This window comes from Vulpes lagopus, chromosome X, assembly GCF_018345385.1.
Source record: "Vulpes lagopus strain Blue_001 chromosome X, ASM1834538v1, whole genome shotgun sequence".
NCBI lineage: Eukaryota > Metazoa > Chordata > Mammalia > Carnivora > Canidae > Vulpes > Vulpes lagopus.
In genome coordinates, this window is record NC_054848.1 from 4,805,135 (window position 1) to 4,949,313 (window position 144,179).

General features: G+C 41.9%; 1 protein-coding gene across 7 annotated transcripts; it reads right to left on the minus strand.

Annotated features, from left to right (window-relative positions):
• Positions 1-8,426: 8,426 nt before the first annotated feature.
• Positions 8,427-121,290, minus strand: PNPLA4 (patatin like phospholipase domain containing 4). Of its 7 annotated transcripts, XM_041740616.1 has the most exons (8): positions 120,995-121,143; positions 119,709-119,893; positions 114,920-115,014; positions 114,608-114,752; positions 102,783-102,848; positions 92,135-92,287; positions 11,316-11,373; positions 8,427-8,465 (listed from the first exon to the last, which is right to left on the minus strand). In XM_041740616.1, exons 1-7 carry the CDS (start codon positions 121,017-121,019, stop codon positions 11,332-11,334), a joined length of 711 nt encoding a protein of 236 aa, XP_041596550.1. In that variant the 5' UTR covers positions 121,020-121,143; the 3' UTR covers positions 8,427-8,465; positions 11,316-11,331. The 7 variants fall into 7 exon arrangements, with proteins under 7 accessions (XP_041596550.1, XP_041596551.1, XP_041596548.1 ...); XM_041740617.1 differs by lacking the exon at positions 8,427-8,465 and having other exon boundaries at positions 11,243-11,373; XM_041740614.1 differs by lacking the exons at positions 8,427-8,465; positions 11,316-11,373; positions 120,995-121,143 and adding exons at positions 91,165-91,398; positions 121,218-121,290.
• Positions 121,291-144,179: the final 22,889 nt, after the last annotated feature.

Consider the following 144,179-nt stretch of genomic DNA (forward strand, 5'->3'; position numbering starts at 1 on the left):
GTCCACGATAAAGGGCCACGTTAACTAGCTCTTTCTTGGCTACTTGCACTTAGCATGTCCTACACTATTTCTGCTGTAAAAATATAATAAAATATGGATTTCCAATTTGAAACTGGCAGACTCAATAAAATTTAGCCTGTTTTCCAAATGCTGATGGATTGGGCAGGGAATGGGGTTGGTTTAATTTACAAATGATCAAATGTGACCTTTTTATTTTTCCCAGTGATTGATTCCATCCAGAGTGCCTTGGGTTTATGTGGTAATGGATTATTCCATTTGACGGAAATAGGCAGAATCAAACAAACACAACTGTCTAGGTTAGGATTTCCACTGCTCCATTCCTTTCCCCCAGATGTCTGCCCCTCACTCACTCCAGTTGGCCATTTAACAACTACTTATTTATTGGGATGCAAAGGAAATCTGCACTCGGTTCCTGTGGATTTTCTTCTGGCTAGATTTCACAAGACAAGGAAGGCCACCTACATACATGGTACACTAGGAAATTCATACTCCAATGAAAATGACGTTTTGCCTGTCATTTTCAATGAGAAACACTACATTGGATTGGAAACTGGCCTGATGGTTTAGAAATCCAGGTGCTCTACAAACTGCCTTCAGTGGATCTGTTAAACTCAAGGAAGTCATCTGACCTGTTTGCAGGAATTGCCCATCCTACTTCTACCAATTCCTGGGTCTCACAGTCTGTGAGAAGACTGTTCACACCAGTACATATGTGGATCTTCTCAGACATTCCCTCTCTCCCAATATTAAGATGGCACAGAAAATGATCTGCATGTAAATAAATACATTTGAAAATATGAGCCACCATTCTGTGGCAGCTAATCTAATAAAACTGCTATCTGTTTAATATAATTTAATATTGATAAAATGATAGAGGGGTGTATGGATTTTACAGAAATAGAGGAGAAAATATAGTTATAAAATTAAATATTCACTAACAGGATTGATCTCACTGATACACAATCACAACTACCTTGATCCCCTGCCTAAAGTAAAAATCTCATGTGATGTACTACACATAATTGGGTAAAATCACTTTCTAGTATAATTTTAATACATCATGGTTTCATTAGAAACATTTAAAAATGTGAAAATCTTCACAGCTGTCACTGGACATTATATAATACTCCTCACTATATATAATACTAGTGGCGGAGGCTGAGGATGTATCAGACATGACAAGGCAGGTGGTATAAAGTAGCTTTCTTAGGAATGATTGCCAACGAATACCCTGGAGGTTCAAGAGAGGCAGCATACTGTTTCCCATTAGGACGTGAACACTGATTTTTCGTTTAGGTGCAAAATACCCATTCAGAGCTCATTTCACTGAAAACTTGTTCATCCTAATTTCCTAATCTAGATATTTTATAGTATAGAAAACAAACCTGGGGGATTTTACCCTGGTTTCCACAGAGCTTCCACAGACCTTGAGTCTGAATTGCCATTTATAATAATCAGCTGTTTTTCAGTGATTTCTACAGAGGTGTTTTAGGAACAGTGTGAAACTTCCATTTGAATAATTTGATGAAATGACATTCATAAAAAATAGATGAATCAAGAACAATATTGTTGAGCAAGAAGGGTTCATGTTTGTTTTTTGGGCATGGGAATTCTTGGGACTGTAACATCCAGGGGTTCCTTCCTTTGCAGAATGTACTTGTGGATTGTTTATTTAAACTCTACTCGGTCCACTTCTTTATTTTTTTTTAATTTTTAAATTTATTTATGATAGTCACACACACAGAGAGAGAGAGAGGGGCAGAGACATAGGCAGAGGGAGAAGCAGGCTCCATGCACTGGGAGCCCGACGTGGGATTCGATCCCGGGTCTCCAGGATCACGCCCTGGGCCAAAGGCAGGTGCTAAACTGCTGCGCCACCCAGGGATCCCTACTCGGTCCACTTCTTAATGCCATTTGATCTTATGGACTCTATATCCAAATATCAAATAACACGGTATGGGTGGGTCATATAGGCAGTACAGGAAGATTTTTTAAAATTTTGCACCAATATTGCAAGCTCCAACACATTTTCTTTTAATCTGAAATATTTGGTTTGTCAAGTGTATGCACCAGAGAATTTGCTCAATGAACATAAAACCTTTGTTTCTAACATCAACTGTTTGCTGAGTAGACCATCAAAAAGTCAGGAAGCCAAATTCATGGCAATAATTTCATTATTTGTCATGTGTGTTATGTGGCTGGCTTATTTCATGTAGCACTGTGTACTCAAGGTTCATCTGTGTTGTACCATGTGTCAGAATTTCCTTCCTTCTTATAGCTGAATCATTTTCTCTAAGGGTATCCCGTGATTATTAACACAAAGGCACATGCGGAGATCAATACTTTACAATGAGGGGTGTCATCAGGACTCCACCTGATAGAAGGCGTTTCCCAATCAGCTGCCCTCAATGTAGCACACCTCCGAGGCACACCTAGTCCTTCCCACGCATGCCACTTTGTTCTACTCTCCCAATGGTCTTGCCTCAATCAACTTCTATAACAGTTTCTTCCGTTCACCTGGCCCTTTAATTTGATCCCGTTTGGCTTATCATGAACCAGGAGTAACTACATTCCTGGAACTCTGCACAGGCAACTCCATTACTCACTTTCCTTCTGCCATGAAAATCCTATCTGGTAGAGAGTACTGCAACATGACGTTTCCCTTTGCTGTCTGTATGTGAGTCTGGGACGGTGCCATATAGATGCTGAAGCACGATGGCAGATTTAGAGGATAATACGTCAAGAAGTACAAAATAATTTGTTGGAATTAATAGGAACTTACCACTGCATCTACTTTGTTGGTGTTTTGTGCATACCTTTTATCCTTCCCTATAGTGACTGAACAAGTGGGTCCCGAGAAACTGAGTCCATTCCCCTAAATTTCTGGTGGGTTTTATAAATATATATACAGTGTTATCTGTCATCAATGAAAGTAAAAGTTTTAAGAGCATAGTCTGGTGGCAGACATAATTTTAGATTTGTCATGCACACTCTTCATTTTCTCGTTGAGGAAGGAAGAGGACAGAGAGCTGAAACACCTGGCCAAGCTGGCCACATTCCTGAGATTCCCCATATTAAATCCTGCATGTACGTTCCAGCAACTGTTTCCTTAGAGTCTGCTTCCATACATGCGTGTGCTTATGTGAAAGTCTACTGAGCATGTGGCTCACTTGGTGCGTGCCACAGTTGTGTCTAGTGTATTTAATCCAAGCACAAAAACTCACTAAAAAGGAATTCTAGGTGAGTCGGGGTGGCTCAGTCTGTTAGGCCTCATACTCTTGACTTTGGTTCCAGTCATGATCCAGAGCTGTGACATCAAGGCTCACATTGAGCCCTGCTCTGGGCATGGATCCTACTAAAGATTCTCTCTCTGTTCCTACCTGCCCCCTCTAAGGAAAAAAAGAAGAATTCTATTCTTTGTTTCTCTCCACAAATACTAAGAAGAATCCAATTACTGGGATTTAATTCCATATGATGAACCTTCTTTTTTCACCAGCCTTCTGCCAAACCATCCTTTTTTGCTTTTCCATACAATTAGAGTACTGTTCTCTTCTCCTACCTCACGAATCTACTGAGGCAGAAGAGATGGACACATTTTTTACTGAAATCATCTGGGGCTTTTTTTTTCCCTTTTACTTGTGTTAGGTTCCTGTACTCTAGGATATAGCTTAAAATCTCATTCCCTAGCAAACTGTCAGTGGCAAGATGAGAAGAGATGAGCTAAATTAAGCAAATGAATAGTTTTCTGAAAGATCAGCCTGAAGGATGTCCATGAATGGACCAACACGCCAGCAGGGAGAGTCTTGGATTTCAGGTTCTTTCGTCCCGACATGAGTAGCAATTTGTCAAGTGTAAGGACCTGAGGCATGTTCAAGAGTTTTCACAAGATCTGAGGCTTAGAGGGATCACAGATATCTTAGTGAATTGAATCAAGTTTTAAATAGCTTCCTACCAGTTGGAACCACTAGCAGGTCACAAGGTCTAGTAGGAGAAAGGGTCAAAGACAGTTGAAAACAAGTACAAGATGGCCTGACATCTAGGAAGAGAACCTTGCAGTCCATTGAGAAGTGTCTTTCACCCACCAGGACCTCGGTGACAGAAAAACAGAAGCCCCACAGTGATACCGGGCAGAGGTTGCCCTGAGGCTACAGAGAGAAGGGGAGCAAGTCTTAGACAGACACAGAAGCAGTTCCCAGTCCAGTTCACCTCAGAAAAGAAGGGTTATGCCTTCCCGTAGAGGCAAAGCAAGGGCATCCAGGGGCTGGATGCTCACAAACATCGCTGACCAAAGTACATTTTAGCTCAGTGTCAGCTGGAGTTAGGATCAGAAACAGGAACTGTGGTTCTATGTAAACATTTCTTTCTTATTTCTAGCTTCCTGCCGAGAATTTCATGTTTACTGTTAGCTGTCTGATAAGAGCTCTGCTTGAACATTTCCGAACTCATCTACCATCAACTCATCGGAAAGATACCAACTCATGCAAAAGACACCAACAGACCGGAACTGAGTCTACTTTTCCGAGCTGAATGCTGATGGTGTGAGTAGCTCAGCCTTCCTTCCGGCGGCCCAGACAGAACTTGCAAAGAAAACAGGCTGTGGATCTGCGGCACAGGATAAAAAAGGTATCAAGTATCTTATCATTTAATAAGTTGAAGATATGAATTGACCACAACGAGAGCTGCGTAAGATTTCAGGCTTCATTCTCGGAGAACAGTGTTTGGAATGAAGGAGATGGTGACCGGATTATGTCCTGCAGGCTGGCGCACACCTGTGGGGTTGGAATCTGTCATGTGGACAAGGACCTAGACACACTTGAACACACTCAAGAGACGTTGACTCTTGGGTATATTGGAGTAGCTACCTATCTGTGGTGACACTGAAGGCTCTGAGAATCTTGACCTTGGGAAGAAACTGACTGCAGGAGGTATGATTCCACAAGAAAGACCCACCACATGGGAGAGAATTCCACATCAGAAATGGCGCCATGTTTGAAGAGAGGCCAGGGCCCTACCCAAGGTCCCTAACATTTGAAAGCCTGGTTTGTCTCATCCGTTGCAAGGGGAGTGACGATGCTTACCTTAAATGGGATTTTATCATTACAAAGGACATGCCAAGAAAATTCTATTTGATCTTTGGATTGGTTTTCTTACACCTGAATTGAGTAAGGACTCTCTCAGAACTCAGTGTCTTCTTTTCATCTCTCTCAAAAAATGACCCAGGGAGGGTTTAACAATGAATCTGAGGAGACAGTGGAAGCTCTGGCCTCATACTTATACTAGGTCTTCTCTTGGCAGCTTGTCCGGTATAGCCATCGAGACGGATGAAAAGGAGATTTCTCTAGAGTCCTACAAACCCTGGTGGAAAATGCTAGTCTAGATTTCTAGTTACGGACCCCTGCCTCTCACGTTGAAGGGAGCACCTTAGCACTGAATCCTGAAATGGAAGGGATATTCCAAGTCCTAATTACAGCCCTTCCTTTGCTTGCAAAGTCAGGGAGAGCTAAGGAAAGGTGCCTTGGTGGCAGTATGAGGACTGAAAACCCTGTCCCTTGTCTCTCACACAATGTTTTTGGTCACTGCACCATCTGCTTCCCTACAGATAGGGGCGAATTAGCTTCCAAAACACTACACCCTGTGGGAAACTGACTTCAGGGTCAATAGTCCGCATGTATTGACTTAAGGAGTAGTCAAGCTACAGAAAGGGTCGATGCTAGTTTTCTTTCCTTGACATATTTATTAATAATTTAGCTACCGGGAAAATAGGATGCCTTCTGGTATTGATATGAGTTGTAAATTTTTCTATGTCGGCTAGAAAAGTGAAATTAAGCCAAGAGATTAAGATGTTAGATTGTGACATTGAAATAATGTTAGATGTCCCTTAACACAGGCAAATAATGCAAGGTGTGAGGGCAAAGAAATGCAGAGAAGTCATTTTTGCTTTTTAATGTGCCTGTTGATTATGGTTGGTTTATAGTAGTTATGTTTTTATCGTCTTTAAAAAAGTTACCCAACTCCTCTATCCAAATGTACATTTCCTTTTTTTTTTTAAGATTTATTTATTTTTGATAGACATAGAGAGAGAGAGACAGAGAGAGAGAGAGAGGCAGAGACACAGGAAGGAGGAGGGAGAAGCAGGCTCCATGCTGGGAGCCCAACGTGGGACTCAATCCCGAGACTCGATCCTGGGACTCCAGGATCGTGCCCTGGGCCAAAGGCAGGCGCTAAACCGCTGAGCCACCCAGGGATCCCATACATTTCCTTTCAAAGTAGATAACTTGTAAGGCCCTGCACTTATCTCAGTAATGTTTAAACTGTCCTTTAGGGGCACCTGGGTGGCTCAGTTTGTTAAGCAGCGGCTGCCTTCTGCTCAGGACATGATCCCAGGGCCAAGTTGGGCTCCCTGATCAGTGGGGAGTGTCTGCTTCTCCTTCTCCCTCACCCCACCCAACCCCACTCATGCTCTCTCTCTCTCTCCCTCAAATAAATAAAATCTTTAAAAAAAAATAAAAAGTTTTTTAAAATGCCTCATTCGGAGCCTAAGGCACTTTCTTTAAATTCTTATTCACAGCAGATTTTCCCACAGAGTATAGGCTGACGTTGGCGATAAAGAAAAAAATAATCTTTATTTAGATTTTTTTTTTAAATATGTGCTTCTATAAAGGATGGGAAAGAATTAGAAAATAATTTTCAATCAAATAGCAAAAGGGGTAGATGACACCGAATATGGCAGCAGTCTTGATGCGTGTGCTTTGACGGTACAGAGATCAGACTGGGAAGATGGGCCGCTGTGCTCTCATCTATGTAGATGACTGTATGTTATTTTTTTTTTAAGATTTCATTTTATTATTTATTCATGAGAGACAGAGAGAGAGAGAGAGAGAGAGAGAGAGAGAGAGATGCAGGTTCCACACAGGGAGCCTGATGTGGGACTCGATCCCGGGACCCCAGGATCACGCCCTGGGCTGAAGGCAGGCGCTCAACCGCTGAGCCACCCGGGGAACCCCCACCGAACGTTAGTTTGAATGCAAAGCAGTTCTAACGGTGAACATGCCCTGGGTCGTGTTAGCCTAACCTTTATCTGGCTTTCTCCAGCAACGACATCTCTGTTTTCTGCCTCAGTCCAAGGTCTGCAATGCAGCAACTCCCATCTATTCTGATGTATATATAATCTCAGACAGAAAGCAAGTCTTTGCAGTGTTGCTGTGTGTACCATACATGGAAAGGAGGGGTGGATGTTCTGGACTATACGAAGACAGCAAGAGGATGTCTGATATTCTGTCCATTGTGCATGGCACTCTCCTCCGTATTTTTTGCGAAAAAGAGGAGAAGGAGAGCTTTTAGATCCAGTGTCAAGTCAGAGAAAAAGATGAAGGCTTCCTGGGTTTTCTTTGATACAGTGATGTCACTGGGTCCCAAACCTGGTCTTCTATGATTCACCTGATGTTAGAAAGTAGCGGCCGGGGAAGGGTTGCAGAGCAGCAGCTGTGCGTTTGGAGTGAGCCCATAGGAGAGCATTTTTGAAGCATCTGCTTTATTCTGTATTTGAGAAACAACCTTTTGATGCTTTTGGTGCTGCAGAGCATGTATTGTCCCAGGGCCTGGGAAGCTGCATCATTCCCCAGGGATCTGCTGGCATTGATCCCATTAGGAGCTTCAGGGTCAAGGCCAGGTTGAGAGAGAGCCTACTTTCATGGTCTTCAGCTAGGCTAGAAAGAAAGGTGAAACCCAAGCAAGTGTTGAGAGCTACAAGCGTACCGTTGTTCTTTATGCTCCCAGGTGACATATTGCTAATGGGGTCACTCGCTCGTAAGAAAGATAGTTGACAAAGCAGAAATCTAAAAAAAAAAAAAAGGAACCAAGTCTCTGCATTGACTTCTAGATTCCCCAGGTGGGAAGAAATCTGCAAGGCAGTGGTGATCTATAGCATGTAACTGGGAATATGAAAATATAAGATCTACGGAAAACATTGTGTTTTGACTATGTAATTTTTTAAATAAAAGTTGACAGTTTCTGATTTTGGTATCCTACAGTTAAATTCATTTCCTGGTTGTTCAGTTACTCTCATTTTCTTAGTTAACGTAGTGCAATAAGCTTACATGCACGTTGCACAAAATTCAAAGGTCCTGAGGGGCATATAGTGAAACATAAGCCTCCTTCCTCTTTTTCCTCTGCTACCCAGTTCCACCCGAGAAACAACCATGTTGCTGGCATTGTGGTAAATTTCCATTTTCCTAATCTTATCCTATTCAAATCAAATCAGGACAAAATAAGGACACCCAGGGAGTCAGGAAGGGAGTCAGCAACTTACTGTACCACTTTGTGCTGCTTCACAGATGAGAAGCATAAATGGTGGTGGGTAGGCGGTGGGTGAGAAACTTGCAGATGAATACAGATGAAAACCCAAGAAGCCCCAGTGCAGGCCATCATTCTGAGCTGCAAAATGCCTGCAGGGGGACAGTGTGGACAATGTGGAATCATCAGTCTGATCTCCCAGAGCATTTGCAAAACCACTTTTTTAAGGTCATATAAAATATTAATAAGATGCATATATTTATTTACTGATGCAGAATATGAGTGACTCATGTTATTGTTACCACTACACGGAAAATTGTCTGCGACACTGCAAAGGGGCTGTTACCACAAAGGAAGATTCTGGAAAGGTGGAAATGTACAAGAGCTTTTTGGGAGGCGACAAATCAGTGAGAAGTGTCCAGGATCCAAGATTCATCTCAGAATCGTACTAGGGCAGATGCTAGGCTGCTGTGGGTTGAGGACTCAGAGAAAAAAGAGCAGGTCATAGACAACTGTGTTACTGTTTGGCTGTGAAGCAGAAAGACAGAGCTAGGGCACTCGTGTGATCACGGGAGTGAGTTTTTTTTTTTTAAATAAGAGACTTGAACATCAGCCTTACCTCCTTACCTCTTGTTACAGACAACTTACTGTTGGAGCAGAGCAAGTTTTCTAGAGAGTCACACACGGCCACCCCATCTTCAGTACACACCCCACGTCCTGCAACTATAGATACCCCTTACTTTGCCATGGTCTGGGTCAGGGATGACTGACAAGGGCTAATAACCGTAGCTGGTATTGACTGGATACATCCTGTCCTATCGAATTTACACACATTCTGCAATGGCATCATGACAAAAATCCAGCTTGGTACTTAATAGCTGTACAGCAGGTGCAAGAAGGTGAGCAGACTAAGGTTTAGAGAGAGTAGCCAGTTTTCTGCAGGTCATCAGCTCGTAAGTGGCAAGGGTGTTATCAGACCCCTGCAGCCCAATAACAGAAGCCACCGTGCTACTATCTCACCCCTGTCAGCGACTCACAACAATATCAAGAAGTGTGTGAAAGCATGAAGAGATGTCTGATCATACAGACCAAACCTCTGTAGCCGTGGAGTCCACGAATGTAGAGCCTGGGTCCACTGTCTCTGCAGTTCCGTCTCATTTACATATGTCATTGTAAACACAACTAGCCTGACCATCGGCAGCTGTGGCCCTGGAGATTCCAGTGACCAGCCAGGGTGCAAACAAACTGAAAAGAATGCAGATTTATCCAGCGTGTGCTAACTCAACACAGAGGAATCTGTTGGCTTTGATGCGAGAGGCAGGTGTATACCTGAGAGGGAGAGAGGAGTTGGTCAGCGATGTGTCTTTATTCTGGTGCCCAGAAGATGGGTCAGACTCCAGAGTGGATGTTGCTATGGGGGTTTTGTAGATGTGAGCAGCAGCAGCTATCAGGTGTGTGTGTGTGTGTGTGTGTGTGTGTGTGTGTTTTAAGATTTTATTTATTTATTTATGAGAGCTACAGAGAGAGAAAGAGAGGCAGAGATGCAGGCAGAGGGAGAAGCAGGCTCCATTCAGAGAGCCCGACGTGGGACTCGATCCCGGGTCTCCAGGATCACGCCCTGGGCCAAAGGTAGGTGCTAAACAGCTGAGCCACCCAGGGATCCCCTATCAATTGTGTTTAAGGAGATTACCCTGGGTAATATGGGTGGACGTCATCCAGTCCTTTGCAGACTTAGAATACAAAAAAGTAGGAGTCCCTGGAGTAAGCGATCCAGCTTCAAAACTGTAACACTGACATCCTGAGTCTCCAGCCTCCTGCCTGCCCTACTAATTTCAGCCCCCTAGATCATACAAGCCTGTTTCCCAAAGGCAAATCTCAGTATATAGCAATCTGGTTGGTAGATAGATAGACCTCCAGAACCTATATAGGCATCTCTCTACCTACCTACCTGCCATCTATCAATCCATCACCTATCAATCAACCCATCAATCAATTGATCTATCATCAGTTTATCTATTATCTATCCATCATGTTGGTTTTGTTTCTCTGGAAACTCCTGACTGATACAGTCATTATGAAGAGGCAGAGCTAGATCACGGAGGGTCACAGGTCACTCTCCTGTTGCCACAATCACTTTCTTTTATGTTGACTGTGGCTTGCTTACTCATGTCTGGGGCTTCTTTCTGGACCGGTGTTCAGTATTTCTTCTTTGATTTCTGAGTGCTCTCCTGTTTGTTCAGTATTCTTCATCTTTGCCATCAAATATTTTTCCTCTCTCTTGATCTTTATGCTTTCTTCTCTACTTTTCATCAGTAATTCTACATTCTTTTTTCTTTCTTTCTTTTTTTTCAGTTTATTTATTTAAGTAATCTCTACACTCAACATGGGGCTTGACTTCTGGACTCTGAGATCAAGAGTCGCATGCTTTTCCAACTAAGCCAACCAGGCACCCTGGTAATTCTGTGTTCTTTTAATTGCATCAAAAGACTTGTGCAAAATACCATCCCTACAAGAGTCACTATGCACCCATCACTTTACTATGCCAGTTAAGAAGCATGGTTTCCTGTGATCCCCGGAACTGAATGCCTGCTTTGGCTCTAATAGATTCAGGTGAAAATCATGTCCAGTGGTGTTAATTAATTATGCAATTCATCCCTGAACATGGTATTTATATCTGTCAGCCAGGTGTGAATGCTAAGGGACTTGCCTTTTTTACCACATCAATACCTAACCATTGTTTTATTGTAAATTTCGTCTCTACTTTTGGATGACAAATCCAACTGTTAACTCAGAAAGTTAATGTTTACAAAGGTAACATAGCTCTGTAATTTTATCAAAGGTCACTCAATAAAATATAATAGAGGTTTGGTGCCAGATAAATCTCTTTACAGAAACATGGCTCTTGTAATTTATGGTTTGAAAGCAAAAACAACAATTTTATTCTCTACAAATGTATTTCATTACTTTCATGCAGTACATTCCATAGCTAAGGAAATCTTTACCTTTTTTCTTGTCCAGTTAGTGTGTGCACTTTTCAGTTTTAATGGAAGAAATAGATCCCTAGGAGAGAATGAACATATATTAAACATATGTACAAATATTTAATAATAAAGGTAGAAAATATATTACAAAATAAAGTAAGAAATTTTGTTTCCTCCAGTGCCCTTTTTCTTTTAAAATCTTCTTTGTAAATTATTTTTCTTGGTTCCCTATGCTGCTTAAATTTTCTCTGATGTCTTTGCAATGATATTGCTCTGCAGATACCTGAATTATATCAGATCTACAGATCACATGAGTATGTAGCCATAGCAACGGACAGGCCAGGTAATGGTTCTGATTTTATATAGATTCATGAGCCCTTAAAATTAGACCTTTTTCATTTTAATGAAAAAGGGGGGAACCATTTCTACCCTTAAGAAGTATGTATACTTTGTATTTTTACCCTTTACAATCATGTGCACAAATGATTGATTTACAATTAATACAAGCCTTGGATCCAGCATATAAAATGTTCTATTTTGAAAATCAGAAGTATGAATTGTGCATCAAAATAGAAAATCTGTAAACCTCACCACTTCACATTAGTAGAAAGAATGGTTCTACATAATATTACGATTTGAAGGTCTACAGGTTTGCTACTTTAAAAATGTGTACAATGTGTGAAAGCGAGCTTTGCTTTTGCAAAGATAACATTTTGCTAGGCGACATCTAAATCTCATGAATTCCCAATTAGATCAGCAATAATGAGATGTTATCTTAGGAGAGAATGTCTTAATTAGTGAGTGCAGCTTAATCTGGTGTTTGCAGAAGTGCCTTTACATCACGTGTGGAACCTGCATTACATCTGATTTTCTCTACCTACACCCTCCTTTCTAATGTGCAGGGAACTCTCCAGGATTTTACACCAACCCTACGAGATGCTGACGTTAACTTCTGAGGGCATATGTTATGGTGCACGTTTTCCAAGGTAGTATTTAAAACAAAAAATATTAACATCAATAAAGTTCTCCTGCTGTGACCAACTCATTCTCCTTAAAAATTGCCAACTAATCTGCATCATAGATAATATTTAACTTTTAAATCTTCCACTGTTCGTGCCACCCGAAATCATTCTCATCAGAACCTCCTCTGAATTATCCATTACTTTTTTTTTCTTTTTGGGATCGTATTAATTTGAGAGACAGAGTGAGAGCAGAGGGTGGAGCACAGAGGTAGGAGAAGCAGACTCCCCATTAAGCGGGGAGCTCCAGGCGAGGCTCTATCCCAGGAACCCCCATCGTGACCTGAGCCAAACGCAAAAGCTTAACCGACTGAGCCACCCACGCGCCCCTGTGTCATCCATTACTCTTAAGAATTAGTATTCACAGCAGAACCTTAAATGCATCTTACGACGCACAAGCAGCTAGTCTCAACAGACTACTTACTGTATGATGCCAAGTGTGTGACATTCTGGAAGATGCGAAACAGTGCAGACAGTGAAAAGATCAGCGATTGTCAGAGAGAAAGGGGGGCACAAATAGTGCACAGAGACTTTGAGAGGCATCAAAAATACTCTGTGTGACATTTTAATGACACATATATGTCACTATAAATTTGTCCAGCCGCACTGAACGTACACCACCGAGAGCGAAAGCTAAGGTCACCTGGGGACTGGCGATGATCACGTGTCCATGAAGATGTATCTGGGGTGAGGGGTGGAGTGTGCATGCGATGGGGGAGATAATCTATGGGAAATCTCTGTGCCTCCCTCTCAGTTTTGTTGCAAATTAAAACTGCTCTTGGGATCCCTGGGTGGTACAGCGGTTTAGTGCCTGCCTTTGGCCCAGGGTGCAATCCTGGAGACCCGGGATCGAATCCCACGTCGGGCTCCCGGTGCATGGAGCCTGCTTCTCCCTCTGCCCGTGTCTCTGCCTCTCTCTCTCTCTCTGTGTGACTATCATAAAGAAATAAAAATTAAAAAAAAAAAAAGAAAAGAAAAGCTCTCCTTTAAAAAAATAAATAAATAAAACTGCTCTTAAAAAATAAGGCCTGGAAGAAAAGAATTGACATCCTGTTGTCCTTGCTTCCTCCTTGTTCCGCATATGAAATGGATGCTCCTGGGTTCCTGCAGCACTTGGTCTTGTCAGTACGAATGTCCATGTGGACCCCTCCAAGCCTCTTGACTTCTTTCTCCTTCTGTTGGCCACTTGCCATTTCCTAGCTTCTGTGGGGACGCCACACGGCGGTGGAGGGTCTGGGGGCTGCAGGCATCTCCTCCCCACGCGGCCCCTGTGCGGATTCTCTATGCACTGTCTGCACCAAGTTGGTCCTTTTAAAACAGTCGAACAGGTTGTGTTCGTCTGTGGCTGATGGTCCCTGGGCCAGCCGTGTGACCGTGTTCTCTGAAAATGACAGCTGTGTCTCCTCGTCACTCACATTGCGAGGCCAGTAATTCCATCATCTTCGCTTTTACAGATGATGGACCTGGGGACTGTTGGCGTTAGCTGGCGGGATGAGGACTCACAGCTGGAGTTTTATCATTTCATCTTCGATAAGGTCTGAGGGTCACTGCAGCTGCAGAGTCGGGTATCTGAATTTCCTCATGGAGGGAAGTAAAGTGAATCTCACCAAATGAATCCCTGCCTGGCTCTTCCTGTGCGAGGAAAAGCCGGTTCCATGTGCTGAGAGGACTTACAGATTGAGGGAGCCAAGACTTTTATGAAAAAAGTGAGTAATGCCAGAGAGCAGGCTGTGGAGCCTCTCATGGACCCCCTCCTGTCTTTGGGCCCACGTTCTAGCACCACAAGGAATCGTGTGCAGCCTCTTCCCCAGGGAGGAACCACACAGTCTCACTTGGACATATGCGAATTTAGATGCTCCGGGAAAAAAATGTTGCGAGTTCCGGATTAAATACATTTAAAAAGAGTTTATTTTTCTGTATTTGTTTTGCTTGTATGTTTTAAAAACCAGGACTTCTAGAATATTTGGCCTATCGGTTCCATCTCTGGGAGAGTGACATAATAGGTGTCAACTCACCAATGTGCAGGCCTGCAGAACCCCAGTTTTCTGGACTCCCCAGTACCTGGGACTCCACCCCACGGAGTGTTCTCGAAAGGAACTGTTGTGTTAAGGCCTTTCTCCTCATGGCGAATACACTGAACCACTGGCCATTTCCTAACCTGAGCTGCTGTGGGCATAGGAAACAAGCAACGGTATTGCCAGATTCTAATTTAATTGGTCTGGGGAGACACTGGAGCTTTTGAACACTACTCTAGTGTGGTTATTCTAGTGTGCAGTCAAGGTTGAGAACTCGTGGCTTAGGACTTAGCACAAAATCAGGTTATCCAGATGGCTTTGCAGTAGAGCTCCTGACTTAAAGTTAGATTCTTAGGAGGTAACAGTGAATAGTGATGGGTGAATGGGCCAAGGGGATGCCCAGAGCTGGAGAAGCTGGGAGGAGGGATGACTTCAAAGCCTATGTGGACTCTAGGGGCATCAGAGGCTTTTAAGATTTCTGTCGGCAGTGATAGAAGAAAGAAACTTTTTTTTTAATTAATTAAGGTTTTTTATTTTTGAATTTTAATTCCAGCAAGAGAGAAACTTAAAAAAAAAATACGGGAATACACTTTCCCCAGCACTTTATCTTATTTTTAGAGGGACGGTAAGCAGAAGGAGAGAGACTCTTAAGTAGGCTCCATACCTCGTGCGTGCCCAATACGGGGGCTCAACTTCAGGACCCTGAGATCCTGACCTGAGCTGAAATTGAGTCGGACGCTAAACCGACTAAATCACCCAGGCACCTCGACCTCCAGAATTTTATACTGTTGCTCTCTATCTGCCAGTCCTCACTAGCAGGGGACATGTGGCAAGGCAAGGCCACTACTGACCTCCAAGTGTGCAAGGTTGTTGAGCAGAGCGATAAATTCTATTTTTGTGGGACCTATGGCACCCATCAATCATCATTCTTCAAGGTAAACAGGGAGTCCTGATCTTTTAATTCTAAACTAACACTGGACACTAAACGCTTTCATCAGCCACCACCAGCGTGCTAGGCCTGGTCACTGTGAAGCCAATTCCAAATGATAGACTTTACTCCTCGTCCGTTGCGTAACTATTGCGATAAACTAAAAATACTCACGCTTCTTTCCGCACGTGCAATGTTCCACTAGTTAAAATGCACTGTTTCTATTTAGTTGGTAAACTGAAGCGAGTAGTCCGTAGGTTCCCCTGCAGCCTATTTATTCGCTGGGCTTTGTAGCTAGTATGCGATGCCTTCTCTCTACAGGAAACGGGTATTTCTTTTCCAATCTTAAATAATTAACCAGTGTGATTTTCCACCCTCTTTGGCCGCCAGAGCACATCCCAATTGTGAGCATCCGTTTTGTTTTCTGATACTTCTTCCCCAGCCCCTCTCCTCATACAATGAAAAATCACGTGCTGAGGTATGTTTCAAAAAGTGTGTGTTTAGATTTATTTTAAAATCCTGTCTACTTTCAGAGAAAAAGCTTGGGACTATAAATCTATTTGAGGGAAGGAGAAAATGCAAAATCAATTCTTTTTTTTCTTTTTTGGCTTTTATGCTTCAAAAGTCATTAATTTTTAATTTTCATCCTGAAAGCATTTTCTTTCCCATCCATACAGGGCCCAAGCATATCAGGGAATTTTAAGCAATTGAGAAGAAAAGTTTTGTTTCTCTTTTTACTCTTTTAATAACATTGAGTTGAAACTCTGGTTAAAGAAAGGCTTTGGAGACGATCCGGTCAAGGACCGTGCTCATGGGTCTCTTTGCTATGTATTATTTAGTATATCATACACGGAGAAATGAATTTTGGGCTTGGGATTTTGAAACTGATTTTCAAAAAAAAAGAAAAGAAAAGAAAAGAAGAGAAGAGAAGAGAAAAGAGAGAAGAGAAGAAGAGAAGAGGAGAGGAGAGGAGAGGAGAAGAGAAGAGAAAGAAGAGAAGAGAAGAGAAGAGGAAAGAAAGGAAAGAAAGAAAGAAAGAAGAAAGAAAGAAAGAAAGAAAGGAAAGAAAGAAGAAAGAAAGAAAGAAAAAGAAAGAAAGAAAGAAAGAAAGAAAGAAAGAAAGAAAGAAAGAAAGAAAGAAGAAAGAAGTTTTCAAAAGGATGTTTTGGGTCCAAGTTGGGCTTCTATGGCGTCATGTTTGCCAGTGTGCACACCCTGCGTCCCCCGCCCCCCGCAGCTCCGTGGTGCCACAGCTGCCCATGGGCACCTGCCCATGTCACCTGCCTGGCACGGGCCCTGCCATAACCTCAGAGTCCTTGTGATCACCTGGGTCTCTGTGTCCTGATCCCACTGGAGGCCCAGCGACGGAGGAGGAGGGCAGTGAGTGCGAACAGACGGCCAGGGCCCAGCACCAGGCCGAGGAAGGAAGTAGCTGCCTTGCCTTTGCCATGGCCCATGCGGCCCCCTCATCTGCCCCTCTCATCTGCCCCTCCCGCCACCCTCTTCCGGGCTCCTCCCTCAGCCAGCGGGGGGGGGGGGGGGGGGGGGGTTGGGATGCTGCACCGGCCTGTGCTCTGCTCGGGATCTGCCACCCTGCGCCTGCGCTTCCTGCCTGTGCCCCTGTTCCCTCCCTGTCCCACTGTAACGCTGCCATCAGGCTAAGCTTGCACCACTGAACATTGCTGGAGTAAGTAGTTTTCCAGGAGCCTCCAAAAGGAGGCTAGCTTGCATCTAAGTTGGAATAAATGCATATAGCATAAAAACTGACTTAATTTTTTGTGGTATCTCAGACCATTTTCTTAACAATGGAAAAATCTCTCTTTCAAGGCTTGTTTGCAAGGCCTTTCGCCCCATATTGTCCACTGCTTTGTTCTCAACTTCACGCCCCAGCCTCGTCAGAGTGAATCTGTTCTGATTTAGCGCTACCATGGCTTGTTCTTTCTTTCTTTTTTTACTTCTATTGTGCATTTTATTCTGGCGGATAGAGTTGTTTGCATGTCCTGATTTCTATAAGCTACTTGAGGGCAGAGGTAAAATTGCAAATTATCTTATCATTTTCCACCAATTTTAATGGAAACTGCAACTACTTTCTTTACAGAGAGATTTCTATTTGAAAACCCACCGCACTCACCCTCACCATACCTCCATCCTTTGCTGCCCCACACTCAAGTAGGAGACTAGATTTGTTTAATGTTGGCACCCGCAGGCATATAGACCTGAATTAAAAACATGTTGATGTTGTGCATTTGTGTGTGAGTTGGCTTTTTTATAAATGCACAATTCTTTAATTGAACATTTACAGTTTAATAAAACTGTTCCATTTGTAAAATAATTTTCATCCATCTGGTGAAATGTCAAAAAATATCTACTTAAAACTTATGCTTAAATAAAAATTCTCTTTTTCTTTTAAAGATTTTACTTATTCATGAGAGACACAGAGAGAGAGAGAGGCAGAGACACAGGCAGAGGGAGAAGCAGGCTCCCTGCAGGGAGCCCGACGTGAGACTCGATCCCAGGTCCCCAGGATCACAACCTGAGCTGAAGACAGTTGCTCACCCACTGAGCCACCGAGGTGCCCACTTATCTAAAAAGTCTATTTAGGGCCACTATGTGATATAAATGGGGTGCAGAGAGGTAGTGTGGTTCTGCAGAAACAAGAGTTTTATTCTTTATAGCAACTTTAATAGTTATATTTTTCTTAATCAGGTGACTGACTTATCCATGTTTTCCTATTTCTCCGTTGTTGTTACCTGAGTAACAACAAATATTGAGCTATTTTTAACTTTTTCTAAGTTTATGCAGAAGCCCTAAAATTGGAAAGAAAAGCCTTGTATTCACAATGTCTATTTTCCCAGAGTAGAGGGAAACTTTTGCTAGTAGAAGTTTAATTTGCAAGGCACAATTTATAACACTATAAAGAGACATTTCTCTTGAAACCAAGAGCCCTATCATTTCTTTTCTCCTTCGACATCTGCAGAGTGAGAGTAAATATTTCTTAATTTAGAGGAAGGTAAGGCTATTTTTCAAGTGAATCCCCTAAATTAATCCACAGGAGGAGGCGTGCTGTCCTCCATCACACGTCTGCCTTAAATATAGTACCTACACAGATGAGGCAAACACAAAAATAGCTTCAGATTTAAATAGGTGATATTGTCTTGTATAGAAAAGATGAGTCTCATCGGTGATGTAAAAGTAGCTGATTTTTATACTTCTGGATTTGCAGTGGGTTTATTTTTTTCATAGAGTTCCTTTATTTGGTATGTAATTAATGGAGAGATTTAGCTTTGCCCTTCAGAAGCTTTTCATTTTTCTAGTAGGATTGAATCACTTGCTAATCATGAACTAATGCTATATTTTTGGCTACCTATCCATCTATTTTCTGTCTAAGTCATTGATTTATCTACAGCTTGTCTTGTCCTAGAAGCTTCAAAGGTGGTAACATGTATTAGGTAATGGTATCCTTACTTATTTATTGTCCTACTTATTGTCCTCAATTTGAAGATATCAGATTCTAGCAATATGAAGTTTAAGATATCAAGGAATGATGTCAAATAAGAAATATTTAAACACACACACACGCACACACACACAACCCAGGGCAGCCCGGGTGGCTCAGCGATTTAGCACCTACTTCAGCCCAGGGCGTGATCCCGGAGACGTGGGATTGAGTCCCACATCAGGCTCCCTGCATGGAGCCTGCTTCTCCCTCTGCCTGTGTCTCTGCCTCTCTCTCTCTCTCTCTCTCTCTCTCTCTCTGTGTGTCTCTCTCTCTCTGTCTCTCATGAATAAATAAATAAAAATCTTAAAAAAAAAAAAACCAGCCAGTATCCAAAATATTTCAGTTGCATTTGCCTGTTGTTATGTGCCCAACGTGCCGTATCCACATATTGGTAGCAGATCCACCGGGCCAACCTCAAGTGGCTCACTCTGATGCACTTATGTGGCCTGGTAAGTAGAGGGATCTTATCTCCTGCGGCTTCCAGCCTTGGTGGGCTCAGGCTGCCATAACCAAGTTCCACACACTTAAACAACAGAAATATATTTTCTCACAGTTCTAGAGCTTGGACGTCAGGGATCAGGATGTCAGCATTGTGGGATCTTAACAGCATTCACGTTGCTACAGCAAAACAGAGTCTGGGTGATTTATGAACTGGCAGGAATATATTCTTCACGGTTCTAGAAGCCAAGAAGATTGAGACCAAGATGCTGAGCAGATTCGGTGTCTGGTTCATAGATGACCATCTTCTCGTTGTGTCCACAAGTGGCAGGAAGATGAGGGAGGTCGTTGGTGTCTCTTTTTCAGGAGTGCAGCCCCATGACTTTATCACCTCCCAGATGCCCCACCTCCACATAACATCACATTGGCAGTTAGGATTTTTAAAAAAGTTTTGTTTATTTGTTTATTTATTTATAAGTAGTCTCCACACATAATGTGGGGCTCAAAGTCACATCCCTGAGATCAAGAGTCGCATGCTCTACCAACTGAGCTAGCCAGGTGCGCCAGGAGTTAAGATTAAATATATGAATTCTGGGGTATGCAGACACTGGGCACACAGCAGTTGAGTCCTGGTGAGAGCGCTCATTGTGGCTTATAGACCGCAGCCTTCTAGCTGTGTCCTCCTGTGTTGGAGAGACGCTGCTCCGGTGTCTCTTCCTCTTCTAATAAGAGCACCAGGAGCACCCTGTCCTCATGACCTCATCTAAATCTAGTCCTGTACCATGGGCCCATCTCCATAGAAGATCATGTTGGCAGTCAGGATGTGAACACATGAATGGGGGGGGGGGGGATGCAATTTAGTGTGTAACACCTCTCTCTCTGTTTTTAAAAGATTTTATTTATTTATTTGAAAGAGAGAGTACAATCAGGGGAGCCACAGAGGGAGAGGGAGAAGCAGGCTCCCTGCTGAACAGGGAGCCCGACTCAGGGCTCGATCCCAGGACTCAGGGATCACATCCTGAGCTGAAGGCAGATGCTTAACTGACTGAGCCACCCAGGTACCCTGCACCTTTGAGTTTAGATGAAATTTTAAGCTCACACTTTGAGGTCTGTTTTTGCTTCTAACACGTGGGACAGAGAGATGAAACATAAAACGTAAAAACGGAAGAGTGATCGCCAAACTCCCAAATGAAGAGATCAGTTTTTTGGGGGACTAGGAACCAAACAGAAGCTCCAAGCAGTGGGGTGACCAGGGCTGCCGGACTCTCAGTTCACAGCAGGTAGACATTAGGTGTTTGACTTCTGCCAAATTATGGACAACCCCACCATGAGTGTGTGCAATAGTCCATCCCTTCCTGAAACAAGAATATCAGTGCCTGTGGGGCTTCACCCACCCTCTCCATTAATATTTCACTACCATTTGTCCGTGTGCCTATTTATTTTACGTTTATCTAAAAAGACTGAATGATTGAACAAAAGATGCTGTAAGAAAGATTTAAATGCCATCAAATATTCAATACTGTTTTCCCCTTCAAAAAGTAATTGTCTACAGAACCAGAACGAAAGTTGGATTTCCTACAATAATAAAATCTTTCCTTACTGGGAAGGAAATCTTTTGGGTCTTTTTTTTTTTTTTTTTTTTTACAGCTCACTGCTGTGTGCAGGAGAGTGCTATCTAGCCCACAGTGAGCCTTGATAATGTAGTCAAGTGAGACACAGCAGAACACAGCAAAGCCCTCCTTTTTATACTGGATTCAAAAGGTCTTCGCTGATACAGATATTTTGCTTTAGAATCCATTCTGCTATGTCTGGGAGCATTTTCTCTACGTGACCTCCTCTTCAGTGACAGGGACAGTTCTGTATCCCAGCTGCAGCACGCGAAGTATGTGTCTGCAGAACGTCTGCAGATGGATAAGGGGCAGCTGTTCCGCTCATTGCACATTTTATGTACTGGCTCTTACCCAGATGTATCTCTTCATCTTATTTTTCCCTCGTACAGTTGCTCTTGAACTGAGTATCACAGCTTTCTGTTAAAAATTTAACTAAGTACTCTATTACTGAGATTAAAATATTTTAAAATATATTCTTTTTATTTTTTCAAAGAATACACATCACAGGTTGAGTTAATAAATAATACACCTTGACAACAGAAAGGCTACTGGGAAAGACTCAGGATGAAGTAGGTTGAGTTCTTCAATTAGGAGGCTCAGAAGCAGGGACTGTTCTTTCACGCTTTGCCAGCACATCCTCTTTACAAACATAGGGATACGTTAATTGAATGAGTGCAGTTGCAAGAGGATACAAGGATGGACATCTTTAAAATACACACAAACACACACATACGCACGGACATTTCTTAGAGAAATCCGTGCCTATATTGAATGTTGAAGTTTTTTCCCAGGTGTTACTCTAGCTGAATAATATACCAACATGTAATTCATGATCCTCAAGAGGGAAAATGAGCAGAATAATATTATTGTGCATGAACTCTGCCTTTCAGAGATGCACATTAACCTGTGCTCTTTTTATCACTTGGAAAGAGCAATAGCAAGTATCACCCCCCGCACAAAATAGCACTCAGTCAAAATGACTTTGGGGGGAGAATGCTTGAATGATTCAGAGCCAGGGAAGCTGCGTGACATGCAAGAGAGGGAGACACGCATGTGAGCAAAGGCGCAGGTGTGGGAGTTCTTATCAGCCGCACAGTTTGGATGACCATTCCCCGACAATCCCCTAATATCGCCTGTCAGTCCAGACTCATTCAAACTTGGAACTGAAGAAATCCCAATGAATTTCTGCTTAATCAAGAGTGGTGTACCTCTGAAGAGTGACATGTACAGTCATAGCCCAGTTGTCTCCCGTAGTCCCTCAAATAAATGTTCCTGCCCTTTTGTCACTTCCTTTCGAGCACTATATACAGTCAATGGAATTCATTATAAAGGACCAAAACATCAACCATTCTGTTGCTTCTTCATAAGCACATAAAGGATGACACTGCCCACAATGTCTCCATCTTGCTTGGCAATGCCTGGCGAAGCTCATTTCCAGGACATGGGCTTGAGAGGAGGTAAGAAGTGTATTTCTACCCCTTCTAGCCCAGTTGCATTGTCACCATAGAGCAAAGCACACCTCCAGGACAGCACATCACCCACCCAGCAAAGCAAAAACCAGAGCTGGCCTGCATGCTCCAGCCGCTGTCCCTCTTTTCCTTTCCCACCAGCTGTGGCCAGCTCTGTGTCTAAATACAAGAGGGTAGGTTTCCATATCAGACAGACCTGGTTGTATTTTTGGTCCCACTTGTAACTTTGGGAATCCACTCAACCTCTGGGATTCCGGGTCTTCCTTTGCCAGAGTGATGTGTCAATGCCCACGTTATGGGGTTAATGAGGAAGATTCACCAGCAGACATCTAGAAAGAGTGAGGCAGGATGCCAGGCGCTTGAGAGGTCTGATAGACTCAGAAGTGCCTTTTTCTGTCTGGGTCTCCCATGGGGACATGGCCATCTTAATTGGGCCTTCCCCGACAAGCACAATGTAAGCGAGAGCCCGCAGTCCCCAGATGGTCTACAATCAGAACCATGTTGGCAGGGGTAGCCCCAGTGGCGCAGCGGTTTAGCGCCGCCTGCAGCCCAGGGCATGATCCTGGAGACCCTGGATGGAGTCCCACGTCAGGCTCTCTGCATGGGACCTGCTTCTCCCTCTGCCTGTGTCTCTGCCTCTTTCTCTGTCTCTATGAGTAAATAAATAAAATATTAAAAAAAAAGAACCATGTTGGCAGAGCATACAGCAGTGGCCCGTGGCTCTGTGTGTGACTGCACAGAGGAGTGTGAAAACCTAGCTGTTTAAACCGAGTGGAAGTAAATTTTCTTTTGATATTCTTCCCAAACTCTCCCACTTCAACAAACACCAAATCCTCAAATTCATGAATTGCCCACAGGTAAGCAATTACTGGTCTCTCACCCCTTCATCCCAAAAGCTTTCCTTCAAATGAAAATCTTCCAGCAAGACATTCTACCTCTGGAGGAGGGGGGGAAAACACCCAGAAAACACAAAGCCTGAGTCTGTACACATACTACAAAGGATGGTGGTTCCCTGCTTAGCTGAGCCGTGTCTTCTGTGCCTGGGTCTCTTCATAGTGTCTTATGTTTGCCTTAGGTGCTTATTTTGGTTCAAAGTCTTATGAAATCTGCCAGAGGAGAGAATGTGGGTCTGAGCACTTCCAACTCCCTATGGCCGAGGAACTTGAAAAGAATGTGCTAAATTTCACTGCCTGGTCTCTAGCCTGTCCTGACCAGATGATCTTGCTCTAGTAACCAGGTGAGATCATGGCAGCTTCATTATTAGCATCCACAGCCCCACATGCCACCTTGGATGTGACAAGCACCAGCCTGCGAATCTTCTTAAAGAATGCAAGAAGAAACTTTTTTTCCTCTTGGAGATGCTCAACAGGTGGTCTGGCTAATTGTTCTCCTGAAACCTAATAGTTTCCCAATTTAAACCACCCTATAAGGTGTGTTGAGGGCTGTGGAATGCGGACCCTGTAGTCAACACATCTCTTATTCTCTTATCTTCGCATCAGTGATTAAAGCCAAAGGCAGGCCTTTCTCAGCCCAGAGTGAAAGAGTGAAAGACTAGGACCATGCAGGAGATGCTGTATTTTCTAGAAGGAATACTGTTCAGGCTTTAGGTGGTTTTCTCTGAATTCAGCTATTTCTTTTTTTTCCCAAGTAAATTTCTTTCTTTGTTCCTGTCCCCTAGGTGAAGTCCCCAAAACACTTTATGGCTCTCCTATGTGCTTGGCTCATAAAGTCGCACGCATTTCTTTACCCGCTAAGCTGAAATTTCTGAGTCTGGGCAATTGGAATGGTTTAGCACGCAGAGTCCTTTCTGACTGCTGGGCTCATTGTCAGCTGCCCAACCCGCATGAATCCTTTACAACTGTATGACAACCACATTCCATAGGCGTTCGTGTCACCCCATCTGCAAATGGAAGAATGGAGATACCACCTGGTTAGGGACTTGTCAGGCATGCTGCTTGGATGGTCATAGTCACATCTGTCTTCTCAAACCGGAGTTCTGAATGCTTGCTCAGCCCTCCCCATGGCCATGTGAAAGCATTAGGACATGTAAGCAAAATAATGGGTATAAAGTACAGAGCAATCACAAAATGGGAGTTGCTTACTGGGTACTTATCTCAAAGATACAGATGTAGTGAAATGATGGGATACCTGCACCCCAATGTTCAAAGCATCACTGTCCACAGTAGCCAAACTGTGGAAGGACCCACGATGTCCTTCGACAAATGAATGGATAAAGAAGATGTGGTCTATATACACAATAGAATATGACTCAGCCTTCAGAATACCCACCATTTGCTTTGACGTGGATGGAGCTGGAGGGTATTATGCTGAGTGAAGTAAGTCAGTCAGAGAAAGATAATTATATGGTTTCACTCATGTGGAATATAAGAAATAGTGGAAGGGGCCTTAAAGGAAGGAGGGAACCTGAATGAGGAAAAATTAGAGAGGAAGACAAACCATGAGAGACTCCTTACTCTGGGATATAAATAAAGGGTTGCGGAAGGGGAGGTGGGTAGGGGGATGGGGAGACTGGATGATAGGCACTGAGGGGGGCACTTGATGGGATGAGCACTGGGTGTTATACTACATGTTGGCAAACTGAATTTAAATAAAATTTTTAAAAAAACAAAACAAAACAATGGGGTGGCTGTTTTCCTGAAATGGTATCAATCCTGTGACTTCTTACCTTCTGTCTCTGTCCCGCATGATTCATCCCTTTCACTACAGGACTTGCATGATACTTACACGCTGTATAAGTAATCACACTGCCATCTCTTGGAGTGATGAGCAAAATCTTATTCTTCCCCCATAAGCCTCCATCAGTAACCATCCTTCCTCAGGCAAGCCTTGTGCCTAACTAATCATTCCCTACCCTGGGCCTTGTAAGACGCGTGGAAGGAGGGTCACATTGGGTATATTGATCCAATGGCAACTACTGATTGAACGTGTGGCTTTCAGAAGGAAAATATAGGTCCTGAAAGGTATGGGCTTTCCATAGACTTTGCCTGGGTAAGATCCTGCTCTAACTCAACCCTCTGCCTTCTGTCTCAGCATGGGCTAATCTGGTCTGAGAATCAAACCTATTTCAAGGCTGAGACAAATATAGTCCTTCAAAATGTTTTTCTAATTCTGTATGGGTTATCTATAGAAGTGTAAATGGTTCACAGCAAGGAACTGCTTTTCAGAGAAAGACAAGTAGGATACAGAAATATCTAGGTTTACCTGTTCCTTAACTTCGAAAAGGGGAAGTATTTAAAACAGAATTTCTTTATAAAGAATCATTTGGAAAAGGTTCTAGATCTTCATCGTACATAACCAGCTTTCTAGGGAATTGAGATTATTTTGTAATTAGGATATTTGGACTGACCTTAGTCTTGCAGATTGCAAAAATTCAAAAGCATTCATAGAGTATAAGAAGAGAGCGGGGCAAGATGAGCATAGACTTGACCAAACAAAAAAACCCCAAAACTCAAATTTAAATCTGCATTGAAATTATTAAAGAGTGGAACAGACACACACACACACACACAAAATCAATTTTCTGGCCTCTAAAAATGTGGGACACTTTCCCAGACTGCAGAAAAATGGGGAACATGGATTTAAATGGAAAAAGATTAAAATTAGAAATGACAAAGAAAAGAATCTGAAGGTGATTTGAAAGCACGTGGAACAGATATAATAGGATTTGTGACAAAAGAAAATGTCACCATAGTGAGAAAACATGATTCCAGTTTGAATGGGTTCAAAGGGCTTCAGGAGAAGTTAATCAAAATAGAACCAAACGAAGACACCATGATTTCAATAAAAGTGAAATAATATCCATAACTACCCTCGCAAATGACACAGGTGATGCAGAAAGTTAGCAACAATGGACTGGTCTCAAGCCACTCTGGAATAGTGGATACTAAAATATCAAGGGGTGTCTATAGAATATGGAGGGGTTAGTAATTGTGAGCCACAAATTCAACCTAAGATTCAACTCAACTAGGAAAGCAACAGAGAGATATTCTCAGGCATGCTACAGTTCATGGTACATGCCATATAAGTAGCTTTTCTGAAAATGAAAAAAAAATTACTTGAAAATATATTCCAGTGTACCAAGATTAGGATAATGAACATAAAATTCTTGCTGATGATGAGCCACTAATTAAATTATTTGTTCAGCTTAATAGACAATTATTGAAAATGCGGTTGTAATTAAAGTGATGAACTCACTTTAATGTTCAAAAATGATTAAATGGAAAGAATTAATTATGTAGTAACTGTTCTTGTTTAGGCACCTTCTGGATGCCACTCACTATATCTTAGAATTCATATGCCCTTTTTTTAGGCTTGTGATGAGCATATGATGTCATAGCCAAAACACTTAAGAGAAAAATATACGTGGCACTGTGTCCAAGATAACATGGATGTTTTGTAAGTACTAGGTTCAGGATGACAACAAAAAATGTGATGACTAATTAATTACATTACTTCTCTAATTTAGCAAAAATCTAGGCCTGTGGTTTCCAAATGTGTCTCCACATTGGAAAAGCAATGGGATTATCAAAATTTAGTGATGCCTGTGTGCCGCTCTCAGAGATTTTGAATTATTTTCTGGCATGTCATATGGTCTTTGGAGTTTTTAAAAATCACTGGATGGAGTTTTTAAAAATCACTGGATGATTGTAGCGTGCATACAATTTGGATGCCATTCACCTAGCGATAATATCTGATTTCCCTTGCAAAGACCAAGACACTGTGTGAGAGGAACGGGAAGAAGTTTATCTCTGTCTTTCATTCATGTGGAGTAATCCTCACTTGTGAGTGTGTTGTTCGTTTTGATAATTAGACTGCTTGAAGAACACTTAATTCACATTAGGGAACGCACTGGCAGGAAATGTAGAAGGTTCTAAAGGGGACATTCCAATGGAATGAGGTTGAGCTAGGTCAGTGGTGCTCAACTGGAGCAGAGGACTGTGCCCCAACACATCCCTGGCAATGTCTGGAGGTCCTTCTGGGTAGTCATGACCAGGGGGTGAAGAGGGAGCTGGAAATCTGGCTTTTGGTATCTAGAAGAAGCCAAAGATGCTAAAGAAAATCTAGGGGGAAGGCATGGGTTTCCACCAGAGAGCATCTAAGTCCTCAAGATGTAGGATGGTTAATTTTATGTGTCAACTTGATTGGGCCACAGGGTGCCCAGAGATTTGGTTATATCTTATTTTTGGGTATGTTTGTGAGGGTGTTTCCAGATGAGATCAGCATTGGAATTGGTTGACTTAGTAAAGCAGATGGCCCTCTCCAGTGTGGGTAGGCTTCATCCAATCTCTTGAGGGCATGAACAGAACAAAAAGATGAAGGAAAGGAGAAGCACTCTCTGCCTGACCCCATGGGTTGACCATCAGTCTTCTCCCGTCCTTAGACTGGCACTTAACACCACCAGCGCTCCAGTTCTCTGGCCTGTTGACCTGGGCTGGAACTAACCATATGTTTTCCTGCATCTCTGGCTTGTGGACGGCAGATCGAGGGACTTGTCAGCCTCCATAATCACATGGGCCATGCATATACACACATATGTGGTCCGGTTCAGTCCTGTGACTGAAGGAAACAGCCTGGTGTGAACTTCTCAACTGGCTTTATTTTATTTTATTTTATTTTATTTTTTTCAACTGGCTTTAAAAGGATCTTACTGCAAACAAATGGAAACCATGCTTCATTCACAAGTACCCAAAGCCAAGAACCCTACCCAAAAACGTATGCAGAAAGGGACAACCAATGACTCATACAATTTAACAGTCAGTAACTAGTTTAGGAAAATCTTTATCCAGGATACCTTAGTTGTAGCCATGTTCTCTGTTGAGCAGTGTACACAATAATATTTGGTAGTAACTCTGCTATTGTCAAACTGTAAGATAATTTATTCTGATGAATGAAATCAGGCATTATCCTTAGTGTCCACAAACCAGCTGTTTGGAGCAGTTCTTTTCCTGAAACTCTTCCCCAGAATAATTTGTCATTTTCTATACACCAGCAATGGGTCAAAAAGGAAATAGTATCAGAAATCTTTCAGAGAATGTACCAAAAGAAAAAAAGATGTCACTTGAATGTAAAAAAAGTGATTTTCAGAATAAATTGTCAGCTGCTAATTTTAATCAGCAAAGATTTAAGTTCACCAGTTGACATAGCACAATGTCTTCCAGTTCCATCTGTTTCCTTTCTTTTAAGGCTGAATAATATCCTCTTATATGTATATATAGTTTCTTTATCCATTTATCTCTTGAAGGATGCTTGGGTTGTTTTCATATCTTGGCTACTGTGAATAGTGGTGCAATAAATACATAGAGGTGCAGATATGTCTTTAAGGTCTTGATTTCAATTCTTTTCGATATATACCCAGAAATGTGATTGCTGGATACCATGGTAGTTCTAATTTTCAGTTTTTGAGAATCCTCCATGCTGTCTTCCATAGTGCTCCACCATGTTGCATTCCCAACATTACAATACCGGTGGACAGAGGTTCCAATTTCTCCTCATCCTCAGCACTTGTTTCTTTTGTGGTGTTTTTTTTTTTTTTTTTTTAAATAATTGCCAACTTAACATGTGTGAGGTGATATCTCACTGTAGTTTTAATCTGCGTTCCTGTGATAATTATTGGTGTTGAACATCTTTTCATATACCTGTTTGGCCATTCGTATGTATTCATCAGGAAAATGTTTTTGCAAGAGAAATACATCAGTTACAGAAGAAATAAGCCAGGATAGAATACTGCATGAGTCTATTTAAGTCATGCAGAATATTGCATGATTCTACTTAAGTAATCAGACTCATAGGAGCAGGGAATACAGTGGTGGTTGCCAGGAGCTGAGTGGAGGGGGAAATGGAGAGTTTTGCTTCAACGAGTATAAAATTTCAGTTACAGAAGATGATTAAGTTCCAGAGACCAGCTGTGCAACATAGTGCCAAGAGTTAACAATATGTTATAAGGGCACTTCGGATTCTGTTAAGACAGTAAATATCACATAAGGTGTTCTTACCACAAAACAAACAAACAAAAACAAGGAACAAAAGGGCACACTTCAGGACGTGTTGGAGATGTGCATGGTCCTGACCGTGTTGGTCGGATCTGTAGATGTGTGCATGTGTCCAGGCTCATCAGGTCGTACACATTAAAAAATTAGTACCATTTTTAGTATGTCAGCTATACCTCAATAAAGCTGAAAAAATAAGAAGTAAAAGTCCAGCCACTAAAACCATTTACAGTATCAAAAGTAGAAATAGAAAAAAAAAAATCATGTTAAATTCAAGGCTAAGAAGATACCAAATAATTGATGTGAGAATCAATGGGAGGAAACTCATGTTTTTTCTTTTCATTTCTGAAAGCAATAACATATCAAGAAAAATTGAGAAAAGCACTTTAATAAAGAAAGCTTGCCTATTTTTAAAAGTCACAAGATAATGGAAAAATTTTCCATTTAAAAATTGTTAATCTGTATTAAAGAAGTCTTGCCAAAAAAGAACTGGGAATCTTTCATGAATTTATAGGCACTGTTTGCCAACCTGATCCAATTTTTCTCTTGTTGAAACTGCTTCATTAATTTAATGTGCAAGAAATAAATATTTGATGTGCAATTAGTTGGAGATTATTATGGCCATAATGGAACCTTTCCAAATAAACAGCTGCTCCAGCACTTTAAATGCATGAAAAGCAAGGCACAAAATGGAAAATATAATGACACACCAGCTCTACAGAGGAAAAAAAGTTAAAATATTCAATTAGTGAGTAAGACGGCTGCTCATTTAGAAGTTTGGTGATGGTTTATCAAAGCAGAACAACAAAAACGCAGCCACACATTTAGCCAGATATTCGTACACCTGAATCATTATGGAAATTCTCACCTGCAGATGTAATACATTCTTGCCCAAGAAGAAAATTTTATGGAAATAGATATTGATCCATTCTAGCAATTCTTCTCAGGTTATTCATTTTATGTATTTATGGATATAAGTCAACATGCATTTGTTGAATTTGATTATTCTATGTTAGCACGTATATGCATGCTATTAGTGCCTATTTCTACATCTACATATAATTGCAATGATCCCACTTCAGGAGGGAATGTCCTGGAAACTTTCTGGAAATTTTCAACACTGGCTGGGTTGTTTTAATTTTGGAGAAGCCTTTGACGTTTCATAGCACCTGCTCAGACTCTGTGAAGGAATGCATTTAAGTACTTAAACTCCCCGTGAGTTTGAACTAAAATTGTACCTTGCTTTTGAGATACACCATAAGAATTGGAGTTAGTTGTCTTCCTCTACCAGGAGCCACCCGAGGGTAGAGATTGTGACAAATATCTCAGCATCTCCACATCCTGATACAGATCCTGACACAGAGTTGCTCAGTGATATTCATTGAAAGGCTGCCTGAAGGTATTTGCAATACAGAAGAGAAGGAGATAAACGTCTCCTCAGAAAATTGTTTGCTAAAATAAATAGATGATGTCATTTAGAGGGGAGCAAGAGGAAGCATTCTTCTCTCCATTCTCCTCCTCTTAGGGAGTCAACAGCAAAAGGGCATAGAGAGTTACTGGAACTGGCAAAATCCTTCCCAGGGCTGTGGAATTCTCACCTTGGGCCCCAACCACCAGGCTTTGGGGAAGCCAAGTAGCCACAGATAGGTAACACGCTAGTGCCTGCCAGCTGCCCAGCTGAGGTCCCAGACGGTCTTCCCCAGACATGAGACAGTCACATTTCTGATGACAGCCTCCAGCTATCCTTCCAGCAAGCCAGCTGTCACCACATGGAACAGAGACAAGCTGTACCCCCCTTGAGGCCAGCTCCAATGGCAGATTTGTGAAAAATTAAAAAATAAAATAAAATAAATGGTTGCTGTTGATTTCAACCAGTAAGTATCAGAGTCTTGTTAGGAAGCAAAACAAAAATGAAATACACATGCGCCAGACCTGGGGCCACATAATAAAGGTATTTTTAGCTAATAATATACAACAGCTATTCAAATGTTGGCACTGTTGCTACCCATAGCCTTGTCACTCTACATGGCACAGCAGGGAGGGGAGATATAGTATAAACTCTCTTGTGTGAAACCAGACCTCGACTGTTCCTGCTGGCCAAGACCTTCCGTTTTAGAGACAAAATAAGGACAAACACATAAATTACTGCCATAAAATAGTACACAGCAATGCTCTGCAAGTTATTCATACATGACTTGTATGCTGTGAACCAGAACGTTGCCCTTTGCGCTAGAAAGGTGGACTGCATCATCGGGGAACTTGTATACATGTAGGTGTAGATTGCCAACACGCCAGCAAAAGAATAAACCCACTACCAGTACGGACAAGTGCAGAAGCCGAGATGAACCAGGACCTCCGATGCAAAAAATCTGGGAATTTTTTGATAAAATGGTATTTACACGGTGACCCTGTGCCGAAAGGGGGCTGGCTTTGCCAAAGGGGCCAATCAGCAGCCAAAGTAGATGTTGGAGGGAAACTCTGAGACAGAATGCCAGGAGCGAGGGCAAAGCAGTGAAAGGAATATTTTTAGGAGGATGGGATAAGCTCTGAGTGGGTCCTTGTAGGAAGGGGCAAGCCACACGTGCATCCCTTGGGCCACTGGAAGGTGCTAGAACTGTATTATTTTGACTGCAAGGGGAAGCTGCTGTGTGGTTGTAAGCCGAAGAGTCTAATAGTGATTAATATATATTGCTGACAAATTATGTCAACTGCCTTGCGGTGGCTGGGCCAGAATAGAAACAGGGAGACCAGTTAGGAGGCAGAAGCCCCTCCTCATTATTCATGGACTCTATATTTGCAAATTCATCCACTTGCTGCAGTCTCTAAAATCCATACTGTTAGTACTTTGGGGACCAATCACGGACATACACAGAGCGTAGAAAAATTCAAGCACATGTCCGGTTGGGGTTGACCAAGCGGACACTCTGTTCTTGTTTCAGCTCTCAGGCAATAAACAAGTGTCCTCTTTGGGGGGAAAGCTGAGAAAACTCAGTGCCAAGTTTTCTATATTTCTCTGCCCTTTGTTTATGATGTCACTGCTGAAAACAGCCCAGAGCATAGTGTTAAATTGCTGTTCAGTGTTTGGAAGTGCAAGAAGTCCGTGATGTATCTTATGGAGGATATCATGAGGTAGATACACTTCTTGCAGGCATGAATTGTTGGCCTTGGCCCCATGCGAATGACCAAAATAATCTGTTAAATATGGTGTCTTTGAACAGAAACACACTTACAACAAGGTTATGTGTTGATTGGTTGATAAAAATGTGGTGACCAACGGCTCCCAGAAATCTAACTTGATATTCCAACCCCCAGGCATGGTTCTGTATTCGCTAATTCAGTGTTGACAGCTCTGTACAGACCATAACGACTGCAATAATGAGAATTGACGTTGTTTCACTAGGTCCATGGGGTAGGCAGAGGCTGTGGGGGTGAGAAGCGGCTGAGCCTGGTCAAGTGATGAGAATTGAGAGTGTCCTGGACGTCAGGCATGAGGAACCCAGCACTAGTCCCAAGCGTTGATATTAGGTATAAGTTAGGAAGAGATCCTTCCAACCGAGAAGATGAGAGTCACAGGTGGGCTTATGTAGAAGGAGGCATTTGAACTTTCAAAGGATAAGCTAATGGGCAAGAAATTTATTTCTTGATCACATGTATATATGTGTTTATCTGGGACCCATGTACAGTTCAGAAAACTTATGAGAAATTAGAGTCATTGCTTACAATATTTTTAAGGACTATATTTTGTTTGTACGTATCAAGAACCTCAACCCTTATCCGCAGCCAACAAGTATTTTAACTCAAAGAAGTCATGGTACATGTAATAAAAACTGCCCTCAGAGTTAAGAAAAAAAAACTGTTAGCAAAGGTAATAAATGTTTTTCTCTTCGTAAAACTAAAACGCTGGGTGGCTCAGCGGTTGAGCACCTGCCCCTGGCCCAGGGTGTGATCCGCAGTCTCAGGATCGAGTCCCACATCAGGCTCCCTGCCTGGAGCCTGCTTCAGCCTCTGCCTATATCTCTGCCTTTCTCTCTCTGTGTCTTTCATGAATAAATAAATAAAATCTTTAAAAAAAACCTAAAAGGCAGAAATGAAGGTTTTTACATGGGAGCAGAGCCCAACTTTGCAGAAGTTAAGGTGCTTTATGCTATCAGCCACTAGAGAAAATCTAGATTAGAGAAACCAGTTTCTTTACAAATAATACTCTCCTTGGCACCACCACCCCGTCCTTCCTTCTCTCCTTCCCTCCACAATTTTATTTTTCAGTATTCACTGAGCAGTTCTGCTGTTTAACGGGCTGCTCTAGAATCTAGGAATACTGGAGGACTTTCATTGTGTTGGAGTGAGAGGCAGAGAAGGATCAAGCAAAAATATATTTCACTAGGTTATTGCTTTAAATGGGATAAAATGCCATGAAGAAAATAGAGTTACCTGGTACAGGGTAAGAGTGAGTGTGGGCCAATTCATAGGAGATGGTTAGGGAAGCAAACACAGAATAACGCTATTTATGGCCAGAGAAATAAAAAAGGAAATAACATTCTATACTAGATGGTGCATTTCTGTACAATTTCTCTCAATACACAGGCATCAGGGGCGCCTGGGTGGCTCAGTGGGCTAAGCGTCTGCCTTTGGCTCAGGTCATGATCTCAGGGTTCTGGGGTTCTGGGGTCAAGCCCCATGTCAGGCTCTCGGCTCAGCTGGGAGCCTGCTTCTCCCTCTCCCTCTGCCCCTCCCCAGTGCTCATGTTCTATTTCACACTGTCTCTCTCAAATAAATAAATTTAAAAAAAAATACACAGGCATCAATAATTTGTCTTTAACCAATATTTAAGTGTGGTTGTAACAATGAATTAGTTGACTACAGAAGAGAAAGTTGGGAATCATGTGGTGGGAAACATTAGCTATGAACCGCCGGCACCTCTGGGTGGTAGGAGATACTGTGCATCACCCATACCAGACTTGGTGGTTTTCAATATGGGGTCCTCAGTCCAAATGCATCAGAACCACCAGGGAACCTTATATAAGAGGCAGGTTCCACAGACCCAGTTCCAGTCTTACTATCAACAATCACATGGCGTGATGATCTGGCCCCCTTAAAGTCTTGAGCATCACTGACTGTCTGGTTGCAGATTCCAAGTTTCTGGCCAAAAGTTGTTTGTTTACAGGCACAGTAGACGTAGCCTTGTGATCATGAGTCACATTGGACCTTGTCACTTTATTTGAGAACTTCTGAGGTTTCCCACATTCTCAGGTGGTTTTCCTGGGAGAAGTCTGACTTGTGAATGGCAGACTCTGCAGCGAGAACTTCCAGCCAAGTTTAAGTTCTGCTGGTGAAGTTAAAGCCTCTGAACTTCCCAGAGTCACACTGGAGCAGAGTATCAAAGGGGCAGCAAGTGCAAAACCATATAGCTGCCCACCTCCACTGACGTCCTAACCTGAGAATTTGGGAGTCAGACACACACGTCATATCAACATAAGTCATTCCCATGAAGGAACGGGACCAGAGGTGACGGAGATCCTACTATGTGCCAAGACTTTTCAAAATATATGTTAAAATATATTGATGAAATCCTCGCCAGCACAGTTTAGGGCCAGCTTTACTTTCTACATCCTCTAGGGAGACATCAGTTACCCAGTGGTAGAACAGATCCAGGTGACCCCTAAAAGTTTTCTTTCATTATTTTATTCTAATGCCCTTTATTTTCCAAATTAAGAGTATTTTATGTACTCCTCATTGGCATCAACCATGAAAGATTTTAATTTGGCTTTCCTTAAATAATCCACCGTCCTCTCTCCTACTATTCAGTAACGTGTTCAAATACAAAACCACTGCCGAGATCTAAAAATGCACTTCATAACGTATATGGTGGTTTGTCAGTGGCAGCAGGGGAATAATGAACAGGAGGTACAGAGACTGTCCTCAAGAGTTATATACCTCATTTTTGCCTCATCATATTTCGAGCAAAGTGTTCAGTTATAACATGTAGATGTTAAATATTTAATGCATTTAAAAAATAATAAATAAATAAATAAATAAAAATAAATAAATATTTAGCGTATTTGTTGCTTTGGATAAAGTTGAAATTCTTGATATATACAAACTTTTTCCATCCATCCATCAATCCATCTTCCTTCCTTCCTTCCTTCCTTCCTTCCTTCCTTCCTTCCTTCCCTCCTTCCTTCCTATCGAAACATCATGGACACAGAAAAGTACCTGTGAATCAAGCTGTCCGCTTTGGCAGTCTAGGGAATACATTATAGCCTGCTCTGTCCCACTTTGTTTCTCTGCTCAAGACTCAGGTTACAAATCCCCAGCCAAAGATAATTCATGGTGCTTCATCATATACTGTCCAATAGACATGTCAAAGCATTGCTATAATTTTATACATTTATAAAATATAAAAAAATACATATATATTATAATCTCTCCATTGATTTATATTCTGGTTGCTTATTAGTAAAACATTTGTCCAATGCCCTGAAACAACGTTTCTGGCCAATTTTTATTAATTCTTTTTAATACATATTATGAGACTCACTGTATTTAATATCCCTATATTGAATATTTACCAATTTGTAATAAAACCATCTTTAACTGTATGTAACAGCATTCTGTATATAGTACATTAATGATTCAAATGCCTCCACATGTTGGTGTGTATGTGCACATACATATAAACATGTGGATACACACATCGATAAATGTATATGTATGTATACATACATATGTGTACATACAGAATTTTAAAAATTATCTATGATTTTGTAAAATCCATGCTCTAGCAGCAAACTATGACCACTAGTTGTATAGACTCTAAAGGATTTAATTCATTTATACTCTATACGTAATTGACAATACTCAGCATGTTTTAATCACAGAATTTAGTTCTCCATTATTTTATACATTAATTCCCTTTCTATTCAGCAGGCATCCACTAGGGCCTGTCTTATACTCCTCTAGTTTACTGTAGAGTTTTTAAAACCCAAAAAGATTTAATAAAATACTATTTTACAAACAAGAGAATTAATTTCTATTAACTATCTGTTTGTCTAGTCTGTGGCTCATCATAAATCAAATAAAAGCATGATACCCTGGAGCAGAGAAGGACACATAATATACCCATCGTAACATGATTTTTATTACCTGCCTTTCCCTCCAGAGGAATACAGTGAGCGAATTAATGAAATCTGCTTTTATTACTGATTCATTGCATTTGAAATGAAGAAGCAACTCTGGATGTTCGAGAATTTAAATTGGAAATAGACTAGGAATTCTGAAGTTGGTTGTAGGGAAGGAACAGGGGAAGACAAAGAGGATGGTTTCTGACGAGGTGGATTTTGAAAGCGGGAGGTGGTGGGTGCCTGGACCAAGGGGTTAGGGGGTGGTTTGCAACCAAAGCATAAAAACCCTCAGCCTGATACTTTTAGCATGAAGTCAAGGATGGCTGTAGGAAAAGCAAATCAACTGCTAAATGCAGTCCTGTAGATTGAAGGACCCCATGGAGCCTTTAGCCCTACGTATACCCACCAAACTGGGACAGTAGTCTAGACCCTTCTAGAAGTGGGGCACACAACATGCAGGTTATTTCCATTTCTTCCCTGCCCTCAGGATTTAGCTTTCCCTAGGATATTCCTCAGCTAGGGCAAGCAACCTTGGACAAAGCACCATAGGTTCATATTGAAAACTCCATTGTGTGTGTGGAGGGGAGGTAGACAGGGGGATAGAGGCTGTAATTCAGGTTGTCTGTGTGTCCTCCAGGTTTGTTGGTACTTCTGATTGTAATGTCATTCTCTCCTGCTGGGAAGGCAAGGATGGGTATGTTTCTGCAACACAGTGTGGGATGGGCATAAGGAGGTACCTTATTAATACTTGTTGGATATATGGAAGCTGGTAAATGAATGTGTTGAATGGGATGCGTGGATGGTTCATGGAATGCAGTTGGAGAAAAATGAGAAACAGTTGATCACACTGTTCTCAGTTTTTTTTTAAGAGTACATATCACACAAGGTGGTCCCTTCTGAGAAATACTGGATTGGACAAAGCCTCTGGGATCAGGTCTTAAGCTCTGTGATTCCTTGAACATTCTGCTAGGCCAGAATCTTCTACCTTTGTCTACAGAACAAGACAAGCTCTAGATGATTTAGTATCTATCACCTGGTGAGTGGAGGCCCAATGAAACCCACCCCGCTTCCCTGCTGAGCAGCCTCCCTTGTGTCAAAAGTACCCACTCTCTCACTTTCCCTTCTTGTTTGAAAGTTATGCACTTCCAGGGACGCCTGGGTGGCTCAGTCGGTTAAGCATCCAACTCTGGTTTCACCTCAGGTCATGATTTCTGGGTCATGAGACAGAGCCCTGCATTGGGCTCTGCACTCAATGGAGTCTGCTTGAGATTCTTCCCCTCTCTGTTCCCCTCTGCCACTCCCCTCTCCCAGTGCATGCTCTCTCATTCTAAAATAAATAAATAAAATCTTAAAAATAATTTAAAAAGGGCAGCCCGGGTGACTCAGCAGTTTAGCGCCACCTTCAGCCCAGGGCGTGATCCTAGAGTCCCAGGATCGAGTCCCACATCGGGCTCCCTGCATGGAGCCTGCTTCTTCCTCTTCCTGTGTCTCTGCCTCTGTGTGTGTGTGTGTGTGTGTGTGTGTGTGTGTGTGTGTATCTCATGAATAAATAAATAAAATCTTTAAAAAAATAATTAAAAAAAAGAAGTTAGGCACTTCTTTAAATTTAGGCAAGAGTGTATTTGGTTAAATTGCAAATGCTATAAAACCTTGCTTTATCTTGTTTCATTTTGCTCTTGGTACCTGATGTTGCATCTAGATAAACACTCAATTTGACCACGTAATAAGAAATAATCATCAATGTGGCACAGGAGGGGAGTCCCAAGGCACTGGAAGTTTATGAAAGCATCAAGGAAGCAGATGTTTGGGCAGCTCTAAGAAGGGAGGTCAGAAAAGCTGATGGAGATGCTGTAAAATTTGACCCCTGTCATTCTGCTAAGACCATCCCTGGTGATGGTAAAACTCATAAAGATTAATTATACTTTAAAAGCAGGTAGTCGTACAGATGGGAAAGCGAGCTTCCCAGGCTGGTGTGTACAAGGAGGGTCCCAGTTACAGAGGTGAGGCCACGAAGAACTGTCAAGTGAAGCCAAATGAGTAGTTAGAGGGATCAGAGAGGATGTGTCAAGATGTGTTGCAGCATGGAAGATTTAAAACGCTGAACAAAGGTGCAGTGATCCATCACAGGGGCTGAAAAGCAGCCAGGAAGTCAAGGAGGCGACGGACGGAGTAGAGATGCTGGAAATGATTCTAAGAGTTTTCCTCAGGGGCCACCAAGGATGTTTTGTTAAGTGTTGGGTAACCTCTGCAGGGGGAGGCCAGAGAGCATGTGAGCCTAACCTGGCGGGACTGCAGTGCATGTACGGTGCCCTTCACGTGCGCCTGAGATGACCATCAGACAATCCAGGAACAGCCAGCTAGGAAATATAATGTAATTTTTATCATCGCCAAATAGCACACTGGGTGTGTGCTTCTCGGCAGCCGTCACAGTGACCTGCAGTTGAGATGCTGCTCAGGGATCTTCATCCACAAACTCCTATCAGTGGAAATGCTCCCACAGCCACGTGCTGACTGAGCATCTTCACCATCTCGTGTTAACACGGTGCTTACAGCTTCACAGGTCTTCACATACATCAACTCACTTACATACAGATCCTCCACTATTCTCTGGGGCCGGTGCCAGTCTCATTTCCCAACAAGCACCCTGAGGCTCAGGGACATGTCCCAGTAAAGGTGAGCAATTCCAAGGGGAGTCACGACCGCCCCACGGAAGGTCAGGCTTGGAAGGCCGTGAGCCTCACACGTCACTATTGCAGAGGAGAACGCAGCAGGTGCGTAAAGGGGAAACGTACCTTGGGGATGTCTCATAGCACACCTGGCTAAAATTGCTTCATTGTTTAAATATTTTAAAACCACATGATGGGGGGGGGGGTGTTCCCTGGGTGGCTCAGTGGTTCAGTGCTTGCCTTCGGCCCAGGGCGTGATCCTGGAGTCCTGGGATCGAGTCCCACATCGGGCTCCCTGCATGGAGCCTGCTTCTCCCTCTGCCTGTGTCTCCACCTTTCTCTCTCTCTCTCTGTGTGTGTGTGTGTCTCCCATGAATAAATAAATAAAATCTTTAAAAATAAATAAATAAATAAAATAAAACTACATGATTTAAAGGATGACAACAACTGAAAGTTCATACCCAGTAATTTTATTGACAGGGCAAAATAGGGCGGTTTTTCTCTTCTTTTGATTCTTTGTCAGAGCACAGTCTGTTTACTCTGACCTGTCAAATGCAGACTCTCTAGCCCAACCCGGCCCCGCTCTTTCTCTCCCTACTGCAAAGATGACCCTTTCTATCCACTTCCAAACAGTGCTTGTAAAGTGTAAATTGCACCCCCCCCCCTTTTTCCTCAGCGTCATTCCATAGCACTTTCTCATCTCGCTTCCTGAAGGGGCTCACGTCCCCGGTTTTATTTCCAACTTGTGATTCCCAGCTCCACATTTTATTTTATTCTACTTTGTGCATTCAACTACTGTAAAATGATTTCCTATTGCCTAGTTTGGGGGCATAGATTTGTAGCAATTTTGCCTTGTTCTCATTTTTGTTTTTTATAGGTTCTTCCCAGAAGGCAGTTTGCTGACGTTTATAGAGTTTGGTGTATTACGGCGAGTAAGATGTGCTTTGCATAAGGACATTCCTATCATTGTTCTCCAAGGTAATGCTGCGTAGGCTCCAGGGGCCACACCAAAATGGAGTGGGAGGTATGAATCATTTCTACTTTGATTTTTTTCAATGTATCAAAAAGGGACAAGGACATATTGTTGTGCAGCTGATAAACCCAGAAACTTTTTTTTTTTTTTTCCAAATGATGAGGAAGAGAATGCCCTGATTGTGTGCTGCATTCAGAGAAGGGAAGTTTTTGGGCAAACATCATGAATCCTCTGGCACTGTCAGAGAATATCAGATTGACTAAGGGCAGCCTGGGAGGAAGGAGAGAAAGGTGTCCTACAATCGTATGCAGTTGTCAAGAATGAATCATCCAGTAACTCTTCATATGGAGCCTCTCAGTAGGGGATATAAAAATAGAAGGAGACACTAAAAATCCACTCTGTCATTCTTTCTCCCTGCCAAAGTGTTTCACCAAATACCAGATAGAAGAAACTCTGAAAACAGTGGCAAGATCAAGGTCTAGTGTTGGAAAGGAAATATTCCTGTGTAGAAATGTCTGGAAACTGGAAAAAAAAAAAAGTAAAATGCTTCCGTTGAGTTTGTTGATGCTTGACATAAACCTGTGAGAAGGCTTTCTGAGTCAACAAAGTTTATTGGGGTGTTACAGATACACACTTCCTGGACCTTCAAGAATACGTTAATTGAGAGACCATAGGATGTTATATGCCTGCCTTCTCTAGAGAATATATTACAGAGATTCCCATTTGAGTAGAGTTTTTGCAATTTTGCAAGTGAATTATTGTTCACATCCTCTACTGTCAGTCATAAAAGCCCACACAATAAGACATTCCTTGAATTTTAGTTAGGTGGACGTGACAGCGAGTGCAAGGGAAGGGAGAGACAGGTTTCTACACATAAATGTGTGTTTTCTCTTAGTAGCAAAGGATAATATACCGATGAATCTCTCTTCGGCTTATCTCTCAACAAATGTTGACCTACATTCTCCACCCCAGTTTCTCAAGCTCCTGAATATGGCTACATAGAAGCACCAAATTTTTCAGAGTTTTCTGATAGATTACATCCTTATTTATCCTTATCTTTTTGTCTTGTGGTTTATCTTCATCCAAGAGTTGACTCCTAACTGTATGGTTGTCAGCAGATACGACATCAGATGAATGAACAGGCTTGTCTTTCATTGAGGTTATGGGTGCCTCATTTTCCCAAGAGTCTCCAATTTCTTGAGGTGTGTAGAAATCCTTTTCTCAGTTATGTTGAGGACAATTCTAAGATGAGGCAGGCTAACTGCTCAACCCATCTTTGGGCATCCTGCAGTGGTCCATATTTTCTAGGTGGTTCAGCAAAGGGGAGACATCCACATAATATACTATAGGTTAACAACACATTATATTTATGAAGAAAAACGAAACAAAAGTAAAAACAAAAGTGCAAGTGCTATCTACTGAACCATTTGGGATGGTGAAAGTTGATCGTTAAAGGATTAGATCGCTTAATGATTTGGAAGGGACAGATGTTCCTCTAGTATTCGTAGATGACTCAGAAATAGCTGGCAGCCAGCAGAACTGCCAGGTCACTAAATTTGAGTATCTCATCTTCCCAACTTCTTTTTTTTTCTTCCCAACTTCTAAATGAACCTTGACACTCTCTCATGCACTAAGTCTTTCTCTTCATCATAGACAATTGTCATCCTGATTGCTGCCATCTATATTGGGTTGAGATCAGAATTCTTCGAGGGTTTTTTTGTTTATTTGTTTTTTAGAGTAGCTGTTCCCGTGAAATGATCCTGCATACCTGTTGAAAATACATATTTGGACCTAAGCCACATACTATATCTAATTCAGATATTCAGTCTTATTCCTTATTCAACTTTGGTCATGATGACAATGAGAGTGTTAATATCTGATAGTTTTCTGGGTATCTTCTTCCATGCAGACATGAAGCTGAGAACATCTCTTCCACAAGTACACATCGGGGGCTCTGGGTAACCAGCACATAGGATCACAGTCACATCACAGAAGGATCTTCAGCGCAATGTTGGAATATGAAAGGGTTCAGACTACTCAGTGTAAGAGGTAAGGAAATCATGGTGCCTGTGTAAAATTAAATTATTACGCAGCTGTTAAGAATTATGTTTCCAGGGACTCCTGGGTGGCTCAGTGGTTGAGCATCTGCCTTCAGCTCAGGGTGAGGTCCCGGAGTCCCAGGATCGAGTCCTGCATGAGACTCCTACAGGAAGCCTGCTTCTCCCTCTCCCTGTGTCTCTGCCTCTCTGTATTTCTCATGAATAAATAAACAAAATCTTAAAAAAGAAAAAGAATTATATTTCCAATTCATGGGGCCATGGGTAAAGTTCAAAAACAGAATATTAATTTGGAAATACAGGCTGTAGCAGTATACAGAATTAAATTTTGAAAGATATATACCTGTATATCTACATGACCTCTGGACACCTCTATTTACCCCCATTTACACACTTCCCCCATCACACTTAGAAAAAGAAAAGGAGGGGATGGTGGCAAAAGAGTATGAAAGGAAAAATATTCAGAATCTCAAGAGATAAGAACAAATCACTATCTCAGGTAAAGACATTACCCATTACTTTTATTTTCTTCTTTGCCTTTTAGATTTCTTTTTTTTTTAAGATTTTATTTATTTATTCATGAGAGACACAGAGAGAGGGGCAGAGACATAGGCAGAGGGAGAGGTAGGCTCCCTGCTACTCCCTGCAGGGACCCGAATGCGTCTTGATCCCAGGACCCAGGATGACAGCCTGAGCCAAAGGCAGAGGCTCAGTCACTGAATCACCCAGGTGCCCGCCTTTAAGGTTTCTAAAATAAAATTAAATATTATCTCAACTTGTAATTTTGTAAAAATCAAAAATATAGGACCGTCGTGAAACTGCAGATTTTCTGAGAAGCATGATGGATAGGAGTCCAAACCTGCCTAGGATAAAGGAGCACTGCCCCAAGTAAGACACCCATGGTGTGCGGGTTTTCTGACTGATGTAACACTGGAGGCTTCAGGCGATGGGACTGAGATTCAGCGCCTGCTTTGGCTACCGGAAAGCAGGGTAATGCAAGCCTCTAAGAATCGAGATCAGGGATAAGAGGCTTCCCTTTAAGCAAGCCCAGCGTGACCGCTGCCTCCCCAGCAAGTCCCTGTTACTTAGCGTGGAGACATGGAAGTGTCACCACGTAACTCACCCGTGGAACACCACCAGCCTGCCTCAACTGAGCCCAGGAAGTCTGGTGTATCAGAAGCAAGTGAGTCTCCTCTCCAGGGGTGATTATTCCGCAGACACATGCCACGGTGTTTTGCTACCACGGTCTTCTCTGGAAGCTACTCTTGCCATGTTGGTGAGGGAACAGAGCGGCGTTCCCTTTGGATGTGTACAAAGAAAAGAGAAACTGTTAAATCCGTGGCTTAAATGCACACCCAAAGAGCTCTGCTTTCACGCCATTAGTGCTATTGAGTACAGCTTTCTGATTCCAAGGTGGCAGTCTAGTACGAAACTTCCATGATCTTGATTATACTTCAGCAAATGCTGCCCTCTCCGTGATGTCTGACAAATGGCCCAGTTGCCACATGGCATCCGTTTGACATGGTCACCTGGGAGACCGAAGTTAAGAAAACATCGGTGTGCCTGTAATCAGGCACCATCATTTATCAGGAACTGATCTCCAAAGATATAGAGATGGTGGTAGTGACATTTGAGGAAAGACACTGGCCCGGATCGATTTCTGTCAGCTAAAGAAAGCAAAGATATTCATTTCTTAACTTAGATGTCTCTTTGGACCAACTGTCAGGAAAATTAGACTTCTCATGCTACCTGATAAAGATGTTTGCTCCATTTTTTAAAGTTTTAAACATTTTGTTTAAAAATTTATTTTATTTATTTGAGAGCGAGAGCAAGAGAGCGAGTGAGAAGGAGCACGAGCAGGGATGAGGGGCAGAGGGAGAGGGAGAAGCAGACTCCCCGCTGAGCAGAGAGCCTGATGTGGGTCTTGATCCCAGGACCCTGAGATCATGACCTGAGCTGAAGGCAGATGCTTAACCCACTGAGCCACCCAAGTCCTCCCCCAATTTTTTTAAATAGCTGAGATCCTTTTCTTTCACACACACAAAAGTATATAATCTTAGAAACTTGCATATATTTTAATGCTACCATTTTGACTGCTATTAAGTTAAATCTTGGAAACTGTAAAAAGCATTTAAAATTATTTAGCTGTTGTCCTTAGGTTTTAATCCCTTTTTCCGTTAATTTCTTTCTTTCTTTTTTTTTTAAAGATTTTATTTATTCATGAGAACACACACACACAGAGAGAGAGAGAGAGAGAGAGAGAGGCAGAGACGCAGGCAAAGGAAGAAGCAGGCTCCACACAGGGAGCCCGACGTGTGACTCGATCCTGGGTCTCCAGGATCAAGCCCCAGGCTGAAGGCGGCACCAAACTGCTAAGCCACCCGGGCTACTCTTTCCATTAATTTCTGTCGTAAATACATTTTCTTATGTCTGATGATAGCACACACCTGGACAGTTTTTCTCACTGTGCTATCTCTTCTGTCCTACTTGTATATGGTGGGCTCTCCTGACACCCCATGCACGGCCTCCATTGCTCCACCAGCTGCTCTGTCTCCACATCAGTGTTATCTATCCCCATGGTCAGACATCGCCTTTGTATCGAGATGAACCCCCGTTCTTGTCAGCAGCCCTGAACTCATCTCTAAAATCCTAAGTCCAACTACCTAATTGATATCTACCCTTGGATGCCTATGAGGCAACTCAAAACTAACACGTCCAACATAAAGCTGTTGATTCTGTACTGCACACAACATACACTCTCTCTTCCCAGCTTCTCCATCTCAGTAAACAGCAGGTGAACTCACACTTGCACATTTGGTTCCTGTCTTGCTGTCCCACCACACCCATTAATAGACCATATCAATAAGACTGTCCACACCATTTTTAAATTATAGTCCAAGGGCACGTGACTGGCTCAGTCACTAGAGCATGAGACGCTTGATCTCAGGGTTGTAAGTTTGAGCCCTATGTTGGGCGTAGAGATCATTTAATAATAAAATAAAATATTTTAAAATTTAATTAATTACCAAACCTGTCCAATTTCCTTCATGCCCACCACCAACACCTTACCCCTAGCTGCCACCATCTTTCATCTTTGCAGTTGTAAGACCTTCCAAGGGCTTTTCCAAGACCCACTTATCCTCCTCTACAATCCAGTAATTATTAACCAAACATTCTAAATTTGGTTATAAATTATCATTCCATCTCAAGCCCCCCCACCCCTGTGCTTCCAACCACAATTAAAACAGAAGTAAACTCATGCCTCACATGACTTGCCTTTACCCTACCTGTCGAGGCTCATTCCCCACTTCTTGTCTCTCAACCATGGTGTTGCACCACTGGCTGATTGTTTTCAGCTTCTCAAACATAAGGCACAAATATTTCATGAAGTTGTTTTCAGGAGTAAAGACGTTGATATACATTGAGTACTAACAGCAATAGTCACATGGCCACTCAATATATTTATTTTTTCACACAGCATTCAATAAATATTAGCCAGGTAATATTAAATATCCCATTATCTGGGATATGAACTAACTTGTTTTAAATCATGTCATAATTAGGCAGTATTTCTGCCATGTGGGGACTGTATCCAATTTCTCAATCATCATTGCTGCCTCCAAACTGAAGCACGTCAGATAGCCAGCCCCTTCCTTTTATTCTCAAAAGTCTATAGCTTAGGGGCACCTGTTTAGCATCAGCCTTCAGCTCAGGCTGTGACCTGGGTCCTGGGATCGAGTCTCACATCCGGCTCTCCACAGGGAGCCTGCTTCTCCCTCTGCCTGTGTCTCTGCCTCTCTCTTGGTGTCTCTCATGAATAAGTAAGTAAAATCTTTATTTAAAAAAAGTGTATAGCTGAAAATTACCGCTCTTGCTCATGTCTTTCGGTGAACACATATACATACACATTTATGTTGGGTATTTATCCAGGAGCGGCAATGTGGGGACACAGAGTAAACATGTGTTCAACTTTGTAGATGATGGCTTCCCAAAGTTCCTTTTTCCAAATGACACGCATACACTATTTTTTTAGGTCTAGTCAAATGGTTTTCAAATTAGCTATGTTGAAAAGTAATTCTTCCAGAATATAATCCATATGACAAAATGTATTTGTATTAGCTCAAAAGATTACTATAATTATGAAGAAATGTATCAGCATAAAAATTATTATGAAGAAATGCATCAGCATAAAAATTATCTAGGAATTACAAATTACATATCACTCTGCATTTGTATTATATGTATCATTATTTGGAATATCTCATTATTTTAATTGCAACCAATTACTCCGGTTGGCATAGTCACAGCAAGCAGTATTATATATTTTAGGAATAAATTAAATATATCATCTAAGCGTTCATCTTAACACTCTGCCTTCGCATTCATTAAAGGATCAAAGTTTCCATTAATGCTCACAGGAATTTTGAATCCACATAAATATATCATTAGGCTGAAGGTGAACATCTTTAAGGTAGATTTACCAGCAGTGTGGAATGTTCAAATGATGGCTAATGTGCATTTCTACTGTTAATTTATCATGTGCAGTTATGACAGGCTGCAATATCCATGTCGACTGGACCAACTGTAAGGTTTCAGGATAACTACCCTCAGATGATATTTTGTAATGGTTTTATTGGGTTTTTATTGTTGTGAATCCAGTACTTTACTATTGATTCCCTAGGTCAATAAATTATTTTCCAGTTTCTCAAAGTAGACAAATATATTTATTCAGTGAGAGAAGTGACCATTTTGAAAACAATTTTCAATAATAATATCCTGAGTTTTAAGACAGAGTTTCAAAGATTATAGTATAAAAGTTGAATTTAGGGGCACCTGGGTGGCTCGGTTGGTTAAGCGTCTGCCTTTGGCTCAGGTCATGATCTCGAGGTCCTGGGATTGAGTCACCCCTCATGCATGTTCTCCCTCTCACTCTGTCTCAAATAAATAAAATCTTAAAAAAATAAAAAATAAAAAAGTGAAAGTTGACCTTAATAATGCCATTCTGCTGGACTTTACCTACTGAAATGAAAATCCTTAGAGTTCACCCTCTATGGTTTGGTGCCCATAATTTACATAAATTTTGTTACTTTGATTCATTAGTGATGTTTGTTCCTACTCTTTAAGCTGTATGCAGTACACTGCGCAGTTACTGCGTGCTTAATTCCTTGCTGCGGTTAACGTGCAGATCTGATCACTAGTTTTCACTTGGCATTTCTCCTTCATTGCTCAAGCAGACTAATTGCTCAAACCGCCAACGTTTAGCGAAATTCATTGTCTTCCTGTCTTTTCCAACGGCTTTTGACTGGTTTTCTCTTCTGTTTGTGTCATTTCTTGTCTGGTGTTCAGTTGGGGCTCACTAATTTATACAGATTAAGAAGTAAATCCTACAGGAGCCTCTGGGTGGCTCAGCGGTTGAGCGGCCACCTTTGGTTCAGGTCGTGATCCCGGGTCTGGGGATCAAGTCCCACATGGGCTCCCTGTGAGGAGCCTGCTTCTCCCTCTGCTTGTGTCTCTGCCTTTCTCTCTGTGTCCCTCATGAATAAATAAATAAAATCTTTAAACACAAAAAGAAAGAAAGAAATCCTACAAAAATAAGAATACATTTAGTACAGGCTTAATACTGGGGGAAATGACTAATTTAGCTTCATTTCCTAGAATCTGTGCTTTTCTTTTCCAGTATTTATTTAGAAGTAGGTAGAAAATAAAATCCATTTGGAACATGCACTAACCGGGATCCCTGGGTGGCGCAGCGGTTTGGCGCCTGCCTTTGGCCCAGGGCACGATCCTGGAGACCCGGGATCGAATCCCACATCAGGCTCCCGGTGCATGGAGCCTGCTTCTCCCTCCACCTGTGTCTCTGCCTCTCTCTCTCTCTCTATGACTATCATAAATAAATAAAAATTAAAAAAAAAAAAAAGGAACATGCACTAACCCTAACGTTAATATACCCTTCTTCCTGATTCTATCCTAATCAACTGCCAACCCAAACCGACTGTCTCCATCCAGAATATTATAGTCTAGATGGCTTATAAATAACAGACATTTATTTCTCACGGTTCTAAGGCTGGAAGTCCAAGATCAAGGTATGAGCAGGTGTCTGGTGAGACCTGACTTCCTGGTTTGTAGTCTTCAGGCTGTGTCCTCTCTCTGGAGACTCTTTATAAGGTCACTAATCCCATTCATGAAGGCTGCACCTCCTCCCTCACCTAATCACCTCCCAAAGGCCCCTACTTGCAAATACCATCCCACTGGGTTCTAATTTGCATTTTGGACACAAAATATTCAGTCTATAGCATCAAATTTTAAGCCATAAAACATGACCATGAAGGAATCAGAACACCATGGCTATATTTCTCTATGTTATTTCTTAGATGGATACAAACAATGGTATTTTATAAAAATTTGACATAAAATAGCTATTTCTAAAAGAGCTGTGAGTTCCAATACCTTGTCTTTGCATTATAAAAAGGTCCCATTTTTAAACTCAAGAACCCTAGCAGTGTATAATTTGTCTTTATATCTTGGCTTTATATGTGGGGCAGGAGGCACAAGGGCTTTGAAGTCTGGCAAATGTGAGCTTAAAACCAAGCTCTGATAGGAGACTTGAAGTCAATCACTTTACCTCTCTAATAGAATGGCTGCCATTCCATTCTCTGTAGGACAGAGATAATACCATCAACAAAATTTGTAAAGAAAGTGCTTAAAGAGTGTGAGACAAACTGCCCGTATAAATGGTTGTACCAGTTTATCACCACCCAGTGCCATATGGGAATTCCACTGACTTCTCTCCTTCAGGCCCCATATCAATCAGCTGCTAGGTCTTAGTTTCTGATCTGGGACAAAGGCAAGAATGGCTATGCAGTGGAAGCTCCGGGTGCCCACGTGGGAAGTTTTGTGGCTGATGAGATGCTGCCAAGAATCTGGGAGCCTCTAGTTCACAGAGAACCCAAGGGTTGTATTCGGTTAAAGCTGGTCTTTACCCTAAGGGGGGAGGATCTTTGAATGTGTTCTTCCCTTTGGTTATCTGTTCTATCTTCACCCTTGCCTCCCTTTCTTCCTGTCTGGATTGGCACATGTCTACTGTTTCAAATCCCAGTATGGAACTTCTTTTTTCTCTATCACACTTCAGTTCTTTGTAAATTCCTGGTTCATCACAGACATAAATTTCTCCAGGAAGCTCAACTTCAACCTATCATTGACTAATGGTGTTCTGAGTGAAATCACATGTACTTAAATGAGAGACATCCATCCCTCCAATAGCTTTCAGAAATGTCTCTGTGTCTCCCATATACTTGGCATCTCAAACACAGGAATGGCTTCCTCTTTCTTTTTTTTCTTTTCTTTTCTTTTCTTTTCTTTTCTTTTCTTTTCTTTTCTTTTCTTTTCTTTTCTTTTCTTTTCTTTTCTTTTCTTTTTCTTTTCCTTTCTTTTCTTTCTTTTCTTTTCTTTTCTTCTTTCTTTCTTTCTTTCTTTTTCTTTTTCTTTTTTTTAGGAATGGCCTCCACTTAACAAAAATTCTGTCATTCTCTTTGCGATATTCCCACTCTTCACCATCTTCCCCCTTCTAAGACCCCTCTCCCACCAGCCTTGGATGTTCCCCTGAATAACCCACTCTATTTGAGGACTCATGGATCATGTTTTACAGAAACAAGGCCCAACAAGACTCACTGAATGACATAAGAATGTGAGAAATAGAAAGTATACGCAGGGCTGTTTTTGCCATGACTTGAATGAACAGTGTTTACAGCTTAGTCTGTGTAGCTTCTTCCACTCTCGCCTAGAATTGGCTTCCTTTATCTTCTTTCCTTTTTTTAGTGAGTTTCCTCATTTCCCCAAAGACTTATTTAATCATAGATATTGTAGCACTTAATTAATTTCTATTGAGTATGGTCTCAAAATATCTCAGACTTAAATGCAGGGTCTACTGTTTTCCATCAATGACTTCCTGGCAAATATTGAGTTATTTACCCGCAGAGCAGGAAACATACACAGCCTCATTAATCTCTTCTCTGCTATCCCAAAGTCCCCCTCCTCCCAGACCTCAGTGTGAAACATATTGAGTATCCAGTCTCATATATTATTTAGAGAGTACCATTGATTTATGCAACTTTTCCTGGGTCAGAAGTCTGGTGATTCATTGGCCCCATATTCAGTTTGACTGCGGGAAGAGTAACCGTTTGTGAGAATACTATTTCTCAATGCATGAGACTGTTGTAGTGGGTTTATCTGCTTTTGGCAAAGAAGAGCTCTCTGTAGGGATAACAACCTGAAACGCATGGACTACTTGGGGAATAAACTTTCCACAGGTAGGGTAATAGCTAAAAGAATTGCAGACACTATTAAAGCAAAAAAGCTTTCCCAAAATGAGAGATAATCCCATCACCGATGAAGAGATTTGAAAGCAATATGGATCACATTTCTGGACCTTTCAACAACAGTGATAAACAAAGGGATAAGATATAATCACAAAGAGCTCCCATTTTTAAACCATTTTTGTATCAGACAAGTGCCTATTCCTTACTAAGAAGTCCACAATGAGCTTGTATTATGATTCTCTTGCTCATATCCTAAAATACTGACATTAGCTCATCCGTCTTCCCGAAGTTAACTGAACAATCAAATCTTGACTTACTCTCTGTATTTTCTGATGTTTAAAGATTTCAAAATAATGCTAAAATTAAGAGTTTAGAAAGAAATTTAATGCCTTTGGAACAGATAGGGTTCACAGCAGTCCAGGAATCCATTTGTGTCTTCTGCTGGGTCACTGAAGAAAAAAGGAAAGTGACCAGGGCAGTCACCCTATGAGCTTGTCGGTGTCAGCTCTTGGCAATCACTGCAATGCTATTTCCTAGAGGAGAGTCCATATCTATGATCCACTTCAGCAGAATGTAACTGGCATGACTAATATTCTTTATGGATTTAGGGATACAGCTCCCCAGAAAATGTTACATAAGCTATGTAACTACTGAGTACAAAAGGAGAAATTTTAGGAGAGACTATTCTTTATAGAGAACGTTCCCACAAGTGTTGCTTAGAGATTTCAAAAGTAAAATGAGGGCCAGGGAGTGTCTTCACGAAACAGGAAAGAATTTGAATAGTGTTGATGATCCCAGATCTTGTTTTTCTGTGTTGAATTATTAGTAACGTTTGATAATGGGTAAGATTTCAGAATCTCATTTGATAACCCAATGTGACTGATCTCTATGCTGATTTTATATTAGTAGATCTGCTTTGCCTTTGTCTATAAACATAAGTATGTCACATTGTGATATTTTATACATAATGATCACTTAGTTCTGTCATGTTTGTAAAGAAGAAAGGCTCAAAGTTAATGCACAAGGCACCCAACTTTAGAAACAAAAGAAAGAAATAGTGCAGATATATTTTTTTAAGGATAATTTTACCTGTCCTCTTCCGTTTTCTATTGGCAGACTTTACTACAGAATAACTCAGTAGAGACTGTGATCTCCCACTGGGGGACCACCACTCAAACAGCATCTGAAGTTCCTTTCCCCAGGGTTGGTCAGTTTCTTGAGAAAGGAGCTCTGGCTGTTCGGCACTTAGTGGGCATGTGTGGAAAGGACTGAATAATTCATAATTTTGAATGTTGAATTTAACCTAATTCAGTCTTTCAAGGTAGTGGAACTCTACCGTGACATAAAAACAATCAATAATCACACTGATGTGCAACTTTGCAATGCCTTGGAAAACCCATGGGAAAATTATTCCCCTTATAAAATCTCATGCCAAGCAGAATTATCAACCAACTGTGAATGTAAAATACAAGTATTTGCGGATTTTCAAAATCCCAATAATTTACCTTCTTTTCTGAGGGAAGTACTGAAGTGTGTGCTTTACTAAAAGAGAAAATATTAAGGGTAAAGCCACAGGAATGGCAAGACAAGAGATAAAACAAAGAAATCCCAAGAGTGATGGTGAGGAGAATAAAGTATGGAAGCTACATAGCATGTCTGGAGACCAATCCAAAGTCACACAGATTTGACTATTTTTGAGAACAACAGATGTATGCTTTTGTCAGAGAGGTTGGTGATAACTCAATAATAGATAAATAAAATAAACAAGCAAATAACAGGCAATTACTTCTCCAGGGAAAACCAAAGAGTTGTACAAAAGGAAACTGTTTCATTGTGCGTTATATGTTTTGGCACTGAATAATAGGTATATAGCCTTAATAATATCAACAATGTCTTTTGACTTAGCCAAAAATTGTTATATGGGGTTGGGTAGTAGGAGAAGTCTTAGAATGGAAATGATGAGAGACACAAATCAGTAACAGGTGGATAATCTCTAAAAACAAAACAAAAGAAAACAAAACAAAACAAAGACAAAAAAAAAAAAAAAAAAACCCCAGCAAATCCTTGTTAAAAAAAAAAAAAAAAGAAAAGAAAAGAAAAAGAAATACCTGAAGAAACAGCTCCAGTAGTTAAAAATGCATGCCTCTGGAGTTCTAGAGATAAGAGATAAGGCTCCTGGTTTTAATTACAGTATAAGCAAGATCGTTTTGTGTATATATATGTATATACACACGTACATACCTTTAATACACCTTTAAACACTTTTACAAGATAAAAAGGTTGACACTTCCTTGCTTTCCACAAACTCCTTCAATTTCCAACTCCTGGCTTTTCTGCCACAAGCACCCAAACTATACCTTTTATGAAATGGCCCACTGATCAGTGTAATCACTTTTGGGACCATTTGATGGTGTTTTTCTCTGACTTGGTGAAGCAGACTCCAAACTCAGATTTCTTTTTTCTATTACTGCCAAAGAAATGCATATGTTATCCTATGTAAATGTAAGAGTTCGATTTCTGTAATCTTTAAAAATTTTGTACCTTCTATATTTTGGTGCCATTGGACAAAGCTGTGTCACTTCCTTCTGGCTAAAAATCTCCCTTGAGGAACAAAATCTGTCCAAATCTGGCCAGACTGTTTCTCACCTTTCGTCTGTTCCATCCCATTCTACTGTCTCCACCTTGTCCATGTGAAGCTGTCCCCAAGCTTTTCCATATTCTGTGCCCTCTAATATTAATTTCTTTTACTCACTCTAAGAGAATGAAAAACATGGAATACACTTTTTTAAGGTTTTAATTCTTCAAGACATATTAAAAGCAACACTCCATTCACACAAGGCTGGTCAGTCCATTCTTGATCCTCTGCCCACAATACTAGATTTCCATTCTCTCTCCCTTGCCCTCAGGAATGAATCCTTAATCATATACATGTCTTCCTTTCTGAACTGAGATCCTCAAAGGTAGGAAATTTATCTTAATCACTTGATTATGTAGTGAATAAGTTAATGGACAAATGACTAGTCTACCCAATAATGTAAGGACAGAGGAATAGATCATCCTTTCTCTCCTGCATGCAAACTCTGCCCAGATTACTGTCTGCACAAAATATAAAAAACCAAACCGATAATGGCACAAACCAGTGTTCACAGACTGTTTTTATGAACACAGAAACAAATTAGTTCCTTTTTCAATTCTCAAAACATCCAATTTTATGGGAAAATATAATGCCATTTTAATAAGATGGTTGTCAGAGTTGAAGTAATTGTGTGTCTCAGCAGAATAAAATTGTTTCTATAATGGAAATTAAACCAAATACCACACGATGTGCATGTGTTCACTTAGACTGAACTTCCCAAAACACTTTTCTTGAGATACCATTGATGTTTTACTATTTATCTGTCTTTGCTGTATAATTACACATTATGCAGATGAAATATCAGTGATAGAAATTGTTTCTGAATGTAACAGAGAAATCATGTGTAAGTTCTTCAAGTTGATCATGAACTGTTGTTCATCTTCTGGATTTGAACGTGCAGAAGGGAATGCTGAGCATTTAGTATTTGCTCTACAAAGTCTGCATGGTTACGTGGAATTTTGTGTGTGTCCCAGTTTAGTGATTAAAACTGAATTGTTACCTTCTCTGTGTCCTTTGTTCCCTCACATTCGTGTCAATGGATGCCTCTCTGACCAGAGGTGCTAGATTTCCACTTATTTTTATGTAGTCAGTATCCCATACACTGCTTGTATATGCATGATCATTTTTTAAAAAAGATTATTTATTTATTCATGAGAGACACAGAGAGAGAGAGAGAGAGAGAGAGAGACATGCAGAGACACAGGCAGAGGGAGAAGCAGGCTCCACACAGGAAGCCCGATGTGGGACTTGATCCCCGGACTCCAGGATCATACCCTGGGCCAAAGGCAGGCGCTAAACCACTGAGCCACCCGGGCTGCCCTGCATGATCATTTTTATTTATTTATTTTACTGGGTCAATGTAGGGAAGAGAAATGCAGCCTACATGTGAACAGAACACAAATATGCCACATTACCAGTGATAAATTAGAAGTAGGAAGAACACACAATGATTTCCTTTTTTCCCTTCTTTCTACATTTTTATATGTTTCAAGATTTCTAAAGGCCAAAAACAAATCTTCTAAGGACTATGTATTCACATTGTGGCCCACAGACCTGCATCACCTGGGAGTCTGTTAGAAACGCATATATCCTTCTGTCCTGTCTCCAGAGCTATTGAATCTGGATTTGCATTTTAACAGGATCCCCAGGTGTTCCATATGCACATTAAAATTTGGGAGGCACTATTCTAAAAGATTTTTTCTCACTATCTGGCAAAATGTTTGTCTCCTCCCCTCTTTAAGTAGTCTCCATGTCCAGCTTGGATCCCAACATGGGTCTTGAACTCATGATTTCAGCTCAGGTCCTGATCTCAAGTGTTCTGAGATCAAGTCCCACATTAGGCTATGTGCTCAGGGCAGAGTCTGCTTAAGACTCTTTCTCGCCCTCCCTCTGCTCCTCCCCCACTCTCAAATAGATAAATAAATACATCTTTTTTAAAATATTGAGAAATACTTGGTGAAAAATATGAATACCTTCTTTATAAGGTGCTGGAAAACGTCCTTTTGTAGACAACATGGGAGGTAATGAGGAAGGGAACCATGTGGCTATCTAAGGAAGAGCCTGTGAGGAAGAGTGGACATTGCCCATGCTTTAGAAGAATATTTAAGTGTTCAGGGATCAGAATGGGCCTTCTGTGGCTCCTGGGAATGAGTAGGATGATCAAGAAGAAAAGAGTAATAAGTCACAGAGGGACCTTTCAGAACTTTGTAAGGACACTGATGTCTACTGGCACGGAAGTGGTGAGCTATGGAAAGGTTGGCACATAGGCTGGCAGTATCTAGCTTACAAGTCTGCTTTCTGCCTTTCCATCTGCAGGAGGGAAAGTCGAATCAGGAATCCACTCAGAATGTGACTGCTACACCCCAAGAGAGCAAGGATGGTGGCTTTGAGGGGTTAGTAGAGGATTGGGAGAAAAGTGATCAGACGCTGCTCGTACTTGGAAGATGGATGCTGTTAAGTCTTCATGAAACACTGGAGCTGTGAAGGGTGGACAGAGCTCAAAGATGACTGCTGAGGCTTCATCTGAAGAGTTGACATAAGCTAAGGTGAAGAAGACTGCAAGGGAAGTAGTGATTTTTAGTTTTAACTTTTTGGTTATGGCATTTGAGAAGGAGTGCTGAGGCCCTCAGGTTTTGTCATGTTAGGACTAAGATGAGTATCTCCTCCTTTCTCCTGGCTGAAAAGGCCATTTGTGACAACACAGATGGAACTTGAGGACATTCTATTGGTTGACATAAGTCAGACAGAGAAGGACCAATATCATATGATCTCACTTACCTGTGGTGTCTGAAGAAGCTAAACTGTGAGAAACAAAAAATAAGAGGTGGTTTCTGGGCACTTAGGGGAGGGGGGGGAAGGGAAAGATGTTGGTCAAAGGGCATAAACTTCTAGTAATAAGATGAGTAAGTTCTGGAGATCTAATGCGCAGCCTGCTGACTGTAGTTAACTTCATTGCATTATATACTTAAGATTTGCTGAGGTATCTGCACCCCGATGTTTATAGCAGCAATGTCCACAATAGCCAAATTGTGGAAGGAGCCTCGGTGTCCATCGATAGATGAATGAATAAAGAAGATGTGGTTTATGTATACAATGGAATATTCCTCAGCCATTAGAAACGACAAATACCCACCATTTGCTTCGATGTGGATGGAACTGGAGGGTATTAGGCTGAGTGCAGTAAGTCAATCGGAGAAGGACAAACAGTGTATGTTCTCATTCATTTGGGGAATATAAATAATAGTGAAAGGGAATAAAGGGGAAAGGAGAAAAAATGTTGGGAAATATCAGAAAGGGAGACAGAACATAAAGACTCCTAACTCTGGGAAACGAACTAGGGGTGGTGGAAGGGGAGGTGGGCGGGGGGTGGGGGTGACTGGGTGACAGGCACTGAGGGGGGGCACTTGACGGGATGAGCACTGGGTGTTATTCTATATGTTGGCAAATTGAACAACAATAAAAAGTAAATTTATAAAATAAAGAAAGAAAGAAAAAAACCCAAAAGATTTGCTGAGATAGTAGGTCTTAAATGTAATAACCACTAGGGGTGCTTGGCTGGCTCAGTCAGTAGAGCATGTGATTCTTCATGTCAGGGTCATGAGTTCAAGCCCCATGTTGGGCGTAAAGCCTACTTAAAAAAAAAAATGTGGTAATTTTGTGAAGTGATGGAGGTGTTAGCTAAATCTACTATGGTAGTCATTCTGCATTCTACGGAGGGATACAACAGGAGAGTAAAGTGTCACATGAGGAAAGGATTCCAAGGTGCAGACAGGACTGTGTCAACGATGCAGGAAGTCTGGGGAGGAGGGTATGGGTGAAGAAGGTGATGGGGTTTAAGGAGTGCATTTGTGGTGAGCACCAGGTACTGTATGGAGGTGTTGAATCACCCTGTCATATACCCGAAACTAATATAACACCACATGTTAACTAACTAGAATCAAAATTTTAAAAATGATTGTTAAGTCCAGGTGGCTGAGGACTGGGTTTGGCATTGCATGCTGCAGCTGAGAGGTCACTGGTAACCTCGAAAAGACCCATTTTCGTTGGAGAGGTGTACAGACACCTTGTGTTAAAGAAAAATATAAGATAGAGATCTGAATATGTCATAATAAACCAATTTTTTGAAGGTGTTTTACCAGCAGGAGAACACAATGTGGGCAGTTGCTGACAAAGGAAATGGGGATAAGAAGATTATTTTTTTTCTGTTCCTTTTGGCAGGGGTGGGGTTTGACAGCAGAGTAATCACGTGCTGCTCATGTAATTGATCCAGTTCAGTGTGACCACCTAATAATGACACAGAAGGGAGGGAGGATTGTGGAAGTCATAGAGAAGTCCACGCTGACTTAGGACTTATGATACAAGCAGATGGGCGCCGGGTTGCCCTGCAGTCACAGAGGGAAGGCTGAAATGTGTGGGAATCAGGTGGGTAGGTGGGTAGAGTGAGGCAGAGCTGTTGTAATCTCTCTATCGAGGCTTCACACTTTCCCCATGAAACAGGAAGGTCATGAACTGCAAGCAAGAATGTGGAGAAGGTCCTGGACATTGGACAGATGTTGGACATTGAGGAGAAAAGAGAAGGTAAGATCCTCTTAGATCCCTGTCATTCAGAGTGTGGCCTGCAGACCAGCAGTCACGGCCTGAGAGTTATTGAGCTACCACCAACCTCTCCGGCACCAAAGGAACCGAAATCCACAAGATCTGTTGGTGATTTCTTTTTTAAAATTTATTTATTTGAAAGAGAGAGAGCATACATGTACACGTGCAAGTGGGGGAGGGGCAGAGAGGGAGAATCCCAAGTAGACTCTGTGCTCAGCGCAGAGCCCAAGTGGGACTTGACCTCAGGACCCCGAGTTCATGGGCTGAAATCAAGAGTTGATGCTTAACCAACTGAGCCACCCAGGCGCCCCGATTTCTCAGTGTTTTCTAAGCCACTTGTTTTCAGATTTGCACACTGGATTTGACCAGGAAGATTAAAAAAATCTAGATGCTCAGGCCATACTCAACACCAATTCCATCAGAATATTCTGGGATGGGGTCCAAACATCAGCATTCTTTTAAACCACCTGGATGGCTTTAGTATGAAACCAATTTTGATGAGAGTGTTCTGGGTATGTGGGTAAGTGGATGAACTCAAGAAAGCCCCCTGGAGGTTAATGGTCCTGGGTTTAAAGACCCCATTTTGCCAGGTTGCAAGTTTTTCTCTTCTGCTGCATAAGTGTAGGTCCAGAATGCGCAATGCAGTGCATGCAAAGAGGACTGGGGTTTGGCCAAGCAATGAGAACAGCAGCCGAGTTCCGCTTACTGGCCTGCCTTGTCTTTCCTGCATTCTCTCTCCTGCAAACTAGAGTGGCTCCATTTGTAGCTCTTGTAAATTTTTGCTGTCTGCCCAAGATTTAAAAGGACATTTTTGAGAGTTGAATGTACTGATATATAATATGCTCTCTTCTGCCCTGTATTCCTCACATATTCCTATCAGAATCATGCAAGCGTGTGATAATACAATGGATTTCCAACATCTGTGTGTGTGTGTGTGTGTGTGAATGATATCATTGTTGTGTAAGCTTGAATAAATTCATCAGTAAATCTGTGTGCCCTCAGAATCTTGACTATCATTTCCTGATTTTTGTTTCACGTTTTACTTTCTTTTCCTCTTTCTTTTATTGATTTACACAGATTTCCAAGTTTGTCTAGAATGCTCAATTTAATTTCAGTACTTTATATTTTCAAAGGATTATTCTCAACTTCTCTAACATTTTCCAGTGTATCTGTGCAGATCTGTGTATAGCATTGTCTTATAAATCCTTAACTGCCTTCCTGTGTGTCTGCCATATTCAGTTTCTAAGGTCTAGTTTTTTTTTTTTTTTAAGATTTTATTTATTCATAGAGATACACAGAGAGAGGCAGAGATACAGGCAGAGGGAGAAGCAGGGGAGCCTGATGCAGGACTCATTCCAGGACCCTGGGATCATGCCCTGAGCCAAAGGCAGACGCCCAACCACTGAGCCACCCAGGCATCCATCTCAGATCTAGTTTTGTTAATTTCCTTCTTCTGCCTTTTCTTCTCCAGCCTCCTGCCTTTTCATCATCTTTTACAGAATTTTGTCTCTTTTACTAATTAAAGACTAATTTCTTGAGGCTTCTCGGTCATCATTATTTTCTTTTTATGATATTAAACAAATATTAAACAAACATGTTTACAGTAGTAATATTAGATTGCACATGTAGTCTAATGTGGGACAGTCATCAGACAAATGTGTGTGGCATTTGATAAATCTCTGCAAAAAAATAAAAATAAAAAAAATAAGTCTCTGCAAAGATGTTTCATGTGCTTTTGTGTATGAAAAGCAGACATTAGCTGCCTACATATATTTCCATTGGCCTTACATAGAGTCTTAATCATGTGCTGTTTGCTGCTTCTCAGTTTGATCATAGAGTGATGAAGTTGGAGATGCAACTATGGAGCATGGAATTCAAATCCTCGGCTTCTGCCTCTGCTTTGTAACAATCAGCACCTGTCTCTTATCCGCTGTGAATGGCTTCCTCCTCCCAAACCTTCTGTGGGAAGCCAGAGATAGTCACACCTGCCCCCACAGGGATGACGAGGCGATTGTGAACGTGAGTGGTTTTCACCTCATTATATATGCATCAGGTCAACAGTGTTTTATAAGCATCTCTTGTTATATGTTAGCTGGTTTCAGGGTATTTTATGATTATAAAGAAATTATTTCTAAATCGCTCAATAGGCCTCTTGTACATTTATCTGACGATATTTACAATTGTTAGATAAAAGGACTGGAAAGGTTTTATCCGTTTTTTAAAATGATTTTATTTATTCATTCATGAGGAGACACAGAGAGAGACAGAAAGAAGCAGAGACACAGGCAGAGAGAGAAACGAGCTCCCTGCAAGGAGCCCGATGTGGGACTCCATCCTGGACCCTGGGATCATGCCCAGAGCCAAAGGCAGACGCTCAACTGCTGAGCCACCCACGCGTCCCAGGACTGGAAAGGTTTTAAATACATAACTCTCTTGAAAATGCAATAGTTAACTCTGATAAAAAATGCCTGACCATATTGTAATGGTACATTTTCAGAGATGAAAAGTTCTGCGGTTTTACTATGACTTCATTTGAATGCAGTAGGGATAAGTAATATATTCACAAAAAGTGAGTCCATATAGCCCTTTTCAACCCAGATTCTTTGAGAGAAGCCCTAAGAGTCATGAATTTTTTTCTTAAGATTGCATTTTTAAGTAATGTCTACACCCAATGTGGGGCTCAAACCTACAACCCTAAGATGAAGTTGCACACTCCACTGATGAGTGAGGCAGGTGCCTGGTAATGACTTTTCTTCTGTGCACCTATATTAATACTAGATTTAAGAGAATGTTCACTAAAATCACTGTTTATATTTCTTTTAATTTCTTAAAATTAATTAATTTATTTATGATAGAGAGAGAGAGAGAGAGAGAGAGAGGCAGAGACACAGGAGGAGGGAGAAGCAGGCTCCAGGCCAGGAGTCCGACGTGGGACTTGACCCCGGGACTCCAGGATCGTGCCCTGGGCCAAAGGCAGGCACTAAACCACTGAGCCACCCTGGGATCCCCTCACTGTTTATATTATGTAGTGCGCATAAACAATCCTGTTTGAGAAGGAATTAATAGGAAAAACTATTTCAAATTAACTCTAATTAATCTACTATAGTTAAGAAGAATTTTCCCAGGGATGCCTGGGTGGCTCAGCGGTTTAGCGCCTGCCTTTAGCCCAGGGCGTGATCCTGGAGTCCGAGGATCCATGCAGGGAGCCCGACATGGGACTTGATCCCCTGTCTCCAGGATCAGGCTCTGGGTTGAAGGGGGTGCTGAACCGCTGAACCACCGGGCTGCCCCTCATTTTCCCTTTTGTAAACTAATTAAGTTGAATGACTCCCGGATGTATTGGGGGTTTTGCTTGTTGGCTCACTGCGGGAAACTTTGATGAGTATGAACTTGCCTCAAGAACGCCTTTGACTGAAATGAAGCCCATCCACTTCAATATTCAGCCATTTCTGGTCACCAGCACCCCTATTGGCCAACGTCCTGATGCCTGTCCCTCTTGTCCCAGTCATATTATGCTTCTAAGTGAGATGATAGGTGAATGTAGTTGACATGTTGTTTTCCTCTTTAACCCAACTTATCCAGTATATGTATTTCAAAACACTCATTTATTGATGCATTGTTGAATAAGACAGAGAAGGTGGAGAGAAGAGCCACCATGTAAGTACGTGAATAAAAAGATACTTCACCATCAAGACAATGCGGCAAAAGAGCAGACAAACGGGCAAAGGGAACAGAGCAGGCAGCTGAGAAACAGACCCACACAAATACAGTCAGCTGATCTTTGACAAAGGAACAAACCAAATATGATGGTGAATAGATCATCTTTTCAACAAATGGTGCTGGAGTAACTGGACATCCACATGCAAAAAAATTAATCTAGGGGTCTCTGGCTGGCTCATTCTGAGAGCTTGTAACACTTGGTCTCCAGGTTTGTAAATGCGAGCCCCATGCTGGCTGTAGAGATTACTTAAAAATAAAACTCTTGGGATCCCTGGGTGGTGCAGTGGTTTGGCGCCTGCCTTTGGCCCAGGGCGTGATCCTGGAGACGCGGGATCGAATCCCACATCGGGCTCCCGGTGCATGGAGCCTGCTTCTCCCTCTGCCTGTGTCTCTGCTTCTCTCTCTCTCTCTGTGACTATCATAAATAAATAAATAAAAATAAAAAATAAATAAATAAATAAAATAAAAAAAAAAATAAAACTCTTTTGGGACTCCTGGGTGGCTCAGTGGTTGGGCGTCTGCCTTTGGCTCAGGGCGTGATCCCAGAGTGCCGGGATCAAGTTCTGCATCAGACTCCCTGCATGGAGCCTGCTTTTCCCTCTGCCTGTGTCTCTGCCGCTCTCTCTCATAAATAAATAAATAAATTAAAAAAAAAATAAATAGGGGATCCCTGGGTGGCTCAGTGGTTTAGCGCCTGCCTTTGGTCCAGGGCATGATCTTGAGGTCCCGGGATCGAGTCCCACATTGGGCTCCCTGCATGGAGCCTGCTTCTCCCTCTGCCTGTGTCTCTGCCTCTCTCTCTCTCTCTGTCTCTCATGAATAAATAAATAAAATATTTTAAAAAATTAATAAATAAAAATATAAATAAATAAATAAAAATAAAAATCTTTTAAAATAAATCTAGACCATAGACCTTATATACCCTTTATTTTTAAATGTTTTTTTTAAGATTTTATTTTTAAATAATCTCCACACCCACCATGGGGCTCAAATTCACAACCCTGAGATTAAGAGTCACACAATCTACCAACGGAGCCCGCTGGGCACCCCAGATCTTATACTCTTTAAAAAATTAACTCAAGTGCATCACAGACATAAATGTAAAATGAGGAAACCATAGACATCTAAATGATAACACAGGAGAAAATCTAGATGATCTGGGGTTTGGTAATGACATTTTAGATACAACATAATCCATGAAAGAAATAACTGATAGCCAATATTGCATTAAAATCAAAAAGGTGGGCAGCCCGGGTGGCTCAGCGGTTTGGCACCACCTTCAGCCCAGGGTGTGATCCTGGGGACCCAGGATCGAGTCCCACATTGGGCTTCCTGCAAGGAGCCTGCTTCTCCCTCTGTCTGTGTCTCTGCCTCTCTCGCTCTGTGTCTCTCATGAATAAATTTTTTAAAAAAATTAAAAAAATAAAATAAAATCAAAAAGGTCTGCTCTACAAAAGATACCATCGTGGCAATGGGAAGAGAAAACACAGTCTAGAAGAACTATTTGCAGGGTGGCTGGATGCCTAGGCATCTGCCTTTGGCTTGGGTTGTGATCTCCAGGTTCTGGGACTGAGCCCCACATGAGGCTCCCAGCTCAGCGGGGAGTCTGCTTCTCCCTCTGCCTCTTTCCCACTTGTTCTTTCTCTGTCTTTCTCTCTCAAATGAAAAAATTAAAAATCTTTAAAAAATATATTTGCAGAAGACAGATCTGATGAAGGGCTGTTGTTATCCAAAATATACAAAGAAGTCTTAACGTTCAACAATAAGAAAATAACTCAATTTAAAAATAGTCAAGGTATCTGGGCAGACACCTCACCATAAAGGTACACGTATGGCAAACACATCGATAAAGAGAAGTTCCACCTCATATGTTATTAGGGAATCACAAATTTGAATGAGATACACAAATGTTGGAATGGTGAAAATGCAAAATGCTGACAACACTAATTGCTGGTGAGGATGTTGAAAACCAGGAGCTCTCATATGCAGGTTATGGGAACACAAAATGATAAGGTCACCTTGGAAGACAGTTTGGCAGTTTCTTAAAAACTAAACTTACTTTTACCATAAGATCCAGCAATGGTGCTCTTTGCTATTTACTAGCCAAAGGATGCAAAATCTTATATCCACACAAAAAACCTGCGCATGGGTGTTTATAACATCATTGCCAATATTTGGAAGCAAGCAAGGTGTCCTTCAGTGGGTGAATGGATACATAAACGGTGGTACCTCCACAGCAGAACATCATTCAGTGCTAGAAAGAAATGAGCTATCAGGCCATGGAAAGCCACGGATGGAACCTGTAGTGCATATCACTAAGTGAAAGAAGCCAGTCTGAAAAGTCTACATACTGCGTGATTCCAATTGACTTTCTGGAAAAGGCAAAACTACAGAGACAGTAAAAAGATCAGTGGTTGCCAGGGGATTGGGGCGGGGGGTGGTGAATAAGCTGAGTACAGAGGGTTTTTAGCAGAGCAAATCTATTCCAACATGGGGCTTGAATTCACGATCCCAATATCAAGAGTTGCATGCTCTACCAAAAGAGCCAGCCACGTGCTCCCTGGAAACCATGATTTGATGAAACACTTGAAAACATATTGAATGGAAATTACCTACCCAATGACTTAAACAATAAATATGTCTATCAATGTGTTTTTCTATTTAGTTCTCTGTTTTTCAAATGGGCTGGCCTATCCCATCCATTTCCTTCCAAAATCAGTACATATTGAACGATGACCTCATTGCGTGTTTTGGTGGTTGTACTTCTTTTAATCATCCTCAGAAAGGTTATTGAGAAGTACTTTTTTCTATTTTTCATAATCTGAAGTTGATTTAAGTAATTCTGTTTATCTTTTTTTTTAGAAATATATATAGAAAATTAATGTTCCAAGTCTTTAACCAATGCATCTGCACAAAAAGAAGTTTTATAAAAAAGCAACAAAGCTTGATTTGCTGAAATGTTTGATACTAAAATATGTCAAGGACAAAATTTGAAAGCACTCATCAATTAAGATAAAATGTCAATGGAGCTATTATAGTCATGAATATTTATGAGGTGAATGACAAAGCATCCAAATATATTTGAAATGTACTTACAAGATGTGTTTTAAAATGCAAAGACACTAAATTGTTTGGGGAAACTTTAACATACTTTTCCAGTCTTTTGACAGGATAAGTCAAAAGAAATAAATCAATGAAAATGTAGAGAATGTGTACAATATGATCAATAATGTTCATTAATAGATGCAAATTAAACCGTGAGTCCTAGGAGCAGCAAATGCTTTTTCTGTTTTGGCAAATGGTATGCACATTGATTTACCAAGAGGATCATACGATAGGTAATAAAGACTATTATATTAACTTAAAAAAATCTGAAAATATTGTTGAGTGCGACACACAAACATACACATACACATACACACAATTTGCTAACAATATGGTAATATTACCCTTCTCACCTCAACAGCAGCAGGAAACTCTAGGATTAGATAACCTCCCTCACCAAAAAAAAAAAAAAAAGTTTGAAATCTCTCATAGAGAACACCTATAACCCATCAAAATTTGCCCCTTCACATACTCCCTATCATATTACCTTCAGGTATTTTCTTCAAAACACTTGCCTGAAATAGCTTTACAAAAATAGCTTTGGGGTCACCTGGGTGGCTCAGTGGTTGAACATCTGCCTTTGGCTCAGGGCGTGATCCTGGGTTCAGGTATCAAGTCCCACATCGGGCTCCCTGTGAAGAGCCTGCTTCTTTCTCTGTCTATGTCTCTGCCTCTCTCTGTGTCTTTCATGAATAAATAAATAAAATCTTTAAAAAAAGATTCAGGATGCCTGTGTGGCTTGAGTCTATTAAGCATCTGCCTTCAGCCCAGGTCTTGGGATCGAGTCCTGCAGCAGGCTCCCTGCTCAGCAGAGAGTGCTTCTGCTTCTGTCTCTGTCCCTCTGCCTATTCTCTCTGTCTCTCTCTCTCAAATAAATAAATAAAATCTTTTTTAAAAAATAGCTTCTATTATTTAGAACAGTTTTAGGTTCACAGTTAAGGTGAGCAGAAATCACAGACATCCCCCGGCCCCCCTAAGTGCACAGCCTACCCTACTATCAAAATCTCACACAAGATGTTAACATCCACAAACCTACACTGACACATCATTATCACCCAGAGTCCATGCTTTACATTAGGGTTCATTCTTGGGCTTGTGCATCCTGTGGGTTTGGGCAAATGTATAATGACGTGTATCACTGTTATAGGATACAGAATAGATTTGCTCTGCTAAAAACCCTCTGTACTCAGCTTACTTCAAATCCTGGTTTCCATATTACTATGTCATGTGCTTCACCTTAGAGATTGTCATGCTGTGACATGCCTTGTTTTGTTGTATTTATGTATTTCACCTGGCAAATGAGTAAGTGTTAATATTTATATGCTTAGAGATTTATTTTTTTTTTAGATTTTATTTATTTATTTATTCGTGAGAGACACAGAGAGGCAGAGACATAGGAAGAGGGAGAAGCAGGCCCCGAGGGGAGCCTGATGCGGGACTCAATCCAAGGACCCCAGGATCACAGCCTGAGCTGAAGGCAGATGCTCAACCACTGAGCCACCCAAGTGCCCCTGCTAAGATAAGGTTTAAAAGTAAATGCACAAGATTTCTTTGTTAGCACATTTAGAATGTTTCTGCAAAAGGCACACAGAAGATTCCATTTCACAACATTATCATTGGATATACATACCACGATTAGATATACAGAACAGAGGAGCATAGTTTTAAAACAGAATGGTGTGGTTTTCGGAGTAAATTCTAAATCTTATTCCTTAATTCTCAATCTCATTCATTCTGTGTACTTCAATTTTAGATGTGTGAAGTAACAGGAAGTAGATGATGGCTACCTTGTAATAATGTGCTTTCCCACAAAGATGTCTGTCTGTCTCATAATTCCCAAAACGTGTGACCACATTTTTAGATGTCGAAGGAGAATTAAAGCTGCAGATGGAATTAAGCCTGCTAATTAGCAGACTTTAAAATAAGAGGATTATCCTAGGCCACCAGTGTAATCCTAAGGGTACTTAAATGTGGAAATGGGAGGCAGAGCAGTGTTCGAATGAGGTGATACCTCATGAGGTGGTGGGACTCACTGGGTCATTGTTGGCTTTGAAGGGGAAAGAGTCCACAAGCCAAAGAATGTGATCAACCTTTCTAAGCTGTAGAAGACAAGAAAACATGCTCTGCTGTAGCGCCTCCAGAAAGGACCGCAGCCTTGCTGCCAGCTGTGAAGCTCATATGGACTTGTGAACTCCAGAGCTGAAGAAGATCTGTAAGTTTCCACTGTTTATGATTTTGCACTTAGATTCACTTGCTTACAATTCAAATATTTGCCCAAAAGCCCATGGGCCTCTTGGTTGTGTAGAAAGAGAAAGTGTTGTCCACAAGGCAACATAGTGACAGGTGACCAAGTCAAAAAATGGTCCTCGGGGAGGGGGTCACCATTTGTGCAATGCAGCTGTTCTGTAACTGCTCTCAAACCCAGCATGCCAAGCTCAGAGTGTCTGCTGTGTAAAAGGTGACATTATTTCAGTTTTGCAAGCTCAAGGTTTTAGAGCTTCATTGGAAACAGCGTGAGGCCTACCCATTCTTTATTGTCATTCCTGGCTCACATCCATGTCACAGCTAGATTGAAATAGAAGGATGAGAGCCTAATTATTTTGCTTTTTATTTCATTATTTCATTTTAGTCAGTTAACAAAATGAGGCACACATGTGAAATTAGCAGAAAGACTTCTTGATAATGACTTCCTGTAGCCATCACTGAATTTCCTCATTTAATCAATAATTTCATTATTTTATGTGGAGCTGTGTAAAGCTCCCCTTTCAGTGTACATATATACGTAACTAATTTTGTTGCTTCAAAACATTCGTTCCTGCCAAAACTATTTATACCATTTTAAAATATTAAAAATTTTTCATGTTCAGTTCCTATCAGCATGCTGTCTTTATTATATTAGGGAGTATCATTATTTCAATGTAAAATTTTGACAAATGACCATAATAAATCTATTGATTTATTCCATTATATTATATGGAAAAGTTTTGACTGGTAGCAATACTGCCAAGCTTCAGAAGAATGTTCTCTTCAGCAGAGAAAAGTCCTGTTTTTTTCTCTGCTTCTGTTTTAGTACATGGTGTTGGATATGATACAGACTGATATAGCGACACAAGGCTGCAGATTAAAAGTGCGAAACAAGAAGATTCTACAGGTATATTTTTCTCAACACTTACTGCTAATACCCACCTCAATGTAATGCAAGAAAATGCACAGATTATATGGTATCTCCATTTCTGAAATGTGAGAATTTTTTTTAAGGGAAAAAATGTGCTTTTAACGTCTTTGGCTTTTGTAAGAATCTTTCCATCTAAGTAAAGTTTACACTCACTTTTACTCCTAGGAATGTGTGTTATATGTATTCTGAGTGATTGTAACTAGGTTTTTTTTTTTAAGATTTTATTTATTTATTCATGAGAGACACAGAGAGAAAGAGAGGTAGAGACACAGGCAGAGGGAGAGAAGCAGGTTCCATGCAGGGAGCCTGACATGGGACTCAATCCCGCGTCTCCAGGATCATGCCCTGGGCTGAAGGCGGTGCTAAGCCACTGAGCCACCTGGGCTGTGCCTTGATTGTAACTGGTTTATGGGTAAGTAACATCTGAAGATGCTTCCTTTCCTAAAAGAATGTAACTATGCTTTCTTTTTGTGACAATTCCGTGTACAATATTTTTCAAACAAAGGAAGGCTTTAGACTTTTGCAAGCTCACAAAAACCTCCTCCGTTACAAATTCTTTTTTATTTAAGGAATTTTAAACCTTTAAACCCTACCCTTCTTATCCCAAGGTAAGTTCAAGAGTGAGGTGTGTATCTGATTGATTTCTGCAGTGGAGGAGACCATTGGTTAGCATTTTGGCTCCCAGCTGTCCAGATGGCATCTTCCATTGAAAAATCTACAAAGGTAGGTATTTTGGAATCAGGGAAAGAAGAAACCAGGTCTGGTCTAGTAGGTGTTCCTGCTTTGAAGAGCAGCCTGCACACATTATTTTTGCAGCAGAGGTAACAAATATGTGTTGAGCTGCCATCATTCCCACATATGTAATTCTCATAACAATTTCAAAATAAGTCCTGTATTCATTTGATGAATCTATTTTGGTTCTGGAGATTAAGTGACTTATAAGAAGCTGAGAGAGGGTGAGAATTTGGTCTTGTCTATCCACAAAGTCCAAGCTCTCATGACTGTATTCTCCTGTGTTTTCTGTCATAGAACAGATATGGTTTTCCAGGCAAGTCATGTCCCTGAGTTGTGCAGGAATTCACAACACACCACGGAAATATCTCTCTGTGTCCACGAAAACCAGAGAGGATGGGGTTAAGCAGATAAAAATACAACAGTCATTTTAGAAATCTAGATTTAAAAGAGGAATAGAAGCAAGGCAAGATGATGTTTGATTATGATACATAATGGATTCCTCAAATGCTTAAATGTAATTAAAGATATAAAAAGGATAGAGGGAAACGTAAAAATGCTATGAATATACAGCACTGTAATGAGTTGCTTCCTTAAGACACAGCACTAGTTGCAGACACTTGTCCATTAAAAAAAAAAAAAACAGCCAAAGAGAGAAGGCAGTTTAGGAAGACAAAGATGATGTCAGTGGAGCTCCTGCAGGTGGTGAGGTTGGGTCAGGAGGGGGAAGTGATGGAGAAGAGAGCGAAGAGAGAGGTTCACATGGTTAGACTGTCCTTAAAGCAGAGGCCCTGAAGGATGATGGCATTGTCCAGAGCACTAGGTAAGTTTCACAGTTTCATTGGCAACTGAATAAAAATGAATATAATTCCATTGACATCAAATCCTTGAGATTTAGTACATTTAATTCTATTTAATTCTATTTTGCAGAGAGTGACGAATCTGGAATTTATGTTCGGCAGGACCGTCAAGAAAGCAACATTTCTCTTGATACCCTACTCTGATAATCGTCTCATTTGGCTACATAAATAAGCCTGGAATGGATAGGAGATTGCAATTTTACTGGATTTAAGATAACACTGCAGCTGAGAGCTTGGAATCTTCCAAGACTTTCTCCTGCTTTCAAAAGTCACAAATGCAGAATCATTAGATTTCTCCATCAGATTAATATTTTTCCTAAAAAATACAGTTTCTTGGGATTGGTCAGTCTTCAGTTGGATAATGGTGGTGGTCAGTGCTCTGCGGTTTTGAAAGTTACAGTCCTTCCTTAAGAAGGCATTTTGTGAAAGGAAATTGGATTATTGTGTGTGTTTAAGAAAAAAATTGAAAGGTTTAAGCCTTTTCTTCTTTGAAAAAAAGAGTAATTTTTAACCTTAAAAATACTATTGGAATTCCAAAGCAGCAGCAAAAATGTCTCACGTGTGCCTATCAGTGAGATCAAATATGTATAAAAGAATATGATGCATGTAATCATAATTGTAGTGTCAGAGCACGGTTTCTGGATCTCAGCCCTATCGACATTTGTGTCTGGATATTTCCCTGTAGTGGGGGTGTCCTGTGCATCGCAGGACATTGAACAGCACCTCTGGTCTCCATCTACTAGATGCAATAGTAGCCCCTCCAGCTATCACTCCAAAAATGACTCCAAGCATTATCCATGTTCCCTACAGGGAATCACTGCCCATTGAGAACCACTGTGTTAGAGATGAAGTTGTTTCTTGTAATTCTGCTGTTGGAGAGATTTGTTTTCCTTTCCTCATATATTTTTTTATCACCTGAAATTCTACCCAAACATCACAGAAAATATAAGCTCTGTGAGAACAGGGATCTTGTCCGTCTTGCTTATTAGCCTACTCAGGGCCTAGCATTTTAATAAATACTTCTTGAATAAATGAATAGAAATATAATAAAAATAAATCTGCTCATGCTTTATTGAGTGGATAAAAGAAGATGTGATTTCATTAATAATATATTTAGATCTATTTGAGTTCTTAAGCTTTGTATTAAATGGAATTTTACTGACCTTGGATTAGTGAATTTTACAAGTAATATAAACCTACTCTTTCTCATTCTCTTCTCTATTAGTTGGGTTACTCAATCAATAGGCATTGTGTGCAAGGTTGTAAAGAAATACATAACAAATATATTAGATATTGTGATCACTTTGTAATTTGTAATAGGAAGAACTCTACAAAATGTGAAGGTACTTTGTAGACTGAAAAGGAAAAAGCCATTTGTATCATTTAACTGGTTGTTTGGCTTTGCTTATGTTTCAGCTGGATGTTCTGGGAATTGAGGCGATGTGTTCAAACTTTGGGGAAGAAAGTGATGGTGAACTTCAAGAGGAATGGAAGCCACCAGAGCTGCTTCACAACAGACAGGTTACCCAGCAATGCTAGAGAGTCAGGGATGGGAGCAAATGAAGACTCTGCTATTCAGGGTGTGGGGAGGTGAGTGCTAAAGTCAATTGCAGCTATAGACGCAAGACTGAAAGGCCAGAAGCATGGAGATCCCTGGGTGGCTCAGTGGTGTACTGCCTGCCTTTGGCCCAGGGCGCAATCCTAGAGTCCCAGGATCGAGTCCCATGTCGGGCTCCCTGCATGGAGCCTGCTTCTCCTTCTGCCTGTGTCTCTGCCTCTCTGTGTCTGTCATGAATAAATAAATAAAATCTTAAAAAAAAAAAAAAAAGGCCAGAAGCTAACATTCCAGCAGTATCCGAAATCTATTGTGTTTACTCATGAAACTATGGATGACGAGACTGGCAGATTTGGAAACAGCAGGCAACTTGGGGAAGCCAGAGGAAGTAGGCAGCCGTTGTTGGGGATTCCTGAGAGCAGACAAAGAGAAGCTGCCCATCACTGGGATCGAGCCTTGGGGTAAGGATTCAGCTTTCTCTGGGGCCAGAGCTCACCCCTGCTGGCAGACTTGAGGGCTGAGGGTCCTGCTGCGGGAAGGGGTTGTGACAGGGCTGTGACAACATGTTCTCAGAGGCAGGTGTGCCATTTGTGGGGGGCATGCTTATTTCCGCGGAGGACTTTGCCATCTGCACTTGCAGTGGGGCCACCGAGTGAGAAATGCCTGGGTCTGCAGCGGCAACCAGGCACACTCCAGCTCCCTTCCATCTCATGGTGGGGTCGGAGACATGTGCCTTCTGCTGATGCTGGGGACTCACCTGCGTCCTATTGTAGTAGAAGGGAGGGATGGAGGAAAGAGGAAGAATGCAAAGAAGGAAGATGGAAGTAAGGGAAGGAGGAAGCAAGAAAAGAAAGGGAAGGAAGGGGAGAGAAGAAACAGAGTCAGGATGAACACAAAGCAGGAAGGAAGGAGGAAGAAGGAAAGAACATGATGGAGAGTCACCTAAGAGTCTTAGGCCTTCCATGGTCTTGTGCTGAAATTAAAAGCATAGATTGTGCCCTTGGAAATCTCACACACGTGCAAACCCATTTCTTGTCATTCTTTTGTGGCTTCCATAATGTCCTGAGCGTAAAGAGCCCTTCTGGGAAGTCTTGAGACAGAAGTCCCCGGCACAGGGCCCACTCCACCCACCTGCAGTCTCCCATGCGCCGGTCCCCGGGGAGGCTCTTACGGAATGCCTCCTAGTAAAAATTACTTCCAGTTGGAATGTAAGGGAAGCTTTCCGCAAAGGTAAGTTGCTGTCCCTCTTATTTGGCTCTTAACATATCCAGGTGCATCCCGTGAACAGCTCTTCCCAACACGTGCCCTCAACGCGGAGCTTTCTGCCGCCGTATTTCAGGGTTCAACAGCCCGACGGGCACCCCCCGGCCACGTCTATTCACTGCTGCTCTTCCCCTCGTCCCCCTCTAAAGCTCCCTTCTTCCCCCAGGGCTCTCCGGTACCGCTGTCTGTGTGGCCACTTGTCAGCTTGTGGCCCTCGGGTCTGGCTCACGGGCTTGGCCTCCGTGTCCTCCACGGTGGGCTCAGAGGAGCCTGTGGATTTTCCGGCTGCCCCCTCTCGTCACGTGGCTGGCATCGGTGACCTCCTCGAGTCCTGGAAGGCAGCCGGAGCCATGGCCCCGCTGCTGCTGGCTCCCCTGAGAGCTCCCTCCCACCGGGACTTAGCAAAGTTCCCGACCCTCTTCTTCCTGGTTTCCCTCCTCCTAGAATGCTTTGTCCTGAGGACCCTTCCTTCCATTCCTTTCCCTGTGGATCATGGCCTGGGGCCAGTTCTGGGAGAATCTGATAGCCCTTGTCTCCTTACCCTCCATCTCTAGCACATCTTTGCGTCTGTTCTTCTGCTCGTGAGCACCTTCCAGGCTTCTGGAATGTCCATCACCCCCAGAGCTCTACTACCTCCAGGGCAGCACCACACAAAAGCCACCCCTGAATCTCATGGCTCCCAGCTGGGTATTTTTATACACAATGTCTACAGTTCCGGCCTGGATGTCCTACCAGAGCGAGCACATCTGATCTAGACCACGCTTCTACAAGGACATGTTGTTCACCATTTTCTTCCTCCTGTCCTCTCCTTAGGCCAAGGCAGCCTTGTCTGTGGGGCTGAGGCTGGGGTGAGGTTCAGCTGATTTGCCTTTCCGGGAGGCTCCCACCGGAAGACAGGAGCACCTCCTGTGGCACTCCAGACCTTGGGCAGTCCTGCTGGTGGACATCTGCCCTGAAGGCAGGGCAAGGGCTCCACCCACGTCTATGCCTAATTGTGTGCTATGAGCTGCTTCTCTCTTTGAGCCACAGCAGCTAGAAAGGCCTAACATCCCCTGATCGCTCTGGGTTTTGGCTCCTCCCAGAAGCTAGTTCTCTGGCAGTTCTGTGGAGTCTGCAGCTTTTCAGTGCTTTGAACAAGTCTTCACAAGTTTGACCCTAATTTATTCATAATTAAAGCCAGTAATATTTACTAAAAATTCCTAAAGACTTTAATAACTCACTTGAGCAAAAAAAAAAAGGTATTCCTAAAATATTCATGCCAAAAAAGGTATGAAATAACAAAGACTAATTTGTGTATGCTTTAAAAAAATAGAGAGAGGAAAGTCTTTAAAAGGTTATTTCATCCAGATTTTGAAGACTTATATTTTCAGCGAGAATGGCGAGATCTGAGGGACTCATGTAGCATGAATGAAAGAGGAAACCTAATGATTTCTCTTTTCTGTGCTACTACTTTAATCCACACCCCTCTCCTGCCTTCTGAGAATTATAATTATCTCTCACACGGGTACTTAAGTCTTTCCTGGTTCTCACTTCACGACTTCAGGCTTAGTTTCCTTTGGTAAAATGACGATGCCTTTCTGCTCCCACACTCAGAGATCATCAGTGTCTTTGGGCCTCCACAGGAGTCACTGCACCCTGCTCGGGTAGGCCAACATGCCTCTGTCTGCAGGCTGGGATGTGGTCTTAGCTCACACTATTTACCATCCTGAATTTAGAAGATGCTTCTGATGAATGAATGTTGCATTAGCATGTGCCCTGCATCCAGATATATGTATATACCCTCTTTGTTCTCCCAAGTGATCCTCCCCACTTCTTCACCAACCATGCTATTCTACAGAGCGTTCATTTAACCACCACTCCCAACAATGCATGAACACTTCCCCTAGTCTTGTTTCCGAAGCCTTAAAAAAAAAAAAAACAAATCTTCCAGTTGTGCCTGGCTGGGTCAGTTGGAAGAGCTTATGACTCTTGATCTGGAGGTCAGGAGGTTGAGTTCCAAGTTGGGTGTAAAGATTAAATAAATAAAAACTTGAAAAAAAATCTTTCAGGGGCACTGAATGGCTTAGGTGGCTAAATTTCTAACTGTTGATTTTAGCTCAGGTCATGATCTCATGGGTCATGGGATTGAGCCCCACATTGGGCTTCTCACTTAGCCAGGAGTTGGCCTGAAAGATTCTCTCCTCTGTCCCTTTCCCTGCTCCCATGCTCTCATGTTCTCTCTCTCTCTCTCTCAAAATAAATGAATCTTTATGTTTTTTAAAAATTTTATTTATTTATTTAAGAGACAGTGAGCAAGAGAGAGCAAAGGAACAGGGGCAGAGGGAGAGGGAGAAGCAGGCTCCCCACTGAGCAGGGAGCCCAACAAAGGACTCGATCTCAGGACCCTAGGATCATGACCTGAGCTGAGGCAAACACTTAATTGACTGAGCCACCCAGTTGCCCCAATAAATAAATCTTTAAAAAAAATTTTCCAAAAAAAAAAAAAAAAAAAAAAAATTTTCCATACTACTTCTGTACGCCAACATGTATACAAGGACTCTTTTCAATGTAGTAATCACGTAATCATTTTGAGTACTGCAGCTGTGTGTCACGATTTGGGTACATTCTTCTCATCCTACCACATGGTGCACATACTGCATATCTGACATAGAGTAATTCATCCTTAATCTTAAAATTTATTTTTTTAGATCATTCTACTGTATGGGATTAATGCACGTGCATGCGTACACACACACACACACACACACACACACACACACACATATATTAGCAATGAGGAGAATTTCAATGCAAATGAATGTTTCACCCTTACCAGGGTTAATAAGTCATTAACCTAATTAAGAGGCAACCAAACCAGATGGTGAAGAATCATAAGAAAGGGTATAAGGGATAAAAGACAAGCCCGAACAGAAGTGGACTTTTAGAAGACCTTGAGAGAGGTATCCTATGCTTAGGGAAAGTAAATCCAGATGTTAGAACTGTCTTTCTGTCTGTTAGAAAGAAGAATGTTCAGACTCTAAAAAGAGGGAACCCAGAGTATGTGTTTCAGCACAGAATCAGCATGAACAGAGCTAAGCAAATTGGGACTGCAGGCTGAAAGTTAAAAAGAACAATCTGCATTTGGCTGGCTATCCACTTAAAGCACCCACAGAACTCTGCTCTTCTAGAATGGTATTGGGAATTAGCAGACAATTCTTCACAATTGCAAGTCATAAACTCTGAAAGACAAGGAACATCTGGCTCAAGAAAGAAAACAGAAGAAAATTATGTCCCTCCGAACGAGCATCATTTACCATAAAGGATGCTCACTTTTAAGTATTAACTTAAAGCTACAGGGAAGGAAAATCTTGAAACAGATTTCATGAGCAAGAGATGGCAAACAGTAATCCATTGTAGAATTCCCCTAACTTCTAAGTTAGTATCATTAACATGCTCTGAAGACAATAAGCTGGTTTATTTTAATGAAAAATTGTAATTATCTGAAACTTCAATGATATTTACTTGTCACTTTGGTCCCTCTAACCATTTTCACAGAAGGTCTTCAATTTTGCATCTAGACGAGATTGGGCGTGTTCAGGGTGGTATGGCTGTAAACTAATTTTGCATCCAAAAAGTATATTAGATGTTGTTCCTGGGGATGCACTGCTAGGTTGGCCCTTCATCAGTGAAGAGTGAATGAGTGGTTAACAGAATGTTATATGAACATCTCTTGTTGGCATTTCTTCCTCTTCAGATCCTACCTACATTTACAATAAGATTTAAATGAGCAGAGGGCAGCCCGGGTGGCTCAGCGGTTTAGTGCCGCCTTCAGCCCAGGGCGTGATCCTGGAGACCCAGGATTGAGTCCCACATTGGGCTCCTGCATGGAGCCTGCTTCTCCCTCTGCCTATGTCTCTGCCTCATTCTCTCTCTCTGTGTCTCTCATGAATAAATAAAATCTTTAAAAAAAAAGATTTAAATGAGCAGAGAAATGGATTTATTATCTTCTTGGCTATAGCATTGCTTTCTTTTTTTTTTTTAATTAATTTTTATTGGTGTTCAATTTACCAACATACAGAAAAACACCCAGTGCTCATCCCGTCAAGTGCCCCCCTCAGTGCCTGTCACCCAGTCACCCCCACCCCCCGCCCTCCTCCCCTTCCACCACCCCTAGTTCATTTTCCAGAGTTAGGAGTCTTTATGTTCTGTCTCCCTTCCTGATTTTCCCAACATTTCTTCTCCCTTCCTTTATATTCCCTTTCACTATTATTCATATTCCCCAAATGAATGAGAACATACACTGTTTGTCCTTCTCCGATTGACTTATTTCACTCAGCATAATACCTTCCAGTTCCATCCACGTTGAAGCAAATGGTGGGTATTTGTCGTTTCTAATGGCTGAGTAATATTCCATTGTATACATAAACCACATCTTCTTTATCCATTCATCTTTCGATGGACACTGAGGCTCCTTCCACAGTTTGGCTATTGTAGCCATTGCTGATAGAAACATCGGGGTGCAGGTGTCCCGACGTTTCATTGCATCTGAATCTTTGGGGTAAATCCCCAGCAGGGCAATTGCTGGGTCGTAGGGCAGGTCTATTTTTAACTCTTTGAGAAACCTCCACACCGTTTTCCAGAGTGGCTGCACCATTTCACATTCCCACCAACAGTGTAAGAGGGTTCCCTTTTCTCCGCATCCTCTCCAACATTTGTTGTTTCCTGCCTTGTTAATTTTCCCCATTCTCACTGGTGTGAGGTGGGATCTCATTGTGGTTTTGATTTGTATTTCCCTCATGGCAAGTGATGCAGAGCATTTTCTCATGTGCTTGTTGGCCATGTCCATGTCTTCCTCTGTGAGATTTCTCTTCATGTCTTTTGCCCATTTCATGATTGGATTGTTTGTTTCTTTGGTGTTGAGTTTAATAAGTTCTTTATAGATTTTGGAAACTAGCCCTTTATCTGATATGTCATTTGCAAATATCTTCTCCCATTCTGTAGGTTGTCTTTTAGTTTTGTTGACTGTATCCTTTGCTGTGCAAAAGCTTCTTATCTTGATGAAGTCCCAATAGTTCATTTTTGCTTTTGTTTCTTTTGCCTTCGTGGATGTATCTTGCAAGAAGTTACTGTGGCCAAGTTCAAAAAGGGTGTTGCCTGTGTTCTCCTCTAGGATTTTGATGGAATCTTGTCTCACATTTAGATCTCTCATCCATTTTGAGTTTATCTTTGTGTATGGTGAAAGAGAGTGGTCCAGTTTCATTCCTCTGCAAAAAAGCTAATGATGCTTTCTAATTTCATTTATCATTAGCTTTTTTGTTGTTTTTTAAAGATTTTATTTATTGGAAAGAAAGAGAGCGAGCGCACACAAGTAGGGGGAGCAGCAGAGGGAGAGGAGGAAGCAGGCTCTCCACTGAGTAGGGATCCTAATGCGGGGCTCAATCCCAGGACCCTGGGGTCATGACCTGATCTAACAGCAGATGCTTAACACACTGAGCCATCCAGGCACCCCTGTACAACCTTTTTTGAATGGTAATTTGCCCTTAGCTGTTGGAGTTTTAATTGTGTGTTCCCTTTGAGTAGCAATTACACCTGTTGGAGTTTTTCCCAATGTAAATATGTGTGTTGTGCAAAGATTCATACACAAAGGTCAAAAGGAATCTAAGTGACCACATGTAGGAAATGATCATTTGAGTTTCAGAGTCCTAAGATAAGGCCACTTGAAAGTAATTAGTGAGGGACGGCCTGGGTGGCTCAGCAGTTGAATGTCTGTCTGCCTTTGGCTCAGGGTGTGATCCCACAGTCCTGGGATCGAGTCCCACATCGGGCTTCCTGCAGGGAGCCTGCTTCTCACTCTGCCTGTATCTCTGTCTCTCTCTGTGTGTCTCTCATGAATAAATAAATAAAATCTTAAAAAAAAAATGAGTGAATTCATGGGAATGATTTTTGTGATATGCTCCTGGATTTTGAAAAATAAATAAATAAAAGAAAGTTGCAGAAGAATATATGCCGTAAAGAAAGTATGAACCAAATCTATTCTTTATTTTTTTGCTTTTGTGCTTGTGTGTTTCACACAAGGAACCAAATATATACCAATCATATAACAAGTAATATTTGTACTATATTTGTACGAGGAATGATTTGAAGACTTTTTTCTTTGTTTTTTATAAATATGTAAATATGATCCCATTTTGAATTAAAACATGCTTAACCTTAAAATAAATAAATAAAAATATACACATAACTTTCAAAGTAAGATTACCCACCAGATGCAAACTTTCTAAAAACACTTGGAATCCATGCAGTAGGAGGTAGTTGGGCATTTGGTTGCTGCTCATTGAATATTTATGGCTTGAGAACCTAAGAGTTCTTTTGTATATTCTATTTAAAAATTAAATAGGGATGCCTGGGTGGCTCAATCAGTTGAGCATCTGACTATCAGTATTGGCTTGTGGTCTTGGGTCCTGGGATCGAGTACTGAGACAGCTCTGTGCTGGGCAATCTGCCTGGAATTCTCTTCCTCTCCTTCTGCCCTGCAGCTTGTGTTTTCTATCTCTCTAAGATAAATAAGTAAAATCTTTTAAAATATAAAAATTAATGTTATATGTATGTATAACTATATATATAACTATATATAAAAATAGATTTATATATATATATGTATATATATATATATATATATATAAAAATACAACTTCTGACTCCTACTGAGGAGGCAATCCCACCTGAAGCTGACATGTCACATCTTGTGCATCACACATCTCCATCCTCAAAATAATCACAAGGGTTATTCATAAGCCCAAATGCTTTGCATGTACAAGGCAACTGTAAAAGTAAGTGGCTTCGGGATCCCTGGGTGGCGCAGTGGTTTGGCGCCTGCCTTTGGCCCAGGGCGCGATCCTGGAGCCCCGGGATCGAATCCCACGTCAGGCTCCCGGTGCATGGAGCCTGCTTCTCCCTCTGCCTGTGTCTCTGCCTCTCTCTCTCTCTCTCTGTGACTATCATAAATTTAAAAAAAAAAAAAAAAAAAGTAAGTGGCTTCTTCTACAAAATGTCAGGAATGTAAACTGTGAATATTGTTGCAGATTATATCATGTCATGAATGTTGAAAGAATATTCATCAAGGGTATGAAGATAGGGGCCACCTGGGTGGCTTAGTTGGTTGAGCGTAAAACTCTTAGATTACCATGAGATCACGTTCTCAGGATGGACAAGGTTAGGGTCTGTGCTCAGCGTAGAGTCTGGTTAAGATTCTCTCTCTCTTTCCCTCTCCTTCTGCCCCTCCCCCTGCTTGCATACTTGCTCTCTCTCAAGTAAAATAAAATCTTAAAAAGAGTATGAAGATACGTATTTTACAGAAATGCATCATAATCAAAATACATTAGCAAGCACAAAACTAAGGCTGATGTAAATGTTAATAACTGCATAGTATTTTAGTACTCTGCATTGGTTCTGCTTTGTATCATTCTACATTCACTGATTTTCTGCATCTTGTTATTTGCTGTAAACAAAAGTTTGTTTCTTTCACTTTTTTCTTGGCTGTTTTCTCCCATAAATAACATTCTACTGATAGTGCGGATTATTCAGGAACAGCGAGATAATGGGAACTAAAATAAGTAGGTAAGGAGTATTTTTCTTTATTCTAAACATTCCATCTGTCTAACTATATTTATAGTATGTAAAACACCTGTTTTTATTTCCAAGGGACCAATCTGGTTCTAAAGTCGCAGCTGGTGATAGTCTGTGAGGGTGTTTAGATACTATTTCTTGAGCAAGGCAGATGGCTATCAAAAGCAACTTCATAATTTTATTTTTTATCACTATCCCCAAATTTGGACAAACTCAGACAGAATTGACAGGACTTCAACTTGCACAGTGCAGGACATGTGTTCAGTCGGTATGCATAAGCGATAATAACCATAAGCATGTGAGAGTTGAAGGGACCAACCCCCGGGAATGTTAATCTCATAAATATAATGCTATTAATATATAGCATTATATAATTAAATATAATATAGGAAGTCAATCCCTAGGACTAAATGTAGATGAGCAATGACAGTAGTAATTTCCAAGAGCTACGTTGAACTGTTGAATTGACTGCACTTGACCAGGTCTCATTCAGCACTAGCAATAGTAGAGAAGGGTCCCTCTCTATATGCTAGTCTGTGTAAGAAGGCAGAAATGGCACAATATAAATAAGTTTAGGATGAACTGTACAAGAGGATGAGATGTCCAGATCTAGTGACACTGGGGATAAAAGCTAGGGTTTGCAAAAAATAAAACTGACCAACTATTTGTTGCAGTGACTTGGACAATTCCTTGTGTGAAGGACTAAAGGTAAGACAAAAATTACGACCTCTCCAGTTGTGGGATTAACTCAAGGGAAATCAACTTGGAACACACAAAATATTCTCAATACCTACTTCAAGAATATACTGGTTGAGAAACCAGATCCTTCAACCATGTGCAGTCTGAATACTCGTTATCTTTACAGCGTGATAATATTGAAATATTTGACATGTGTACAGTTGGTAAAATTGATGAAATGCAAGAATGACAACTCTAATGATGAATAAGAGAGAATAAGAATATAGATAATAAATATCCATGAAACTTAAGTTCTTAGTACTTTTGATCTGATTATCCTAAGTGAATTAGTCCAATTTTCAACACGTTCAATATTATGTGCCCTTATTGTATCTGATCTATGTGACATTAAAGCATTTAAGAAAATCAGACATATCAGACTGTGATTTGAATTAAATGATTAGAAATTTTCATTAGGTGTGTAATCAATGTTCAAATGTCCATAGAAACTCAATCGTTTTGCTTAATAACCTTTTGCTTTATTGGTTAAGTAAATAAAATATGAGTATTTAGAAGAATGCTGTAAAAATAAATTGGGTATCAGTAAAAATAGTGGTATTCTTCATGCACATAAACTTGGATATAAGGAATCTATCAACATTAAAAAGGGGAGATGCATCAATATTTCACCTTGTTCATAGCTACTAGTATTGGAGATAGAAATTAAATCTAGAAATAACTGCAGGTTAAGGAGAGTGAAAACTAAGGAAAGAATTCCCTCTGGAATATGGCAAATAAGTTTCTGAAAATACTAACGATATAATCATTATTTGAAAATATGTAATTTTAGAATATTTAAATCAGGTAATAGGAAGCAAAGAAGGCCATCCCAAGGAATCATTTTTGCTATTAATAGAACTCTTTTTTTTCATAATCTCTATGCCCAAACATGGGGCTCAAACTCACAACCCCAAGATCAAGAGTTGCATGCCGTACCAATTGAGCCAGACAAGAGCCCCTAGAATTCTTATTAAATGTGTTAAAAAAAAAAAAAAGTGTTCACCATTGAAAGGGAAGTATGTGATTGAATTCAGCATTTAAAAATGTAAGATGAAAGAATTAAAAGTCAAAGGATAACAGGTAAAATTGAAGACTGTATATAGTTAACCCTGTGGATACCACTTGAGAAAGAACATAACTGAGAGTCACTCATTACTGCCCAATGGGAGGGATGAAACTGAAAGTTGAAAGCCATGTCAAGTTTGAAAGCATTTCTGAGACTACCCAGTGGAGGCAGTCAGTAGGCACTTGGATAGATGGGTTTGGAGGTCATAGGACGGATGTCTGGGCCCCGGCGAGATCTCAGGCACCATCATCTGATGGACTGCACATGAAGACCCAATAACCCACTGGGAAGCAGTGAGAAAGGGTAGGGGTTCACAAGGGGATGTGACCTGTCCCATCCTGAGAGGTGTGCAGAAGATGCTGGTACAGGGCTCTGGGAAACACAGCCAGGGACACAGGGGGAACAGTACAGGAGAACATGCGTGTTTGCAGACACCGTGTGGGACAGGAATGAAAACTGTGCGTCCTGTATTTGTCAACACCCTCTCTCTCAGGTCTTAGCAGGAGCCACCTGGATGGAGGTGGATGAGGAAGACAGACTAGCAAAGAAGAGGATTGGTAGGAGGTGAGTAAATAGAGGTGGCAGTGGTACAGCTCAAGAAATTTGGCTCCAAAGGTGAGCCCAGACACAGGGTGATGTCTTGGGGAAGTGGGGTCAGGGGAGCTTGTTATGTTTTATATGGGAAAGAGCAAAGCCTGTTAGCACTGGGAAGTATGAAAGAGAAAGGGTAGTGAAAAGCGAGAGACTAGAGAAATGAAGCATGGGGCTCCTTAAAAAGAGGTGAGGGGCTACAAGGTAAATGCACAAATTCTGGGCTATTAGAGGAGAGAGATGTTCTCTCCATTTAAGCACGGAGGAAGGAAGGGAAGCTGTGCAAGATTTGCTCAACTGGTTTTGAGAAGCTGGTGGGATTCCCACTAGAGGCACTTGATTTCCTCCTTGGCATAGAAAATGAGCTTTCTGGCTTATTCTAAGAAGAACAGGGGAGGTGTGAGAGTTGAGCACAAGACACAAGGAACAAAATTTGTATCACAGGGTAGCCAAAGAGTGAATTTACTAGCAAACATGTGGCATTGGCTCCTTTTAAACATTAGAATTAATCTAATAGAACTTGAAAACAGATTTTTGCAAAATTTGGGTATAGTAAAAAGATAACATATAAACTTTTGCAAAGTTTTAAACTTTATTAAGTGAACGGCTAAAGTCATTCTACCATTGGAGGTAAAAAGACAAATATTATCATTACCAACCATTAAATTAAGTTACTGCAGAACATCCCATCCATTACTAATAGACTCTTTCGTCAAAAGCTAATGGAATTTGGATATTCGTTTTCTATTAATGTCAAAGGTAAAGTAATTTTCTCTAATGAGTTTAGAAACTTGCTCACCAACACTGCAGTCCTATGTACAGAAGGTTTTTATGGAGTTTTGCATCAAAAGGAAAATAACTTGGAATTGTGGCATTTCCGTGTTTCTCTCCCAGACTCTAGAGCCTCATTTCTTACACTCTGTTATCCTACTCATGGAAATCCAGCTCTGACACCCTAGGATCCTTCATTCCATAAAATTCCACTTTCCTGTTCACCACTTTCTCACCAACAGGGTCTGTAGTCAGTGTTTCCAGGTGTCTGCTGTTTCTGAGTGGTTTCAGTAATTGTACAATAAAATGATCCCAGCTGGCCTGGAAGACCCACATTTTCTTCACAGATGTTGCAAACTTGAATGACCTGCCTTTTGTTCTAAGATGAAAGTCAGCACTCTGTTCACTTTTCTCTATCCCTCAGAAATGTTGGGCATGGCCAACGTGTCTCCTGAAGATCTGGCTTCTTTAAAAGAGGTCCTGTTCAGTCTTCCACCAGTGCTTTTGATCTGGCTTCTACCAGCTTTCACTGGAAATGTGCTCGATACAAGGTCTCTTCCGTGCTCTCTTGCTTTCCCCCATGCACTGCATCTTTCTCATCTGCTAACACTTATGCCTACATCTTCCTTCCCTATCTCCCTACTGCCCCCCACCAGAAGTAATACCTCAAACTTCCACGTTTACGGTCTTCTCTCCAACCCTTTAATACCAAATATCTTGGGGGAAAAATCTGTCTACAGAATATGACAATATTGTCTATGCCATCTGCCATTAGTGCCCTCCTCGAATAAGTTCTTCTTTCCATTACTATGGAAACGGCCATCTGACCAGTATTTCTCAAAACACAATGAATCACTTGGAATGTAGTTTAAAACGCTGATTCTATTTATTAGGTTGAGCAAGAAGCCTGAGCTTCTGCATTGCTAACATGTTCCCAAGTGATGCACCCATATTGGTTTAAGGACTTCAGCTTGAAATCCAGGGACCTAAAGGAACATGACTCAAAGACTTAGTAATGTCTTTGCAAGCTGTCACTTGAAAACTAAAGACTAGAATCTTATTTATATCGTTTCAACTATTTTAACTCTCCAACTCAACGTTTGTTTCATGAGACCATCCCTCTATAAAATTGGCTCTCACTGATCCACACTCCTCTGGTGTCACATTCAGTGGCTTTTCTATCCATATCTTAACTGGCCTTCTCTGCTGAACTCAACACAGTGCACTGCTCATGTGTATGAACTGTACACCTGTGGCTTCCTTGGAGGAAGAGCTCCTTTTAATAATATTACTGTGCAAACATCAATTTTATTAAAAGCCAGTAATAAAAATATTTCAGTATTTCTCTCTTCCCTTTGGGCTCCATGCCTGAACTGTCGGAATATCCAACGCCAAGCCCACAGGAGGGCAGAGATGACACATGACCCAATCACACCCATCCAGAATTTTCCTTTGGACTTTCTGTTAGGGCTATTAAGGAAAAAAAAAAAAAATACCTCCCTATGCCCTTTAACCACTTATATGTAAAATAATGAGTTTTGCTCAGAGAGCAGCCACCTTACTCACCATCTGGAGAGAACCTATTCTAAAGATAGATTGTATCTGGAGATGTGATTTGAGCAGCTGCACGCAGGTGTGCCAGATATACCCCAGAATGTGCAGCCAAAGGTATAGTCATTGCCATAAAATGTGGCAATCATCTTTCTTGTATTTCTCTTTGGATTAAAGTAATTTGAATTGGGTTTCCTTCACATGCAACAACAGCTTTCAACAATTAACTGTCCTAAAAATGACTTCTATTTGGCTTCCCTTAAACAAAACAAACAAAAAACTCATTTCTAATGCCTCCTTGGAAAAGTAGGCAAAAGACATTAAGGAAAAATTCTCTGGGGCAGCCTTGGTGGCCCAGTGGTTTAGCGCTGCCTTCAGCCCAGGGCATGATCCTGGAGACCCAGGATCGAGTCCCACATCGGGCTCCCTGCATGGAGCCTGCTTCTCCCTCTGCCTCTCTCTCTCTCTGTCATGAATAAATAAATAAAATCTTAAAAAAAATTCTCTGAAGAAATGAAGAACGTTAAGGTCACAAAATTACTTAACCTTTCTTGGCCACCACTGAGCATTTCTTCTGCCAGCTGAACTTTAACATCTATTTGTCACATTTTGAAAACATGAACATTGAGAGTGTGAATGAAATTTGCAAAATTTGTGGCTTAATATGAAGAGACTAGACACCACCCAGAATTTGATGTTCCCATTAGAAACATTTTATTATCACATAATTAGGTAAGTCTATAGAGTTTTCATGTTTCTTGCATATTTAAAAAAAAATTTTAAGATTGATTGATTTATGAGAAAGAGCACATAAAGGGGCAGGAGCAGAGGGGGAGGATTAAAGGGAAAGGAACAAGTGGGCTCCCCACTGGGTGTGGAGCCTGCCATAGGGGCTCCATCTCTGTAGTCTGAGATGATAACCTGAGCCAAAACCAAGAGTCACACACTTAACTGAGCCACCCAGGTACTCCTTGCACAGATTTTAGATAATATGCATATTTTTGCTATTACAAATGCATCATTTCATTTCTTAGGTTCTGCTGGTATAAAAGTACTATTTTCATCTGTTCCTGTCAACTTTTTAATGAATACTTTAAATTCTCGCAAAATTTTTTAAGTGATAATCTTGTTTATCAAAGCATGGAGTCATCCATTCCTCAAGTGTTGAAAATCTTGGTGTGCTAGACACAACTTACAAAGGAAAATGCTTTTGTTCTTTTTTCCTACCATAAATACAAATACTGTTTTCTACCATAAGTAATTAAAACACTTGCAGAAACGGCAGATTTCAGAGCTGGGAAAGAGAAAGTAGAAGGGAAGCCTAGAGAATCTTGTTCCAGAAAGCAAGGAAATGTTCAAAGGATGATGAGGATATGACAAAGGATGATGACACAGAAGTCAGCCAAAATAGGTTCCTGCTGACCAAACTGAGGACAATTTGGGCATCAAAACAAATCATGATAGGGGCAGCCCGGGTGGCTCCGCAGTTTAGTGCTGCCTTCGGCCTAAGGCCTGATCCTGGAGACCTGGGATCGAGTCTCACGTCAGGCTCCCTGCATGGAGCCTGCTTCTCCCTCTGCCTGTGTCTCTGCCTCTCTCTCTCTCTCTCTGTCTTATGAATAAATAAAATCTTTAAAAACAAACAAAAACTAATCATGATAGTACCAGAGCATAATCCATTGAATAAAATAAGAAACCATGAGTCCACACAGAAACAAATATATTGACAGCCTAACAAAGAAGCAGGTATTTATATGATTTTGAAAATGTTGCACCACAGATATACATTAATTATAAATGAGGATAGAATAACTTTGTACAGGAAAAGCCTGGCAGACATCACTTTCACCGAGGTTAAGTCATGTACCATCTGATAAAATGCAATGAGAAAAAGGCAGCATTGCATCTGTGATTTCCCTGCCAATCATGAGGAAACATCAGATAAACCCGAACTGAGGGAAATCATATAAAATAATTCCTGTGGGTAGAATAGTGAACCCCCCCAAAGTCCATGTCCATTCTGAGGCAGAACCTCAGAATGTGACCTCACCTGTAAACAGGTCTTTGCAGATAGAATTCATTAAGAATGTCAAGATGAGTTCCTCCTTGATTTAGGTGGCCCCTGAATCCAAAGACCAGCATCCTTCTAAGAACATAAGACTCAGACATATGCACAGAGAAGCACATGTGAAGACAAGCAGGTGTTGGAACCATGCTGCCATAGCTAAGAAACGCCAAAGCCTGCCAGCAGCCACCAGTAGTTTGGAAAGAGGCATGGAACAGAGTTTTCTTCTAGCCTCCAGAAGCAGCTAACCTGGCCAACATCTTGATATTTAGATTCTGACCTCCTGAAACTGTGAAAGAAGAAGGTTCTGCTGTTTTAAACCAGTGTGTGGTAGTAGTTATGGCAGTCCTAGGCAACTAATATAGAAAAGGACCCATAGGGGGATCCCTGGGTGGCTCAGCGGTTAAGCACCTGCCTTTGGCCCAGGGCATGATCCTGGAGTCCCAGGATGGAGTCCCACGTCAGGCTCCCGGCATGGAGACTGCTTCTCCCTCCTCCTGTGTCTCTGCCTCTCTCTCCCTATCATAAATAAATCTTTAAAAAAAAAAAGAAAGAAAGAAAAGAAAAGGACCCATAATCTTCCAAACTCCCACCGATATTCCCAGTGTCATGAAGTCAAAGAAAGACTGGATAAAATAGTCCAAACTGAAGAGACATGGTCCACACCAAAGAGCACTAATTAAAGAGACCCCAAAGTGCCCCCTCACCCTTCTGCCTTGTGAAGACACAGCGAGCACATGGCTGGCTGCAAACCAGGAAGCTGGCACTCAGCAGACACCAAACCTGCCAGTGCCTTGTCTTAGACTTCCAGCCTCCAGAACAGTGAGAAGTAAATCCCTGTAGGCTATAAGCCACCCAGTGTCTGGTGTTCTGTTATAGCATCCCAAAGGGGCTAGCACACCTTGATATGGTCAGTAACACTGCCATGATTCTGTTCAGCCAGTGGGAGGAGCAATCAGAAATAGCCAAAGGAAGCAGATCCTGTCCCTCTCTAGGAGGGAATGGCACTGCTAACTCCCTTGGATTTCAAACCACTGTCAGATACTTCTGCTTCAGGCTGCTCAGGACAGCTTCATCTCCTAGCTCTGCAGCCTTTCCAGAAGCTGAGTTTTTGGGTCACTGGGGAGTATGCTCATTGCCAAAGTGTCTCCCACGTAAGCAAGCCCAGGGAGCCATCACTCCTTTGGCAGATTTTCCCCTTTCCTGAAGTGACTTCTGGATTTGAACAGGTGTCATCTTCTGCTTCTCAACTAGTGTTTCTTCTTCCCAGCCCAGGTGAGTAATGGGTTGGGGGTTGATGGTAGAGCTCTGATCTTGGCTAGTAATTGATACCAGTATGTCCTTATGGTCTCTCCTTGCTTTGTGCACCCCCTTCAAGCTTCCTGGCCCTGTCAAACCTGTTAGCTAGTGTGGCCTGAATTTCTTGTTTATCCATTTTCTGCTTGATCAAGTGAACTTCATGAGGGCAGGAACCCACCTGTATGTTCTATAGAACCTTTGTATGACTCATTTCCAGGCTTTGGAAGTAGAGTATCTCATTTGACCTGCACCTTTCAGGATGGGATTGCACACATTTCTAAATCCATGAACCTTCTCAGCCTGCAGAGCTTGCCCATAGCTGCAAAACTGTACAGCAAAGCTGATAAACCCATCAGGAGAGAGCTATGTTCCTGGACTGCCTGGTACTGTGTGGCTTTCCATAAATGGATGGTACACTGCTTTGCACTTTACCTGGTGTGCCCACAAAAGTGAATTCAACTGTATATAGCTTAAAGAACATTTGTAAACACGGGAAGTAAATGAAACATTCACAGTGGGTAAATGAAAAAATTCAGTAAGTAAACACTTCATCTCTGCACAGTCCAGATGTCTGTGCCATGACCTGTTGTACTTCAGGTATATGTGTGCGTGCGTACATATGTATGTTTAAGGAGGCGTCTGTACATTCATGCTTTTGACTACGTAACGTTACCTTATTTCCAGATTAGGTTGGAAATGCTATTATTATAAGGAGTGCAGGACTGTGTACCCAGAAATACTGTCTACACTGTGGAAAAGATTGAATCATACTTTTGCCCCTCTTTCTGTGAGTTAAGTGCATGAGAAATTATACTGAGGGACATATGTCAGGACTATGTAAATATATGTATTAGCACTGAGTAAGCAAAGGTTTGAGTTGTATCACCAGAGGCAAAACTGAGTGCAAAGCTGAGTAATTACATGGTGAATTCAGCCCAACCGAACTGTCAATCTGCAATTAATAATAATTACTAGTAATTATTAGTAATTGCTACTAGTCGCTAGTAATTATTATTGTTGCTGTTTAAAAATTTGTCCACTTTTTGTGGCCTGCAGAGATTGTTTTTTCTCCTGCTTTGAATTATGTGGATAATTACTTCAACTTTCAATTTTATTTTGCCATAGTGCAGATATAGCTTAGGCAAGAAAAACCTCTAAACCGTGAACTTCCTTAATTATTGGTTCCTCAACTATAAAATTAATGGACTGGATCCCGAAACTTTCTATGATTAATATTTACAAATATAAAAAGGGAAAGTTATTTATATGTATCTGTTTTAACCATCAGGAAAAAAAATTAAGAGCAGAATACCTGAAATCTGCCCATTTTAAGTGCGCATAACTGTTTAGACTCCCAATTCAATGCCCAGAGCCAGTCAGCTATTTCTTTGTCAGTTTCTGGTATGCACACAATATATCCAATATTTTGAAACCAGAATATGACAGAGTTGTTGTTTTTTTTAAATATACTACTTGCTCCTTTAGAGCATTATTTAACTTCAAAACCAAATCTAGTCTCTCTAATTGTCAATGGAAACAGTGGGTTACCATAGTTACAAAGCAAAAAGTGTTGATGAAAAGAAGAACAGAAAGACTAATTAAATTTTAAATGACAGATTCAAAGGCATTAAGAAACTGCCCCGATAGGAAAGCGGGGACTTACCAGGCTGACAATCACGGCAAACCTATTAGGATCAGGGTCACACAGTCTCCTGAGATTTTCTATCTACCGGTTGTACAGCGCTTCAGAATACTGATGCCAATGCTGTGTGGCACAGCCTGTGCTGAATGCCTGGTTTCCGACGGGAGAGATGCATAGGGACACATTCTGACCACCCACAGAGCATGCTTTGTGGCCTGCCTCACTGGAGAACTTGATACACACCCTGGCACGTACAAATTACATACTGCAGTACATTGCTATTTTTCCCAAGAGGGAGAACCTAGTTGCTGCACTGCAGACCTATCTGTCCATGATCTCAGTGTGTTTCTCAAGGAAAGTAGTGTCCACCTACGTGGTCGAAGATGTAAGTAGTAGGTGCAGTAGCTTAGATGTCTAACATACTAAGATTTGTTTTTGCTCGAGGGAGGCATCCATACAAAATTTATTGAAATATCATACCAAGAGGACAGTCACATAAAATGATAAAAGAGGAGAAATCTAGTGAACATACAGATGGGAGACAGAACTGAATATGGTCATGTCACTTATAAAAGGATGTATTAAGATTCAACTATCTATTTTCTAGAGTAGCGAGAAATACATACCCCAAGGAATATCACTACTCTATCAAGAGTCTCTGCATAACTCATAAGAAAAGAGGCAATCGTTCCTGGTTATGTGCTAAAAATTGTGTATTTGGGGCTTTTAAGAACCATAAAACTGATTTAAAGAATGGTTTCAAATGTTAAAAGAGAAATGCATAACAATTAAAGACATGCAATGAAACCGGTTTGTTTCTAACGGCCTCTTAGTAATTAAGAGTTTATGCTTGGCAAAGCCCCATAAAAACAGATTTAAGATTTGAGACAGTGTCCGTGAATTACTATAAACCCGCATACAAGTCTTCAAAGGGACAAGATTGTTACTCAAAAAAGGGAATATCTAAATCAGTATAATATGACTTAAAATAATAGATGAATGCTTATTTTGGATTTAATTCTTATTCACTAGGCTACCTACTTCTTCACGTTTAATGGTATATTATCTAGGTTCCTGGAATAGATATATCCAGTACATAGAGTAATGGATAAACATCTGGTGACATGTGGCCTTGCACGAACACAGAGAGAAACCAAGACATAGGCTGAAAGAGAAAGATAGACATGGAGAAAATTATTAATGAGAGCTTAGGGCTTACAACAGAGAAGCATCAAAACAGCCTGATAATCATGTTAGTGGGGTCCAGGGCCTGGGGGTCTGCCAGTGGTGGGGGAGGTTAGGGTTGGAAAGGAAGCAGGTGGGGAGGAGACAAACCTCTCCTGAAGAATAAGGAAATCCCACCTAGTGTCACAACTGCTGGGCTTCTGGGCCACCATGTCCCATTCACCCTCTGCCTCCTCGCCAGGCACAATCTGTCTACCCATAGAGGCGGACCTTTGTTCCTCCATTCTTGGTATGACGAGTATGCCATGCAAACACCCATGTTTCACATCACAAACATGCAGTCACATTCTTTGTAGGAAGAAAGCATATGTGGCGGCAGCCCTCTGTTTTCAATATTCCATGGTTTACCCAAATTGCTTACCCATCTAAATTTTTCAAAGGACATGATTGCTCTCTGAAAAAGACTCCTCATAACCTGTATGCATCCTTCTTAATGACGTTGCCTAATAAAATGCTTCTCATTTCCTTGCATAGTAAAAATCATCACAAATATTACAATAATAATCACAAATACTATAAAAATATTACAAAAATGATAGGTTTTTTAGAAAATGATTTAATTTGAAACCTTCATCGAAAGCTATGTGGAAAAAAATGAAAAAAAAGGTATGAAATCTATTTTGCATTATGAACTTGTAAGCATTCTATTCAAACCAATTTTCTTTCAGTAAAAACTTAATGGCGTCATCAAAGCCATCTTGATACAGTGATTCCATTTTCCTCTTGCTTGGTGGGAAAAGGGCTTGGTTAAGCCTCACCAAGTTTGCCACGGACAACTAGAACAGAAGAACAGATCGAAGCCATAGGACATTACAGTACAAGTAAATGTAACCTATGATTTCTTATCATCGATACAAACAGTGATTTAAAAAAATCAGTTTGAGAAAAATCGAACTTAAAACATTTAACTTCACCCATAGACTAGATGAGGGTTTCTCAGTTTTGGTACTATTGACGTTTGGGGCCAGATACTCATTTGTAGTGGGGGCGGTCCTGTACACCACAGGACATTGACAGCATCCCTAGCCTCTACCCACTGGATGCCAGTAGCACCTCTCGGATGTGTCAACCACACATCTCCTTTGTGTAACATCACCTCCTCTTGACAACCATTAGACTGGATATAAGGGAGTCAATATTTTATATGTTATTCGGTTGAGTCCCTAAGTTTATCTACAATATTTTGCCATACCTAACTATCACCATTTTTAAAAACAAATAATTGATGTGATTTAACTGCAACTGAAATCCTGCCAAAGTTTACTGTCCTGAAGAAGTGAAGAAACAGAGAACTTTTCCCAGACAATAAAGAGCGAAAGACTTGTATGCTCACAGGGTTTAGGTACCCTCAGGCTCATGTGTATGATACATGTTGTAAACTATTAAAAAAAAAAACAAATGAATGAGAAGATGTAATTTCTACCTAAAATTATCAATGAGCTTCCAAAGTTTTGGAAACGTGTGGAAAATTTTAGGCAACTATCTTCAAATACAACTGAACATACAACTCACCATTATGTCCTGATTGGTAATATTAATGTAGAGATCCAGATGCCCTTTATCCTGTGGGGAGATGTCCAGTCGTCCACTGAAGGGTGAGATGGTCACCGTCCGGCCTACAGGCAGGATGGGAAGGCTGTTTGTGAGGCCCCCATCTACCCACTTCTGTGGAAAGAAATACCCCTTGTCAGCACATGTCAACGACACACCACCCATGTGAAGATGAGCACAGATTTTTGAAGAGGACTTTTTTTTTTTTTAAGATTTTGTATTTATTTATGAGAGACACACAGAGACACACAGATATAGGCAGAGGGAGAAGCAGGCTCCTTGCAGGGAGCCTAATGTGGGACTCGTCCTAGGATCCCGAGATCACACCACCCAGGAGTCCCAAGAGGACTCTTTCCTTTTAATATAATCCATGCGCTAGAAATGCTCTCAATTACTATTGATGATGACCAACCAGATCAGTGATTTTCATACAAGTCTTTGTACACATATCACTTATCCATATAAGGAGAACCTCGCAGAATCGGGAAGTCTCTCCAACTGTTTAAAAGCTTTAACTAGATTATTATACACAAAATGTACCTAAATTTTTATGATGACAGTGCAAACACAGGACATGTAATAAGGTTGGGGTTCATTACTAAAACGGAGAGCCACATTTACCATTGATACTGAATAACCATCTACCATAAGAGGACATTCCATTTTTTTTTTTTTACAAGAACTAAAAATTGTCATTTTCTGTAGCAAAGTTAAAAGTAAACTGAACAGGGCAGCCCCGGTGGCACAGCGGTTTAGCACTGCCTGCAGCCCAGGGCGTAATCCTGGAGACCCGGGATTGAGTCCCACATCGGGCTCCTTGCATGGAGCCTGCTTCTCCCTCTGCCTGTGTCTTTGCCCCTCTCTCTCTAGCTGTGTCTCTATGAACAAATAAATAAAATCTTTTTTTTAAAAAAAAAAGTAAACTGAACAACCTATTCAAAAAAAATCCTATTTCCAAAGTGGCACCTAAGTTTAAGACAGAAGGTTTTAAAGCCATAAAGAATGGAAGTACTATATAAAAACAAACAAAACTCCACTGAACTCAGAAGAGGTTCTGTGTTTTCAGACCCATACTCAAAGGAGACAGATGGACAAAGCAGGTAAGAGAAGTTTGTAGTCGCTTCTGCACAACTGTGTGCTAAAAAAGGACAACAAAAGAAACATGAAGATAATGTTCCTTATGCTATCCATTTCGAGGCAAAAGAGTCCCAAGCCATCTTTGAACCGACATATTGAGATAATCAGCTCTAACAATAAACACACAGACACACGCAAAACTGAGGTACAAAAAAAAAAAAAACACACACACACACACACACAAAAACACACACACACACACAAAAAAAACACACACACACACACAAAAAAAATACAAAAAAAAAAACCCGAAGTACAGATTCTCTAAGTAGTATCTGAGATATCTTCCCATTGACAGGGAAAAAACAAAGTCTGATAATGGTTGAGCACCCCTCACAAAAGAATCTTTAGTGCTGTACGTTAAGTTTCCCCTGAACATTGGGAATGCCATATAGAAGAACCAAAGCAGTAGTGTTCAGCAGAGAGGCAGAGGGCGGAGGGAGAAACAGGAAATGCCCTGAACTAGGTTGAAACAGACATTCATTTTGTTCTAAGGTGTGTTTTTTTTTAATGTCTTTTAACTCATTTTTATTGCTAAAACTGGTGACTGAATGTTTAGTATTGCAGTGTTTACAATGGCTTTGGTCAGCCACTAACTCCCCGCAAAGGGAGTAAGAGTAAATACATGAAAAATGAAAGTGTGTGAAAAGTTGAGAGGATTGCATTTGGGTTTGGACAAAATAGAAGTAGAGTAGATTATAATGAAACTGATCTGAATAGTTTACATATTGTCATTCTTTTTAAAGGAATGAGTATTATCATGTAATTACATTATATGTACTATATAGACACAGAGTCACATGTATTTGTGTGTGTTTAACACACCCATGTTCACATATGTTTGTGTGTGTGTGTGTGTGTGTGTGTGTGTGTGTATATACTTATAAAAACAGAGCTTAAAATAAGGGAGATTTGCAGGGAGAAGGCCCCAAAATATCTGGTTCCATGCCTTTTTGTCCCAGACCTTCTTTTTGTTTTGTTTTGTTTTTCTGATTGCTTTGGACATGGATACAGACTTCTGGAATGTGTTAATACCCGGAGAAGAAAAAAAAAACCCTTCCAAAATTATTGTTCATATTCTCAGTAGATTGGATCACCAATGATGTAAAAATATATGTAGTTTTCATCAAGGGAAATTAAAAATATGTACCGTGTGTCGTATGAGCTCATCTGACTTCGTCAAGTTAAGGGAAAGGAGGGCAATCTGGCTCATCACACTGCAGTGTTCTAATTTACCACAGGGTTAATGACTGCTGTTTCCGGGAACCGAAAATTCCTTCTCCAAATTTTCTTCATTCTTGTTAGCACATTCTGATTGGATAAATGACTACGGAAAACATACAGCTTATCAGATGACTTGATTAAATTTGCACCGTTACTGGCTCCTCTATAACTGTAACCCTACCCCTCAGATACTCTACGTGCAATGTATCGGTCTCTCCTGATTTATGCTCTCGGGAGCTCTACCATTCCCAAACACCACACATGCATTCAGGCATGCTGATTCTAGCAAAATCTCTAGAAACAACAGTAACAGCAGTAAACATTCCTCAACCCCAAATTAAAAGTGGAAATATTTTATATGTCACGTGCTCTGGTTTAAATGTCTGCATTTAAACTACTGCTGTCTACGAATTCACTGGCTGTTCGCTACAGATTCCTGCAAGTCATCCCTTCTTTCCCACCCCGTGGACAGCATTCTTCTGTAAGCTAGTAACTACCACCATGGGCATGTATGATTCTGAATCTTCTGCAGGGAGAAAACTAAACTGTGCTGGTTCTTCCCATGATGGTTTTGTATCACTTCTAAAGGCAACTGTCACACCCAAACAGGTCAGGTTATGCAAATGTCAGGACTTGTAAATTTTGCCTTACACACTGATATACTCTGGGAACATATGAAGAATTTGCCCCAGGGTCTATGAATTCAAGCAATTCCTCTATTAAGGAAAAATATAAGTAAGAAAGTGGGATACCTAGGTGGCTCAGTCAGTTAAGTGTTTGCCTTCGGCTCAGGTCATGATCCCAGGGTCCTGGGATTGAGCCCTATGTCGGGCTCCCTGCTTAGTGGGGAGCCTGCATCTTCCTCTCCCTCTGCAGTTCCCCATGCTTGTGCTCTCTCTCGCTAATGAAGAAGTTAAAAATCTTAAAAAAGAAAGAAAAGAAAAGAAAAGAAAAGAAAAGAAAACCTAAGGAAGTAATCTCTACTGTAAGGGCCTATTAATTCTTTCTGCAAGTACCTCAGAGCATCCAATGTGAAGCTGGATACATGCTAGATACTGAGATGTGTATATTTATGAGAAAAACTTGATGCAGGGCTGATCTGTCTTTGGGTGTTTTGTTCAAAAAGCAAGTGAATACAAAATACTTTGCTGGAAGAATGAATGAGATGTTGATGTCTATAATTATTGTAAGTACCAGGACACAGGGCCTAATGGTTTATAAAACGACCTGTCCCGTATTACTCAATCTTTCCGAGAATGCTACCAGATAGGAAGGTCATGCTAGTATACTCAGTTTTCTTATTTTACAGAAAAGAAAACAGAGGCTTGCAGTTACTCATTCTAGCTTACAGGTTGGCAAACCGCGGCCCACCACCTGCTTTTGTAAATGAAGTTTTACTGGCATATAGCTGTGCCCTTTTGTTTACATATTGCTGTGCTGCATTTCCAGTATGACAGCAAACTTGATGTCAGTAGATGTGTCAACAGAGACTGTATGTCCTACAATGCCAGAAGTATTTACTACTGGATGCTTTATTGTATTTTATTTATTTATTATTATTATTTTTTTCTACTGGATACTTTAAAGAAAATACCCCCAAACCCTGCTGCAGAGTATGTGGTCTTCTTACTTGCACTTTTCCTTTTCACACAGTGTAAAAGAGCCATGTACCTAGGGTAGATGTAATTGTTTTCTGCACAGTTGGGGAGGTGGGGCCAGGAGCAGTAAATATGGCCTGAAGAACTGCTTTGTATTTGCAAACATGTCTTGTATGATACAGAGGAAAAAATACTTATGTCCAACAGAACCTTCTTGGTTCTTGATTCTGAAAATAGAGGGGAGGGATGGTGAGAGGGACAGAAAAACAAGGAGATACCCACTCTCCACAACAGAAGTCAGAATTTACCTTGAAGTTAAGAAAGACAGTAGGTGGGGAGAGATAGATGAGCTTTTGTTAATTTTTTTTTAAATTTTTATTTATTTATGATAGTCAGAGAGAGAGAGAGAGAGAGAGAGGGAATGGCAGAGACACAGGCAGAGGGAGAAGCAGGCTCCATGCACCGGGAGCCCGATGTGGGATTGGATCCCGGGTCTCCAGGATCGTGCCCTGGGCCAAAGGCAGGCGCCAAACCGCTGCGCCACCCAGGGATCCCGAGCTTTTGTTAATTAAATGGAGACAGCTAAAATAAAGTTTAAGAAGAGGGTGAAAAACCCTGCAACATTTTACTTCTATTAAAGATTATTGGTACATTGTCTTAATTTTTGAATTTCTGATTTTTCATTAAAAAGTGATGACTAGATACTAACTTTGAGAAAATGCTGGAGTCTTATATCAAAAATATTCCCTGGAAAACTGTTTTTTCAAACAGACAATGCAAAACAATTTAGATTGTTGCTGAAAAATAAGATCTTCTCTTTCAGGATAAATGTGAATTGATAAACAGATTTCCATCCAGCCAAATCTAGCTGGTCACCAGGCCAGGTCACTGCTCTGATGGGACTGAGCCACATATCCGTGTGAAATGCCTAAATCATGAAGAAATAGAAGTCTAAGATCTATAGTGATAATTTTATACAAATGCTTAGTAACAGAGTATTCCACAATTCTCTTTCCCACAAATATGTCAATAATGAAAGAAATAATAATCTATAATCCATGAAAAATTCTCAGTAGACTAGAGTAGGTCAATGTTAACTTTTCTTTATATAACAGTCAAAATATTACCTGAATTCTAATTCAGACAAAAAAAAAAAAAAAGACACACACAAAATACAAAACCCCACAGCTTTTCTTGGGATCTGCATATATCAGTTCTAGAGATGATCTTATTCTGTTATTCTGACATTTTAGTCACTTGCCAATGATAATGCTATCTCTTAAAAAAACAAAAACTTGTTAGTTAAAACCTCCTCTTGAAAATATCATTTTTGTTCCAAATTGATGGATTGATGGCAAGAACTTGTGCAAACGTGCCCTGATAGTACGCATGTTCAGAGGCCATATATACTGATAGAAAATTCATTAGTAAAATTATAGGTCTGACCTTTAATATTTTTGCATCCTTTCATTCATATATTCAGCTGTTAATGACTGTCTCCCATAAACAGGATACTAAAGATGATCTTATAAGATAAAGCCAATAAAAGCTACAAGAACTTAAAAAAAATTAGGTTAAATGAAATAGATGTCATACCACTTCCAACAATTGGCAGACAGATTAGGTAGGAAATATACTGTCTGTCTCTTCAGTTAATCTGCATTACAAAAGTTTGATATTTTTACATGATTGATAATTGATTTAAAAATATCAGGTCCGGGATCCCTGGGTGGCACAGTGGTTTGGCGCCTGCCTTTGGCCCAGGGCGCGATCCTGGAGACCCGGAATCGAATCCCAGATCAGGCTCCCAGTGCATGGAGCCTGCTTCTCCCTCTGCCTGTGTCTCTGCCTCTCTCTCTCTCTCTGTGACTATCATAAATTAAAAAAAAAAAAAAATTAAAAAAAAAATATCAGGTCCACAAATACATGTTAATAAAATCCAGTATGTTCAATACAGGTTCTACCAGATGTAGAAACAAGGAGGTCTGTGCATTGCACGGTAGTGACAGGAGCAGGGTGTACTCGTGGCCCTCCTTGGCACTGCCACACGGGCACTGCTCTGCCTCCCATGGATCTACGGCCCAAATACAAGTAAACCTGATTTCCCTTTCCCCCCACTGCTAGCGCCACCTCTATCACTTTAGAGAAACCACCATAACAAACCAACCAAGTCAAGACCCAAGTTCCATGAAAAGATTAGAACTTAAAACAGAAGAGGTGTTTTCAGATTGATGGAAATTTTTCTGTGATCTCAATCCTCAGAGAAGCTCACACCCACAGCAAAACACTGTGTTTAAAGCAGAGTTAGCATTTCCCTGAAAATGGAATGATTCTGGAAAATAACTTGGCCTAGAAATCCTATAAAACTGTGGGAGGCTCTCAGGCTGATGGAGAGTCCGTGATAAGCACAGAACGACACTGGTGTGTGGTCAACTGTCTGCATAAATGGACGAGGTCTCCCGAGGGCTCTGTCCGTCATTGTGTGTGTGGGGTCTCCTCTTTGTTGGACATCAGTAAACTGCCAAGGAAAACTGAATGCTTTCAAAGAGGCATTAAAATGAAGTAGTCATGTGTCTACTGTGCACAGACACAGGTACTCAGCAAGACTGAGTCCTCCTGCCCAAGGTCAAGGGACTCGGTGATGGTCCCCATCTTCTCACAGCTCTGGGGCTGCATTTCCTGCTGTTTAGCTGTGGCTCTGCTTCCACATTCCCATATAATGGGGAATTCAGCTGAGAACATCTGACCCTTTTAACCATTCTTAGCTGTCAGGGCACAAATCCAAGAAGTGGGAATGGGGATGGGGAGAAATAAGCCAGGGGAGATTTTTTTTTTTTTTATAAAAGGAACGCACTAAGCAAAGTGGAGCAAGAGGCGCAGCAGAGACACACACACTGGAGGTCATCCTGGAGAAGCTGCCCCCTTACTAGCTAGGTGGCCTCAGTGAAGTCAATGAACATCTCTGCATCCAAATATCCTCATCTGTAAAACACCAGGTAGGGATCCCCGCAACAGATGAGAGCATTCTGTTGTAGGTGACAGAAAACAATCACAGCACTGGTTTTAATTTCTTTTGTGGGAGAAGGAAAATGCAGAGTGGAGTGGTAAGGGGGGGGCCTCCTCAAATCATTCAGGGTCAGCTCATTCTGTGTCCAACCCCAGGTTGTGATTTGTGACCTCATGATCCACAACACCTGCTACAGTCCAGTCATCACATCTAAGCTCTGGGCAGCAGGAAATAATGAAAGGTAAGTCCCACTGTAATTCAGTTGGTATCTCAGGGGTCAGCACTTAAATGTGTAGCCATACCTACCTACAAGGGAAGTCAGGAAATGTGGCCTGTTAGACACACTGCACCGGGTCCAGCTAACAACTCTAACTCTGTTGTAAGGAAGCAAAGAAAAGTTCATGGTGCAAGAAAACTAGAAGCCTCTGCCACCGGCACATTTTTCTACTGTTACTAATGTTTCAACAGGAAAGTGTTTAGCACAGTCTTGGATTGGAGTGGGTTCTGGGGCTCAGCTCTGTTGTCACCTTGATTCCATCCTCTCTGAAGTTCCCACCTCCTTACTGTCACACACTGTATCTACATCCTACCTGCTACCTCTTAATAATTGACCACACTGGCAATTCTGGTGACTCTGGATTCCCAATGTCCCCTTTCATAATATATAATCTCTAAAGCATCTTACCATTTTTTCCCATTTAGCCATTTCTATCACTGTATATTATAAACTCAAGCTTTGAAGTAAAATCATTACATTTCAGATCATTATAAAGTTAAAGTTCCTAAGAATTCATTTCGATAGCACCTTTATTCAAGATTTACACCTAAAAATAAATATTAACTTTTACTCCTACAGTAAGAGGGAAAGGTTTTTAACTTACTTTAAAATATTTTATTTTATTTTTAAAGATTTTATTTATTTATTCATGAGAGACACACAAAGAGACGCAGAGACACAGGCAGAGTGAGAAGCAGGCTGCCTGCAGAGAGCCTGATGCAGGACTCGATCCCCGGACCCCAGGATCATGACCTGAGCCCGAGGCAGATGCTCAACCACGGAACCACCCAGGTGCCCCAAATAAAATTTTAGATGACAACACAGCTCACACTTTCTTGGGGGCTAAATACCTGCTAGTTCTGAGATACAGTATCAACAATAGGAAAAAAAATGCGGGAATCCCTGGGTGGCTCAGCAGTTTAGCGCCTGCTGTCAGCCCAGGGCGTGATCCTGGAGTCCCAGGTCGAGTCCCACATCAGGCTCCCTGCACGGAGCCTGCTTCTCCCTCTGCCTGTGTCTCTGCCTCTCTCTCTCTCTCTCTGTCTCTCATGAATAAATAAATAAAATCTTTTTAAAAAATGCTTTCCATGAGCTAATGTTTAAATAATTTTATGTTGCTCTTAAAAAAGTGTGTATTTTGTTTCTAACCAGTCAGAAAGATAGCCTTCCATATGTACTGTATGCATATGGCTAATAGAGTTCATGTCAGAACAGCTGTCACTCTTGGGATCTGCATCTTGGTATCTACATGGCTTTTCCACCTACGTGACCTCTCTGTCCCTTGTTCTCCTTGTCTGTCCCTTTAGGCAGCCATCTGGGGGCCAACCAGTCTGGACCCAGAATTATACAGGAAGCCCAGCAAAGGCCAGGAGAGATCAAAGAAATAAGACTCTGAGGATTTGCAAGATCAGAACTCAGACAGGTTCCCAATCATATAAGGTAAGAGATTTGTAAAAATCAGTTCTCTCTGTTCAGGTACCATGTTGGGCCCTCACGGTGAGTGAATGAATGAATGAATGAATGACAGATATTAAACATTTTTCATGTACCTATCAAAGGCTAAATACATACTATGTATATATGAAACAAGTAAAACGAATCACATCTCTTCATCCAGGAGTATGTGCTTGATCTTGGGTGTTAAATAGATGCTGTGTTTGACTCTACAGTATGAATCTTCAGTATGTGTTAAATAGATGCTGTATTTGATCATAAATACAGATTACTGTTATGTGTTAAGTAGACAGCATATTTGATTATAAAATGCATATTTCTGCTATATGTCAAATAGATGCTATATTTGATTACAAATACATATCTCTGGTATGTGTTAAGTAGATACTGTATTTGATTATAAAATGTATACCTCTGGTATGTCTTAAGCTGTTAGTGTATTTGATTATAAAATCTGTATCTCTGATATGTGTTAAATAGTGTATTTGATGATAAAATGTATATATTTGGTATGTGTTAAAGGTAGCCTATTTGATTATAAAATGCGTATCTCTGGTGCGTGTTAAATAGATACCATATTCGATTATAAAGTGTGTATCTCTGTGCAGGAGCTGGAGAGGGTAGGATGATGAACATTTAATGCAACCACGGTACAGAACGCAGAAAGGAGCTGGCTAAAATACGTTCCCATAGGGGCGCCTGGGTGGCTTAGATGGTTGAGTGTCTGACTCTTGATTTTCGCTTGGGTCATGAGCCCGGGGTCCTGGGGGATTAAGCCCTGGATCAAGCTCCCTGCTCAGCAGGGAGTCTGCTTCTCCTTCTGCCCTTCAGACCCCCCACTCATGTACACTCATATGTGCTAATAAATAAAATCTTTTTTTAAAAAAATACCTTCCCATAGTGCTGACTGGGAGCAGACTGCAGGTGGGTGGTCACCTCTAAGTTTGTCTCCCAGAGTCTGCCTCCTGCCTTGAGTGTCAGCCCCAAGTGAAGGGAGCTTTCCTGGAATGCAGACTGTTAGACAAACACTCCGGTAAGTGAAGGGCCTGAGAGAAGAAGGGCTCGCTGCCTGGGAAGGGACTCCTGTGTTGGGGATAGAGGGAGGAGTGCCAGCTTTGGTTGGTCAGGGCCAGGTGTGTGGGCGCCTTGATGCCTTTTCCCACCTGAAAACACACTTCTGCTTATAAAAGGAGCTGCAGGGGACCCCTGGGTGGCTCAGCAGTTTAGCGCCTGCCTTCGGCCCAGGGTGTGATCCTGGAGACCCGAGATGGAGTCCCACGTCAGGCTCCCTGTGTGGAGCCTGCTTCTTCCTCTGCCTGTGTCTCTGCCTCTCTCTCTCTCTCTCTCTCGCTCTCTCTCTCTGTGTGTGTGTGTGTGTGTGTCTCTCATGAGTAAATAAAATCTTTAAAAAAATAAAAATAAAAGGAGCTGCAAAAAGGACTTTATTGTTTTTAAGTCTTTAACTTTTTTTTTAACAAAATGAAGTTTTTATTTTTATGTTTTTTAGATTTTTATTTATTTATTCATGAGAGACACAGACAGGCAGAGACATAGGCAGAGGGAAAAACAGGCTCCCTGTAGGGAGCCTGGAGTGGGACTCCATTCCAGGACCCCAGGATCATGCCCTGAGCCAAAGACAGACGCTCAACCACTGAGCCACCCAGGTGCTCCTGAATGAAGTTTTAAAAAAAGGAGTATCCCATTAATTCTGAATCTCAAGATCTTGACAATAAGACACCAAGGCCTCTGTACTTGGTTTTGTTTTGTTTTGTTTCTGTTACAAACAAAACTATGGGAAAAAAATCATATAAACTGCTTTGGAGACACCAGAATAATTACAAAACTGGATCCTTCAAAGGAAACATATTAATACGGGAATTCCTAATAATTCATCAGTTAACAGAAAGTTACCTGCCCTTGGTATTCCACTGGTTTCAGCCCTGCATAAATGGGCACGAAGCTGCTGGCCAAGAGAACCTAGATGAACACAATAAAGAAACAGCTCATTAACATAGGCATTAGCACATGTTCCACAAAATTAATTTATCTACTATAAAAAGTTTTCAAAAACTAACAATGGTTAGTATAAAAAATTAAGTCAGTCCTGTATAGCTCAAGTGCACACAGGATCCAGTTAAATAGAAGATAATACTTTTAATATCTGAAAAGACCCTAAAGAGATATGAACAATTCAATATTCTGTGACTTAGCTGACTTTACTTAAGTAAAATTGGGATTTTAATTGTAGACAGCCAAGTCATTACATTAAAACTCCAGGTAAGTCTAAATTCTTGAGTATGTACTCATAAATTATTTACAATACTCTATCATATACTGTAAAAATCATTCTACAGTTACATCCTTGGGGCGCCTGGCTGGCTCAGAATGTAGAGCCTGTGACTTTTATCTTTTTCTTTTTTAGACTTTATTCATTTACTTGTCAGAGAGAGAGAGCAAGCATGCACAAACAGGGGAGTGGCAGGCAGAGGGAGAAGGAGAAACAGACTCCCCACTGAGCAGAGAGCCCATTGGTGTGGGACTTGATCCCAGGACCCTGAGATCATGACCTGAGCTGAAGGCAGGCGCTTAACCCACTGAGCGACCCAGGTGTCCTGAGCCTGTGACTCTTGATTTTGGGGTCATGAATCTGAGCCCCATGTTGGTTGTAGAGTTTTCTTTAAAAAAGTAAAAATAAAGTTGTACTATTATCTTTCAGGGGAGCACTCCCTTCTGGTTATTACAGGGGACACTAGCCTGCAACTTGGAGGTGTTCTGATTTGTCACCAGGATGTTGTTAAGCAGAGCGACACATTTCCTGTGCTAGCAACATGGTCTGGATATATAATGAGATAGTGGCAGGTAGGGACACCAATTATCCTTTATCTTCCTTTGAAAAAGGCAAAAAAGACTGTCATTTAAAATATTGCCATTTCTTCCAACAGAAGAAGCTGGGCATTGGGAACTTTTCTGACATATACATGTTTTATTTTCGAGTATAGTTTCCAAATCACTACTGTTCTATTTGGAAAGACACAGCAGTAGATGCTGAATATTTAAGCTATCATCTTTCAACTAGTAAGCGAAGATGCTACAGCTATTTGTTGTGAAACATTTCATGAGACTCCGTGGGGGGGACCATATATTATTCAGAAATGGATTATGGCCCCAAAACTGATTTGTAAATCACCTATGTAGAATTATTTAGAACTCAGAGGGCATTTCCCTCCAAAAGAAACAATAATATAGGTATGTTTTCTGAGGTGAGCAGTCAAAGGCCCATTTATTCTCAACTATGAATAAATAATAGATCTGGTCACCAGCAAAATGCACTTTCTGTAGGAAAAGGCCTCTCTGGGCTTCAACCTGACACAGCTGGAACCCATTTATTTCTACATGTGTACCTAGAAGTTGGCGCAGGCTTTCCTAATGCACTGCTTCCTCCTCAAAACGTGCCTCCTGGCTCCTCTGTGCCCAGAGCTGCTGAAGGGAAAGGGTCTGTGTGTCCGGCAAGGTCGGTCAGTCCTTCCCAGAGCTGATGCTTGACAGATACCTGTTGTTACTTAGCCTTCTCTGAGGTAGGAATGAAGACCCCTGATGCTTCCCCACCAGTCTGAACGACAGGAGAAATGAGGATTTCCCCATGTTTTGGGGGCTTGTGGAGTACAAGGGGAGAGGTCCTGGTTCTAACCACCCTCACAGCAATGGGCTCCAGACAGGTGGCCCAGGAACACCTGGGGTGTCAGATTGGTGTGGTAGCAAACTCAGTGGTATAGTAGCACAATCCAAGGACTCCAGCAGGAAAGAAGGAAGGCAATGACATGTCACGCACCTCTGTTGTCCCGTGCTGGTGCTCTGTGCCAGAACCAGCTCCATATTTTGTGTGCCCAGTGCAAAATGAAAACACAGGTATTAAAAATGAAAACACATAAGGACACCTGGGTGGCTCAATCAGTTAAGCATCTGTATTGAGCTGAGGTCATGATCCCAGGGTGTTAGGATGGAGTCCCACATTGGGAGTCTGCTTCTCCCTCTCCCTCTGCCCTTCCCCACTGCTCATGCTCTTTCTCTCCTCTCTCTCAAATAAATAAAATCTTAAAAAAAGAAAAACCTTCAAGATATGGATAGCAGGGCATCAAACCAAAGTACAATGGCAATCTTGCATGAGATTTTGATAACCATCTACAAAGAAGAGCGAGTGTAGACAGGCATATACTCAGGCATTACTTTCGAAACGTGCAGCTTGACAGAATAGTGTGCTGTGACATTAGGCACACCCAGTGCACAAAGTGGCAAAGCAGGAGTGACATTATCACACGCTAGTCGGGGACTACAGGATAGAAACCCACTCTTTAGAACCTAATACATCAGCAATTGGGTGTTTTTCAGAGAAAGGCTGTTGCATTCCCCCTAACTAAATTTGGCTCTGTCATCAATTGGCTACTCCCTTAAAAAAAAAAAATTACAGACTCTAGGTATGTTTTGCAGGCACACTGTGGCTATTTAATGCAGTTATTTGGCAAAATGCAACATGATACTGTAGCAATAACTGGAGCTCTTTGTGGATGGCACACATATTGTGAGATTGCAGTACTTAATGCTCTTTAAAGAAGCAAAGACACTTTGTAACTATAACGATTTATTACATTATGCTGCACAATTATATCTGCCCTGCAAAAAAAAAAAAAAAAAAAAAAACCCCAAAAGCCAAACAAACAAACAAACAAACAAAAAAACCCACCGCCGAACAGACCACTTCCATAAGAATCGGAATTATGTGGGGTTTTCTTCTCCCGTGTCAGAGTACAATGTGAAGTTCACGAGTTAATGCTTGGAATTCTTGCAGTGTTTGGTTGAAAAATGCTATTCAATTACCTTCCTACAGATAAGAACAGTACAAATCCTCCTAACTGATTCGAAGAGCGCATTGGACGGGAAAATACCTGTCACTCTTCCAAATCAATGTATTTATCCTCTCATACTGCACTTTTTCCCTTTATATGCACTGCTGATTTGTATATCAACCTACGTTTAGTGGGGAAAATTAGCTTCCACGGATGAGAATAAGTGGCTTTTCTTAGTCTGCCTGTGGCCATTTTATTGCCAGCAGAGAGGATTTTCTAAGGAAAGAGACCAACACTGGCAGACTCCGGCCACTTGAGAAGATAGTAAGTGTGAACGTGTCCTTCCACGCTGTCTCATTGTTTTCCCACTGAGATTCTTCTCACCAGTAAGTCTCAATACATGTAGAACAGGGGTTCTCAACAGGAGAGGGGAAGGGGTGTCTTTGTTTCCTGGGGACACTGAGTGATGTCTGGAGACTGTTGTGTGTCTCACGTGTGTCTGTGTGTGTGTGTGTGTGGGGGGGGTTGAATACAACTGGCATCTGGTGGGTAGAGTCCAGGGATCCCTGTAAACATCCTATAGTGCACAGGATATACCACCTCAGAGAAGGACCAGACCCCAATATCAGTGACACCATGGTTGGCAATACTGATGCAGAAATCAGGGTCTTGCCATTCATGGCCTGTCACAGAGCCCAGCACTTTAAGCAGTGAATGTAGGTTTAAACATTGATCTGTTTTTGTCTCGTTTTTACTAAATATACAATGATAAAAATAAAAGTTAGTTACTTCCTGCAGCAATTGTACAAAACATTGCCAAGTGCATATTCAATCCACGTTCTGACTAGCTCTTTTCATTTCACATTTTATAGAAAAGGGGTGTTTAGAAAATTATGTGGCCCGGCTTCCTTAGAGAATAAATTCCCAACAAGTTTCATTTATGCCTAAAGTTTGCTGTGGAGTTTAATGAGGATCTGGCTGTTTATTCAGAACCTGCTGGTGTAGTTGAAATTCAAAGACAGATTCAAATTTATCTTCCCCAGTCTTCCCAAGATAATGACCAATCTTAAATTCAGGCCTTATTTCACCTTCAGAAGGCTAAATGTGAGAAGATCTTGCTATAAGAGCATTCTTGCTATGTGTGCAGAAATATAGGACACCGTAGCAACGGAGACTGGCTGGCTCTTCCCAAGAGGGACACGGGAAATAGCCCTCCTGGGAATACATATTCACGAGCATTCCACTGGGTCAAAAGACCAGCTCAGACCACACATGTCCATCAGTTTTAAAGACGAAGAATTCAATAACTGGTACTAATTCAGACAAGTGGCAGACACTACCACTCCATGGCACAGTTACTTTCAAAACCATTTCTGCTCAGCTGTGGAAGTGACATAGGGCTTCCTTATAAACAAAGAATTTGCCTCCCTAATCACAGTTTGCTGAAGGCTGATATTAAAATGTGCTTGGATTTCCTGATTGTGTGTTTCCTTGTGAAGAAAACTAGCCCAGAGTTCAGGGGATATCTGTGTAAAGGAGCTCCCAAGTGAAGGAGTTGCTACAGACCATAGCACACATGAAAGAGAGTCAACAAAAGAGTTGGTAAGCTCTCAGGAGGACCTGAGGAAGCACTTCCACACACATTATATACCTGATCTCTGAAGTAATTTGTGGGGTAGGTGGGAAAGTGTGGATGCCAACTTGCAAAGAAACCAAGGCACTGAGAAGTTGTGCCAACCATCCCATCCACACTCCACCGCAGACAAGCACCAGGCTCTTCCATTGCCAAAGTACCATCTGCCTTTGCATAAAACGATCTCCATTTGGTGTTGAAAGTAACCAACCCACAGGCACAAATGATCACTGGATTTTATCCTCCAAGGGAACATTTTCATCCACCCCTCAACTCACCCCACAAAAGAGTGTGGCATCCAAAATGAAATCTCTCCGAGATTTCACTTCATGAAAACCAAAAGTGAGGCATCTGGAGGAGGGGGCCTCTTGGGCTCTGGTTTAACTATATAAAGGGATTTTCCCTCTGGGGGTCATGTCCTACTGGTATGGTACCATATATCACGTGTGTCTCCCTGTCTTGGCCTCTGTCATGCCTGGGAAGGGGGAGCATACACCACACAAGTAAAGTCTGGGCAAAATAATATCTGAAGGCCACATGTCTGTCCTGTAGTGGCATACAGGGAATGGGGGTCGGGGGGAGCCACCAACAACAACCCTGAGGATCAGGCTGCTATAACCAAATACTATAAACTGGGTGACTTATAAACAACATTTATCACAGTTCTGGGGACTGCAAATGCGTGAACATGGCATAGGCAGATCTGGTGTCTGGTGAGAGCCCACTTCCTGATTCATGGACAGCCATCTTCTCACTGTGTCCTCTTATGGCAGAAGGGGCTCTGCGGTCACATTGTAAGGGCACTATTCCCATTCACGAGGTTCTCCCTTCATAACTTAATCACTCCCAAAGGTCCGACCTGCTAATACCATCTCATGGGGGCTTGGTTCAACCTGAATTTTGGTTCGTTCAAAACATAAAAAACATAGCATTCCACCTCTGGCTCCCCCAAATTCACATCCTTCTTGCATGCAAAATACATTCAATCCCTCTCAATAGCCAAAAAAGTCTTAAGTTGTTCTATCAACTCAGAGTTGAAAGTTTGAAGTCTCACCTCAATATCTAAATCAGCTATGGGTGAGACTCGAGGTACCATTCATCCTGAGGCAATCTGCTCTCCAGCTGTGAACCTGTGAAATCATGACACAATGTGCTTCCAAAATATGTGGTGAGAAGGCACAGGATAGACCTTCCCATTCCAAAAGGGAGAAATAGGAAAGTGCAAAGAGGTAACACGTTTGGAGCCAAGTCTGAAACCCAATGGAGCAAATTCCATGAGACCTTATGGCTTGATGACAATCCTCCTTGGCTTGATGTTGTGTCTTGCAGGCCCATGGTGGCAGGGTCCTGCCCCTACACTTCTGCTGGGCAGAGGCTGGGCTCCACCTCTGTGTTGGTTGTCCTGAGTCTCCTGCCAGAGGCTCCCCATGGCTTTCCTCTTTGTCTAGGGTCTTTACAGTGACCCCACTCCCATGGCTCTGAGTGGGGTGAATGCCAAGTGAGAGGGGAGGCTGTGCCTGCACTCACCCTTGTACTCTAGGCTTCTCAGGAAAGAGGCAGCCCTGAGCATCCGTGCAATGCCTCAGGGGTCATACTTCCTCCGTCTTGGACAATAGTCCTGGCTTCTTTACATGGCTGACAACATCCTCTTGAGATGGCTGTTTGGCCACACCTTCCAGTTCTGTTCTAAAGACGCTGCCACTCTTTTCAATAAGGACAGGCTGAGAATGGTCCAAATCTTTAAGCTCTACCTGGCTTTTGATAAGTGATTCCATCTTTAAGCCATTTCTCTCGTCTTGCATTTTATATAAGCAGTCAAGAGAAACCAGGCAGCTCCTCCAGCACTCTGCTTAGAATGAGGCCTCATCAAATACCCATTTTTATCTCTCACGAGTTATTCCTTCCAGAAAACACTGGGAGAAGAACACAGTTTAGCCAAGTTCTTTGCTACCACAGAGCAAGGAGGGCCTTTCCTCCCTCCAAGACTACGTCCTTGTTTCTGTCTGAGACCTCATCAGAATGGCTTTACTGTCTGTAGTCCTACCACCTTTCTGCTCATGGTGCCCCTTAGGGAGTCACTGAGAAGATGACAGCTTTGTCTCCAGTTCATCTCTTTCTTGTCCAAGCCTTTAAAGGTCCACTCACAGCAATGTGGGCTCTTTCTAACGTGTACTTTTATGCTCTCCCACCCTCTGTCCATTACTCCCTTCCAGAGCTGCTTCTTAGCCACATGTCTAAGTATTTGTTATAGACACTCCCCCACATGTCAGGCCCGGTTTCCTGTCCTAGACCATTTCTGATGCTACAGCAAAATTTCACAGGCTGGGTGGCTTCTAAACAACAGAAACTGACTTCTCACATTTTTGGAGGCTGGCATGTCCAGTCATGGTGCGGACAGATTCAGTGCCTGCTGAGAGCCTGCTTCTCGCTGTGTTCTCACAAAGCAGATAGGCTGAGCTGGCTGGCTGGGGTCTGTTTTATCAGGGGACTAGTCCCATTATGAGGGTTCTACTTCATGATCTCACTCTCAAAGGTCCACCTCCTGATGCCATCACATCAGGGATTTGGGACTGACTATGAATTCAGTGTGGGGTGCTAGAGACATTCAGACCATAGCACTGAGTTAAGTCACCGTGGGCAGAAGATTCAGGATACGATGGAAATTCAACCCTAATTGGGATCTTTGGACCACTTAATTGGCCAACATAGGTTCTTAGAAAATATTCAGCTATCATTGCAGATAGCAAATGAAACAATCATCTTTCATGCAACTAGAAGCAAAGTGAATGAATATAATTTATGAGTCATCACACAAAAACAAAAGCCAATGATGAAGAGGTCTAAGATCATATGCAAAACAGGGTAGTAATCCACTTCCTGAGATACTGTAGGTGTAGGTTAGTACACTGTTCTTGAATATGAATGACAAGTAAGGGGGAAAATAATAAAATGTGCAAGAAAGGGTGACTCCGACACCACAGAAAGAAGGCTGTGACACTTCCTACAGGCATGCTGACCAGTAACGTGTGTGGCTTACAATCTGACTTGTTTACTATTTACTGAATACTGGCTGTAATCAACAAGCATACGGGGCTTTCCTGCCGAAAACACACTTGTCTTGCTTTATACATTTGTTCTCCATTTTAACACAGATTGACTTATGTCCATTTCACAACTGGACAAACTGAGACTCAAATCTAACTAGTCCCCAGGGACAGTGTCAGGAAATGAGAGGCCTAGATATGAACACGGGGAGATGCACATAAAACATGCAATATTCCAAGAGACCACACACGTGTCTGCGTGCACACACACACATACACACAGAGGACTTGACATACATAGACATATACGCACACACTTTAGAATACAAAGACATCCAGTTTGTAATAAAAGGTGCAGTCAGGGAAGCCTGGGTGGCTCAGTGGTTGAGCATCTGCCTTCGGCCCAGGGCATGATCCTGGAGTCCCAGGATTGAGTCCCACATTGGGCTCCCTGCATGGAGCCTGCTTCTCCCTCTGCCTGTGTCTCTGCCTCTCTCTCTTTGCCTCTCATGAATAAATAAAATTTATTTTTTTTTAATTTTTATTTATTTATGATAGGAATACAGTGAGAGAGAGGCAGAGACACAGGCAGAGGGAGAAGCAGGCTCCATGCACCGGGAGCCTGACGTGGGATTCGATCCGGGATCTCCGGGATCGCGCCCTGGGCCAAAGGCAGGCGCCAAACCACTGCACCACCCAGGGATCCCCCATGAATAAATAAAATTTAAAAAAAAATAAAATAAAAGGTGCAGTCAGCTGGTGGCTAATAAGCTCAGCATTAAAAAAAAAAAACATTAAGAACACCAGTCAGTAAGAGAATAAATAAGTTAATGATAAAATGGGTATAAAATGCAACATTGTAGTTTGAAATCCCTAGTATTTAGTACTCTCAGATTCCTTCACAGCTACCAATTGATACCTGAAGTACTCTACCTCTGGTTGCAGCTTTAGTCTTTCTGTGTCATCTCCAGAATTTACAAACACTGGGAAGTAAGCCCAACGCTGTGTTCAGAGCCAGGTGTGCAGAGCTCCCAGGAGACTGGAGTGTGCACCGTGGGGTTGGGGCTGCTTCCTCTCTTGGCTTTAGGAGGCCTCCCATCTCCTCTTGAGGGACATGGAAGCACCAGCAGGCAGCTTCCTCACCCTCCCCACTGCACTGGGCAGTGAACAGCCATCCTGCCGCGTGGCGCTCCACACGATATTCCACCACTGGTCTCTTGGTTACTCAGAGCACAGAAGCTGATGATGCACCAGGAGTGGGTTTGCTTTCTTTCCCCTCCATGCCTTTTCTTCTTCCCTCTTCTAGTCTCTACCTGGTCTTACTGTTGAACTAAATGCTTCTTGGGTATTCCAGGCATGGACTTCAGACATTTCATAGCCACTATCTGCCATCAAGGAACTATCCATCCTTCCTATTTTTAGGTTGGAAAAAGGTTAGAGCATTCTGCTAAATATTTAAAATGCTTCTTGTATAACCTAGGATAAATGTTAATTATTCAATTATTCTCCTTACAAGATATTACACATTTTGTGTCAACTATTTCTCTTCTGTTCAATGAACTCAAGTAATTACACCAATTCTCTGAATAGTTATTATCTAAAACAAAGGAAATTGAAAAAAAATCATGTTTACTTACTGCAGTAGTTTGCTATTGCTGCTGTAACAAATTACTACAAACATAGAGGCTTAAAATAACACCAATCTTTTACCATGCGGTCTTGAGATTAGAATCTGTCGTGCAGCTAAAACCCAGGTGTTGGTAGGGCTGCATTCCTTCTGGGAGGGTGTAGGGGAAAATGTTTCCTCTCACTCAGACACTGGGAGAATTCATTTCCATTGGTTGCAGGACTGAAGTCCTCTTTGCTTTGCTGGCTGTCAGTGAAGCAGCCCACAGGGCCCTCCTGCCTCTATGCTCTACTTGCACGAGGGCTCTACAGCTCATAAAGAACAATGGCCCCCAAGGAAGACCTCCATTTTTAAGAACTTAGGTACTTTGGATCCACCCAGACAATCCAGGATCATCTCCCCATTTTAAGATCTTTACCTCAATTATATCTACAAAATCCTTTTTGCCATGGGAGGTAACATATCCACAGGTGCTAGAGATTAGGGTGTGGACGTCTTTGGAGGCCATTATTCAGCCAACCACATTGCCATATAAAAGAAATTGAGAGGGGGATAATTTTATCCAGCATGTGATGTAATCAAGCACAATGTTGGACATCTGGACCGTAGTCCAGCTGGGCCACTGACCAGCTAACTTATTTTGTAAAGGTCACTAAACATAGGATCCAGATGCTTTCTTCTTTTGTTGTTTTTGTTTTAATTTTATTTTTTTATTCATGAGACACACACACACACATACACAGAGAGGCAGAGACACAAGCAGAGGGATAAGCAGGCTCCATACAGGGAGCCTGATGTGGGACTCGATCTCGAGACCCCAGGGCCATGCCCTGGGCCAAAGGCAGGCCCTAAACCGCTGAGCCACCTGGGGATCCCCTTGTTTTTGTTTTTTTAATTAGGCTCCATGCTGAGCATGGAGCCTAATGTAGGGCCTTAACTCACAGCCTTGAGATCAAGACCCATGCCAAATTCGAACGCTCAACCCAGCAAGTCACCCAGGCAGCCCTTCTTTTGTTTTCAATGAAGCCATTGTAACAGATGCCACCTCAGGTCATTTACGTGTTCATATTCACCGACTGACCACATATGTTGGAGCTGGCCCTTTGCCAGGCAATGGGACTATCACAGTGGACAAAACAGAGCAACCCCTGCCCACCTGAAGCTTACATTCTACTGAAGAAAGAGTGACAATAAAAACTAAGTAAAGCAGTAAAATATGGGATCAGGAACAGTGATCGGTAAGTTAGGAGAGGAGACAGGAAATACCAGGGGCTCTGCTACTGTAGATAAGAGTAGCCAAGGACGGATGCAATGAGCAGGTCATAACTGCAATGCATGGCTCCTGTCTTCTGACAAAAGGGAACACAGTCCTGCTGCCGTTCCAACCAGAAGAGGTCTTCCGGCACACTGGCAGCTCCTTGTATCTGTGTTGAGATCAGCAGGTTGTGACAATTCAGGCATGGACTGACCAGTTCCTCCCTTTATATTTTGCAAGTCTCCATAAGATTATAGGAAAATATTTCTAATACTTCTTTTTCTAAGACAGACTATTAATGTGTAAGGGCAAGACTGGCATAGTCAGCACACCAAGTAAAAATATTCTAATCTATTAAGTCACAAAGTAATTTTACTTGTCAGTTCAACATTTCATTAGGTATTTCAAATTATATCATTCACACAGTAAAACTTGAACAGTAAGACTCGATAGTAAAAATCAATGCATTTATCATGTAATTCAAGCAGAACTTTTACCAGTTCCTCTCAATCCATCTCCCCCTGCTGTATCCAAACACACTTTCTCCATATTATCTGAAGCTGGCCATAATTCCCACCAAAGGGAAACCAGAGAAAAAATTGCCCGGCTTTTGTAGGAAAAGAGCACTCTTTCCAATTTACAAGTATTTGATGTATTACCTTAGCAAGCACACTGTTATTTGCAACTCTAGCCAAAGTATTTCCCAGAGATAATAAATTCGCAACCGAGCAACTTTCAAATGTGTCTGGATAGGAAAGCATGAAAACAAAATGGGAGAATGAACTGGAACATTACGTTGGAAAGTCAAGAGACCTGGGGTCCAGAATGCATTCCCACGGGCAGCCGGTATGACCTTGAGCATGTGACGTAAAATCTCTCCACCTATTTCTCCTCTGCTTAAAACAAAACAAAACAAAACAAAACAAAACAAAACAAAACAAAAAAACAATAACAGGGCAGTAATCACACCTGTCCTACCTGCAGAGAACTGAAAAAGGCTGCACATGTACAAAGTCTTATGTGAACCAGGAGATACCAGCTATGTCACTCAGGGAACTTAGTACTGTGATGCTATCCAGCCGCGTCGGTGACCTGAATACGGGTGTGCTGACGATCATGAGAAAAGCACAGAAGCAGCGCGGGGGTCTCTGGAGCCTCTGAGGTGGCCACTGAGGGACACTGGTTCACCCATTCATCAATCACATCATTTAGCGAGCACTCATCATCTATCAGGCTTGATGTGAAACCCTGGCTCTAAAGAACGTGATGACGTTCGCCTGTGAGAAGGAATTAAGTCAGCCCTGGATGAATTCCTCAAATATGACATGCATGTTACCTGGGTTACCTTAATGAGGTCCTCCCTGGAGGAAAAACTGGAGACCAGGTAATTTTCTCTGGTTTTGGTGTTGGTGATAGATACATGCAGTCGGTTGTGGGCCAGCTCATGGGCGTTGGGAGGAAGAATCAACTCCATTCCGCTTCTAAGGAAGAAAAAGTAACCTGCATTATTCACCTTCAATTATTGAATGCCTTGTAGATATCTTAATAGGGAGAACGCTGAGCTGAGCGTGCCGCGGTTTATACAGAGCATCCTCAACACTCTGTCTTCACATGCGTTGGTGGAAATGTTCTATATACACATATATACCTCAATCGGGCCATGAAATCATATCCAGGTGTAACTGCCCCAAAAGACTGCCTTCGGATTTCTTCAGCAAACTTGTAGGTAAATTCATTACACTCCTGAAAAAGAAAATGAGTACGTGAACCTATGATTTGTAAAGAAAGAAAAAATTCCTTCTTTTTCCAGCATTCTGTGGCCACCACACAAGGTACCTGGACCCTAGATCTTATAAACCCAACCCTTAGATTTCAGGTGCTCCTTTCCTTTACAGGTGTATTGCCTTAGCAAGCACACCACACCTGGCCCCCTTCACCCTCGGGTCTTAGCTCCCAGGCAAGCTATGTGTTCTCCCAAATCCAAACTTTTTTCCCCTTTCTTTTCTTTCTAAACCACCTCAAATGGCTTTGCCCACATCTGGGAAATCCTCGAAAGCTCAATTTTGATTCTCATTTATTAGCACATTGTTCTACACATTTCTCCAACATGGCTGACCTCCTCTCCCATCCCAAGTCTGTGGCCTCTGAGGTAGTGCGATTGCAATACTACTGATTACTCACAGCAACACCAATGGCCAGGGAGGCATCGTGATGAGTGCTGTTTGTCTTTGGAGATCACTGTTGGGCATTGTTTTTTTTTTTTTTTAAGATTTATTTATTTATTCATAAAAGACACATAGAGTGGCAGAGACATAGGCAGGGGGAGAAGCCGCCACCATACAGGGAGCCCAATGCAGGACTCGATCCCAGATCCTGGGATCACGCCCTGAGCCGAAGGCAGACACTCAAGCATTGCACCACCCAGGTGTCCCTAGGCATTGGTATTTTGTAAGAGTCCTGAGTGGTAAGGAGAGGGGAGCATCTAACATGCTGGGATCTACAGATGCAGCTTCTGTTAGCTCGTGGTCACATAACCATGCAAGGTGGATACAATACCCCACCTGACAAGTAAAAAAACTGAGATTTGGAAAGATTGGACATCTTTCCCAGTTATCTCATCAAAATAACTCCAGAGTCAGGATCTGAACCCAGGCCTATCTTTTCTTTATTAAATCATGCATTAAGCAACCTCTACAGGGTCCTAGGCACTGGGATTCAGGTAGAATGAGAGACAAAGAGCCCATGTCCTCATGGGATTTAGGACTGCCTCAGTGCGTAAATCCCCGAGAACTAGGAGAGTGCCACGACAGTGTGGTAAGCAGGAAGAACCAAGCCTTCCACCCCCAAAGATCCCACATTCTAGCCTCTGGACTCCGTGAATGTTTCCTTATACAACTAAAGAGATTTTACAGATGTGAATAAGTTAAAGATTTTGAGATGGGGCAGTTATCCTGGATTATCTAGGGGAGTCCAGTGTAATCACAAGGATCTGTATAAGTGAAAGAGGGAGGTGGAAATGTCAGCGTTAGAGAGAGACATTTGAAGATGCTGTGCTTGGGACGCCCGGGTGGCTCAGCAGTTGCGTGTCTGCCTTTGGCTCAGGCTGTGATCCCGGGGTCCCTGGTTCGAGTCTCACATCAGGCTCCCTGCATGGAGCCTGCTTCTCCCTCTACCTATGTCTCTGTGTCTCTCATGAATAAATAAAGTCTTAAAAAAAAAAAAAAAGGGATCCCTGGGTGGCGCAGCGGTTTGGCGCCTGCCTTTGGCCCAGGGCGCGATCCTGGAGATCCGGGATCGAATCCCACATCAGGCTCCCGGCGCATGGAGCCTGCTTCTCCTTCTGCCTGTGTCTCTGCCTCTCTCTCTTTCTCTCTGTATGACTATCATAAATAAATAAAATTAAAAAAAAAAAAAAAAAAAGATGCTGTGCTTATGTCTCAAAGATGGAGGGAGGGGCTCTAAGCTCAGGAATGCAGGCTGCCTGCACAAACTGTGAAAGGCAAGGAAACATTCTCCAGAGCCTCCAGAGGGAGCTTGGCCCTGCGGACGATTTGATTTTTCCAGAATTATGACCTCCAGAAATCTAAGAGAATAAAAATGTGTTGTTTTAAGTCACTAAGTTTATGGTCATTTATGGTAGCAGCCACAAAAAACTGATATAGTGGGTGTCAGCCACGGTTTCCCTCCAACGTGACTTTTGGGTGAGACAGAAAATGTGAGTAGGAGCTGGACAGGACATGGAGGTAGGTGAGAAAGACTGGCAGGGACAACTGTGAGCACAAGCCAGCGAGGGGTACTGACCTCAAAGCCATCATCATTGAGCCAGGAGAGGACTAAGTCATGAGAGGTGGGGGGGGGGGGCGGGAGGGGGGGGGGGGGGGGGGGGAGCTCAGGAGACATGCTGAGAAATCTGGATCCGATCCTAAGTCAAAACAGAGCCCTGGGGCTGGGAGGGGAAGGTAGGGGGAATAAGACAATCTGATCTATGTCTGTGAGGTGGGTGGTTTGTAGGCAGAGAACGGATGCAGCCTGCTGTCAGGAAGCTGCTGTAAGGGGCAGCCCCCAAACTATGTGCTCCTTCTACTAAGCCAGACTGCCCACTTGGCCTACTTTCTTGTATTAATTTTAGTTACAGACACACACATGCACACACACACACCATACACACACTCCCATGATCAGACTGGAAACTTATTAGGCAAGGACTTACTCATCTCTGCGTTCCCCACTATATCTAACACTGTGCCTTGCAACTTACGGGCTGAAAAAAGGCTGCAGCACTGAGCTCTTACGTATGGGCGTCTAAATTTGCCTACCACCTAAAATACACCAGGCATCAGGTGCTCCTCTTAATTATACATGCATAAAAGCTCAGAACTAGATTAATTACTCACGTATTTTTCACAACACCACAAAGCTCGAGGAACCATCAGCAAGAGCTGAGCTAACATGGATGTGAATAAGTAGAAAACAGTTTGCTCAAAACCTCAAAGCAATCCTACAAGTAGTGTATTCCAAACTCTAAAACAAAAGGAAATAAACTTACATCAAATGGCTGAGAATTTGTTTTGACAAACGAAAAATGAGGACGCTCTAGGTCAATAGAGAGAATCATTCTGCACCTTCCAATGTGAGCACCCAGGATGTCCTGCCCCTTTACCCACCTACAACCAATGCCATTATACCAACACCACTAGACGGTACAATAGGGTTCATCGAAAAAATACACAAGAACACGTAATCTAGCTTGAAATAATGATCTCACGTCTCAAATTCAGATCAAGTGTCAGTGTGTGAACATCACAGAATTTCAGTGAAGTGGCTGTATTAGGGCAGAATTTCCAAATAAAGTCAATTTTACATGACATTTTATGCATTCCTCAATCTGAGGAATTATTTATTTATTTTTAAAGATTTTATTTATTTATTCATGAGAATGTACAGTGAGGAGAGAGAGAGAGGCAGAGACAGAAGCAGGCTTCATGCAGGGAGCCTGACGAGGGACTCCATCCAGGGTCTCCAGGATCACACCCTGGGCTGCAGGCGGTGCTAAACCGCTGAGCCACCTGGGCTGCCTAATCTGAGGAATTAAAACCAAGTCTATTCAATTGCAAAGCTGAGGATCTGCCTCCCTGAAAGAAAAAGGTGACGCGGAGGAGGAGGAAACAACCCCTTAGGAGTCCCCAGCCTCTTGAGAGTTCTGGAAAGGAGCTGGCTTGCAGTCCAAACCATAGGATTCTGCTAGTGTGTGTGTGTGTGTGTGTGGGGGGGGGTAGTGCTCACACGTTACGTATGTGTTCACTGCCTTCAGGTGCTCACTCCATGCAATCCGTTCACAGCACTCTTCCCTTCTTGCATTTCCAATAAAGCAACCGTACAAAAACAGGAGGAAAACATAAGTGGATTCCCATACAACTGGCCTCAAATCCTGTTTCTCTTTCATACGGAGCTCATCCTCGATGGTGAGAACAAGATTCTGGATGTTTATGATTTTATAGTTTTGACATTTTATTTATTATTTTTAGAAGATTTTTTTTTAATTTACTCATGTGAGACACAGAGAGGGAGGCAGAGACATAGGCAGAGGGAGAAGAGGGCTCCCTGCAGGAAGCCCAATGCAGGACTCTATCCCAGGACCCCGGAATTATGCCCTGAGCTAAAGGCAGATGCTCACCCACTGAGTCACCCAGGCGTCCTAGTTTTGACGTTTTAAACGTGACTTAAATTTATTTTGGGGCCTGAGTATGCTAATTATTATTCAATTGTTGTTCAGAGCCACCAGAGTATGTAAGTAATGAATGAATATGCCATTCTGCACCTACAGAAGACAGTTCTTAAAGTCAGGAAATGTACGATTGCTGTCTAGAAATGGAAAACCTTTTTATGACATAGACTGCATTAAATGAAATACCCAATGAAGGCTTATTCTCATTACTTCTGGATAAACCGCCTGGAATTCAGAATTTTTTATCTGTGAGAATCAAAAATAAACAATCTCTGCAGCCTTCCACTTAGCAGAAACCATTGGCCCAATTTTCCTTTATACACCTGTTTGTAAATGGGAGGGAGCAAAGCATTATCGGCCCCATTTCCCAGGCCTTGAAAACAGACCCTGTGTTCTCATGATCAGATAAAGAAGAAATAGCCTTTGCTTGAAAGAAAGAGCCAGAATTTTATGACTAAATAGACACTCAAGAGTAAAAAGAGGCATTTGATTTCCTTGCCTCACTGTCATCCAACATAATCTTCCCCAAATCCAGAGCAGAAATCCGTAATAATTAAATTAAAAAAAAAAAAAAAAAAAAAAGCCTTGACCTTTCCTGTTACCCAGGAAAAGGATTATTTGTCTGCAGTTAACTTAGTAGAGCCAACGTTCATGCCTGCCGCTCAGTGTTGATTTCTTAACAAGGAACGCAGCCTAGTTACTACTTCATTACCTCTAGTTTTTCTGGTGCCGTTAGCAGGACAGAAGCCACCAAGGATCCCGCAGAAGCCCCTGCAAAGGCCTTGACATCCTTCAGGAGCTTTTTGCCATGTCTACAAAGTGCGGATGCTGCCCCCAAGTGGTAAATGCCCAGAAACCCGCAGGCCGCAAACGACAAGTTGATGTGCTTCATTCTAGCTGCGAAATTGAGGACACACAAAAAAAACAAAAATGCTGTAAGTTGGTATAGTTCTTTACACACTGGTGTGTTGTCCCATGTCTCATCGTTCCAAGACGGTTTTAACGTATAATTCTCTGTGCTGAACATAATATTGTCAATAAAAGTCAATAAAAGTACCCAAATTTTTCACGAAAACTTTTCTTCCCTCTCCCCTTGGCCCCATGTAGTTTTATTACTTATGAAAAGTGCCAACATTTCATATGTATTTATCTCCTGGATTATGCTATCTACAATCTGATGTGCCCCGGGTAGAAGCAGATCAGTAAATTACAATTGCCTTTTTTCCTGACCTTTTGAACCTTTTTTTTGGGGGGGGGGGCTACTATTGTGGAAGGTAAAATGGCTGGGCACTAGCACATTCCACAGAAAGGACACACGTGGTCTCCTTTGCAAGTGCATCACCGCATTGCTCGCCTGCCCCACACTTGCACTGCAAGCATCCATATATATGGATATAATATATATATATTTAATTCCAAAAGACAAAAACAGGATGCCCACGATTCTTGCATAATGCAACGAGCCATCATTCAACAGTGAAATATTTATTTCATTGCCTAGTTTCTCAAGATACATGAAGGCCGCGAGAGGCAAGGGCAATTGAAGGCTGCAAGGACCGTCAGGCACAGTCCCGGCTGACTTGTGACCGATCTCAGGACAGAAGCGCGTTTCCGAAGCCTCAGTGGGCTGCGTGTCACCAGGTGCGGGGAATCGTGAGGCCACAAAGCTGCACACCTGGAGGTCCTCGGGCCTCCTCCCTGCCTCCTCCGGAGCCTCCAGGGGAGGCACAAGCCCGCCCGGGCCTCGAGTTTCGGGCCGAAGACCTCCGCTGTGTGCAGGGAGGAGCCCCGGCCGCGGCACGCCTCCTTTCTGCAGCCGGGGTGGGGGTGGGGGTGGAGCGGCGGAGCTCGGAGCGCAGGAAGCAGCCCCAGCCGGACGCCTGGGGGCGCAGGGCGGGGGCGCCGCCGCTCCAGCCCGGCGCTGGGGGCTTGCTCCGACCCGCCCACCCCGGGGGAGCCGCCAGAGCCCGCCCCGCGCCCGGCCCGCGCCCCGCCTACCAATGCAGGCTCCAGGCACTTCCATGCTGAACCCCCTTCAGCGGAGCCGTCACTCAACAAGGCCCCGCCCCCCAGGGCCGGCCCGCGCTCGCCGACTGGAAGGTCTCGCGGGAGGGGTCCGGGCGGGCCTACCCGCGCAGGGCTGCGACGTCACCATGCGACGCAGGCATCCCTGGGCCCCGCCCACCCCATTTAAACCCCTGGACTCAACATGGCGGCGCACCCTCGGACGCTTGACCCCGGCGTCCCCGGGCGCGGGTAAGGGGCAACACTTTCGTGTTCAGTGCTGCTGTCCTCCATACGCAGCGATGCGTGTCCGTCCGCCTGCGAGTCGTAGCGCCACCTGGGGGCTGGCCCCTCCCCGGCGAGGTCGGTGACCCTGAACGACCCTCCCGCGCCGCGCGCGCCCCGGAAGCGCTTGCGTGTCTCCCGGAAGTGGTTTATCTTCCTCTCCCCACCGTCGGGGCGGTGCCGCTGGCGGGGAAGGCGGGGTGCACGTGCCGGCTTGTGGAGAGAGGCCTTCCTAGCGCTTTCCGCGTCTGGCGGTGCCTTCCCCGTTCCTGAGTAGCCTTTTCAACGGAAGCGTAATCGGAGAGGCCGGGCCGTGGCTGTGGGCAGCGGCCACATCGTCAGGCGCCTCGGGCCGCCGACCCAGCGCTGCTTGCCTTCCCTGTCTGAGCTTCTCAGGTGATTTTCTGTGTGAAACGGGATGGTGGTAAAGACGCCCGTGCCACACGGCAGGCCTGCAGCACTCGGCCTGTGGCTTCCTTTGGTGGCGGCCGTGGGCGTGTAGAGTCGAGAGATGGTGGTGCTTTGGGTGGTGGCCGTGCGGCCGACGTCCCCTGTGTAGGCCCCGTAAGCCAGCCTGGAGCAGTCGCAGAGCCCCGGGGAAGGTCCCCCAGGTCCCCCTGCGTGAGGACGCTCGGAGCAGTGTGCGCGTCCTGCCCTGGGGCGGGGGCGGGGTCGCCTCATGGCCTGTGCGCCGGGGCGGGGCTCCGTGTCCCTGCTCGCGAGGCCCGGGCCTGGGCTCTGCCGCGCGACCGCGCCTGAGGGCCTGAGCGAGGTCCCCGGATGTGGTGACTGGGGACCACATGGCGCCTCACGGTCGCAATCGGCCTCCTGACACCCTTGCGCCTCAGGACCCGCCGGGGCCTAAGCAAGGTGGCGTCTTGCTGCCGATAGGACGGGCGTGACGGGGGGCTGCAGTGCACGTGGTGCAGGGGCGGGAGGGCGGGCGCTGCTTTCCTGCTCGCTCACTGGGCCCGGCTCTCCTGGGACAGCGCCCTCCGCGAAGCCTGCCGGGAAGGAGGAGGCCGAGGCCGCGCGGCAGAGCCCCTGGTGCGCGGTGCACGCTGCTGACATGCGCACTAGGGTTTGGGAGGCCCTGCTCGAGCTGCCGCTGCTGGCGTAAAGCCATCTGCTGACCTTCAAACTTCAAGGACAGGCCGAGTCCACGCGGCCAGGAGCGGGGGCGGCGGTGTCCTGCCTTCGGGCCCTGCCGGCGGGTGGATCCAGCAGATGGGAACATTGCTCCCTGCGCAGCGTGCGTGCGCACCAGGACCGCGGGAGCCTCCGCTTGAAGGGAAGACGACGGCACCCACGGTGGGCACAACTGCGGGTGAGTGAGCTGCTACTGCCTTAAAGTGTCGTGCCACGTGACTTCAGAAAACTCCGAAACTCCGTTCTTACCGTTTTAAACGCTCTTTTAAAACGTGGTCTCTCCTTTTCGCCCTTATCATGCTCACATGCAGCTAACGGAAACGTTCAGCTCCCTAAAGTAACAAAGAATATCAGAGTCAGGGGCGCCTGCACGGCTCAGGGGTTGAGCATCTGCCTTCGGCTTGGGTCGTGATCCTGGGATCCACCTGTGCATTGGGCTCCCCGCAGGGAGCCTGCTTCTCCTTCTGCTCCGGTCTCTGCCTCTCTCTCTGTGTCTCTTGTGAATAAATAAATAAAATGTAAACATATATATATGAGATTCATTTGCATTTGTTTTTGTAATTTAGGGGCCATTGGTAACGTCATCAATAAATATGTTTTGGCTGTTGGATTTCAGTAAATTACTCTTGTGAATATAAGTAATTTAATTGACCTTGAAGAACTTTTTTTTAATAATCCATTTGCTTATGTTTGCTTCTCTGTCTTCCTTAGTAATTTAGTCTTGAACTGCTTTATTTTAGCCATTTATCCAACATTCATGAAGCATTCATTGTATAACAGTCTCCTGGTACAGGGCTTACAAAGTTGAAAAGAATTCAGTTCTTCCTCATGAGGGATGCAGACTGGAGTGGGCAAGGAGACTGAAGATACATCATTACGGAGACCTGATCATGTGCTGTTCCTGAGCCACACAGATGCTCTGGAGGTGAGCGCTGAGCTGGGGAGTAGCTCACAGAGACGCCTACAGTCGCACCTGGCACGAAAACACACTGTTTAAACCTGACTCTCCTCTTCCTGTGCTGAGCTTCCTCCCACAACATTTTACCGTGTATTCCATAAAGAGGGAGACAGGTAACAGAATATGGGATACTTGCCACACCCTGACCCCAAGAATAGGACCTTCTCTCAATATTTCTGAGTCTGATCTCTTCCAGTTCACTCCGCATGTACTGTCATGTTATTTCCCAATATTGGCTCCTTTATGCATGTGAACACCTCTGCGGGGCATGCTAACATTGCCCCTGCAACACGCTTGTCCTCTTTCCTTTCTCATGACTCCTCACCCCTGTCACCTCCTGGAATCTCGGGTACTGGTCCTGATTTCAGGGGAAAGTGGCCACGGTGTTACAAACACAGAGCAGTGCCCCTTTAATGGGGGTATCAGCTAATAACCGCCCTGTTGGCATGCCCTTCATGCCTACTTGAAGCATTCTCTTGTTTTGAGACCACCACCAATGTCAGAGAAAGGCACGTTTGCAGTCATGGAGTAGAACTTCCCATCTGAACCCAGGGAGGCCACATCCCTTCCCATGGATCGCTCTCGAAAGGACAAGCAATGAACACCTCCACCCAGATGGAGCCGGTCCCCAAATAAAGGGGCAATCGGGGCTGAGAGAGAAGCAGGGTTAAGGTATGATGGCATTTCTAGAGCCTGTGGTCAAAGCTACAGTGCTCCCTGACTCACTGCCCCACTGCACTCACCCTTTACTGTTGGCTTTTTTTTTTTCCTTAAGATTTTATTTATTTGAGAGTAAAAGAGTGTGCATGAGAGAGGGCATGAGCCAGGGGGAGGGGCAGAGAGAGAGGGCATGAGCAGGGGGAGAGTCAGAGGGAGAGGGAGAAGCAGGCTGCCCAGTGAGTAGGGAGCTAGTTATGGGACTAGGTCCCAGGACCCTGAGATCATGACCTGAGCCGAAGGCAGATGTTTCACTGACTAAGCCACCCAGGCGCCCTACTGTTCGCTTTCTTAACCTGCTTGGAATTGAATTTCTCAATCTTGCAATCAAGATGATACTTCTACTGCATCTGCCATTTTCTCACTCTAGAAATTTGCTAGAGGAACCAATTACTTACAGGAACACTAAATCTTTTCTAAATGGCAATTTTTTTTTTCAAAATATGCATGAGTTTTACATGTAATATATATTTTTCTGTTTACGTATATATGCATACATAACAAAGGACTTTGATAACGTGAAAACTTTAAACATTTTCAAAGACGTTCTGAAGTGTAATTTATGGTTAGATGCATCTAGGAATATGTAATCTATAAGTCTTCTTTACATGGCATAGAAATTAAATATAAAGTTATTCATATGACAGACATTTTAAAAATTTAGCATTTATTTAGAAGTTTCTTTTATTTTTTAAAGCTTTATTCTAATTTAAGACATTCCTAATGTACTATACATTTGCGTTGACCTATAGAGATGCTAGAGTGTTTCTACTATTGTATAGGAATGAATTACAGTGCCTGTGGTTTGTAGTCTACATAAGTGTAAGATAGAGCAGAAGATCTTTTAAAATTTGCATACTTAATATATTTTATAGAAAAGAAGTTTAGGTCTTTGATACGCAGTTAGTGGAGTTGGAGTACCAAATGCATTACAGAGTCCTAAATATTTAAAAAAGCGCAAAAGAAGAAAATGTGTCGTCTGCCTTGGATATTATACTGCAGAAGAGCTGTACCCTTTATGTGACCACATTCGTGGTCCACAGTTTGTACAGGTGGATGGAAACCACCTTTCTTGCTGTCCTTCAAATGATTTTATTAGCGTGGAAGAGGTTATTAGGGAAATAACGTCAAAAAATGAAATTGTTGAATGATAAACAATGTCAGCTTTGGTGCCTTCAGCTTCATGAAGTTTATCAAAATATTCTCTTTTAATGTGGAGTACTGTATTTAAACATTACTGTTGCTGTTACCAAGGGAAACACCCTAATTGCTAAAACATCCAATTATCTAATCACCTCATTTCAAGGAGACAAAATAAAGATTTCAGTCTGTTTTGTTTTTGCAAAATGACTTCCTTTCCTAAGCATCTACTCTTATTTACTGCGATCTACTTATTACTAGTTTCTTCAATTATTGTCCTTCCTTGACCTTCCAGTCCTGCATACGCATTGTCTTGTATAACTCACAACAGCGATGAAAGGAAAAAAACCAATACACACACACACACACACACACACACACACGTGAATATTTAGAATTAAAACAGTTTTCCCACGTCCAGACAGATGCAGAGATTATCAGCCCAGGTCCCCATCATCCCAAAACACTCCCTGTGCAGAGTCCCATCTTTCCTACATTGTTTCAACAATGAATTAATAAAATATAAGCTCTCAATCTGTGCTGAGTCTTGCATGCTATTTGACCGCCATAGCTTTCAGAACCTTGTTTCTTCCTTCAGTTCTTTTCTCTGATCAGAATTTGCAATTAGTGTTCATATTTAGATATTTATAATTTTACTGAAAAATGGCAGAAACCCTTGATCGATGTGACCCATAAATGTGTTTATTTATTAATGCCATTTAGAGAACTTGTTCGTATGTGAGAAAGAAAAATAAAAAGCAAGTCCAGCAATTAATTAAGGCCACCCTCTCCCCACTTAACAGTCACAGCAGTAACTCTTTTTGATTATTACTTTTCCTGGAAGCCATATCATAAAGTAGGTTATTGTAAAAAGAACATAATTCCTGTTAGGAGCAGTGTTATAAAAGGTCATTATGTCATTGGCCAAGGCAAGGCCTTAACTCCAGAGAAATCATTTATCTAATCATTTTCTCTTTATGCCCTTGCTTACTCTTTAAACTTTATCTGGTGTCTCATATATGAAAGGGACTGGGCTAGGCATTCGGGGGGAAAAAAGTCTTAAGATAAACTTCTTGCCTTTAATTCACTTTTTTCTTGCTGGAATGTCCTTGCACATTTTTCTCTTCTTTTAAGCCCTACTTTATTCTTCGAAGCCTAAATCAGGCTTTGCTGTCTCATTATATCCTTTTGGGTAACGTTCAGCCACCTCCTGTTAGTATTCACCATATCTTCCCCTTTGTTGGTGCATGAGGCATTGCCAAAGCATTTATGATGTTTTATTTTGGTAGAGATATGGGCCCTCCACTCTCTGTGCTCAGAGTTCATTTGGAGCAGGCACTATCTTGTACTTCGTGGTTTTTGCCAGCATCTAGTAGATAGCTCAAGACTTGTAAACATTTGTAAGGGTTGGGAATCTTTAGTTGATGTGTTTCAGATATCTGGCTTAAGCAGGAAGAGCATTGCTGGTTGAAATTATCTAGAAGTTTAGAGGTGGGGCCCACTGCAGTAATGCCTGGATCAAGCACTTGGGTTTCATTTAGTTTCATTCTCCAGGCAGGGCATCCGCAGGAGGTTCATGCCCCAGCAGCGTTCCAGCTGATCACTGTCCATCTTTCAGACTTAGAAGCTTAGACTCTGGTTCCGTTTTTATCACATGAATATCCCTGAAAGAGTATTGTGAACAGCAAATTGTAATACAGATTTCTTGCCATCTGAAAGTAGAACATCCCTATGAAATCTTTCATTAACCCAAATAGTGTAAAGCAAAGAAGCAAAGAAGTACCATTAATTTATATGGAAACATTATTGTCCATTCCCAGACCTCAAAAAATCTGTTACCTTAGAACACATGTTAGTAACAGATGCACAAAATACATTGAGTTAAAGCACAGATGTTCACAGACACAGTTCAGAGCTCCGGTGGCCTGGTTTTGTGATGCTGCATACAGTTTCCAGAGAAGGAGCTTGAAGGTGCCACTCTTGGCTGGCACCATGCTTACTGCTTGGGGTGGTACTGCCTCTGTAACTGCTCGCTACAAAATGTGAAATGCTGTATTTTCGTAAAACTGAAAATCCTCTTTCTTTTGGCTAGTAAAAAAGGTACTGGGGATCCCTGGGTGGCTCAGTGGTTTAGCACCTGCCTTTGGTCCAGGGCGCGATCCTGGAGTCCCGGGATCGAGTCCCACGTCAGGCTCCCAGCATGGAGCCTGCTTCTCCCTCCTCCTGTGTTTCTGCCTCTCTCTCTCTCTCTCTCTCTCTCTCTATCATAAATAAATAAATAAATCTTAAAAAAAAAAAAGAGGTACTAATGTAGGTCTTTTGTAAAAGGGAAGTGGTATAATGCGAGCCTTCAAAAAGCAGGGGAGAGCTGTACAATGATGTGGGCCCATGATTGAAGGAGCATGTGCTGTGCGAGCAATGGACAAATAGGACTGGAAGCATTAACTCCAGTCCGGGCTGGAAGCTGGGTCCAGATGGACTTGGTTGGGCAAGCCTCCTTAGGAAGAAGTCTGGCAAAAATAAATAAATAAATAAAAAGAAAAAAAAAAGAAAAAGTCTGGCAGTCTAAATAAACATATTTACTATAATATTCCATAAATATTTGTTGAATTAAACACAAGTAAAAATGCAGCCATTATTTCTATATAAAACAAAAAATTATTCCTTGGTTATATAAAACTGCACAATACATAATTACCTGATGCATGGTCCCCCAAACAAATAAGAACCCAACTATGATGTTTGATGCCTTGAAAAGTTAGTTGACAGTATTAGTTACGTTTAAATGTATGGTAAGAATTATTTGGCATAAATGTTTAGCATTCAATTAGCAATAGAATTGTTTGATTTTTTAATTATATGGGATATTGGGTATGTTGTTCACCACATTGGTGTAAATGGATGGAAATGTTTCCCTTTGATAAATTTCCCTGTAGGAAGCTGTGGTGCACTCAGAGCTGTAGCAAGGATCTTCTCTTACACCTACGGTCAAAGAAATAGGTGCTAGCAAACATTTTTTTTGACAGCAGTGACAATAATGGCAATGCTATTCTCCTAAAAACATTTTGCAGAGTAGGAAGTGATCCCAAATGTCTTTTCATCACTCATTATAATCCATTTTTATAAAGAGTATATAGTCCCCATTTAGTGAGTGCCCACTGACGTTTTAAAACCAAAAGTACCTATGCAATTAACACAAACTTTAAGAAACACTGTTTACAACATCTTCTGAATTTCTGAGATCAAAGGACATCCCCAACTACACAGATGCATTCTGTTCAGGAAACCACAACATGGGGGATCCCTGGGTGGCTCAGCGGTTTAGCACCTGCCTTCGGCCCAGGGCATGATCCTGGAGTCCCGGGATCAATTTCTGCATTGGGCTCCTTGCATGGGGCCCGCTTCTCCCTCTGCCTGTGTCTCTGCCTCTCTCTCTGTGTCTCTCATGAATAAACAAATAAAATCTTAAAAAAAAAAAAAAAACTACAAAATGAACAGGTACAGTGGATGAGAAGTCTGAAGTTGAAGTCAGAGTGAAATTTCAAAAGGTCTCAGCCTGACCTGTAAAAGACAGCTGTAATTTCAAGACCACCTATTATGGCTCAAATTATCAGAACACAGAGTAGAGGATCATAAAATATGATGGTAGTACATGGTGATATTTGTTAAATTATAGGGACTGATACAATTTTCCCTGAGGGGAAAACAATCCCCAAGTTCTGATAAACTGTCCTAGGTTTCTATAGGCAGATATATTTAAAATAATGAAGGGATGCATGGGTGGCTCAACGGTTAAGCACCTGCCTTCAGCTCAGGGCGTGATCCTTGAGTCTCGGGATTGAGTCCCGCATCAGGCTTCCTGTATGGAGCCTGTTTCTCCCTCTCCCTGTGTCTCTGCCTCTCTCTGTGTGTCTCTCATGAATAAATAAATTTAAAATCTTAATAAAATAAAATAAAACACAGAATTCATTCCCTGAATAGAGAAGATGGCAAGTTCAAAGTCATCCTATCCCAACCACACCATTGCCTAGGGAAGCCTAATCCAGGTGTAGACTTACCAAATTTTTTTTTTTAAGATTTTGTTTATTTACGAGAGGCACAGATAGGCAGCGACATAGGCAGAGGGAGAAGCAGCCTCCCTGTGGGGAGCCTGATGCGGGACTCAATCCCACGACCCCCAGATCATAACCTGAACCAAAGGTAGACGCTCAATCACTTAGCTACCCAGGTACCTCAGTCTTGCCAAATACTAGTTTTGCATTTATAAATTTCTCATAGGAGGCAGGTAGCTCTACTTAGGTTGTCATTTTAAGCACTGGGCTTTGTTTCCAGTATCTTATTCTCTCTCCTCGCCTTGGGGTACATGATCTCACTCTTAACATACTTTTGAATTGCCATATTAAGAAAGTAAGCTTTTCATGAAATATAGTCCTTTGAGTAGCCACAGATGCACATCTCACTTAAACAACTCTAGGAATGCCTGGGTGGCTCAGCGATTGAGTGGCGGCGGCCTTTGGCTCGGGCATGATCCTGGGGTCCTGGGATCCAGGCCCAATCTGCTCCCTGCAAGGAGCCTGCTTCTCCTTCTGCTTGTGTCTCTGCCTCTCTCTCTGTGTGTGTCTCTCGTGAATAAATAAGTGAAATCTTTAAAAACAAACCAAAAAAAAAAAAAACTAGATGTAGAACATGTCTCACAGGGATCGTAAATTTAAGGGTCTTCAGAAGGCTTTGTAATTCTGAAATGAAATTATCCTTCATTTTCATGTACATATACTCTAAATTTTACTTATTTAATTTACATTTTTTATTGTTTTAATTTTTAATTCCAGTATTAACATACGATGTTACATTAGTTACAGGTGTACAATATAGCAATTCAACAATTCTGTACATGACTCAGTACTCATCATGATAAGTGTGCTCTTCATTCCCCTTCCCCATTTCACTCACCGCCCCCCCCCCACCTCCCCTCTAGTAATCATCAGTTTGTCCTCTATAGTTAAGAGTCTGTTTTTTGGTTTGTCTCCTTGTTTCTTTGTACATCTGTTTTGTTTCTTAAATACCACATGAGTGAAATCATATGGTATTTGTCTTTCTCTCACTGACTTATTTCACTTAGCATATTTTGTACCTCATCCGTGTCATAGCAAATGGCAAGATTTCTTTCTTTTTTTTTTTTTTTTAAGATCTGTTTACTTATTTTAGAGATGGGGCTGGTGAGGAGAGGGAAAGGAGAGGGAAAATCTCAAGCAGACTCCTCGCTGAGCACGCTTCTCACTGAGCATGAAGCCCCACACAAGGCTCAATTCCATGGCCCTGAGATTATGACCTGAGCCAAAAATCAAGAGTTGGAGGCTTAACCAGCTGAGCCACCTTGGCACCCCTAAACTTATTTACACTTAAATGTTTTCTTACGTTTGTACCTCTGATTCTTGGTTGTTTATTGGGCTCCAGGCTCAGTGGGGAGTCTCTGCTAATCTCCCTCTGCTCCTCGCCCTGCTCATGTGCACGTACTCTTTCTCTTGCTAAAATAATGAATCTTTAAAAGAAAAAAAATGAGGGGTGTCTTGGTGGCTCAGTCGGTTGAGTGTCTGCCTTGGGCTCAGGTCATGATCCTGGGGTCACTGGATCAAGCTCCACATCGGGCTCCCTGCCCAGCTGGGAATCTGATTCTCCCTCTCCCTCCCCCTCTGCTGCTCTCTCTACTTGTGCTCTCTTGGTCAAATAAAAAAGTGAAATCTTTTTTAAAAATGTAATTAAATTTAATTTCACCATTCTGTGAACAGAGACGAATACTAAAGCTTGTGTTATAAAGGAAAATAAAATAACATTTTTGCTTAATTCTTATTTTATTTTAATTAATTAATTAATTTCAAAGATTTTAGTTATTTATTCATGAGAGACACAGAGAGAGAGAGGCAGAGACAGAAGCAGAGGGAAAAGCAGGCTCCATGCAGGGAGCCCAATGTGGGACTCGAACCAGCTGAGCCAAAGGCAGAAGCTCAACTGCTGAGCCACTCAGGTGTCCCATTTTTGCTTCATTTTTAGAAGAGAAATACTTCTCATAACAATGTAGTCAAAACACATCAATTCAGTGATCCCACTTTTACTTATATAGTACTTGAGTTAACATCCACCTAGGCTGTATTTTCATTAGGTGTTGACATGTGATTATTGAATCAAAGGTTGTTTCCATTATTTACACATTTTCCTGATATTTGGCTCATACTTCTTTTTTTTTTTTAAACTCTGCTAGAATGGCAAATCATTGTGATACCTTGAGCAACACAAAAATCCTCTGAATGTATTTTTTATTTGCTTTATATTTTACGTTGTTGGAGGAAAAACATGATGTCCAGTTTGTTTTTCTTTATTTAACATACTCTTGAGTTGTGTTTGCAATTTGCCTCTTCTAATCACCTTACAAATACCAATGTGTTTGCTAAGAACCCTGTGAATACCTACAGTGGCACTCATGTTTTAAGGATGGCTAACTGAGGCACAGGAGACTAACTTTTTTGAGATCCTTGACCATTACCAGAGACAGGATTCACTTCTTGACTACTATGCCCTGGTGCCTTTCTAGTGCCAGAGTCAAAGTAGATGTACACTCACAGGTGTTTATAGCAGGCATTTGCATAAAGACATTGATAAATGAAGTGAGAAACGAAGCTGTCCAGCTGTACCTTCCCAGGATCTATAGAGACTCATCCTCCACCAAACCATGAAATTGGGATTCTCATGACTTAGACTTGGGGTCTCCTCCCTTCTCCCTCTGCATGTTCAAACTAAGTGACATCATTTGTGCCTAAAACTTTCATGCAGTCTCTAGGCCTGAGGCCTCCATATCAGGTGCTATGATGCCCTGAGGACTACTAATTTCAGTAGACTCTTTATGAGGAGAGAATTTGGGCTATAACTTAGGGTAAGTCCCTGCCTGCACAGAAGGAGAAAGCCCATCCTGCCCACTAGCACAGTTGGGTGGGAGATGGAAGGAGGGGCATTGACATAGAAAATCAGCATGTTAATTCCTCCGCTTCTCGTGTATGTTTGGGGATAGAGGGGCCGTTTATAGACACATGCAGAGAAATAAAGGCTGTGTTCATTTTTCCAAAGACAGCTGTAAGAGGCTGTAATACCCTAGTGTCTTGGTTCTTAATCCCGCTGCTTTTGATTAGTCTAGGATGGAAGCCAGACATCAATATTATTTGGAAAGGAGAAACAAGCAAACAATTCACAGGTAAATCCAGTGTAGCCAGGCTTGAAAACCATTGTTCTTGGAGAAGTTCTCAATTTGGCCAGTGTGGCGCCAGAGCCATAATGAAGATTTGGGAGAGAGAGGTGCCCGGATGCTGAGTCTGAACTAAAATAAGCTTAGCGTGGTGATCTCGAGGATTCTGCTCAGCCTGATGAGCAATCTTAGAAGGGGTGGGAGAATCAGGACCAGCCTAAGATTGGGATGCAGAACCTGGAGTCTTGGAATTTGAGAATCAACACAGAAAGCCAGGATTGTGGACTTTAGCATCAGGAATAAAATTGATGTGCAGCAATGCCAGATGACCTCTCTGTAAACTCCAGGCCAGGAACCAAACCAGACCAGCAGAGACGGATGCAGAGTCTGTAACTTGACCAAAAGTTCTATCTTTATGTGTGACACAAGGTCCCAGGAACAGAGCTGATACAGTTTTCAGGGTCCAATGCAAAAGGGAAATGCAAGAACCCTTGCTCCAAAAGGAGGGAGAAAGGTGCCATTGAAAGTCTTTTCTTGGGCCCCTGGGTAGCTCAGTGGTTGAATGTCTTGCCTTTGCCTCAGGTCGTGGTTCCCTGGTTCCAGGATCGAGTCCCACATCGGGCTTCCTATAGGGAGCCTCTCCCTCTGCCTGTGTCTCTGCCTCTCTCTCTGTCTCTCATGAATAAAGGAATGAAATCTTGAACAATAAATAAAAAATAAAAGTCTTTTTTTTAACTTCCATTTATTTCAGCATGTTATGGAAGTTGTTATTTGCTATTTCATGTCTTTCTAAAGAAAGAGAAACTAAAACTAAATTATTGACATGAATTTTACCATTTTGCTGACGTTGCATTATGCCTACTTTAGAGACAAGTATCAGACTATTTAACTAGGATGTGGAATCGCACAGTTCATAATCTGTAACTCGTACCTTCATACACATTTTGTGTTTACCACAACAGTGAGGATGCTCTGCAAAGTAATCAAATTCTCTTTATTTCATGCCTTGATCTGCACACATTCTACCAACACTCTCTACCTGATGAATGTGGAAGAGCTTAAAGAAAAAGGGGCTGAGTGATTCTGTCCTGTGCTTTCCTTCTCTTTCGTCACTTTTGGTGGTGGGCCAATGCAGGAAAGTGACTTGAGGAAAAATGAACATAATAGAATTTGATATTGGTCATTTGTGCTTCCTAGGACACTGGTTCCTTCTTTCTGTTGGTGAAGAAAGTTCTGGTTGGGATGGGATAACGTGTCTTCTTGAGGCTGGCTGCACCCATGCTGACTCAGTCCTAGATGCAACATGCCTAGCCTGTACTTGCTTCAAAACTCACTGATCTCCCATGTTTGGTGAGGCTACTGTAATTCTGCACTCACGAGGCATCGCAGATTCTCTATGTGAAGAGGATGATAAGGAGAATCATATTTCCATTCTGCTTATTCGCCTGTATAGTGTCCCATTGGACTTCACTTATAAAACACAAGCTGAAAGACGGGCATCTGGCTAGCTCAACTGGTAAAGCATGTAACTCTTAATCTCGAGGTTATAATTCAAGCCCCACATTGGGTGTAGAGATTACTTTGATTCCATTGGTTGCTAAGAGAAAAAGCAGAAGTCAACATATGTGGAGAGAAAAAAAAATATTGTTAGATTGTAGAACCCAGGAAAAGGTGGAAAGCCTTCAGAAACGATGCTTCTGCTTTGGATTTCTAGGCTCATGTGGAGTCTCATCTGGCATGCTCATTTCCCTTTCTCTCAGGAGATCCGACTTTCTCTGCTTCTCAAGCTGTGTGGGACCAGACACAGGAGCCTGTCAGTTCAGAAGTTTACGTAACCTCAGTTCAGTCAAATGGCACAAAAGAATAGCTGTTTTTCTGGTGGAGAAAATATATAATTGGTCCAGTGTGTATGTGGCTCTATCTTTGGTCCAACCATTGCTCCCTGATGAGGGGTGAGCACCAAAGCCTGGAAGCTCATGAGTTGGACCAGCACTCCCCAAGTTTCTATTGTGGCCTTTAGACTTGATTAAGTGTCCTGCATAAAAACGTAATAGTTAATAATAACCAAGTAACAGTTATTTGAGCCCGGCTATGTGCCAGTCTTTCCTGATCATTTATTCCTTATCTCAGTCTCCACAATAAAAACTCAGAAGGATATAAAGAAAGTGGCCTTACAGACATTCCAAAACACCCTTACCACATGATCTGGACAATAGGAAGCAAAGGAAAGAAATACTTCTAGCATAGCTGGGACCTATAAACAAAGGCTGGCTTGTTGTTTTTTAAGATCTTATTTTTTGGGATCCCTGGGTGGCGCAGCGGTTTAGCGCCTGCCTTTGGCCCAGGGCGCGATCCTGGAGACCCAGGATCAAATCCCACGTCGGGCTCCCGGTGCATGGAGCCTGCTTCTCCCTCTGCCTATGTCTCTGCCTCTCTCTCTCTCTCTCTCTGTGACTATCATAAATAATAAATTAAAAAAAAAGATCTTATTTTTTAAGTAATTTCTGTACCCAACGAGGGGCTCAATGTCACAACCCTGAGACAAAGAGTCACTTCCTCCAGTCGCTGTGTGCCAGCCAGTGACCCTGGGAAGGCTGGTTTTAGTATATACTCTGTTGAAAGACTGTTACTGCTATCGTATAGTTTCTATTTCTCCATGGTTATTTGTTGGCTGTTGTCAAAAAGTTGAGGAAACTTCTGATTCTTGATTTTGTTCAAGCAACTCAATTACAATGATAGTAGCAATTAAGCACAGCAGATTCTCAGAAATGTTTGCCCTCAGTGAGTGCGTGACTTTCAGAATAGTGGCTGTGTATCCTCCCAGATGATGTGCGTAATCCCACAAAAATTGATGCCAGATGGATCTGACCTGCGTGGGAAAATAGGCTTCCTGGAATCTTCAAGATATGTTTTGTTTTCTGTACCTATTTCCAGGCTGCCCCCTGTTGGCCGATTGAAGAGGACATTACTTACCATAGAAGGTTGTAAATGCCAGGGAGAAGCCACAGCTCCTAGGAGGTCTCAATTGCACCTGGCCTCAGTGCCGCTGGAAACGGCTGAGTCTCCCTTGCCTGTATTGTACCGTGCCCCTCATCACCTCCACGAGGAGTCAGGAACTGTTCATATCATTTTTTACCATCTGTTTGCTGCGTCAAAAGGGCTGCTTTTGTTGCTTACCATTGTCGTGACTGAAATCTCGATATAATTGTGTTTTTTATTTTTATTTTTTATTTTTATTTTTTTTACAATAATTGTTTTTTTTTTTTAATTTAATTTATTTATTCATGAGAGAGAGAGACAGAGACATAGGCAGAGGGAGAAGCAGGTTCCTCGCAGGGAGCCCAATATGGGACTCGATCCCCAGACCCCGGGATCACACCCTGAGGCCAAGGCAGATGCTCAACCACTGAGCCATCCAGGTGTTCCTGAAATCTCGATATAAGATTAAATACATAAATGCTGGAAAACAGATAAGTTAGATTCATGGTGGTTCTTTTTGTCCTCGTCCTCTCCTGCTTTCCTCACCTGTACTCTGCAGAGGATTTACTGGTTTCAGATGTAGATGAACTAGATTCTGTCCTGAATAAAAGTCAGATGGTTAGAGAGTTACCTGTTTAGACTGTTTTATTTATTTATTAGAGGGCAAAGTGAGAGTGTGCATGAATGAGGGGAGGGGCAAAGGAAGAAGGAGAAGCAAGGAGCCCAGCGTGGAACTCCCAGGACCCTGAGATCATCACCTGAGCTGAAGGCAGATGCTTAATGACTGAGCCACTCAGGTGCCCTTACACTGTTTTTAATGTTTATTGTTATTTAAAGTGTTCGCTGAGGTGCCAGCTAGCCATTTATTTATTACATCCAGCTTATGTATTTATTATTATTATTATTATTGATGAGAGACACAGAGAGAGAGGCAGAAGGAGAAGCAGGCTCCATGCAGGGAGCCTGACATGGGACTTGACCCCGGGGTCTCCAAGATCAGGCCCTGGGCTGAAGGCGGCGCTAAACTGCTGAGCTAGGGCAGCCCCGGTGGCGCAGCAGTTTGGCGCCACCTGCAGCCTGAGGTGTGATCCTGGAGACCCGGGATCGAGTCCCACGTCGGGCTCCCTGCATAGAGCCTGCTTCTCCCTCTGTCTGTGTCTCTGCCCCTCTCTCTGTGCCAATAAATAAATAAAATCTGAAAAAAAACAAAGAATAAACTGCTGAGCCACCCGGGCTGCCCCCCGCCCCCCCTTTTTTTAGTGAAGAAAGTTTAATTTAAAAAATAAGCATAAGATGGGTACCTGGGTGGCTCAGTTGGTTAAGCATCTGACTCTTAATTTCAGCTCAGGTTGAGATCTCAGGGTCCTGGGACTGAGACCTTCATTGGGCTCCATGGTCAGTGAAGAGCCTCACGCCTGGATCCCAGCTCAGCAGGCAGTCTGCTTCTCCCTCTCCCTCTCTCTGCCCCTTCCCCTGCTTGTGCTCGCGCTCTCTCTCTTTCTCAAATAAATAAATAAATATCTTTTAAAAAAGAAGTAAAATATTCTTGTTTTCAAGGAAGCACATACTCATTATAGAAAATTTAGAGAATACAAATACAGATTTAGAGAAAATATTGACTATGCTTAGAAAATTAATATGTGTTATGTATGTATCACACACCCATGTAGGTAAATGTATGTAATTTACTTTCTGAAGATATATATCTCAAATTTTAATATAAAACATTATATAAAAAAATTATATAAAAGGCCATGAATGTGAGATAACCAAATAACTGACAATCATTAGTTTTATGGTGAATGAGCTACTACTAGTAAATATACATAAGACTCTTTTTTGCATATGTGGCTCTAGACATGTTGTCCATAACTCAGACTGGTGTATATCATTTTATTTATTTAGATTTTATTTATTTACTTGAGAGGGAATGTGCATGCAACTGTGAGTTGGGGGAGGAGCAGAAGGAGGGGGAAAAGGAAAGAGAAAGAATTTCAAGCAGACTCCACTGAATGTGGAACTGAATGTGGAAGCTCTTGTCTCATGACCCTGAGATCACGACCTGAGCCAAAAGCAACTGAGCACCCCCCTCCCAGCATCTCTTGGTGAATACCATTTTAGCACGTGTGAAGGAGAACAGAGCAAAGATTATGTTCGGTATTGATGTTTAATTAACTATGAGGCTTGTTTACCACCTAAATGACATCTCCTCACCAAGTTTAATAACCAAGCTGTTTGAACTTAGGTCTTAATGAATTTATAAATTCTTTCACACCATGGGCCTCAAGTGCTAGAAATTTAAATACATGAAGACAAAAATGTCTATAATGTTAATATAGTAGGTTTTTTAAAACACATCTATTAGAGCTTATATTTTCAAAGAAGTGTTTTGGTCAACATGGTTGCCTTAGAGGTTATGAATCGTCTCCGTAATCGAGGACTTTATTTTTGTGACTATATTTATTCAGCAGTATTGATTGAGTGCTATATATGTTCGCATTTTTATAGTCCCTATGGATGAGTGCGATAGGTAGACCACAGTCTACTGAAAGAGAGAGATGACACCCAGCCATTGTGACACAAGAGCTCACACCTTGAATGGAAGGTGGCATAGGGAAATTCCAGGCTCCTACCCAGTCCCTGGAGTCAAGTTGCACCTAAAAGCAACATGACTTCTACACTGAATACTGGCCAGTGGGATCCCAGGGTGTGAGTGGGGTATTGACAAAGAAAGCAGTGTCACAAGAGCTTAAATGAAGAAGCAAACGTGAAATCTACTTGTCTTCTGTTACCCCAGACATTAAAGATTTTTGTAAAATGTCACACTTCTCATCACATTTTTTGAGAAAACACATTTTTCATAAAAATATATGATTGATATATAAAAAAAGAAAGAGCATTAATTGGAATGTTTCATAGTCAAACCTATGGTGAAGGCCAAGAAATCCTGCTACATCAGTGGATTGGCAGTGACCTTTTAAACACCCCAGGATTTAGCAGAGGGAATGGCATGCAGTAGGTACTCCATGAATGCTTACTGATAATTGACTGCAAAAGGTCTGACAAAATGATTGTTGCACATGAAAAATCCTTGTTCAGGTCTAACCCCAGATAGGTCTGAGTGCGGGGACGAGTTTCCTTGGATAGCTTGCTAATTTGTTATCTCAATTCCAGGGGTGCCTCCGTAATCTGAATAAGAGAGTCCATACTGCCAAGGCACACTGAACATGCGTCAGATACTCGGGGTGAGTACTTTGACAAGGACCATATGTGTTTGGATTTTAAAATTGGGATACATTTGTTTAAGTCAAATTCACTCGATTTAAAATTATTCAGTTTGCATCTGCATTGATACATTTACCTATACACACACACACACACAGACTAGAAGTTTAATTGACATGGCTTAAAATAAGTCAGTGTTTGATTTTTCTGGTTCATTCAGACTGCCTGGTTCAAATCCAGGCTCTACCACTTAAATCTGTGTGACCTTGGAAAGGTTACTTGACCTCTCTGTTCCTTGATTACTAATCTACGGATTAGAGATGATGATTACACACAAATTATAGAATGTGTATGAGGCTAAATGAGTTCATATGTGTAAGGAGCATAGAATACTCTTTGTTCAAAGAGCTGTGTAGGTATTGTATTGTCATTATCCTAAACCACAAAATAGTAACATTAAAAATATTTAACCTACCAGATCAGATAGTCTGTGAAATGGTTGTTAACATATACAAGATAGTGATTATACTTAAAATTTTAAGTGTTTCTGGGGGTGCATGGGTGGCTTGGTTCAGAGTATGCAAGCTTTGATGGTGGGGTTGTGAGTTTGAGCCCCATCCGTGTTGGGTGCAGAGATTGCTTAAATAAATAAACTTTAAAAAATGTTTTAAATGTTTCTGAAGCCAAGCAAGTTAATATCTACAAAGAGCAGAGAATACTGTCTTGTAGCAACTATTCTATTGTTATTACTCTTAACCATGATAATATTAAAAACATTTAGATTACTAGATCAAACTAATACTTTACCATCTGTCATGAAGGTTTTGATTATTTTCAATGTCTTAAATATGTTGAAACACATGAATTACAAAAATGAGGATGAAATTAAGTGGAGAAAATGGAAATGCAGTCATTTAGAATACCTTTTCTGTCTTAGATGAAAAATATATCCTCAAGGAACCCAGTGCCATGGAACTGAATACATTTTAAAATCTAATTCATTTTTCTTGCAATTTATGGATCTGGAATTATTAAAATGTTCATATCTTTGAGCTAATGTGGCATAACATTTAATTTGCAAAACAAAGATGACATGACTAGAACATGATCCATAATCACTTTTTTTTCCCCTTCAGCTTCATGTTGTAGGCACTCAGATAGACAAGTCAAGTGTATTTCATAATTTCATAGAACTCTTAGAAAATCATAAAAGAATAGAATTTTGGAACAAAACAATTGTCAGAATTTATCTTTCACAACCCCACCAGCCTTGACACGATTGTTTGGAATGTATGTGGGTGTTTTGGGCTCTTATTTTTTACTGGGAAGTTGTCTGACCACAGTGTCATTGGATACGTGTGAAAGGATGGGGAAAATAGGGAAGGATTGAGTGGCAAGAACCACACAAGAAAGGACAGGCTGATGGGAAGCTTGCCTGTAGAGTGGCAGCTCCTGGGCAGTGATGGCCATACCCTCCTACCAATGACCGTCCTCTACCCTTGGCTGGCAGCTTCCTCAAGAAGATTGAGGCCTCACTTTCCACACAGCAGCAAGTCTGGAGATGCTGTGTTTGGATATGGCCGGCCCTGTGCCCTCCTTGCAGTAGGTCTCTGAGTTCTATCTGGAAGGCAGATTGGAGCAACATGTCTTCAAGGCTGCTGGTCACTGAGGTTTCTAAACCCAGCTTAGTGCCTGTCAGCAGTCTGGGTTGTTTGCTGTTTTTTTGTTTTGTTTTGTTTTTTTGTTTGCTGTTTGCTGGTTGTTTGCTGACAAAGATGACCCAAGTTCAATATTGGTATGCTTCTGGGGTGTGTCTGATTTCCTAGACTGTCTTCTTTGAAGATGTTTCATTTTGGTGTTTTGGCAGAGTATGTGGGAAGAGGGTAAAGATTGTAATTAAGCTTGCTTATTTGAAGGGCCGTTTACTCTGCGTATAGCAGGGATTATTATTATTAGTTCTAGTGGTAGTAGTAATTATAGTAGTAAAAGGAGGGGAGGGAGTGAAAGGAGGAGAAGAAATAGAGTAGCAGTACTAATAACGTCAATTTATTGGTCACAAGGCTGAGGCCTGCTGTGTAAAATATCATGCAGTACTTACAGCAATACTTCAAAGAACAGATCAGTAGGATTCTAATTTCAGAGATAACATACAGAGGAGTTAAATAACTTGTCCCAACTCATCAAGCTAGCAAATGATAGAAGTAGAATTCAGACATATGGAATAGGAATCCCTCATACTGGCTCCCATCTTCTGCTCTTTGAATCAAGACCTGGGATTGATTATTCCACAGGCTTGTTGTGTGATATAATTTGTCACTACATATCTGATTTTTTTTTAAGATTTATTTATTTGTTCATGAGAGAGAGAGAGAGAGAGAGGCAGAGACATAGGCAGAGGGAGAAGCAGGCTCCACTCAGAGAGCCCTATGCGGGACTCAATCCCAGGATCCCGGGATCATGCCCTGAGCCAAAGGTAGACGCTCAACCTTTGAGCCACGCAAGCATCCTCGTATCTGATCTTTTATGTCTGAATTTCCCCACCCACAGAAAGTCTGTAATAATAACCAATCTGACTTTCTTGTGGGGTTAATATGAGAGAAAAAAATGTTGAGAAAGTGTTTTGTTAACTGTAAATCCTTTGTCAGTAAATGTTGGTTATTATCTTACTGTTCTTAAACATTTTGTGTTCTAGAAATGAGAGTAGCGTGTTCTTATAAAACTTTGATAACAGCAGGTGCTGTAAATTTGCTCTCCAGAGTTCTGATCCCAGACTTTTAAGAGCCTGAGATCATCCAGTTCACAGGTTCTCAATGCTGCTGCATATTTGTATCATTTGGGGGAGGTTGTTTTTTTTTTTTAAGATTTTATTTATTTATTTGACAGAGAAAGAGAGCTAGAGAGCACAGGCAAAGGGGGAACAGCAGAGGGAGAGGGACAAGCAGACAACCTGTGGAGTAGAGAGCCCCACATGGGGTTCAATTCCAGGACCCTGGGATCATGACCTGAGCTAAAGGCAGATGCTTCACCAACTGAGCCCCTTAGTCATGTCCCATGGGGGAGCTTTTATTTTTTATTATTTTAATTTTTTGGGGGGGGGGGCTTTTAAAAATGATTGTTGCCCAAGATTCAGCACACTTTCAGAAATTAGATTTAATTGGTCTAGTGAAGGGCTTAGGCATTTAAGTATATACATGTACACATACATGCATCTGTATTTGTACATGTTGTAAGTGTGTGTATGTGTGTTCTCCAAGGTGATGCTACCATGTAGCCATTGGTCAAATATGGCTGGATCGAACCAACAAGCTTCCTTTTGATGTGTGGGGTAACCATATGTTTACGAAGGATACCCCAGTTGACACGCCTTGTCCACTGCCCCATCTGGTTAGCCCACCCCTTTCACTCTAGTTGTAGGGATAAACAACTAGTATGTAAATTATGCATAGTATGTAAATTATATAGTCCCCTACTGATGAGGAACTGAGGCTTTGGGGGGCTATTTTTCTTCTAAAAGGAATTGAATATGGGATTGCTTTAGAGTCATGTTGAACATCTTATGAGTAAGCAGGATGTTTCTTTAGATTGTTAAGTGGAGAGCATTTCTTGATTTTTCTATAATAAAAGAAGTCTTTAAAATAGAAATAGGCCCTCTTTCCATGTAAGCCAACAAACTTTTGCACTACTGAGGTCTCCCAACCCACTGGATTCATTTATGTAGAAAACAGTTGATCATCATTTATAATTTCTGAAAGCACCTTCTTGTGAATACTGTCCTTTCTTATTTGGAAAATTGAATTGAGAAAACAAATCAACAGTTTTATCAGTTGTCTCATTATTAGTTTTCCGAACATCACACGTGGCCCTGGTAGATATGACGTGCCTAGTAACAATATTTATGAAACCTCAAAACAAAAGAAAATTTGACTCTGACCAAGAGATCTGAACTGTCATTTCTCTGACAAGCAGTGATGCAGTCTTCTTAGCTGAAACTTTCTCAGACAACATTAGACTTGATTTTGGCCTTAAGGTCAATATTACCTAGAATATACATGCCCCAGTAAAGGTAGGATACTATTTAGCCAGGAGTCTGGCTTTTAAAGGATACACAAGAAGTCTATATTCAGTACACATACAAATCCATGCAAGTGGGCATTTTGTTACGGTGTTAGTAAGAATATTGTCTCATCATTGGGCATATTTTTCCAGGATGACCCAATCAGAAGTGCGGATCCAGGAAAATAACGTGTTTCAATTGAAGTCCATCAGAGTGAAACCAAGGATGGTAGAAGTTCATGTCACTCAGCATTATTGACTTTATCCTTGTGAAATTCATGGATTGTATGATACCTTGAAGATCTTAGTGCAGTACCTCATAGGAGTTTGGAATGTTCACAGTTTTGTTGGTGTATGGTCATAGATAAAACTCAGAGTTTGTTTTAATTTTTTTGAATAAATAGTGTTATATTACTTCAGGTATCTAATAGAGTGATTCAACAGTTCTCTATGTTACTCAGTGCTCATCATGATAAGTGTACTCTTCATCTGCATCACCTATTTCACTCCTCCCCCCCATCCCCTCTAGTGACCATCGTTGTGTTCTCTATAGTTAAGAGCCTGTTCCTTAGTGTGCCTCTTTTTCCCCCTCTATGTTCATCTGTTTCTTAAATTCCACATAAAAGTGAAATCATATGGTGTTTGTCTTTCTGACTGACGTATTTTTGCTTAGCATCATACTCTCTACCTTCATTCGTGTTGTTGCAAATGGCAAGATTTCAGTCTTAAAATTACCTAATTTAAGAAAGAAAGGTCAACACATTTCCCCAGACATTTTCTGAGGAAAGGGGACAATTAAAAGAGACATTTAATCTCAATGTCTTTCTGGTTCTTCCAAGACATGCTGGGAGTCCCTCCTCTGTGTTCTCACTTCACATTTCCTTTATTAGCATCCGTGGCACAGAATACTATAATTATTGTTTTGCAAGTCTTTCTGTAGTCTAGAACAGAAGACATGTCCTGCTTTGCATTCCCAGCACTTAGCAAAGAAATTAGCCCATAACAGATATACAAAATCCTTGAGTCAATTAATAACGTACCACAAAATGAAGAGGAGCTTGAGTATCCAATCAAGAATTGTGTTCTTGGAGAGAACACATTGTCAGAGAGCTGTGATGTTTAGGCTGACATAAAAATATACAATGAAACATCTTGGAAAACATACGTTTATTTCCTATGAACAAAGCACTTAGGCTCATTCAGGATTTGGAGAGAATCAACTGCTTACTGTAGGTACTTGAGAGAATGAGGGAATTAGAGAGACCATATCAAAATCTGATTTTGCTTAAATTGATCAATATGTTTCAGTGACCCTACCTTGGATGCTGAAACAGTTGTGCTCATCAGAGTTCATTCTAACTTAATCTGATCAGTGGGGAATCTTTCAATGTGGAAATAACCAAAGCTTTACGGATACACTTTCTGGAATAATGTGATTACAA

What these genes read in the sequence shown, in the direction of transcription:
- PNPLA4 (XM_041740611.1), bottom strand. Translation starts at nt 121,019, where the DNA reads ATGGAAGTGCCTGGAGCCTGCATTG. An exon ending in CGGCACCAGAAAAACTAGAG is followed by an intron (nt 115,015 to 119,708) that starts GTAATGAAGTAG and finishes TTTCTTTTTCAG; the next exon opens with GAGTGTAATGAATTTACCTA. An exon ending in CAGTGGAATACCAAGGGCAG is followed by an intron (nt 92,288 to 102,782) that starts GTAACTTTCTGT and finishes TTCTTTCCACAG; the next exon opens with AAGTGGGTAGATGGGGGCCT.